Here is a 143,187-nt window from a genome sequence, read left to right on the forward strand (position 1 = left end):
CTATGCTGCATACAGTTCAATGGGAGAGAGAAATCACCAGTGAAGATGCTCAACAGTGGACACTGCATTAAATCTGGCCAGTCAGGCCACCTGAGCCAATGAGTGCAACAGTCGCATGTCTGTTATGGGGGAAAGCAACCACTCTCTAATTGGATGGGAGGCCCACTCCATGGGAGAAAATACATCCCTGATCCTGAAAACCTATAGGTTGAAAACCTGTGACCAGGGGTAGTCATGAGCCCTAGGGGTGTAATGTCTACTACTGTCTGGCTAAATGTATATACTTTGCTCACCAAACTGTCCAGTAAGCACTTCTCCTAATGTGCATACCCTTATATTAATGCTATCATTTTTGGTTACAGAAGCTTCTCTTTTCAGATGGCAGTGACCTTGACATGACTCAGAAGTGACAGTGGAGTGCTCAGCACTGCAATATCTCAACCACAACTTCAGTGGCTCAGGGTCCATTGCAAAAGAGGTAGTGGAAAGAATTTAAGAGCCAAAGGAAGGGTAGGATTCCTTACAATGTGCTCCTCCAGACACAAAATGGCCTGGATATCCATGACCTCACAGTGCCTGACACTACCTACACAAGACCATCAATTAAGACTAGCTGAATCTGGGTTTGAGTAAGAGACCAGTTCAGTAAAATAGAGATCAAGAGGACCTCTGCCATCAACCTCTGGCCTCTACAAGCACACACACACACACACATGCACACACACCTGAAGCACATCCATACACATACACCACATGCACACTGAAAAGAATTTTTGTTTTCCTAGGTAGGGTCCCTACCCAGGCTGACCTGGAACTCCACTCTGCAGTCCTAGGCTGGCCTTGTCACGGTTATTCTTCTAACTCTTGCCTCCTAAATGCTGGGATTATTGGCCTGTGCCACCACATCCAGCAAAATATTTTTTTTTGTTGTTCAAAGTAGGGTCTCACTCTGGCCTAGGCTGAGCTGGAATTCACTATGTTATCTCAGGGTGGCCTTGAACTCATGGCAATCCTCCTACCCCTGCCTCCTCAGTGCTGGGATTAAAGGCATGTGCCACCATGCCTGGCTTCAGCAAAATAATTGAAAAAACAAATTAGACTGGATAAATGGCTTAGCAGTTAAGGCATTTGCCTGCAAAGCCAAAGAACCCAGATTCAATTCCCTGGGCCCACATAAATCAGAGGCACAAGGTGGCACGTGTCTCTGGACTTTGTTTGCAGAGGCTGAAAGTCCTGGCATGCCCATTCTTTTTTTCTCACTCACTCTTAAAAGTAAATAATTTTTTGTTTCGTTTTTTCAAACTTATTAGGAGAGAGAATGGGCACACCAGGGCCTCCAGCCACTGAAAACAAACTCCAGAAACATGTACCACCTTGTGCATCTGGCTTACATGGGTCCTGGGGACTCAAACTGAGGTCCTATGGTTTTGCATGCAAGTGCCTTAACCACTAAGCCATCTCTCCTGCCCTAAAATAAATAAAAATTTAAAGCCACACATGGTGGTGCATGCCTTTAATCCTAGCACTTGGGAGGCACAGGTAGGAGGATACCTGTGAGTTCAAGTCCACCCTGAGGCTGCATAGTGAATTCCAGATCAGCCTGGGCTAAAAGTGAGACCCTACCTTGAAAAACAAAACAAAATAAAAAATTAAGACATTTGGGCTGGAGAGATGGCTTAGCAGTTAAGCGCTTGCCTGTGAAGCCTAAGGACCCCGGTTCGAGGCTCGGTTCCCCAGGTCCCACGTTAGCCAGATGCACAAGGGGGCGCACGTGTCTGGAGTTCGTTTGCAGAGGCTGGAAGCCCTGGCGCGCCCATTCTCTCTCTCCCCCTCTGTCTTTCTCTGTCTGTCGCTCTCAAATAAATAAATAAAAAATTTAAAAAATAATTTAAAAAAATTAAAACATTTGAGTGGGCAAGCAAGAGTATGAGACACCAGGGCCTCATGCTACTACAGACAAGCTCTAGATACATGTACCACTTTGTGAGTCTGGCTTCACATGGATACCAGGAAAATTGAACTTGAACTGGTAGGCTTTGCAAGCCACTGCCTTTAACTGCTGAACAATCTCCCCAGTCCAGAATAATGTATTTTTTAAAAATCAAGAGTTAGGCCGGACATGGTGGCACACACCTTTAATCCCAGCACTTGGGAGGCAGAGGCAGGAGGATCACTATGAGTTTGAGGCCACCCTGAGACTATATAGTGAATTCCAGGTCAGCCTGGGATAGAGCAAGACCGTACCTTGAAATACCCAATAAATAAATAATTAATCAGAGTTGAGTTTTACCTAAGCAGTATATACAGAAGACTATTAAATGACAGAAAATTGACACTGGGCATGGTGGCACATGCCTTTAATCCCATGACTTTAAGAGGCAAAGGTAGGAGGATCGCTGTTGAGTTCAAGGATACCCTGAGACATAGTGAATTCCAGGTCAGCCTGGGCTAGAATTTTTACCTTGAAAAAATAAAAATTTTTTGACCAGGATTTTCCTTAATCCTTGGATGTGATTTCTTAGTAGCAGTGGTTTGTTTCCTTGAGGCAGGATCTCACTGTAGCCCAGGCTGGCCTCAAAGTGACCTTTCCACCTCAAGCTCCTGAATGCTGGCATTACTGATTGCCATCATGCCAGTTATCCCAACTCATTTCGTTTTATTTGAAACAGGGTCTCAATGGGTATGGTGGCACATGCCTTTAATCCCAGAACTTGGGAGGTAGAGGTAGGAAGATCACTGTAACTTCAAGACCAGCCTGGACTAGACTATGCTTTAAAAAAAAGACAGGCTCTCACGCTATCCCAGGCTGCCATGACACTCATGGTAGTCCTACTTACCTACTTACCTCGGCCTCCTGAAGGCTGTGATCTCAGGCACGAGACATTACGTCTGACTCCCAATTAGGTTGTGTGTGTGTGTATGAATGTACAAGTCACACTCATGTGGAGGTCAGATGCAAACTTTGAGGTGCCTGTGTCCTAGTTTCTTTGAGATAGGGTCTCTTGCCATTGACAGTCGAGGGCCAGACTATCAAATAAGGCGGAATGACAGATGCATGTGCCACTTGGCATGTTTTTTGTTGTTTTCACTGTAACCCAGGCTGACCTGGAATTCACTATATCATTATGCAGTCTCAAACTCAGAGTAATCCTCTGCCTCCCAAACTGGGATTAAAGGTGTGCACAACCATGCCCGGCTTGCATATGGTTTTGTTGTGGGTACTGAGGAGGATCAAAATCAGGTCAACAGGTCTGCAAGAAACATTTTAAGCACTGAGCCATTTCACCTTATAACAATCAGCTAGCTTCACATTGCTGGAACAAACACCCAACCAAAAGCAGTTTTACAGGAGGGAAGGGTTTACTTTAGGTTTATAAATTCTAGGGGAATAACATCAACGGCATAAGAAGCAGGCTTACTACATAGATCCAACCAGACACCATAAAACAGTCAGCAAACACCAAAAGCAGGAACAGAGCTCCAAAAACTGCTCGCCACACACCTTAGGACTGAACTCCAAGATCATACCTCTTCCCCAGTAGGGCTCCACCCACTGGACACTTTAGATTAAAGACAGAGTTTATGGGGCCACACACTTAAGCCACCACACCCTCCAACTCATTAAAATTTTATTTATTTTTTTTTAATTTTTTTTTTTATTTATGTATTTGAGAGCGACAGACACAGAAAGACAGATAGAGGAAGAGAGAGAGAATGGGCGCGCCAGGGCTTCCAGCCTCTGCAAACGAACTCCAGACGCGTGCGCCCCCTTGTGCATCTGGCTAACGTGGGACCTGGGGAACCGAGCCTCGAACCGGGGTCCTTAGGCTTCACAGGCAAGCGCTTAACCGCTAAGCCATCTCTCCAGCCCAAATTTTATTTTTTTTGAGAGGTAACGGGTGCGCCAGGGCCTTCAGCTGCTGCAAACTCCAGATGTGTGCACCCCCTTTGTGCACATGCATTGCACACTTGCATCACTATGAACCTGGCTTAGGTGAGACCTGGAGATTCGAACACAGGCACTTACTTGCCTGTGAAGCCTAAGGACCTCAGTGTGAGGCTCAATTCCCCAGGACCCACATAAGCCAGATGCACAAGGTGGTGCATGCATCTGGAGTTATTTTTCAGTGGCTGGAGGCCCTGGTGTGCCCATTCTCTCTTCTACCTACCTGTCTCTTTCTGTCTGTTGCTCTCAAATAAATAAAAATTAAGAAATTTTTAAAAAATTGTTTTAGCTGGGTGTGGTGTTGCACGCCTTTAATCCCAGCACTCAGGAGGCAGAGGTAGGAGGATCTCCATGAGTTTGAGGCCACCCTGAGATTACATAGTGAATTCCAGGTCAGCCTGAGCTAGAGTGAGACCCTACCTTAAAAAAAAATTATTTGCAGCCTAGATGTCCCTCAACAGATGAGTGGATAATGAAGATGTGGCACATTTATACAATGGAGTTCTACTCAGCGGTAAAGAAAAATGAAGTTATGAAATTTGCAGAAAAATGGATGGATCTGGAAAGTATTATACTAAGTGAGGTAACCCAGGCCCAGAAAGCCAAGCGCCACATGTTCTCTCTCATATGTGGATCCTAGGTACAGATGATTGGGCTTCTGCGTGAGAATGAAAATACTTAGTAGCAGAGGCCAGTAAGTTAAAAAGGAGACATAAAGGGAAGAGAAAGGAAGGGAGGAGGATACTTAATAGGTTGATATTGTATATATGTAAGTACAACGATTGTAATGGGGAGGTAATATGATGGAGAATGGAATTTCAAATGGGAAAGTGTGGGGGTGGGAAGGGAGGATATTACCATGGGATATATTTTATAATAATGGAAAATGTTAATAAAAATTTTAAAAAAATTATTTGCAAGCAGAGAGAGATGGAGGGTGGTGGGGGAGGAGGGGTGGGACACGTGACCTGCTAGGGCCTCTGCCACTAGAAATGAACTCCAGACACTTTCACCACTTTGTGCATCTGGCTTTATGTGGGTACTGGGGAACTGAACCCAAGGCCTTAAGGCTCTGCAGGAATGTGCTTTAATTGAGCCATCTCCACAGCCCTAAATAGTTTCTAAAGCCAGGCACAGGAGTACATGACTCCCAGCACAAAGGGGTAATTGTGAGGTAGAGGCCAATGTGACACTACATAATAAATTCCAGGTCATCCTGGGCTACAGCGAGACCCTACCTCAAAAAGAAATTTTTGTTGTATAACTAGATCTGATTGATTGCCATAATGCTGGGAAATAGATCTGAAGTTTGGAATAGGCATGTAAAAAATTTATAACTTTAATTTCTATTTGTGGCTAAGAGAAAGAGGCTACAAGTGTTTAAGGGATGCACATGTTGGCAAATGACTGTCTTGACTCTATGCAGACAGAGCTGCTAGATCATCTCTCATTCATTCTGATGTTACTTCCTCCACACTGACAAATGATTTGAAAAAGACGTGATGCCATGCTTTGTTGGCTCAAGTACTGACACCAGGGGATGTAGCATGGTGGCATGTTCAGCATGTGAGCCCACAGGCACATTGCCTCCAATTCTTTCTAAGTCCTACTGAAATTTTGAGAATCACTGTTCTAATATGGTTTTACTTTCTCTATAAAACTAACCATCAAGTGTAAAATACCTTTAGTCTGAGCAGTGATAGGCTGAGATAGGAGGATAAAAGTCAGTTTGAGACCAGCCTGGGGCTATAGAGTGAATTCCAGGTCAGCCTGGCCTCCATACCTGGGGGGGTGGGGGGAGGGGAATTCCAACAAATGTTGACTTTTGGTAATAGAGCTCACAGTTAATAATCACAGGACAAAGCAGATAAACAGTTAAGAGCTTTACCTATAGCCTTGATAATAGTATTCTAAAAGCACTCAAAAAGATAAAAAGTGGCATTTTTGTTTTTATGACGCAGGGGTCTTACCTGGAACACACTAGAGCCCTAGGCTGGCCTAGAACTCACTGAGATCCTCCCACATGTTTAAAGGCCTGGATCTTTACTATATAGCCCAAGCTGGTTTCAAATTCAGTATTTCTCCTACATGGCAAGCATATGTCAGCCAGCACACCCAGTCAAAATGGCATTTTTAAATTAACTTATTATTTATTTACTGAAACAGAGAGAGGGATAGATAGAGTGAGAGAATTGGCATGGTGTGCCAGGGCCTCTAGCCACCGTAAACAAAATCCAGACACATGTGCCACCATGTGCATCTGGCTTACATGGGACCTGGAGAATTAAACCTGGGTTCTCAGGCTTCGCAGGCAACTGCCTTATCCTTATCCGCTAAGCATAAATGGCAATTTTTTATTAGAGAGAGAGAGAGAGAAAATGGGAATTGAACCAAGGTCCTTTGACTTTGCAAGCAAGTGCCTTAACCACAAAGCCATCCAGCCCATAAATGGCATTTTTATCAGAACACACATAATCTCCCTACAGGTCATAAAAATCACAGCTGTATATTAAAGGCCTACTATAAGCGAGGAACAACAGTAAGGAGCAGATCTCCACAACTAGGTTGTGGCAAATGAACCGTCAACTTGATCAGATCGAGAATCAAGTAAGACAGTCTCTTGGGAAGGTTTGTGTTTTTTCTTCCCAGGGCAGTAGAAAACTATTGAAGATAGTAATTGATCAGGATGTTCAAAGCCTAATCTTGTCAGCTGCAGTGTCATAAGCCTATAATCCTATAAATTAAGGCTTTTAGCAAGGTAATCTAGGGCTTATCTTCATCTAAGGTGTTAAAAACTGACTTGTTTCAAACCAAGAATCTGTCGACTGGGTGACACTAAAGGACAAAGTAAGACAACCGAAGCTGGGCTGTTGACTTGCCTGTAGTCACATGGTGATAAAAGGCTATATTCATTTACCTGAACTGGGTTTTAGCATGATGCCATGGCACAAAGGGAACGTTGCCATAGTTACTCAGTAAATGGGATTCTTTTACATGCTAAAGAGCACTTTTCAGAATCAAAAATTTCTCTTTGGGATTCTGAATTTGTACCTCAATTCTTTCGAAACCTTTGCCCATCTTGTTTCCCTATATTGAAGCATTTTGGGGGCTGGAGATATATATGGCTCAGCAGTTAAGGTGAAACCAAAGGATACAGGATTGCTTCTCCAGGTTCATGTAAGCCAGGTGCACAAGGTTACGCACACATCTGGAGTTTGTTTCCAGTGGCTAGAGGCCCTGGCGTGCCCATTCTCTCTTACTAATAAATACATCTTTAAAAGCATTTGTATTCTTTTTCTCATTGGTAGAATGTTAACCGAATAGGCATGAAGGTCTGGGTTTAATCCTAACACTTCAGAAAGTCATAGCCATCTTTCTTGTATTTTTAAAAAATATTTTAAATATATTTGAGGCACACCAAGATCTCTAACTACTAAAAACAAACTCTAGAAGCATGCCACCTTATGCATCTGGCTTTACATGGGTACTGGGGAACTGAAATCAGGTCCTTGGGCTTTATAGGCACATGCCTTAGCTGTTGGGCCATCTCTCTCTCCAGCCCTTTCTTTTTTCAGCATATAAATGTAGGGAGACCAGAGGTCTTCCTCAGTTGCTCTACACCTTATTTAAGACATGGCCTCTGCTGAACCTAGAACTTACTGCTACTTTATCCACTGATATATTTATCTCAAGGCCATTTTCTTCCTTTATTTAAAGGAAGAAACTCACCTAGTTTAAAACGTGGATGAGATGAATCTTTATTTAAATATAGAAGATGAAAGGGAAGAAAAAGAGTCCCAGAAAGACAACAGTAACACATTACTGAGGCTGATAAATTGGAACACTGCCTTCTAAAGTTTGATTTCAAAGAAACCATTAACAAATCATTTATCAGTGATTAAAACAATACTTACACGGTAAGAATGTTTTTTACCTAAAATATAGAGGTCATAATGCTGCCACAAAAATACAAAGAAAATACTTTTATTTGTATATCAAATGCTCTAAGGTTAACAGCTGAAGTTAAGACACATAAAGGTTTGAAAAGCTATGTGGTAATCACTGTTGGATTCAACCTGCCCTTGATTATTTTGGAGAGCATTTCTGACATGCTCCCAACTGAATCTCCAAGCATGATGTGTCCAGATGACAAAATTCCATTAGTCCAAATTGTCTTTCTTTTTTTTCTTTTTCTTCTTCTTCTCCGGACTCTGAAAATAACCAATAACAAAGAGTTCTATTGAAACAACAATAATTATAAAAATTTATGACGGCCGGGCATGGTGGCACACACCTTTAATCCTAGCACTTGGGAGGCAGAGGTAGGAAGATCACCATGAGTTCGAGGCCACCCTGAGACTCTGTAGTGAACTCCAGGTCAGCCTGGGCTAGAGTGAGACCCCCACCTCGAAAACCCCCCCCCAAAAAAAAGTCATGAGGTAGGGGGTATAATTCTGTAACATACACAAGGGCCTAGGTTTAATCCCAGCAATTAGGAGGCAGAGGTAGGATGATCGCTGAGTTCAAGGCCACCCTGAGACTACAAAGTGAATTCCAGGTCAGCTTGGGCTAGAGTGAGACCCTATCTTAAAAAAAAAACAAACCAAGAGCCGGAGAGATGGCTTAGCAGTTAAGTGCTTGCCTGTGAAGCCCAAAGACCACAGTTTGAGGCTCATTTCCCTGGGACCCACGTTAGCCAGATGCACAAGGGGAGTGCACACGTCTGGAGTTCGTTTGCAGTGGCTAGAAGCCCTGGTGCGCCTATTCTCTCTGTCTGCTTCCTTCTCTGTCACTCTCAAATAAACAAACAAACAAAATTCAAAATAAAGCAAAAAAAAAAAAAAAATTAGACTGGCATGGTGGCAAACACCTATAATCCCAGCACTCAGGAGGCACAGGTAGGAGGATTGCTATGAATTCAAGGCCACCCTGAGGGCTAAGCAGTGAATTCCAGGTCAGCCAGGGCCACAGCCAAGAGCCTACCTTAAAAAAAAATAAAATGTTATTATTAGCCCTAGAAACTTACTAATAATAAGAAGTAGAAGTAGTATTCTAGGGCTAGAGAAATAGATTCAAATATGAGGAACCACCTCTGGATCCCCAGAACCCATGTGAAGCTGGACATAGTCTATAAAACCAGCACCTCTACAGCGAGATGATAGGCAGAAACAGGAGAATCCCTGGAAACTCCTGGGTATGTAACAGAATGTACACAGCTGTACTGAACAGGTGGAAGGCGAGGACTGACACCTGAGGTTGTCCTCGGCCCTCTACATGTGCAATGTCATGCATGTATCTACACTGTCACACACAGGATGTCTTTAGGCTGGAGGAGATGGTCAGTGGGCTTGTGGACAAGATTAAATTCCCCAGTGTCCATGTAAGGTCAGATGCAAAAAAGAGGCCCATGCAGCTGGAGTACGACTGCAGCAGAAGAAACGCATGTGCATATACATGAAAAACAGTAAAGAGACATACAGGAAGTGCTGTGCTGGTACATGGCTCTTCCTCAGATAATGGCTCTTCTTTAATGTGTTTCTTTTTATCCTTCTTTTTCTTCTTCTTTACAGATGTCTCCTCTTCAACAATTACTACTTTTTCTTCTTCCTCTTCCTCTTCTTCCACTTCTTCAGCTGAGGGGTGAAGTATAAATGTAACAGTTAGCAGTACTGTATCAAACTCCAAAATCATTATGGTCAATACCCAGTATTTATTTTTTATAATTAGAAATACTTTTTAAGAAAAAAAAAAAAAATCAAGGCTGGAGAGATGGCTTAGCGGTTAAGCACTTGCCTATGAAGCCTAAGGACCCCGGTTCAAGGCTCAATTCCTCAGGACCCATGTTAGCCAGATGCACAAAGGGGCACATGTGTCTGGAGTTCCTTTGCAGTGGCTGGAGGCCCTGGTGTGCCCATTCTCTCTCTCTCTCTCTGCCTCTTTGGCTATCACTTTCAAATAAATAAATAAATAAATAGAAAAAAATCATTTATTTATTTATTTGCAAGGAAAGAGAAAAAATTGGAGCACCAGGGCCTCTAACCACTGCAAATAAACCATGTGTATCCGGGAACTGAACCCAGGTTGTTAAGCTTTGCAGACAAGCACTTTACCACTGAGCTATCTCTTCTTTTAGTCCCTACCTTGTCTAATATCACCAACATTACAAATGGCCTAAGTTTAGAATTTTCTAACGATGATGCAGCTCTATGAACATACCAGGTTTAAAACAAAAGGCAGCCAGGCATGGTAGTGCATGCCTTTAATCTCAGAAGTCAGAATGCTAAGGTAGGAAGATCGCTGTAAGTTCAAGGTCACTCTGGGCTAGAGTGAGAACCTACCTTAAGGGAGGAAAAATGCCAATGGATTAATGAGCCCTTTGGTTTTAGAAAAGTCTATATAGTAGAAGGGAGCTTGAGACAGAAGGATCCTAAATTTAGCTAACCTGAATTAACAATAATACATATCATTTAACAAATTTTAAGAAACTGGGCATGGTAGCACACACCTTCCGTCCCAGCACTTGGGAGGCAGAGGCAGGAGGACTGGTGTGAGTTTGAGGCCATCCTGAGACTACATTGTAAATTTCACGTCAGCCTGGAACACAGTGAGGCTCTACCTTGAAAAACTAGAAACAGTGGGCTACAGAGATGGCTTAGTGGTCAAGGTGCTTGCCTGCAGAGCCTAAGAACTCAGATTCAATTCCCCAGAATCCACACCATCTGGAGTTTGTGCTCATCTACTGGAGGCCCTGATGTGCTCATTCTCTCTCTCTCTCTTACAAATTATGAAAGAGAGAGAAAGAAAGAAAAAAATTAAAAAAGAATGAAATATGGCTCATAATGCAGTCTTCAAGATACAAAATGGCCTATATACCCATGACCTCACACTGCCTGGCACTACCTACACAAGACCCACATAATAGGAAGAAAAGATGATGACATCAAAATAAGAGACTAATTGAGGACAGAGAATATGGAGAGTGAAATTGTGAAGGGGAAAGTGAGGGGGCAGAGAATTATGATTGTTTATTGTCTGTAATTATGGAAGTTGTTTAAAAAAAAGGAATGAAAGAACTGCTTTAGAGAATGTGCTCTGCGGCTGGGGTGATGGCACAGGGATTAAAGGTGCTTGCTTGCAAACCTGGTTCAATTTCCCAGTACTCATGTAAAAAAAGTGGCACATGTGTTGGAGTTCTTTTGCAGTGGCTAGAGGCTCTGGCATGCCCATTCCCTTTGCTGTCACTCTCTTCAAGTATTTTTAAACATTTAATTAGGAAACAAAATCACAGAATTAAATAACTTGTTTACATTTTGTTTACTCAAGGATGGAGACTACATTTGTGAATAGCACAGCCTTTTTTCCTCTATGAGATAGTTAACTATGTACCTTTTTGTCCCTTCTGGGCCAAGCTGACCTGAAATTCACTATATACTCTCAGGCTGGTCTCAAACATACATACAAGGATTGTCCTACCTTTGCCTTATTTAATCTGCTGGTATTAAAGATATGTTATCACAGCTTACTTTTGACAAATAAGGATAAACTAACCATTGCTTTTAGGTTTCACTCTATGGCAACAGTAGGAATCACTCCCACAAACTCAGCTGCAATAAATGGGGCATTTGCTTACTATCATCTTCAAGGAAGAGCCTCAAGATACACCAATAAGTATTGGCAGGCCACAGCTCACTGTTCTCCCAGTGCCTTCCATTAACCAAACAATGAAGAAAAACCACTGGTGAATCAATTCTACATTTGTTCTTAGTCACGAAACTAAAACTAAACAACCAATATAGAAACACACTTTTTGTTTCATTCCAAATCCATGAATAGTTCACATGGTAGACAATTAAGTTTCTGTAATGTGGTAATACACTTAATTCTACATATTTTAAAATTTCCTCTGTGAAATTGAATTTACCAAAACCTAAGTCTCCCCAGAACATAGTGGCACATTACAGCACCATTTGTTTTCAGTAAGAGTAATGGTAGGCAATTCTTCAAGCCTTATGATATCTTCAGTTCTAACTCCAGACATATGTGCCACTTTGTGCATCAGCCTTATGTGGGTCCTGGGGAAATCAAACCTAGATCCTTTGGTGTTGCAGGAAAGCATCTTAATGGCTAAACCATCTCTCCATCCCAAGGATTAATATACATAAAATTTTATTTGTTTTGTTTCTTTGTTTCTTGAGGTAGGGTTTCTCTCTGGTCCAGGCTGACCTGGAATTCACTATGTTGTCTCAGGGTGGCCTCAAATTCACTCTTACTACCTCTGCCTCTCAAGTGCTGGCATTAAAGGCATGCACCACCACGCTCAACAACATTAATATAATTTTTAATGTGTCATTATTAAGACAACAAGTGACATTTAAAAATTCAAGCTAGGGTTGGAGAGATGGATTAGGGGTTAAGGTATTTGCCTAAAAACCAAAGGACCCAGGGTCAACTCCCCAGGACCCATGTAAGCTGGGATGCACAAGGTGGCACATGCATCTGGAGTTTGTTGCCAGTCGACAGAGGCCCTAGCATGCCCATTCTTAAAGTAAAAATTCACACTAACCTTTAATTTTAATCTTGGCCTTTTTGGCTTTCTTTTCAGTGGTTTCACCCTCTGTATCTACTTCTTCTATTTTGCGCTTTTTAGAGTAAGTTGGAAGTGTAGAGTCACCAGAAGGATCATAAGTCTTCACTTCACTGAAAGAATAAAAGAAGTTTTAGAAAAGGCTGACAAGTGTCTGTAATTGAAATAATTCTCAAGAAAAGAAAGAGAATATTATTAGATAATACTTACACATTCATACAATGCTGTTTCATTTTAGTGACTTTAGGGTAGTTTACGAAGACTTACAGTTGACAAAAGCTATTATTTTTCAAGAAGGTAACTCATATTCAAGAAGTGAACTACAGGCCAGAAAATGGCTCAGTGGTTAAAGCATATAAAAGATAAAAATTGACCCCCAGCACCTATGTAAGAATTCCATCATCCCAGCACAGGGAGGTAGAGACTGGAGAATCCCAAGGGTAAGCTGACTGGCCGGCTAGCTAGAATAGCCAAATTGGGGAGTTCTGGATTCATATTAAAGACCTTGCCTCAGTAAAATAAAAATAGAGACAATGAGGCAGACACCAGACATCAACCATGGCCTCCACATGCACGCTCACCTGCGCATACACCCATGCATATGAACAGACATGCACACCACACACATGCAAAAAAGAGTGAGCTAAATGAATTCTGATTCAGTAATTCTTGTATTTATTGTACAGGAAATCAACACAATCTTGTTACAACTAACTAGAATGTAAAACTGAATTGACATAATTTTTAGATAATTAACTGAATGAAAAGAAAAAAACAGAATAAAACATTTCAGCCAAGTTTAAGACAGAAGTGTTCATCAAAAGAACCTATGCAGCAGAGCAATACAAGGGGATATACACATGGATTCCGTAGAAGACAAGATGCATGTTTGTTCTAACATAGCAAAAACTACTGAAAACTAACTCCCATAATTGATACTTAAGAGTACATTATGCTTAATACATAATAGTACAGGAATTATTTTTTTAAATAAGCCTTCTCTAAAACAAACTTAAGAAATGTTCTGACTTGTATATGAAAGACTTGTTTATAGTTCACAAATATTTACAATGAAAAAAAATGGGACCGGAGAGGTGGCTCAAAGCAGTCGCTCAAGTGAGAATACTCAAGTGGGAATACTGGAGTTCGATCCCCAGACCTCACATAAAAAGCCAGAAACTGTGGCAGGCTTCCGTAACCCCTGCATGCTGAAGCTGACGGCAAGATGGGAGGCGGAGTATTTCCCAGAAACTCACGGCAAGCTCAGCAGGGAACAAAGGGAGAATTCAGAGTGAGAAACTGCCTCAAACAAGGTGGACCTATGAGGCCCAAGATGAAAATTGTCTGCTGTGGCACATGCATACCCCCACTCACACACAAAATGCAGGCATTTGGCACACAAAACAAAGATCCTTACATGTCACCTAAATATACTGATAGACTTTCAAAGTTATCAAGCGTTGGGGAGATGTTTGAGTGATAAGGGTAGTTGCTGTGTGGGTGTGAAGACCAGAGTTCCACCTACAGCACCCATGTAAAAAGCCAGGCCCATGCCTGTAATCGTAACAGGGAGGCATGTGTGTTAGTGTGTACAGGATTATCACTGGTCAACCAGTCTGAAACATAGAGACTCTCTGTCTCAAGGAAATGGGGCAGAATAGTGACACAGGAGAACACCCAACACCTTTCTCTGGCCTCTATGTGTGCAGAGAGCACATGCATCTGCAAACACATGTCCATACATACACATGCTCACACACTAAACTCAAGTTATTGAACACATGGCCATTATAAAACTTGGAAATATCACAATTTAACTGTTTGAACATATTAAAATATACATTTAGGTATATATTGACATCAAATTACCCACTTACAGATTAAGTTTTTCAACAATTCCTGTACAACTAGCCAGGCATGAGAGCACCTGCCTGTAATTCCAGCAGATGGGAGGCTGAGGAGGATTACTTTGAGTTCCAGGCCAGCCGGATGACACAGACGCCCATGTCTGATCAGAGGTTTTGGGGGAAGTGGGATTAAACTGACAGAAATTTTATATGACTGCTAGAATTTTAGAAGAATCTGTCAGGTTGATGGCCAAGAATATTTTGAAAGATTTGAGTCAGTGTCTCATGTAGATCAGGCTTTCTTCAAACTCACTGTCCTACAATTATCAGCTTACCGTCAAATGCTGTTCTCCATCACTATAGCCTCATTGACATCTAGCACTACCTCAAATGACAACCATAGCACTCCATGCCTACAGACTCTTTTTAAGCTTCTGTCTTCAGATTTGAAAATGAAGTTTCAACCAGGTGTGGCAGCACATGCCTTTAATCCCATCACTTGGCCTAGGTAAGATAACTGTTAGTTCCAGGCCAGCTTGAGACTACACAGTATATTCTAGGTTAGCCTAGGCTAGAGTGAGACCCTATCTCAACCCCCAACCCCAATACGAAAAAAGATACACTGTGAATTAATTCTCAGCAACTTTTCTTTTGTGTGTGTGTGTTTAAGTGGAAGCCAGCCAACAATATGAGGTGTCAACTCAAAAGCACACCATTTAGGTTAGATTGGATGACTAGCAAGCTCTAGGGAGCCACCTTGTCTCTGCCTCCCAGGCACCAGGATTACAAGTGTGTGCACCACTATGCTCAGCATTGAAGGCAGGTACTGGGGATTGACTTCAGGTCCTCGGGCTTGAAAGGTAAGCACTTTATCCACTGGGCTATCTCCTCAGATCCCCACAACATTAACATTTCTCAAACAATATCTACTATACACATGATGAAGCAAACCACTATGAATTAAAGTCATGATGCTGCAAACAGCTGTTCTTTTTCAAAATTATTTGCACATGTGTATGCACATATACACAATTCTTGGCACTGTAAACAAATGCCAGATGCTTACATCATTTCTTGCATCTGGCCATGACTTTCTAGGGAATTGAACCCAGGCCAGCAGGTTTTGCAAACAAGAGCCATTTCTCCAGGCCTCTGGTAAACCTAATCTGATGAAAACATTGTATATTTATACACAAATTTAAAGTTACCAACCAGACATGTAAGCTTAAAGAATTGGGGAATACAGGTGAATGTACAGTAAATAAAAGTTGGCTGTAGTAACATTTAAATAAACAAAAACTTCTTCTCTCAAAATGTACTTTACCTTTTGTGTTCGTACTTTTCTGCTTTTGCTAATGCCTTTCCTGTTCCACTTATTTTTCTTATCTAAGAAGAAAAATGAGCATTAAAAGCACAATTTTCAATCATAAAATCTTTTTAACACATTGTTCAAAGAATCAGTGGGCACGTCTTAATATAATTTGGATAAGTCATGTCTTAATGGCTAACCTAATTCAACACACCAATTCTTGGTAAATATTAAGATACTAGCAGGCACAGAAATATATTTGGAGGGGGCTGACTTAGCAGTTAGGGCGCTTGCCTGCAAAAACCAAAGGATCCCAGTTGTTCGATTCCCCAGGACCCATGAAAGCCAGATGCATGGGGGGGGGGGGAGGAGAGGGGAATCTGGAGTTTGTTTGCAGTGGCTGGAGGCACTGGCGCATCATGCTCTCTTGAAAATAATGGCTTAGCGGTTAAGTGCTTGCCTGTGAAGGACCCCGGTTCTAGGCTCGGTTCCCCAGGACCCACGTTAGCCAGATGCACAAGGGGGCGCACGCGTCTGGAGTTTGTTTGCAGAGGCTGGAAGCCCTGGTGCACCCATTCTCTCTCTCTCCCTCTATCTGTTTTTCACATCTGTCTTTCTCTCTGTGTCTGTCGCTCTCAAATAAATAAATAAATAAAAATTTAAAAAAAAATCTATCTATCTATCTATCTATCTATCTATCTATCTATCTATCTATCTATCTATAATTAGGGCTGGAGAGATGGCTTAGCGGTTAAGTGCTTGCTTGTGAAGCCTAAGGACCCAGTTCAAGGCTCTCTTCTCCAGGACCCACGTCAGCCAGATGCACAAGGGGGCACACACATCTGGAGTTCGTTTGCTGTGGCTAGAAGCCCTGGTGCGCCCAGTCTCCTCTCTCTCTCTCTCTCTCACCCTCAAATAAATAAAAATAAACAACAACAAAAATATACATGTATATATATTGGCCGGGCATGGTGGGCACACCTTTAATTCCACTTGGGAGGCAGAGATAGGAGGATCACCATGAGTTCAAGGCCACCCTGAAACTACATAGTAAATTCCAGGTCAGCCTAAGCTAGAGACCCTACCTAGGAAAATCAAAAAATAAAATAAAAATCTAAATATATATATATGTTCAGTATCTGCTGGGTGTGGTGGTGCATGCATTTAATCCCAGAAATCAGGAGGCAGAGTTAGAGTAGGAAGATCACTGTGTGTTTGTGGCCGGTTTGAGACCTGTGCTAGAGTGAGACCCTACCTTAAAAAAGAAACAAAATATATCAGGCACAATAAAATATATTGTACAATACCAATGCGTATGCAGGATATGATGCTTACCCCTCTGTCTTCCAAAGTTCTCAGTCTGGCCTCTAACTTGGCTCTGTTCTCAACTCCCATTGCAGAACTGGAATCCTCACCAAAGGCATCATAACGGATAGCCAACACAGTTTTAGCTGCCAGCATTCGAGAAATCTAATAACATGAAATCATAAGCAATCACTACATTGCAAGAGATGTACAATCCTTTCAATAACTTATTCATGAGAAAAAAAAAAATTTTCCGGCTATTATGTAAAAGTTCTGATTCATTTCTGACCTCCCTTTCTCTCCTGCTTGGGAATGAATTCATGAGCCCTGTGGAATGCTATGCAAGGGAGCTACCAGGAGGCAACATCTTCAACAATCTAATAAATTCTTTGCTTCATAAATGGCAATAGGATTATGAATGATGTTAAGTCATATATGGTTATTCGAATCATTTTCATATATTATACTTATTTGGATGAAAAAGATCTCATAGCAGTTCTTTTCTAATATTAGGTAGAATTTTATTTATTGGGTTTTTGGGTAGGGTTTCACTCTAGCCCAGGCTGACCTGCAACTCAGTGTAGTTTCAAAGTGGCTTCAAACTCATGGCTATCCTTCTACCACTGCCTAGGATTAAAGTCATGCATCACCCCAGCACGCTTCAGGTCCAATTATTTTCCCAATGTCTTTAGTTTCTACTCGGTGACATCAATTTCATGCTTGAAGTCAGCCATTTGTGGGTCCCTTTTACAAACTAATTTTTTTAAATAAACAAACTAAAGTTGTTTATTAAATCTTTACTTCAGTTAGTGTGCTATGAATCTAGCTAACTTTCACAGAAAGACTGAAAATATGGAACTTACCCTAGTCTCAGTTTCACCCTCCAACAAATAGACATTTACATCTGGTTTAAAAGATTCAAAAAACTTCTTTCAAAATGTTCAGCAGCAAAGTGGGTATGGTGACTGACTCATTCTTATAATCTCAGCATCAGGGCAAGTGGATTGTCTTAAATACAAGTCCAGCCTGGTATACACAGTGAGTTCAAGATATAACCCGGGATTCAGAATGGGACTTTGGCACAAAACACCAATAAAGGAGGCTAGGGAGATGGCTCAGCGGTGAAATTCTTGCAAGCCTACCAACCTGAGTTTAATGTTTCCCAGTACCCACGTAAAGCTGAACACAGTGAAATAAGAGGGCCAGGCATGGTGTTGTATGCCTGTAATTCCAGTATAAGGGAGGCAGAGGCAGGAGGGTTGCTGTGAGTTCCTGGGAGTACATAAGAGAAATGGAAGGTCAGCCTGGGCTAGAGCAAGACCCTACCTCAGACAAACCAAAAAGAAAGTGAAATGTGTCTATAATCCCAATATGCCTACAGCACTGGTAAGAGCCAGGAGAACCAGCAAGCTCATGAGTCAGCTAGACTGGCATACGCAACGGCAAAACAGGAGTCTGTCTCAAAAAGGTAGGAGGATAGTACAATACTCTGAGCTTGTTCCCCAGACCTCCACATGCATACACATGTGCCAACACATGAATGCCCCCATACACCATCTTATAAAAGGTTGAACATAATTCATAAATGTTGTTTCCTTCCAAACAATAGTACTAACAATTTCTTCTTTGCATGTACAAAAGCTTTAAAATTTAAACCATGTAACACCCCAATCAGAAAGAGAAAATACAGAGACAGTAAGAAGATTCAATTTGCACCTCCAAAAAACTGTAACTCACCTTTCCTTTGTTTTTGGGAGATGTCTGGCCCACAAGTGAAGCATGATAAATTAGACCATATTTAGGAGTATCTCGTCTAGATTTAAGGGCTCTAAAGAGTGCTTTTTCAGCTCCAAGAATCTGAACAGTAGAGGCTGCATGCTTGGCCAAATTCAAAAGAGAACCTATGAAAGAAAACATGATAAAATATGTACTTTTTAGAAAAAAAAAAAAAAAGTACTTCCAGGTAGTAGTTAAGAGCCTATGGTCTTGAAATGAAATCCCTGAAAACTAATGGTTCCTGTTATTTCAAGTACAGCAGAGCTGTGCCACAAAAGTCTATAGCATAAACTCAAGGCTAAGCTTATTAGGGCAATGTTACCTATTTGCATGAAATGGTATTACTACTTTATACTCAGTAGCATGGTCTCAAGAGTGACAAACATTAACCACAATGTCTCCAGTAATATTGCAACTTAAAAATTCTATTCAAGGGATGGAGCGATGGCTTAGCAGTGTAGTGTGCTTGCTGTTCTACTCTCCAGATCCCAGGGAAGCCAGACGTAAAATGAGATGCAACATGCTCAAGTTGGTACATGTGTCTGGAGTTTGACTGCAATGGCTGGAGGTCCTGTTGCATCAACATTTTCATAGAAACACATTCAGGCAAGCTCGCGCGCACGCGCACACACACACACATAAAAATTCTATTCAAACTATGGTCTAAGATGATGTCAGTATTATGAAAATACTAAATAGTTTTATCCTTCTGACAATGGACCACAAGTTTCTCAGAAGAGGTAGTGACTTAAGATGCCTTCATTGTCCAAAAGGAAATCAGGCAAAGCAATAAAAATCATCATTGAACACATGGTCCATTGTCTTTAGCAATTGGTTTAAAGACTGAAAAAAACAGAAAACAAATTGAAAACTCTCACCTGCATGAGCAATGAGCCGTGCTCCTACTAATTCTCCAACCATGACTGTGACATTAGGTGCAATGGCCATCATTCGATTTTGTAGATATTCATATAACTGTGTTCTATATTCGGAGATTTCAATCACCTAATGAGGAACAAAAATGAGGAAGCCCTGCTCCCTTAATGTTTGTGGTTAATTCACCAGACAATAATACTAATAATATAAGTTATATCATTTTAGTATATCTTCCCCCCTCTGAAGACACACACACAGATGGCATCAGATGAGGTAGTGACTGAGCACCCTCACTGAGTGGTCAGGTGAACAACAAAAGTAAACATCATCATTGCCGTTGGGAAATTACTACACACCTGGAAAGCCCTCAACTATACCCTATGGATAGGATGTACCTGGGTACACAGATGTAGAATGTTGCAAATATCTTCTTCAGAAACTTCTGTTCCCATAGATATCTCGGCAGCTGCTTTGACTTCTGCTTCCACTTCCTCTGGTAGAAATTCAGAAAGTGTGGCAGAGGCATAGTTCTTCCTATCGCCTATGGAATGTTTGCAGAGGATGAGGGATAATCATTCTTCAATAAATTATATAAAATCCACCAAAAAGTCAAAAGAAATAATGATAAGCCAATGAAAAGGGTGCCTAAACAAAAAAAAAAGTGAACAAGTTTGACCTACAAGTATTCCTTATTTAAAGGCTCGATTTTGATTCTAAAGATAGAATGTTTCCCCACCATTTTCCTCCAAAATACCTGGAGGCTAAGCCCTGGGGGTGTAAAGCCTGCTGGTGTCTGGCTAAATGCATATATTATGTTCACAAACTAGCTAGTGAGCCCTTGTCTTAATGGTCATAGCATATAGCATGGGTCCACTGTGGAAGAGGTCAAAGAGACAATATAAGAGCCAAAGAAGGGTAGGACTACTTCTTTTTTTTTGTTTGTTTGTTTTTTTTTCGAGGTAGGGTCTCACTCTGGTCCAGGCTGACCTGGAATTCACTCTGTAGTCTCAGGATGGCCTTGAACTCATGGCGATCCTCCTACCTCTGCCTCCCGAGTGCTGGGATTAAAGGCATGCGCCACCACGCCCGGCTGAACTACTTCTTACAATGCACTCTGCCAGACACAAAATAGCCTGGATAGCCATGACCATATAGTGCCTGGTACTACCTACACAAGACCATCACAATAGGAGGAAAAGATGACATCAAAGTAAGAGACTGAAAGGGGGAAGGGATAAGATGGAGAGTTTGATGGTGAAGGAGAAAGGCAGAGAAAGGGAATTAACATGGTTTACTGTCTTTATGGAAGCTGACAAAATAAAACTTAGAAAAAAAGGTAAACATAGGGAGGAGGCTGGAGAGATGGCTTAGCAGTTAAGTGGCTTGCCTGCATAGTCTAACAACCTGAGTTTGATTCCCCAGTGTCCATGTAACACCAGATTGCTCAAGGTAGTGCATGCATCTGGAGTTTGTTTACAGTGGATGGAGGCCCTGTTACACTCACTGTCTCTCTCTGCTATTTCTCCTATCTTTCTCTGTTTGCAAATATATAAATTAAAGTGAGAGAGAGATAAACATAGGGTTAGGATAATGACTTAACATTGAAAGACTTGCTTACAAAGAGAGACATAATAAGTGGCATCAGTGTCCGGTGTCTGCAATGGAAACAGGCCCTTTTTGTGTGCACATATACATACAGAAACCCAAACAAGCATTTTGTTTTACAAGGTAGGATCATGCTCTAGCCCAGGCTGACCTCCAATTCAGTGATCCTCCTACCTCAGCCTCATGAGTACAGAAATGAAAGACTGTACCACACCCAGCCAAATAAGCACAAGGTAAAAAAAGAATAAAATGTTGGGGAGATGGCTCAGTACTTAAAAGGCTCTTGCTTGCAGATCATGGCAACACAGATTAAATTCCCTAGTACCCATGTAATGCTGGACAAAAATGCAAGTACACAGAGTTAATTCGCAATAGCCAACCTGTCCTTGCATATTCACTCTCTCAAATAAATTAATTGATCCTCTTACCTCTGCTGGGATTAAAGGTGTGTGCCACCATGCCCAGTTAATTATCTTTTTAAAAAAGATGAGGACAGGGCCGGAGAGATGGCTTAGCGGTTAAGCCCTTGCCTGTGAAGCCTAAGGACCGTGGTTCGAGGCTCGATTCCCCAGTACCCACGTTAGCCAGATGCACAAGGGGGTGCATGCATCTGCAGTTCGTTTGCAGTGGCTGGATGCCCTGGCGCACACATTCCCTCTCTCTATCTCTACCTGCCTCTTTCTCTCTCTGTCTGTCACTCTCAAATAAATAAATAAATAAAATAAACAAAAAAAATTTAAAAAAAAAAAGATGAGGACTGGAGAGATGACTCAGATTGCCTGAAAAGCCTAAGACCTGATTTTGATTCCCCAGTACCCATATAAATAAAGCCAGATGCATGAAGTGGCACATTAATCTGGAGTTTATATTGGCAAAAAGCCTTTGGACGCCCATTTTCTGTGTCCACCTCATTCTTTCTCCCACAAATAAAATTTCTGAAAAATAAGAACAAATTACTCACCTACTTTCTGTAAACATTTGCAGTATGTCAAATTATCTGAAATAATTTTTCCTAATTCAGGAAAGTGCCAGCCATACCACTCCCTACATCGCATAATGTAGTTGTTTAGTTCTTTATCCAAGTCATCTAGTAAGGCTGCAGAAAACGAAAACAGGGCAACATATTCAACATATACAACATGCAATTTGCCTACAATCATCTTCAAGTCTATGTATCATTCAGTGGCATCAGAGGAATTCATGTTGCTAAACTATTAGTATCAACCACTTCCAGAACTCTTTTCATCAACCCACACTGAAAATTCTAAATAGCTTGGCTTATTTTACTGTTTTGTTGCCTTCAGTGTACCATGTATGAGGACATCATAATTAAGGACAAACATTAAAGCTATACATTAGAAATGACATCTTATTTACCCTTCTGAGTATTCTTTTTCCCTCTTTGTTACAAATGACTGAGTTAAACTATATTCTAATTTTGATGTCTTAAAAAATTATTTCAGGGAGGCTGGAAGAGATGTAAGGTGTTTGCCTATCAAGTCTAAGGACCTAGGTTTGATTCCCTAGTACCCACATAAGCCAGATGCACAAGGTGGTGCCTGCCTCAAGTGCATTTGCAGGGGCTGGAGGTCCCGGCGGGCCCATTCTCTCTGCCTTCCCCTTTCAAATAAAAAAAAATAAATAAAATTGTTTGAGATGAGAAAGTCAGGAGGAAAAAAGCAGAGAACTAATGTCTGTAGTTTTTTGATTACTTACAGCGTTAACATTAACAGAAAAGGACAAGTGAATTAGTATGTATTGTTAATCACAAATCACACTGTCCACAAACTGTCCAATTTTTGTTAGCTTTTCTTCTTTTTTTTTTGGTTTTTTGAGGTAGGGTCTCACGGTAGCCCAGGCTGACCTGGAATTCACTAAGGTATCTCAGGGTGGCCTCGAACTCACGGTGATCCTCCTACCTCTGCCTCCCGAGTGCTGTGATTAAAGGCCTGCGCCACCACGTCCGACTTAGCTTTTAGTTTCTAATATACTATTCTGATTTATCTACTTGCACAAGTTCCACATACTCTTTCTTCAACAGACAGAAATGGTCTCAATTAATTAAAAAAACAGGAATAGAAAAATAAGAGGGCTGGAGAGATAGCTTAGAGGTCAAGGCATTTGCCTGCAAAGCTGAAGGATCCCAGTTCGTTTCTCCAGAACCCACATAAGCCAGATGCACAAGGGGGAACATGCATCTGGAGCTCATCTGCTGTGGCTGCAGGCCCTGATGCACTCTCTCTCTCTCCCTCCCTCCCTTCTTCTCTCTCAAATAAATTAAAGTATATTTTAAAAAAAGAAAAGCAAGAGTTTACCATGTACTTACAAATTGCCTGAACAATCATTGTGTCTACTTTATCAGCACTAAATTTCAATCTGTATCGCGACAGGCTGGGGAGGAGGAAGGAAATAAATTAGTAAGATACTGTATAGAAAAGGCAGGGTCTCACTTCAGCACAAGCTGACTCGAAACTCTAGCTACAGGCTAGTATTCAGCTCATAGGAATTTTCCGACCTCAGACTACTAAGTACTGTAATTAAAAGTATGCGCCACCAGGGAGATTCCTGATGCTCCTAAAACATTATAGGCCATTGCCGAGGCCCTTGGTTTCCAACCAGGAATGGATGGTAAGACCCTATTGCTGAAGATTCCACATACTTGGGCTGCAAGGCTACTGAGAAATCTTGCTGGAACTGAGCTGATAACCTCCTCCATGTAGACCAGCTGACAGAAAGATGGAAGAAGCCATTCTTCATGCAGGTCAATGGGAGAAAAGAGAAATCATCAGTGAAGATACTCATCAGCGGACACTGCAAGCCTTATAATTGGCCAGCCAGGCCAAATGAGCCAATGGGTGCAATAGTGGCACGTCTGTTATGGGGGAAACCAACTGCCCTCCAATTGGACTGGAGGCCCGCTCCATGGAAAGGGAATACATCCCTGATAATGAAAACTTAAAACAGGTGTAGTCATGAGCCCTAGGGGCGTAATGTCTGCTGTTGTCTGGCCAAATGTATATACTATGCTAATCAAAATGCCCAGTAAGCACTTCTGTTAATGTTCACACCCTTATATTAATGCTACTCTCACTTTTGGTTGAGAATCTTCTCTTTTCAGAGATGGCAGTGACCTTGGGATGACTCAGCAGGTATCATGGTGCTGGAAAGAAGTGACAGAAGAGTGCTCAGTACTGTAGTATCTCTATCACACCTTCAAAGACTCAGGGTTTAATGCGGAAAAGGTGGTGGAAAGAATGTAAGAGCCAAAGGAAGGGTAGGACTCCTTACAACATGCTCCCTCCAGATATAAAATGGCCTGGACATCCATGTCCTCATAGGGCCTGACACTACCTACACAAGACCATCATAAGAGGAGGAAAAGACCATGACATCAAAATAAAAGAGACTAGAGCCGGGCATGGTGGCGCACGCCTTTAATTCCAGCACTTGGGAGGCAGAGGTAGGAGGATCACAGTGAGATCGAGGCCACCCTGAGACTCCATAGTGAATTCCAGGTCAGCCTGGGCTACACTGAGACCCTACCTCGGAAAACCAAAAAAATAAAAAAATAAAGAAAGAAAGAAAGAAACTGACTGAGATGGGGAGGGGATATGATGGAGAATGGAATTTCAAAGGGGAAAGTGGGGGGGGGGGACGGTATTACCATGGGGTATTTTTTATAATCATGGAAAATGTTAATAAAAATTGAGAAAAAATTTAGAGGAAAAAAATTCAAGAAAACAATCTCATCTGTGGTAACTTAATAAAAAAATTCTTAACAATAAATTAAAAAAAAAAAAAAAACTATGTGCCACTATGCCTAGGGAAAGATACTTACTGAACAATGCCTTCTGGCCCAGGATCAATAGGTTAGGACTCATGTAAAGCTAGATGCAAAAATTGGCACATGCATGTGATGTTCATTTGCAGCAAGAAAACCTGGCATGCCTGCCCATAAACACAAACTTGCCTACCTCCAAAATGTGGCTCTGAAAAGAGAATTTAGCTTTTAACAAACTCATCTTCTTAAATATTTATTTGGGAGGGAGGGAACTGCCTGGGCTTTCAGTGCTGCAAATAAACTCCAAATAAACACGCCATAGCGTGCATCTGGCTTAGGTGGACACTGGGGAATGGAACCTGGGTCCTTAGGCTTGGCAAGCAAGTGCTTCAACCACTAAGTCATATCTCCAGCCCTAAAGTACTTTCAATTAACATTTATTAACCAGGCGTGGTAGAATACACCTTTAACACTTAGAAGGCACTGGGAGGAATATTGCCATGATTTTGAGGCTACTCTGAGACTTCATAATCAATTCGAGGTTAGCCTGGGCTAGGGCAGTAACAAAAACAAAAACAAAAATAGAATTATTTATTTCCATGTATAGAAAGCATGTGTTATCAGGGTCACATGCCTAGGCTGACCTGAAATTTGCTATGTAATCTCAGGGTGGCCTCCAACTCATGGTGAACCTCCTATCTCTGTCTCCTGATTGCTGAAAGTAAAGGCATACTCAACTCTGCCTGGCCTGCACCCCCTTTTGCATCTTGCTTTATGTGGATGCCAGGGAATTGAACCTCGCCCAGCAGGCTTTGCAAACCAACACCTTAAATTGCTAAGCCATCTCCCAAGCCCAGAATTAAATTCATGCTTATAACATTTAAAGATACCCTACCTCGAAAAACAAATTGAAAAAAAAGGTGGAGCGAAACCAGGGCCTGGTGGCACATGTCTTTAATCCCAGCACTTGGGAGGCACAATGTAGGAGGACAGCTGTGAGATTGAGGGCACCCTTAAGACTACATAGTCAACTCCAGGTCAGCCTGGACTAGAGTGAAACCCTACCTGGGGGGAGGGGCAACGGGGGACATTATATAAATGTTTATTGATTAAAAGTGAGCAGCTGCAGGAGATGGTGGCGCACATCTTTAATCCCAGTGCTTGGGAGGCAGAGGTAGGAGGATCACCGAGAGTTCAAGGCTACCCTGAGACGACATAGTGAGTTCCAGGTCAGCCTGAGCTAGGGTAAGATCCTACCTCACACACACAAAAAAAATATCTTACCTGTGGGCCAAACCAAGGCACATGGCTGTCATTTCGCGTGATTCAACCCCAGGGATTAAACCATCCATCTGTGATCGGATTCCTCTCATAAGTTCATTGACAACAGGACTATGGATACAACTGAGATTCAACTTTTCCTACAAGAACAGAATGATTTACATTAAATGAGAACTTTTTTCTGCAATTTTCATTTGTCTTTCTCTTTCTTTTCTTTCCTTAGTGTAACACAGAGTGGCTATGAAAAGTTGAAACAAACTAATGCTTCAGGCGTGGAGGCACATGCCTTTAATCCCAGCACTCGCACTCGGGAGGCAGAGGTAGGAGGATTGCTGTGAGTTTGGGGGCACCCTGAGACTCCATAGTGAATTACAGGTCAGCCTGGGCTAGACTGAGACCTTACCTGGGTGTGTGTGTGGGGGGGGGGGGGTGGTGGCAGCGGTTAATGATTCAGGTTTCCAAGTGCTGATATTATAGCTAAGGTAAACATTGTTGACATTACTTGACACATCAAAATTTGTCAGCCAGGTGTGGTGGTGCACACCTTAATCCCAGTACTCAAGAGTCATAAGTTAGAGGATTGTTAATGAGTTTGAGGCCACCCTGAGAATACAGAGTGAATCCCAGGTTAACCTGGACTACAGTGAGATCCAACCTTGAAAAACCAAAAAAATAAAATAAAGTGTGTTGGCGCATGCCTTTAATCCAACACTTGAGAGATTGAAAGATCACTCTAAGTAGCCAGCCTGTGATAGAGTGAAATCCCCCCCCCCAAAACAAAGGTGGGCTGGAATAATGGCTTAGTGGTTAAGGTGCTTCCCTACAAAACCAAAGGATTGGTTCTCCAGGATCTATGTAAAGCCATACGTACAAGGTGGTACGTGCATCTGTGGAGTTCATTTGCAGATAGAGGTCCTGGCATGCCCATTTTCTATCTGCCTCCTTCTCTTTCAAATAAAAATTTTTTAAAAATTAAGTTATTTATTTGAGGCCAAGTAAGGAAAAGGCTCATGCATCTGGAATTCATTTACAGTGGCAAAAGGTTTGGCGTGCCCATTCTCTTTCTACATCTCAAGTAATTTTTTTAAAAATTTATTTATAAAAATTATTTATAAAATTATTTATAAAAATTTATTTTTATTTGAGACAGGGAGGGATGGAACGAGAGAGAGAGAGAATGGGCGTGCCAGGGCCTCTAGCCACTGCAAATGAACTCCAGACACATGTGCAGTGTGCATCAGGCTCATGTAAGACCTGGAAAATCAAACCTGGGTCCTTAGGCTTCGCAGGCAAACGCCTTAACCACTAAGCCATATCTCCAGCCCATCAAATAATTTTTGTTCATTTTTATTTATTTTTGAGAATGACAGAGAAAGAGGCAGACAGAGAAAGAGAATGGGCACACCAGGGCCTCCAGCCACTGCAAACAAACTCCAGACGCATGCGCCCCCTTGTGCATCTGGCTAATGTGGTTCCTGGGGAATCGAGCCTTGAACCGGGGTCCTTAGGCTTCACAGGCAAGCGCTTAACCACTAAGCCATCTCTCCAGCCCATAATTTTTTTTTAATTCTATTTCATTTATTTACAAGAATGAAGGAGAAAGAGAATGGGTATACCAAGGCCTCTAGCCACTGCAAACTCCAGATCCCTGCATCATTTTGGGCACCTGGCTTTACATAGGTTCTGGGCAATCTAACCCTAGGTTGTTACACTTTGCAGGCAAGTGCTTTTACTACAGAGCCATTCTCCAGCACCCTCAAATAAATGTATTTACAAAACAAATTTCTGGCCAGGAGTGGTGGCACATGCCTTTAATCCAGCACTCAAGAGGCTAAAATAGTAGGACTTCCTTGAGTTCAAGGCCACCCTGAGACTAGCGAATTCCAGGTCAGCTTGGGCTGGAGTGAAACCCCATCCTGAAACCATCCCAAAATTACTAATTTTTAAAAAAAATACTAATTTGGGGCTGGAGAGATGGCTTATTGGTTAAGGCACTTACCTTGCAAAGCCAAAGGTCCTAGGTTTGATTCCCCAGGACACATGTAAGCCAGATGCACAAGATGGTGCATTACTTCTTTCTCTTCCCCCTTCTCCCACTGCCTCTCTCTCTCAAATAAATGAATAAAAATAAAGTATTTTAAAAAGTACGAATTTATTGAAGCCAGGCATGGTGGTGCACGCTTTAATCTCAGTCAAAAGGGTCATCAGAAGTATGTCATGATTGTATGTAAGATATTGAAGTAATAAGTACAGGGTTAAGGGTAATTAGCTATATGAGATCTTGTGGGGAGTCAGGTAGCTTTGTTAGTTAGTTTAAGGTGAATAAGGAATAAGACCCCAAAGTAATAAACGGAAATGTCCTTAAGCCTGCCCTTGCACAGATCTTTCCTCTCCTTGACTTACAGTTACCTAGAAGCCAGGCATGGTTCATGAGTTCAAAACCACCCTGAGACTACATAATGAAGTCAGCCTGGGCTAGAGCAAAATGCTGCCTCGGAGGGAAAAAGTTACCTAGATTTATTTTTCCATAAACAACCTGAACCCTTCCCAGAGAGGGAGCTCCCTTTCCCAGAATTTAAATTTGGATCCTAGCATTTTGGCTGGTTAACCTTAGCCCCCAAACCTGGCTTCATGACTGGCATCGTCTTAAGCCAGCCTTTAACCCAGACCAATCAGACCTTACTCTGGCTCACCTAATCCTGAAGGTAAAACCCTCCCACAATACGATTCTAAGTAGTCAGGGGGCAGGCCCCTCTTATGCTGGCTATTCATATCCTAAACTTTTAGATCCTGGTAAGCATCCCCTTGTCTCAGCCCAAGTGGACTGAAATGAAGGTAGACCCTTCCCCAACTCACACATGGGCTCTGACTGCTCCTGTACTTTTTTCTCTTTCCTTCTTTCTAATAAAGTCTCTAGGGCTGGACAGTGGCTTAGTAGTTAAGGCACTTGCCTGCAAAGCCAAAGGTACAACTCTCCAGGACTTACATAGCCACATGCACAAGTGGGCACATGGTTCCGCGGTTTACAGTGGCTAGAAGCTGTCACGCCCTCTCTGCCAGTATTTCTCTCTCACGCAAATAAACAAATAACCTTCCCCTCTGGTCTATAGATTTTAGTTTTTAAAACTCATAAGGAAAGAATCTGTAGTACCCTAAATTTATTGATGCTTTAGCTTGTAGTTGTACTGGCAAGGAACCCCAAAACTCACGTTTCAATCTCACTAACAGGCCTAGAATAAAAAGTCATGAATTTAACTCTATGATGCATGGCCATCCCAACTTTACCTTTATGACCCCTCCCAGTTTAGCATCAGCTACAGCCAGAGGTTCATGGGCTTCTTTAACTATTTTCTTCAGAACTTTTTTCAGCTGTTTATTGATTTTTCCCTCCATCAGAGCTGTGAATGCTTTTCAGGGGAAAAAAAAAAAAGTAGAATTACTGTTAAGAATTATAACTGTGAGAGCTTATCTCATCTAAAACATAGCAGAAAAAAAAATCACTTCCTCTTGAAAGAGCCAAATTGAATGCTTATATTTAAGTTGATCTATATTACAGATATATCATCAAACCTCTTCTTACAAGCCTATTGACACAGAAATTACTACTGTAGACAATCTGTTTAGATACTACTTTCCTCTGGCAAGTTCTTGATCTCCTGCTATGTAAAATCTCACCATCTTTAAGATATACCTTCATCTTCTTCCAGATCCACACAGACTAACACCGCTTTGGACATTTGCTTATGGTTAAAATATGCCTAGCAAGCAGGACATGGTGATGCATGCCTTTAATCCCAGGAGGATTGTTGTTGAGTTTGAGGCCACCCTGAGACTACACAGTGAATTACAGGTCATCCAGAGCTAGAGTGAGACCCTACCTCAAGAAAAAAAAAAGAGCGAGAGCGAGAGAGAGCGAGAAAGAGAGAGAGCGAGAGAGAGAGAAATAAAACATGCCTACCAACATCCCTTTCTGCAGTCACACAATTTACTCTACTAGTCAGTTATTTCCTTTCTTACCTCCTAGAGTGGCAATTAGTTTTTTAAGGGCTTTTTTTTTAATGGTCCATCCATTTCTCTCTCAAATAAACAAATGAAAATGAAGTATTTTTAAGCTTAGCATAGTGATTCATGCCTTTAATCCCAGAACTCATAAGGCAGAAGTAGGAGGATCGCTATGAGTTCAAAGCCAGCCTGCGACTACATAATTCCAGGTCAGCCTAAGTTAGACCAAGACCCTACCTCAAAATGAAAAAAAAAAAAAAAAAAGAGCTGCAGGTATGGCTTAGCAGTTAAAACACTTGCCTGCAAAGAAAAGGACCCATGTTCTACTCTCTAGACTCGTCTGTGGTGGCTGGCGGCCCAGGCGCACCCTCTCTCTCTCTCAAATCAATAAGTAAAAGTAAATATAAAAAAAAAAAAAAAGTTGGATAAGCCAGTCATAGTGGCGCATGCCTTTAATCACAGCATTCAGGGGACAGAGGTAGGAGGACTGATGTGAGTTCGAGGCCACTGTTTGACTACATAGTGAATTCCAGGTCAGCCTGGACTAGAGTGAGACCATGCCTTGAAAAACAAAATTTTTTTGAAAAAATAATATTCTGGAGCTGGAGAGATGGCTTAGCTGTTAAGGCGTTTGCCTGTAAAGCCTAGCAACCCAAATCTGATTTCCCAGTACCCATTTAGAGCTAGATGCACATGGTGTTGCATACATATGGAGTTCGTTTGCAGTGGCCAGGGGCCCCAGAATGGCTATCCTATCTCTCAATATTTTTTTAAAAAAATATGCCAAGAGGGTAGAAATGCTACACAAATCAGAATCCAGAAGAGCTAAAGGTACAATCTACTAAGTAATGCCCATTAGAGTTGAAGCAATAACCAACACAATTTTTCTTGTGATTTTACCAAAATCTACCCGTTCTTCAAAAAAAAAAAAAAAAAAATGCCAGGTATGCTGACATGAGCCTTTAGTCATAACACTTGGGAGACAGAAGTAGCCAGTCTGGGGCCACAAAGTGAGTTTCAGGTCACACTGGGTTAAAGTGAGACTGCCTCAAATCAAACAAACAAAAAGGATTTATTTGCAAGTGTACATAGGCTCTTGATTAACACGATTATGCCACTTTTGGTCCAGCTTACATGGAGTGGCATGGGACTAGAACACAGGGGAGCACACTTCACAAGCCAGTCTCTTTAACCTTTAAGCCACCTTTGCGGCCCTGCCACCTCCTGCCATTCTTCAAGCTTTGAGGTAGGTTGTGTGATGATACATTACCTTACCAGAATCATATAATGTGAAAAAGTAAGCCAAGTGTGGTGGCCCAGGCCTTTAATCCCAGCATTCAGGAGGCTGAGGTATGAGGATTGCTGTGAGTTCAAAGCCATGCTAGGACTACAGTGAGTTCTAGGTCAGTCTAGACTAAAGTGAGATCCTGCCTCAAAAAGAAAGGAAGTGAAATTCGTCCCACTGTTGGATCTTCCCTTAAGCTACCCTCACAAAGGGCAGCATAATTAGAGGGCCTCCCTCCCAGTTTTCAAAGTACTATCTTCTCCCTGTTGCAGATTAACAAAAGCATTTATTTGCACTTAATTTTAAGCCATAGTTTTCCTTACTGCCATCTTTAAATTTTATCAACTGATTGGCTGATTAGTAACAACTCACTAAATAATCAGCCTGTCCCACTTTCCCTAACACTTAAATTCAGAAAACATTAATACCTACTTATATCACTTCAGGATTGGGAAAAAAAAAAAAAAGCTCTCTCTAGGGCTGGGGAAATGGCTTAGCAGTTAAGGCTAAGTTCAGTTCCCCAGGACCCACTTAAGCCAGATGCACAAGGATGCACATGCATCTGGAGTTCCTTTACAGTGGTTGGAGGCTCTAGCATGGCAATTCCCTCTTCTCCTTTCTCTCTCAAATAAATAAAATATGTTTTTTAAAAATTCACTCTGCTTATCCTATCATGAAGTCAGACTGAATGACGTCTAAATTCTAAAACTGTGTTCTCTCATAAACAAAACCCCTATGCCCCTCTGTAGTTGAAGTGAAGGCATACATACTCTTTAAATACTCATTTGTTTTCCTAATTTTTAAGAATACTAATATACTTTTATGAACTAAAACATACATCCTAGAGCGTTTTATTATTACTGATTTCTTCAAGTATCTATCTGACTACCCTCAGTTTTATTTTGGGATTAAAATTAAGAGAGCTGGGCATAGTGACATAGGCCTTTAATCCCAGCACTTGGGAGGCAGAGGTAGGAGTATCTCCATGAGCTAGAGACCCTACCTCGGGAAGAAAAAACAAAACAAAACAGGAGAGAGAGCTGTGTACTTGACCACATTACCTTGGTCCTTGTAGAACAGTTTTACTAAATTGTGCTTCAGAATTAGGCTGTTGGTTTCCACAGGGAGATCAATTTAACCACTTCTCACCTCACATCACAAGGGGAAAACCAACCCTATGGTGAAAAAAGCTAACTCAATGTTGTCTCAGTGGTAGTGACGAATTTGAGTTAGATCACTTAAAACTCAGTTCTATGAAGAATGCATCATTGACAACATTGAATAAGGTTAATTCAAGCAACAGAAGAAAATAGCCTTTGAATAAGGGGAAAAATGTCATTTTAAAACTTAAAATAAAAAAATTACCTGCTAATGCTTCTGCTGTATCCTGAAATTTCTCAAAATGTTTTAGCTTTACTCTAGAATTTAAAAAGAGAGAAAACATTATGGGTGTATACTGATTCTGTAAAATCTGTGGCAGGGCTAAGTTCTGCATTTTCTCATAGCATATACTAATAAAGAACTTTTCAGGTTAGCAGTGGTGGTGCATGCCTATAATTCCAGGTACACAGGTGACTGAAATAGCAAAATCACAAGCTCACAGCCAGCCTGCTTAACTCAGGGACATCTTGTCCTAAATTAAAACAAAAATCAGAGCTAACAGTGTTATTTCAGGGGTAGAGGACATGCCTAGCATATTCAAGAAACTGGATGCAGCCAGTTGTGGTGGTGCATATCTTTAATCTCAGCACTTGAGAGGCGGAGGTAGGAGGATCACCACAGATTCTAGGCCACTCTGAGATAGTGAATTCCAGGTCAGCCTGAGCTAGAGTGAAACCCTACAAATGTAAAACAAATTTAAAAAATGGGGGGAAGGAAGGTATCACCATGAGATATTTTTTATAATCATGGAAGTTGTTAATAAAAAAGTTCAATCCTTAACATTGCCACAAAAATACCTCATACCCCCAAACCCCTAAAACAAAAAACATCACTGACAATTGGTTTGTAGAATGAAAATATTTTCCTCAAAATGTAACACAAAGCAATGTTGGACTAGTACAAACAAAAGATCATAGGCTAAGCCAGAAGTGGTGGTACACACCTTTAATCCTAGTACTCAGGAGGCAGAGGTAAGAGGATTGCTAAGAGTTGGAGGCTACCCTGAGACTACATAGTAAATTCCAGGTCAGCCTGGACTGATTGAGACATTACCTGGGGGGGGGGGGGGGGGAGTTGTTAGCTTTGAGGGGAAACTGAGGACCTGAGGACAACTGCCTGGGGTGGTGGCGCATGAGCCTTTAATGCCAGCTCTGGGGAGGTAGAGATAGGAGGATCACCTAAGTTGAAGGCCAGCCTGAGACTACATAGTGAATCACAGGTCAGCTTGGGCAATTTCAGCACTCAGGAGGCAGGAGGAGGAGGATCACCATGAGTTTGAGGCCACCCTGAGACTACACAATGAATGTCAGGTCTGCCTGGACTGGATCAAGACCCTACCTTGAAATATCAACACCAAACATAAAAATAAAGGAGGCTTGCTGTCAGTTTCATTTTGTTGTTGTCTCTTACTGGCATTTGTATACAGTATTACTTTGTTAAAATTTTGAGACCAGGTCAGTCTAGGCTAAAGCAAGACCCCACCTCGAAAAACCAAAAGAAAAAAAATTGAGAGAGTATACACGTGTACATGGGCATGCCACTACAAATGGACGCAAGATGCATCACCACTTTGTGCATTTAATTCTATACATGGGTAGTAGGGAATCAGCTCTGAGGCTTTGTAAGCAAGGGCCTTAACCATTGATCCATCTCCCCAGCTCCTACAGTAACATTTAATATGGAAAGAAATATACATGTATATATATTTTTTTAATTCATCGTTGTCTCAGGGGTAGTGACGAATCTGCGTTAAATCACTTGGATTCAGTTTCAAAATGAATGCATCATTGACAACAATGAATCAAATTAATCCAGTACAGCATATAACCCTTTACAAAGGCAAACTCTCCTACATGCCAAAAATAGTATTAGCTTATGAAAGGTTTTCTTACCTGGCAAGGAAACATGCTGGTAGTGGCCTAAAGACATACTTAAAAAATTATAGACATAAAGAAAAAGTAACTTTCTCATTCTTCCCACCTTAACCCCATTCCTCTCTTCATAAGATAGCAGTTATGTCTTTTAATAATTAAATGTGCATAGATATTAATGTAGAAATGAGAACATATTAAATGGCCCTGAAGCTGTACATTAGTGTAAAAATCTACCTCAGCTGCCAAGAGAGTGCTGGGATTAAAGTTATGTTGCCACCATGCCCAGCCTTATGCTTTTTTGTGTATTGCTTATTTTTATTTATTTGTTTGAGAACAACAGACAGAGAGAGGGAAAGAAAGAGAGAGAATGGGCGCGCCAGGGCCTCCAGCCACTGCAAAAGAACTCCAGACGCGTGCGCCCTCTTGTGCATCTGGCTAACATGAGTCCTGGGGAAACAAGCCTTGAACCGGGGTCCTTAGGCTTCATAGGCAAGAGCTTAACTGGTAAGCCACCTCTCCATCCTGGCCTTATGCTTTTTCATACTACATATCCTCAACTGTATTGTCTCTGTGTGCCATTTTGTGGGTTTACCTCTCTTTATTTTCTCTCAGCAAATCTAATCATTGAGTCTCATATACTTTTCCAGGATATACTAACTATCTTATTACCCCAAAGGAGACTAGAAGGTAGAAGTCATAGAGGATAAACAATAACTTAAATAATATCAATTCAAAGATGCTTTATGTAATTACTGCTTAACAAAAAATGTTTCCTTGATTATAAAAAATGTTTCCTTAATTCACAATAAATTGGACTTCCAAATATCCTATAAAACACAAATCATTGGACATTGTCCATTCTAGCTTGCAACTAACAATAGCTTAGCTGAAATGCCTTACATTCCAAATAAAAGAGTGATAATTAAATTCATTCAAGTATTATTCATAAAACAAACTTCAAAACAGGAAATTGAAAAATAACTATAAAAAGAAGGGAAAAGGTATTTTAAAAACCTCTAATGCAGCTGGGCATGGAATCCCAGAATTTGGGAGACAGAGGAAGGAGGGTGAGCTCAAGGCCATCCTGACACTACATAGGGAATTCCAGGTCAGCATATGCTAAAGTGAGATCCTACCTCAAAACATGCCCCCCCCACAAACCTCTAATGCTAAATCCTTAGCCTCAAGATTACTTACGTTTTGATATTGTATTTATGTAAGTACAATGATTGTGATGGGGAGGTAATATGATGGAGAATGGAAATTTCAAAGGGGAAAGTGGGGGAGTGAGGGAATTGCCACAGGATATTTTTTTATAATCATGGAAAATGCTAATAAAAATTTTAAAAAAACAAAAAAAGGAAAAGAAAATTAAAAAACAAAATTTTAAACAGAAATAAAATGGAACAAAACAAAAAAAGATTACTTACATTTTATTAGCTTTCTCTGGGGTTTCAAATTCCTTCCACAAACTATCAATCTCTTGAAGTTTCTTCTCATTTAGAACCTGTAATACAACATTTAAATAGTTTTCATCATAAGAGGAGGAAAAGATGACAACATCAAAATAAAAATAGACTGATTGAGGGCTGGAGAGATGGCTTAGCGGTTAAGCGCTTGCCTGTGAAGCCTAAGGACCCCGGTTCAAGGCTCGATTCCCCAGGACCCACGTTAGCCAGATGCACAAGGGGGTGCATGCATCTGGAATTCGTCTGCAGTGGCTGGAAGCCCTGGCGCGCCCATTCTCTCTCTCTCTCTCTCTCTCTCTCTCTCTGCCTCTTTGTCTGTCGCTCTCAAATAAATAAATAAAAATAAACCAAAAAAAATAAAAATAGACTGATTGAGATGGGGAGGGGATATGATGGAGAATGAAGTTTCAAAGGGGAAAGGACAGTATTACCATGGGATATTTCTTATAATCATGGAAGTTGTTAATAAAAACTTGAGAAAATAATAGTTTTCTTCAAAAGGCGCAGCTTGAAAAGCCGGGCGTGGTGGCGCACGCCTTTAATCCCAGCACTTGGGAGGGAGAGGTAGGAGGATCGCTGTGAGTTCGAGGCCACCCTGAGACTACATAGTGAGTTCCAGGAGAGCCTGAGCTAGAGTGAAACCTTACCTCAAAAAAAAAAAAAAAAAAAAAAGAGGCTAGTTTTCCTACATAGCATAAACTTCTGGTCCTATTAGTAGTTCATTCATGTTGAACCTAGTGGGGTTTTTGAGAACTTTTACTATATTCATCATGACCACAATTCTAAATTTTTAACAATCTGGGCTTATTAATTAATATACAATCATTTCAACTCTTAATGATTTTTAAGCTAATTATATTATTCCATTTCAATTTTTCCAAAAAGCATACTTTCTAAAATATTTTAGGCCGAGAATGGTGGTGCACACCTGTTAATTCCAGTACTCAGGAGGCACACTGTTTAAGACCAGTCAGGAGTTGCAGAGAACTTCCAGGTCAATGTGAGTTTCAGTGAGACCCTGACTCCAAAAGACAAAAAAAAAAATCTTGATTTTAAACCATAGCCTTAGCTGAGGCAGAAGTACAAGGATTGCCATGAGTTTGAGGCCAGCCTGGGACTGTTGAAAAAAAATAAAAATTTGACAATTTTGCTAGGCGTGGTGGTGTAGGTCTTTAATCCCAGCACTTCGGAGGCAGAGGTAGGACTGCCCTGAGTTCAAAGCCACACTGAGACTATACAGTGAATTTCAGGTAAGCCTGAGCTAGAGCAAAACCCTATCTGGAAAAAAAATAGGATACTGACTACATACATATACAATAATGTACTTAATATATCTTAATCATATTCATCCTCCTTTTGTCTTCCCTCCTACTGATCTATCTCCTTCCTAACTAGTCCCACGTGAACCAGGAAGGTCACACATGCATACAGGGTGGCACAATGGCTGGAAACCCTGGCTTGTCAATTCTCCATCCCCCTCTTCCTCTCACAAAAAAGGGGGACTGGGCTGGAGGGATGGCTTAATGGTTAAGGTGCTTGCCTGCAAACCCCCCAGTACCCACATAATCCATATACACAGGTGGTACATGTGTCTGGAGTTTGTCTGCAGTGGCTAGAGGCCCTGGCGTACCAATTCTCTATCTGTTTCTCTCTCTCTCAATAAAATAAATACAGGAATGCAGGGCTAGAGAGATGGCTTACAGGTTTAGGTACTTTCCTGTAAAGACAAAGGACCCATGTAAATCCAGATACACAAGGTGGCACATGCATCTGGAGCCTTTGCAGTGGCCAGAGTGCCTAGCATGCCCATTTTTTCTCTCTCCCTCTCTTAGGGGACGGGGCAGTCTGTTCAGCTAAGCTAATAAAAAAAAAAAAGGAAATGGTGGGGGGCTGGAGAGATGGCTTAGTGGTTAAGTGCTTGCCTCTGAAGCCTAAGGACCCCAGTTTGAGGCTCAATTCCCCAGGACCCACATAAGCCAGATGCACAAGGTGGCACATGCATCTGGGGTTCATTTGTAGTGGCTGGAGGCCCTGGTGCACCATTCTCTATCTGCCTCCTTCTCTCTGTTGCTCTCAAATAAATAAATAAAAATGCACACGGTAGCACATGTGTCTTGGGTTTATGTGTAGCCTCTGAAGGCCTTAGCACACCCAATCTCCCTCTCTCTTAAATAAATAAAATTAAAAATAATAGGAGTATATTTAGGGGCCAGGGAAGACAGCCCAGCTGTCCACATGCAGCAGCAAGTGATCCTGGTGCACCCACACACAAATCTCCAGCATGTCACAAAACTGATCAGGGTGGTGCACACTTATAATCCCAGTAGAAGCTGGCGGCAACTGTTATCAGAAATTCAAGATCATCCTCTGCCATAAAGGCAAGTTAGGAAACCAGACTCAGATACATGAAACTCTAAATAAAGAAATAAACTTAATCTTTTTTTAAAATGTGTTTTTCAAGATAGGTCTATCTCTAGTCCAGGCTGACCTGGCATTCACTACATAACCTCTGGGTGGTCTTGAACTCATAGCAATCATTCTACATCTACCTTCCAAGAGTTGGGATTAAAGGTATGAGCCACCACTCCAGACTATACATTTTTTTGGGAGGGGGGATTGGTTTTTTTAAGGTAGGATTTTGCTCTAGCCCAGGCTGATATGGAATTCATGATGTAGATGTAGTCTCAGGGTGGCCTCAAACTCATGGCTATCCTTGTACCTCTGCTTCCTGAGTGCTAGGATTAAAGGCTATCATTGCACCCTTCTTTTTTTTTTTTATGAGAGTGCATGTGAATATTGTTGTGTCACTGTAACTGAACTCCAGAGCATGTGCCACCCTGTTCATCAGGCTCATGTGAGATCTGGAGAGTTGAACAAGGGCCCCTAGGCTTCGCAGGCAAACACTTGAACTGCTAAGCCACCTCTCCTGCCCCCTGCACATTTTAAAAGATCTTTTTATTTACAAGCAGAGTGAAAATGAGTTAAGGGGTACACCAAAACCTCCTGCTGCTGAAAACACAATTCCAGACTCATGTCACTTTGCACATCTGGCTTTATTTACGGGGTTATTATAGGGGAATCTCACCCAAGCTTTGCAAGCAAAAGCCTTTAACTGGCTCAAATTTTAAATCATTCACGCTCAGATAGAAAAACTGGAAATCTGCACACATAATGCATTTCATTTTACTGTTTGGATTATGATGGAATGGAATAATTTCCATTTAACATAAAAAATATGTTTTATAATCCCAGCACTCGAAAGTAGAGGTAGGAGGATTGCTGTGAGTTCGATGCCACCCTGAGACTCCAAAGTGAATTCCAGATCAAACTGGGCTAGAGTGAGAACCTACCTCGAAAAACCAAAAAGTTATAGCCGGGTGTGGTGGCGCACGCCTTTAATCCCAGCACACAGGACGCAGAGGTAGTAGCATCACCTTGAGTTGGAGGCCACCCTGCGACTACATAATGAATTCCAGGTCAGCCTGAGCTACAGTGAGACCCTACCTCAAAACCTCGCCCCCACAAAATCTGTTTTGCTATTATTTTATTTTTTCTGCATTGTGCCCTAGGCATGAAGCAGCTTTGGCCACCAAGAAGGCATCAACCGGGCTGGAGAGATGGCTTAGCGGTTAAGCACTTGCCTGTGAAGCCTAAGGACCCCGGTTCGAGGCTCGGTTCCCCAGGTCCCACGTTAGCCAGATGCACAAGGGGGCGCACGCGTCTGGAGTTCGTTTGCGGAGGCTGGAAGCCCTGGCGCGCCCATTCTCTCTCTCTCCCTCTATCTGTCTTTCTCTCTGTGTCTGTCGCTCTCAAATAAATAAAAAAAAATTTATAAAAAAAAAAAAGAAGGCATCAACCTAGGGTGAACAAAGGGTTTCCGTCTTTTCTACCCCTGATTGATGTAAGAACACCACCATCAATGAGGTGTTGCTTTGCCCATTGTCAGTGAACCGCTATTATTACTATAAAAATCTTGCTTGAGTATTCCGAGGAAGCTAAGGCCGCGTTTGGGGTGAGACCTTCACTTCATCCTGTGAATAGCACGCGCCCGGCTGTCCGCACCATGGCCTCCATCTCCGAGCTCGCCTGCATCTACTCGGCAGGAGGACGGTCATGGGCCCTGCGCCTGCCGCATGCTCTTGCCGCGGTCAGCCGCGGCCCCGGGAGCGAGCCACAGCTCCTGCGCAGCACCGGGCATCCCCCGCAGCGCCATCCCCGTTTTTCCCATTTCCTCCGCAATACTTAATAAGCAAGTGGTTCTCCAGTGCGCAGGCGCGCGGCCTCATCCCGGCCCTCCCTGGTCTAGACCGAGACAGCCATGTGACCCAGGCTCGCCGCGTGGCCTGGCGTCATGGCGCCAGGTGTCGTGGTTTTGCTGGCATAGGAGATGCGCAGAACGCCCAGATTAGATGAACATGACTGTGCATGGTACTAGTAATAATAGTACACAATAATGGATGACTTCCATTGGACTCGCAGGGTTCTGCAGACGGCCAAGGAAAGCGGCACTGCGCTCTGATGGGCTGACATTTTTGTTTGCCCGTTCGTTTTCAGGAGGACAAGAACAATGCCCTTATTAAAGCAGCCGGTGTGAATGTTGAGCCTTTTTGGCCCGGCTTGTTTGCAAAGGCCCTGGCCAATGTCAGTCAACATCGGGAGCCTCATCTGCAACATAGGGGCTGGTGGGCCAGCTCCCGCGGCGCACCCGCAGTCCCTGCGCCACCTCCAACCGCAGTCCCTGCGCCACCTCCGGCCACCTCCGCAGTCCCTGCGCCACCTCCGCCGCCGCAGCGGAAAAGAAAATGGAAGCCAGGAAAGAAGATGAGGAGTCCGATGACGACATGGATTTTGGTCTTTTTGACTAAACCTCCTGTCACTCATTAAAAAAGTCTGTTGTTGGTCATTAAAAAAATCTTTCTTGAAAGCCGGGTGTGGTGACGCACACCTTAATCCCAGCACTCAGGAGGCAGAAGTAGGAGAATCACTGTGGGTTCGGGGCCACCCTGAGACTACATAGTGAATTCCAATTCCAGGTCAGCCTGAGCTAGATTGAGACCCTACCTAAAAAAAAAAAAAATCTTTCTTGAGAGACCGAGGTAGGAGGACTGCCTTTAGCTTGAGGCCACCCTGAGAATAGAGTGAATTCCAGGTCAGCCAGGCCTAGATTGAGAGCCTACCTCAGAAAAAAAAATATATATTTGGTAAGCCGGGCATAATAGCAGTACATGCCTTTAATCCCAGGACCTGGGAGGCAAAGACAAGGAAGATCATTATATAGCCTAAAACTACACAGTGAGTTCCAGATCAGCTTGGGATAGAACAAGACCTTACCTTGAAAACACAACAGAGCATTTTATGTGCTAGGCAAGGATACTAACAGAATCACATCTTCAACAAGAAAAGCTTTTTGGCATGAAGTGTTCTAAAACCAGATAGCAGTGATCTCACAATTTATACCAAGCCTCCAGCAACCTTTATAAGCAGGCTTGCTTAAACTAAACTTCAGGCGAGCTTGGTGGCACATGCCTTTAATCCCAGGACTCTGGGGGCAGAGCGAAGGGGATCACAAGGGAGTTACAGCCCACCCCGAGTTCACAGAGTCAATTCCATGTCAGGCTGGGCTAAATGAAAACCCTACTTCGAAGAAAAAAAAAAAAAAGACTTTTATTTCAGGGTAGGGTCTCACTCTAGCTCAGGCTGACCTGGAATTCACTCTGTAGTCTCAGAGTGGCCTTGAACTCCCGGTGATTCTCCTATCTCTGCCTCCTGAGTGCTGGGATTTAAGGCGTGCGCCATCATGCCCAGCCCTGTTAAATTTTCTATACCGAAATTCTCATCTTAGTATCATGACAATTTTAACCCCAGTAATCTCCTGTTGCCTCCTTCCTTTCTCACCTTTGTGGTGTTTACCTAACAAAAAATCATATTCATGGCTAGAGAGATGGCTTATCAGTTAAGGCGCTGGCCTGCGACGCCCTAAGGACCCAAGTTCGATTCCCCAGTACTCAAGCGAGCCGGATACATAAGGTGGCACATGCGTTTGGAGTTCGCCTAAAGACCCTGTTGCGATACGCTCTAATGAATAACTGAAAAGTCATATTCAAAGACAAATTACACCCAGTCACTACTATGCTCAACAGCTTTCATTCATTCTTCAGAACACCATGCTTAAAGTCTTGGACTAGGGTCAAGTGCAGCTCAGTGACAGAGCGCTTGCCCAGCATGTCGGTTCCAGGGAAGGTCCTAGCTTCCGTCCAACATCCACGCGAAAAAACTTTTTTTAATGCCATTCGACCTCTTCACCGTAACGTGCTTCTAGAACGGCTCCTGCCCACCACTAGGGCTGAGCCGAAGCCCCTAAGGCAGAACGGGTCTCCCCCGACGGCTGGCCACGTGCTCGCCGAAACCCTGGGCCCTAAGCGTCTCCCTCGCCCGGGGAGGTGGGAGGCGCGCGCACGACCCCCGGGGGCTCCGACTGCTTCACGCTAATCCCTGCGGAGCCTGGCCGGCGCGCGCCAGACCCCTGCGCCCGACGGCTCACCTTAAAGATGGCGTAGCCCACCGACGTCTCGAACAGCACCAACATGGTGAGGCCGGCTCAGGCGGCGGATCCGCCCTGGGTCCCTGCGAGAAAGCCGACTGCGCGGCCACCGAAGGCGAGCCGGCCGCCGCTCCGAGCCCGGACGCGAACGCCTGCCCAGGACGGCGCGTGCACGCCGCCTCCGCGCTCCGCGCCACACTGCGCACGGAACGCCAGTCCGCGCTGCCCCCGCGCCGAGGAGCCCGGGCGCCGACGTCACTTCCGGCGGGAGCCTGCCGCAGAGGGCGCGCGGACGCCTCCGCCCCGCTCCCGCCCGCCGGCCGGCCGCTCGGGGAAAGGGAAGGGCCGACGGTGTATCGCGAGATGTCTTAGCCGCTTAGCCAAGCTTTGCTGTGCCCAACCCGTGTGGAGAGGTGAAAGAGGAAGAAAGGGGGAACGCTTCTTTGTTGATGATTCTTAATGAACGCACATGCTTAGTTTGGGTTAACTTTCATACCCTGTGCCCCATCTCCCTGCTCCCCTTCCACCCTTCGTCTTTCCTTTTTATTTTATTAATTTTTTTTTGTCTTTCATACCAATTAAGATTTGCAAAATAAATAAGGGGTGGGTGGAGAGATGGCTTAGCGGTTAAGACACTTGTCTGCGAAGCGTATGGACACAGGTTCGCTTCCCCAGTCCCCACGTAAGCCACATGCACAAGGTGATGCATGTGTCTGGAGTGCATACATTTGCAGTGACTACAGGCTTTGGCACAGACATTCTCTGTCTCTTTCTTTTTTTGAGGGGTGTGGTTTCGAGGTAGGGTCTCACTCTAGCCCAGGCTGACCTGGAATTCACTATGTAGTCTCAGGGCGGCCTTGAACTCACAGCGATCCTCCAACCTCTGCCTCCCGAGTGCTGGGATTAAAGGCGTGCGCCACCACACCCAGCTTAAAAAAAATTTTTTTTTAATTTATTTATTACAGTCAGAGAGTGAGAATGGGCACGTGGGGGGGGGGGTTCTAGCCACCGCAAACAAACTCAAGATGCATGTGCCACTATATGCATCTGGCTTATCTGAGATCTAGACAATCGAACCTAAGTCCTTAGGCTTCACAAGCTTGTTCCTTAACCACTAAACCATCTCTCCAGCCCTCTCTTTCTGTATCTGCCTTTCTCTCCCAAACAAATAACTATTTTAAAAAAGAAATGTAGCCGGGTGTGATGGCACACATCTTTAATCCCATCCCTCGGGAGGCAGAGGTAGGAGGATCACTGTGAGTTCTAGGCCACCCTGAGACTACATAGAGAATTCCAGGTCAGGTAAAGTGAGACCCTACCTCGCAAAACCAAAAAAAGAAAGAAAGAAAATGCTGCGAGTTGAAGTTGGACATTAAAATGCTTTAAAAGGGGCCTGGAGAGATGGCTTAGCAGTTAAGGCACTTTCCTACAAAGCCAAAGGACCCAGGTTCATTCCCCAGGACCCATGCAAGCCAGATGCACAAGGTGGTACATGTGTCTAGAGTTCGTTTGCAGTGACTGGAGGCCGTGGCCCAGCCATTCAGTCTTTCTCTATCTGCCCCTTGCTCTCTGTATCTCCCAAATAATTTTTTTTTTTTTAATTTTAAGCTGGGCTTGGTGGTACATGCCTTTAATCCCAGCACTCAGGAGGCAGAGGTAGGAGGATCACTGTGAGTTTGAGGCCACCTTGAGACTAGTAAATTCCAGGTTAGCCTGCCTGGGTTAGATTGAGACCCTACCTGGAAAAACCAACAAAAAAAAAAAAGGTGGGGCAGGGAGCTGGAGAGATGGTTTAGCAGTTAAGACCCTTGCCTGTGAAGAAGCCTAAGGACTCAGGTTTGATTCCCCAAGACCCTCATAAGCTAGTTGTACAAGGTGGCATGCGCATCTGGAGTTCATTTACAGTGGCTAGAAGCCCTGGCATACCCATTCTCTCTACCTGCCTCTTTCCCCCTCTCTCCCTTTGTCCCTTAAATAAATTAAATAAATACACAAAATAAAACAAGGGGGGCGGTTGGGGAGTTGGCTTAATGGTTAAGGTGCTTGCCGGTGAAGCTAATGACCCAGGTTTGACTCCCTAGCACCCATGTAAAGCCATATGCACAAGGTGGTGCATACACCTGGAGTTCAGTTTGCAGTGGCTAGAGGCGCTGGAGTGCCCATTCTCTCTCAACCTGCCTCTCTTTCTCCCTCAAATAAATAAATAAATAAAATTATTTTTAAAAAGATTTGCAAAAAAATATTAAAAAGGGGACTCAAGAGAAGGCTTAGTGATTATGATGTTTCACTGTGAAATCCTAAGGACCCATTTTTGATTCCCTAGTACCCAGATAAGGCAGATAGATACACAAAGATGAATTCATTTGCAGTGGCTGGAGGCCCTGATGTGCCCATTCTCTCTCTCTCTAATAAATAGATATAAAAATAAATTTTTTTAAAAATTCAAGTAAGCCAGGTGTGGTAGTGCACACTTTTAATCACAACACTTGGGAGGCAGAGGTAGGAGGACTGCCATGAGTTTGAGGCCACTCTTAGACAACGTTCTGAATTCCAGGTCAGCCTGGGCTACAGCAAGACCCTACTTTGAAAAACTAATTAAAAAATTCAAAAGAATGAATGCCCGCAGGACATAAAAAATTTCTTCTTACATCAAAACATTTGAGTCATTTTCTCAAAATGAAGTAAAATTACTTATTCAATGAGAAATCTCATGCATCTCCCAGAACTTGTCCTTGAAAACTTCCATTTACAAAATCACCTCAATATGATGGCTTAGATTCTGACTTTGGATTTGGAAATTGGCCAAGTACAGTAATTGTCTAAATTCCCTGCTGCAAGGGAATAAGGGCCTTGGTATTTTATTATTAAACCAAGTAGTAGGTCAAGAATATGCAGAGAAATATTAGAAGGATAATGTGAGAGCTAGTACATAACAAGGGCTTGGAATTTTACTGCCTACAATGGTAAAATGACAACAGGAAATATGAGGTTTTAAGCCAGGCTTGGTGGTATACATCTTTAATTCCAGCACTTTAGAGGCAGAGGTAGGAGGATCCCCTTAGAGTTTGAGGCCACCCTGAGACTACCTAGTGAATTCCAAGCCAGCCTACAAAGCCAAAGGACCCAGGTTCATTCCCCAGGACCCATGCAAGCCAGATACACAAAGTGGTACATGTGTCTGGAGTTCGTTTGCAGTGAATGGAGGCTGTGGCCCAGCCATTCAGTCTTTCTCTATCTGCCCCTTGCTCTCTGTATCTTCCAAATAATTTTTTTTTTTTAAATTTTAAGCTGGGCTAGAGTGAGACCCTGCCTTGAAAAACCAAAAGAAAAAAATATGTATGAGTTTTTGTTTTTGTTTGTTGGTTTTCTTTTATTTGAGGCAGGGTCTTGCTCTAGTCCAGCCTTCTAAAAATAATTTATGTATTTATTTATTTGAGAGAGAGATGCAGATATATTCATAAATCAATAGATAGACAGAAAGAGAGAGAGAGAGAGAATGGTCATGCCAGGGCCTGTAGCTACTGCCAACAAATTACATAAGTATGCACCTCTTAGTGCATCTGGCATATGTGGGTACTGGGAAATTGAACCTGGGTGCTTAGGTTTTGCAGTCAAGCTTTTTAACTGCTAAGCCATTTCTCCAGCCCTCCAATTAACTTTTGAAAAACAAATTTTGCACCTGGCATGGTGGCACACATCCTTAAGCCCAGCACTTGGGAGGCAGAAGTAGGAGGATTGCTGTGAGTTCAAGGCCACCCGGAGACTACATAGTGATTTCCAGGTCAGCCTGGGCTAGAGTGAGACCCTACCTCGAAGAAACAACAACAACAAAAATAATAATAAAAGCAAATTTTATTTATTTGTTGGGGGGCATGCCCCTGCAAACAAATACCAGACACTTCTATCATATTTTGTATCTGGCTTGCATTGGCAACTTGGGAATTGAACCTGGGTCCTTAGTCTTCACAGGTGGCTGCCTTAACATCTAAGCCATCTCTCCAGCCCTAAAACACAGTTTCTATTGTACAAGATTTACCAAGAAGACAGCATGACCCTGACTCTCCTCCCTGTCTATGCAACTGCACCCTGCTTGCGTGTTATCTAGTTAGTGAAGCCATAGACACAAACACCCTGAACAGACAGCTTTCTGTTCTACATTTGTGCTTTCTTACCACTGCCCCCAAGTCATGTAACCTTAGAAACTTGTAACCCACCAATATTATAATGAATTCAAGATGATGTCAAACTACCTGCCATGCTGTCTATAAAACCCTGAGCTATAAGAGCTTAGCACTCAGGCTTTGGAAGTTATTCCGCTGAGCCCATGTCGACATGAAAAAATTTTGTGATTCTCCATTCTATCTTTGGTGCCATTTCTGTGTGACTCAGTTTTTTTTTTTTAAATTTTTTATTTATTTATTTGAGAGTGACAGACACAGAGAGAAAGACAGATAGAGGGAAAGAGAGAGAGAATGGGCGCGCCAGGGCTTCCAGCCTCTGCAAACGAACTCCAGACGCGTGCGCCCCCTTGTGCATCTGGCTAACGTGGGACCTGGGGAACCGAGCCTCGAACCGGGGTCCTTAGGCTTCACAGGCAAGCGCTTAACCGCTAAGCCATCTCTCCAGCCCATGACTCAGTTTTTAATAACACCTCCGCATCTTGAGTACTGAGACGGATTAAAGGCATGTGCTACCCTGTCCACCAAGGATTTATTCTTGCCCAGGTTAACCAGGAGCTCACTCTGTAGTCTCAGAATCTCAGAACTGGCCTTCACCTCATGGTAACCCTGCTGCTACCTCAGCTTGCATTATGCTAGGACTAAAGATGAGTACTTTATGTCTGGCTAAATTTTTTTTTTTTTTTTAAGTTTACTTGAGAGAGGGAGGGGGAAGAGTCACTCTAGGGCCTCTTGCTTCTACAAATGAACTACAGATCCATGCACCACTTTGTGCATCTGGCTTTATGTGGGTGCTGGGAAAACGAATCCCAGGCTTTGCAAGTGAGCACTTTCAACTACTCAGCCATCTCCCCAGACCCCTCATCTTGTATTTTCCCTATCTTCTCACTTCCAAGGACACATCCTTGTCTTTATTATTGTCAAAAATTTCTCTATCTTGACAGCTGGGCATGGTGGTGCTGGGAGGTAGAGGTAGGAATATTACTGTGAGTTCGAGGCCACCCTTAGACGACTTAGTGAATTCCAGCTCAGCCTGGGCCAGAGTGAGACCCTACGTCGAAAAACCAAAAAAAAAAAAATAATAATAATAATAATAATTTCTCTATCTCTGAAATAGTAAATTCAAACCACCTTTTATTTTCATAACTTTTCTGAGGAATGAAGTAAGTTGACAATAAGTAGTTTTACTAGTGCAGGGATTTCCAAGGTGAGGAAGGAGTGAGACAGAGATGAGTAAACTCCAAAAGATGATTGGTGAGAATATTGATGATGATGTTTGTTTATGTATGTGTGGCCCTAGGAATCAACATGCTTGTTAGGAATGATCTAGATTAAGTAAGCCTTTGGGCCTGTTGATGAGGATCTTTTCATTTTTATCCCATGGTAATTCCCTCCCTCCCCACCCCAACACTTTCCGATTTGAAATTCCATTCTCCATCATATTACCTCCCCATTACAATTATTGTAATTACATATATACAATATCAATCTATTAAGTATTCTTTTCATTTTTTATTGAACACATCAATAAGTATGATTATAAAACCCTTCCATAACTCTCATCTCCACCCTTGTCCCCTCCCAACCCTACCTCACAGAACCCCTTTTCGTTTACTTATTTATTTTTATTTTTTAGAGAGAGAAACAGAGAGAGTCTCAGGGTGGCCTTGAACTCATGGCAATTCTCCTACCTCTGCCTCCCCATTGCTGTGATTAAAAGCATATGCCACCACACCTGGCAGTTGTTATATTTTTCTTTTTTTCTTTTTTGGTTTTTTCGAGGTAGGGTCTCACTCTGGTCCAGGCTGACCTGGAATTAACTCTGTCATCTCAGGGTGGCCTTGAACTCGTGGCGATCCTCCTACCTCTGCCTCCCGAGTGCTGGGATTAAAGGCGTGCACTACCACGCCCGGCTAGTTGTTATATTTTTATGAAAAAGCATTCTAGTGTAAAGTGGCATCTCCTTGTCATTTTATTTTTTGTGGTGTTTGAGATTGAACCCAGACTCTTGCATATAGCTTAGGGCTTCTCAGTCACTTATCATCATCATCATCATCATCATCATCATCATTATTATTATTTTTGAAGTAGGGTCTCACTGTAGCCCAAGCTGACCTGGAATTTACTATGTAGTCTCAGGGTGGCCTCAAACTCATAGTGATCCTCCTGCCTTGGCCTCTGGAGTGTTGGGATTAAAGGCGTGCACCACCATGCTAGGCAACATTTTACTAAGGGGGGTGGGTGAGAATGGGCGTGCCAGAACCTTCAGCCAAAGGAACTCCAGAAAAATTCTTTCCCTTGTGCTTATGTGGGTACTGGGGAATCAAACCTGGGTCACTAGGCTTCCATGCAAGCACCTTAACCATTACCATCTCTCCAGCCCCCTATGTTTTTTTTTTTTTTTTTACAGAAGGAAAAGGTTATATTTCACTAACAGTTCTGGGTTACAGTCTATCACAGCACAGAAGGTGGTGGGTGCTGGTCACATTCAGCACAGTGAGGAGAAGAGCCATGAATGTTCTTGCTCAGCCAGCTCTCTCTTCTTTTTTTTTTTTCTTTAAATTTCATTTATTTATTTATTTACAAACAGAGAGAGATCGAAGAGAGGCAGAGAGAATGGGTACACCAAGGCCTCCAGCTGCTACAAATGAACTACAGATGCATATGCCTCTTTGTGCATCTCAGCCTCCTAATTTAAAAAAAATTTATTTATTAATGAGTAAGTGGCAAGTCTAGTTACCCACAACTTCAAAGTAGCAATAACCCTAAATATTTCTAGAGAATCTCTGTAATGTGATATGAAAATATCTGTGATCTGTACTAGTGACAATGTCATAGGCACCAATATTTGTCACCTACATTCATAATTAAGGAAATCCTAAATCATAGCTAGAAATTAATGAAAATAAATATATTTTTTCCAAGTTAAAAAAGATTATTTATTGAACCAGTTGACAGAAAGCTGGAAGAAGCCATTCCACATGCAGTTCAATGGGAGAGAGAGAAATCACCTGTGAAGATACTCAACAGTGGACATTGCAAACCGTATATTTGGCCAGCCAGGTTAAATGAGCCAACGGTTGCAATAGTGGCATATCTGTCATGGTGGAAACCAACTGCCCTCTGATTGGACTGGAGGCCCGCTCCATGGTAGGAAATACATGCCTGATACTGAAAATTTAAAATGGGTTACTCATGAGCTGTAGGGGTGTAATGACTATTGTTGTCTGGCTAAATATATATACTATGCTCATCAAACTGCCCAGTAAGCACTTCTATTAATGTTCATACCCATATATTAATGCTACTCTCACTTTTGGTAGAGAATCTTCTCTTTTCAGATGGCAGTGACCTTGGGATGACTCAGAAGGCATCATGGTGCTGGAAAGAAGTGACAGAGGAGTGCTCAGCACTGCAATATCTCTATTACACCTTCCAAGGCTCAGGGTCCATTGCGGAAGAGGTGGTGGAAAGAATGCAAGAGCCAAAGGAAGGGTAGGACTCCTTACAACGTGCTCCCCCCAAACAACAAAATGGCCTGGATATCCATGACCTTACAGTACCTAACACTACCTACACAAGACATTAATAATAGGAGGAAAAGATCATGACATAAAAATAAAAGACTGAGACGAGGAGGGGATATGATGGAGAGTGGAGTTTCAAAGGGGAAAGTGGGGGAAGAGAGGGTATTACCATGGGATATTGTTTACAATCATGGAGGTGTTAATAAAAAAATTAATTAACTAAAAATTTTTATTTATTGAGAGAAAGAGAGAAAGAGGGAGAGAGAGAATGGGTGTGCCAGGGCCACCAGCCATTGCAAACTCCAGATGTATGGGCCACCTTGTGCATCTGGCTTTATGTGGGTACTGGGGAAATGAACCGTAGTCCTCAGGCTTTGGAGGCAAGCACCTTAATTGCTGAGCCCTCTCCATCCCCCTCCCTTTTTTGAGGTAAGCCCAACAGACTCACCATTTCATTTTATTTATGAGAGAGAAAGAGACAGAGAGAATGGGCACACCAGGGCCTCTAGTCACTGCATATGAACTCCAGACACATGTGCCCCCTTGTGCAGTTGGCTTATGTGGACCCTGGGGAATCGAACCAACGTCCTTAGGCTTTGCAGGCAAGTGCCTTAATGGCTAAGCCATCTCCCCAGCAGCCCCACTTTTTTTTTTTTTTTTTGGCTTTTTGAGGTAGGGTCTCTAGTCCAGGCTAACCTAGAAAATTTACTATGTAGTTTCAGGGTAGCCTTGAACTCACAGTGATCCTCCTACCTCTGTCTTCTGAGTGCTGGGATTAAAGGTGTGTGCCACCACGCCTGGCTCTGCATCCACCCCTTTTTAAAAATCATTTATTTATTTATTATTTTTACTTTTTTTTTTTTTCGAGGTAGGGTCTCATTCTAGCCCAAGCTGACCTGGAATTCACTATCGAGTTTCAGGGTGGCTTCGAACTCACGGCCATCCTCCAACCTCTGCCTCCGGAGTGCTGGGATTAAAGGCATGCGCCACCAAGCCCAGCAACTTTTTTTTTTAAATTTATTTATTTTTTACAGCACCAATAGTCTTTATTAAAATGCTGTCCTTGGAGTAGGCACAGATTAAAAAGTAAAAATTGAATAAGTAATCTCTATAATATAAACACGTACAGCGACCTAGACAAGTGAACAATACAAAGCTGCCCAGTGTGATGCCAGGCAATCTTATCGGCAGCCTTTGAACCATCTGTAACGTGATCTCCAGACTCCACCATAATGATCCTTGTGGACCCGAAACGTCTTCACAGCCAGTGCACAGTGCTCCTGCAGCATCTACACAGCAAATGCAATTTCTGTTATTAAAGCTCAGCCGATCTCCACCTTTGTGATCAGATAATGGCCTGAGTAGCATGCTGCATTTGTCATTTTTGATTAGGTTTGAACCTAGATGGCCTATCTAAGACAGACAATTAAACTTTATTACTTTGGATAATACTAATACAGAATTTTCCCTTATTCAGGTATCCAATTGAATTTAGAAGAAAAAATTTCATAATTAATTCCACCTCTGACCTAGATCACAATAGCATTTTCTAAAAATTTAGTTTAAGAGTAAGAAACAGCAACTTTTAAAAAAAAATATATTTTATGTACTTATTTATTTGAAAGAGGGTGGGAGAGTGAGGGGGAGAGGGGGACGGAGAATGGGTGCGCAAGGACCTCCAGCCGCTGCAAACAAACATCAGATGCATGCACCCCGTTGTGCATCTGGCTTATGTGGGTGCTGGAGAATCCAACCGGGATCCTTTGGCTTTGCAGACAAACGCCTTAACCACTAAGTCATCTCATCAGCCCTATTTATTTTTAAAATATTTTTATTTATTTATTTGAGAAAGAATGGGCACGCCAGGGCATCCAGCCACTGAAAACGAACTCCATATGCATGTGCATCTGGCTTACGTGGGCTCTAGGGATTTGAACCTGGCTCCTTTGGCTTTGCAAGCAAGTGCTTTAGCCGCTAAGCCGTATTTTCAGCCCAAATCATTTATTTATTTGTGTGAGAGAGACAGCTGGAGAGAGAATGGGCGCTCCTTTAGCCACTGCAAAGGAACTCCAGACGCTTGCGCCACTTTATTTAGGCGGATACTGGGGCATCGAACCCGGGTTCTTAGACTTCACGGGCAAGTGCCGCTAAGCAATCTCTCCAGCCTTTTTTTTTTTTTTTTTCTGTTATGTTGGAGGATGCGGATGTGTTGAAGGTTTAAAAAAAAAAAAGTTTAGGGCAAGAGGGGACGGGAATTCAGTATTTTCGGGATTGCTTGTTGAGTGCGGCTGGGAGGAGACAATGGAAGCGCTCGCAGGCTCAGCCGTCAGCGCCGCGCAAGGTGTGAGAGGAAGGACTCGGCCAGCACCGCCCCGAGCCTTCACACTGCGGCCGGGGACCTGGGCCGGACTCGGCCGGCCCGCTTCCCCCGCGGCCCGTGAAGCGATCCCTCCCACCTCCCCGCCTCTCCTCAGAGCGTTTTCCCGCCTCTCTTTCCCCCTCCGCCAGCCACCATGGCCGTCGGGTGCGCGCAGCGGAAGTGACGCGAGGCGCAGCGGAAGTGCCCGCAGCCGCCGTGTTGTGCCGTAGGGAAGAGCGACCGATTTTTGTAAACCCCGGAGCCAGCTTCTCGGTGCCCGAGGCCCGCTCCTGTGCGGAGACACCCCCGGGCGAAGCGGCTGTCACCATGTCTGACCAGGTGAGAGGGCCGGGAGCCCTCGGGCGGCGGTGGCCGGCGTTCGGCCCGTTCCGCGGCGCCCGCTGCTCCGCTCGGCGGGGCTCCGCTCGGCTCGGCTCGGCTGGGCGCCGCACGGGCCGGCGGCGGGGGGGAACTGCACGGATGGAGGCAGGCGCGGGGGAGGGGAGCGCGGCCCGAGGGGGAGCGGGACGCCGGCCGAGGAGAGCGGGGGCTCGCGGCCGGGCTCCGGGGCCGTCCCGTCCCGTCCCGTCCCGTCGCGGGGTGCTCCTCCCAGCGCCGCGTCCCCCTCCCCCCCTTTTCCCGCGGGTCGATCAGGTGCCGAGCCCCGCTTCCACCTCCCTGCGAGGATCCCTGGGGAAAGAAAGCCCGTCCATCTCCCTTCAGCCCTCGCAGGACTGATTTGCAGCCGCAGGCCCCGAGGCCCCAGTTATGTAACGGGAGGGAGAGGATCCCTGCCCGGGAGCCTGCACGGCCCTGCATGGAAGCCGGACGCGGACTCTTGTTTGGGTGCTGCGTGGGGGAGGGGAGGGGGCCGGCCGGGGAGGTCTCGTCTGATGTTGCTGGAGACCCACCGAGCGCTGGTTTCGGTCGGGTAGGGCTGCGAGAGCCAATCTGCCACGGCTCTCTCCTCTTGGAGTTTTTTTTTTTTCTTTCTTTCTTTCTTTTCTCTTTTCTTTTTTTCTTCCATGTGGGGGTGCAGAGGCAACCTCTTTTTCTGTACTTTCCACTTCTTACTCGGGATTGGTGCATCAATTCTCCAGGGGCTAGAGAGCACTCCGGATAACGCAGCAGTCGGTAGCATCAAAACCGTTAGGGCAACACGAAACACTTGCACCAGAGCATGAACCTGCAGGTAGATGACTGGTACTTTCGAGTTAAGGGACAGAGGAAATCTGTGCGCGTCCAGCAGTTGAAGAGGTGCACCTTGTGTATCTGGCTTGCGTGGGTCCTGGGGAATTGAACCTGGGTCTTTTGGCTTCGCAGGCAAGTTCCTTAACGGCTAAACCATCTCACAATTTTAGGTGAGAGCAAGTGAGGTTTTTCTTTTCTTTTCTTTTTTCAGATTTGTACTATTGTGTAAAATATATTTTCTTTTTTTCGAGATAAGGTTTCACTCTAGTCCAGGCTGTCTTGGAATTCACTATGTCTCGGGGTGGCAATCTTCCTACCTCTGCCTCCCAAGTGCTGGGTTTAAAGGCATATATCACCACGCCCTGCTAAAAATCACATATTTTTAAAAAGCTTGTCCATAATGTAGTTTAGTTTGGGATGGATTTGCTTACAAGAAATCTACATTAATGCCTAAATTGGAATGGGAATGGCATTATAAATATCTACTTAGACAGTTGTTTACTTGGTTGCCAGGGAGGAAGGAACAGCTGTAGATGGTTAGTTTCATCAGCCCTTTATTTTGATATTCAGAAGTAGAAAGCATGTTAGCCTGATGAAAGTGCAATGTACAGAAAGAGTTATAAAATACTGACCTGGGCTAGAGTGAAACTCTATCTCAAAAAACAAAAACAATGACAAAAAACAACCCAACACGCCCCAAAAATACATTGTAGGATTGTTTTAGCCCCATTTTGAAGACACATTTAAGAAGGATACAAAGAAAGCTGGGTGTGGTAGTGCATGCCTTTAATCCAGCACTCAGGAGGCGGAGGTAGGAGGATTGCCTTGAGTTCAAGGCCACAGTGAGACTACATAGTGAATTCCAGGTCAGCCTGGGCTAGAGTGAGACCCTGCCTAAAAAAAAAAAAAGAAAGGTGCAAAGAGAGAAATAAAGGACCTGGGCTGGAGGGATGGCTTAGCGGTTAAGGCGTTTGCCTGCAAAACCAAAGGACCCAGATTCTATTCCTCAGGACCCATGTTAGCCAGATGCACAAGGAGGGACATGTGTCTGGGGTTCATTTCTAGTGGCTGGGGGCCGTGGTGTGCCCATTCTCTACCCTCTGTCAAATAATAAATAAATAAAAATAAGATGTTAAAAAAAAGAAGTAAAAGACCTAGGACACAGATTGTTTTCAGGTAGTCTGTGAGGCCCACACTGGGGATTGAACCCAGGGCCTCAGGCACGTACAAATGAGCTGTATCCCTATCTGTCTTTATTTTTTTATGTTTCGGTTTTTCGAGGTAGGTTCTCAATCTAGTCCAGACTGACCTGGAATTCACTTTGTAGTCTCAGGGTGGCCTTGAACTCATGGTGATCCTCCTACCTTGCCTCCTCAGTGCTGGGATTAAAGGCATGTGCCACCACGCCCGGCTCCTGTTTTTATTTTTATTTTATTTATTTTTAATTTTTTGGTTTTTCGAGGTAGGGTCTCACTGTAGCTTAGGCTGACCTGGAATTCACTATGTACCCTCAGGGTGTCCTTGAACTCTCAGTGATCCTCCTACCTCTGCCCCCCAAGTGCTGGGATTAAAGGCATTTCCCACCAAGCCTGGCTTTTTTATTTTTGAAAAATATTTATTTGAGAGAGAGAGAGAGAGAGAGAGAGAGAGTGTGTGTGTGTGTGTGAGAGAGAGAGAGAGAGAGAGAGAGAGCGAGCACATGCACCAGGGCCTTCAGCCACTGCAAATGAACTGCAGACACATGCCTGACCTTGTGCATCTGGCTTATGCTAGTACTAGGGAACCTAACTTTGGTCCTTAAGTTTCACAGGCAAGTGCCTTAACCACTGAGCAATCTCTCCAGTCTGGTCTTTATCTTTTATTTTGAGACTAAGTTCACTAAATTGCCCAGGCAGATTGGTCTTGAACTCATAGCTTAGGCTGGCACTAACTTGTGATCCTCTTGCCATACTCTAGAGTTGCAGAGATTCCAGTCCTTCGCCACCACCACACCTGGCTTTTTAGTTTGTTTTTCTCTCATTCATGAGTGTTCAGTGAAATTTTCTAGAAACTATCAGGACATAACAGATTTGTAACAATGTAAAATAATTGTACTCTTGACTAATTTTGTCTTAAAAATTAATAAAATGTCTTTGTTAACATGTAATGAATTATTTTGAAATAGATTAATAAACATTTAAAACATTTCTCAGTTCAGTGATTAACATTGTAAATATCAATAAATATAGCCAACTATACAAAAGCTTTATGAGGTTTTAAATGATTTACTAAGGGTTTAAGACCAGGTTTGGGAATGGTTGCTGTAGGCTAAATGACTGTGGTATTAATAGAGCCCAGTACAAGTTAGTATTGCTAAAGACTTAGAGACTTGTAGGTGAGTTCCTTACCTTTAAGTAGCTAGTAAATGGGCCGGAGTGATGGTTTAGCAGTTAAGGTGCTTGCCTGTGAAGCCTAAGGACCCAAGTTTGACTCCCCAGAACCCACGTAAACCAGATGGACTTGGTGATCTATGCGTCTGGAATTTGTTTGCAGTGGCTAGAGGCCTCGGAGTGCCCATTCTCTCTTAAAAAAAAAAAACAAAAAACCCAAGGTCTACCCCAAGTGACACATCTCCGTTAGTAAGGCTTCACCTCCCAAAGACTCTACCAGCTAGAGACTACATGAAGGCTTAGTCACAAACACTTCCAAACTACCACAACGCTTACCTCAAAGCCTAAGGAACCAGGTTCAGTGTCTCAGTACCCATGTAGACAGATGCACAAGGTGACACATGTGTCTAGACTTTGCAGTGGCTAGAGGCCTTGGTACACCCATTTTCTCTCTTATCTGTCCCCCTCAAATAAAAACCATTTCAAGAAGAAGCCAATAAGTGAGAGGAAGAATTCCAGATTACTTCTGTATAGCATCAGCAATGTCTGAGTTGCTATCTCCAGAAGGCATGTGTTCCCTGGGGTTGAGGTTATAGCTTAGTGGTTCAATGCTTGTCTAGCACACTAGAGGACTCAGGCTCTTATTTCCAGTGCAAAGATATATTTTCAGAGGCAACTCTCAGAAGTTTACAGTTAATTGTCTTGTGTTTATAATAATGAAACTGAGTATTAATTTTACCTTTAATCCCCCTCTTCTCCCTGTAAGACAGTCTTACTAAATAGCCAGGCTGACCTTGAACTCACAGTGGTCCTCCTATCTCAGCCTCCCAAATGCTTGGATTATAGATGTGAGTCACCATGGCCAGGATTAGTGTTTCTTTTTATACCAACCATCAAAGGTAGGTTGGACCTCAATTCTTTCTGTTAATGCTAAGAATTGGATGATTGATTTATTTTACTCTTTTTTTCTTCCTGAGATAGAGTCTCACTCTACCTCTGCCTCCCAAGTGCTGGGATTAAAGGTGTATGCCACCACGCCTGGCCTAGCCGTTTTACTCATTTTTGTTCATTTTGAGACAGGGTTTGTTTGTTTATTTATTTGAGAGAATTGGAGAGAGAAAGAGGCATATAGAGAGAACGGGCACACCAGGGCCACTAGCCACTGCAAACAAACTCCAGATGCATGTGCCACTTTGTGCATCTGTCTTTATGTGGGTACTGGGGAATCGAACTTGGTTTAGGTTTTACTGGCAAGGAACTTAACCATTGAGGCATTACTCCAGCCCCTGAGACAGTTTTATTGTAGCTCACACTGTCCTCCAACTCACTTCCATATTTCCGCTTCAGCCTCCCAAGTGCTGGTAATCTCTAAAAAAAATGTTCATTTGCCCTACCTCAGAAAGAGATTGATTTCCTTGTATCTTTTTTTTTGGTTTATTTTTACTTATTTATTTGAGAGTGACAGAGAAAGAGGCAGATAGAGAGAGGAAAGAATGGGTGCACCAGGGCCTCCAGCCACTGCGAACAAACTCCAGATGTGTGTATCCCCTTGTGCATCTGGCTAATGTGGGTCCTGGGAAATCGAGCCTCGAACTGGGGTCCTTAGGCTTCACAGGCAAGCGCTTAACCGCTAAGCCATGTCTCCAGCCCTCCTTGTGTCTTTTAAAGTTTTTTTTATTTTTTATTTTTTATTTTTATTTTATTTATTTATTTATTTGAGAGTGACATAGAGAGAAAGACAGATAGAGGGAGAGAGAGAGAATGGGCACGCCAGGGCTTCCAGCCTCTGCAAACGAACTCCAGACGCGTGCGCCCCCTTGTGCATCTGGCTAACGTGGGACCTGGGGAACCGAGCCTTGAACTGGGGTCCTTAGGCTTCACAGGCAAGCGCTTAACTGCTAAGCCATCTCTCCAGCCCAGTTTTTTTTTTTTTTTTAATTTACTTGAGGCACACACAGAGAGACAGATAGAGATAAGGGGAGTGTCGGGGCCTGCAGGCACTGCAAAAGAACGCCAGATGCATGTGCCACCACTCTGTGCATCAGGCTTACGTGGGTCCTGGGGAATCGAACCTGGGTCCTTTGGCTTTTCAGGCAAGCGCCTTAACCACTAAGCCATCCCTCCAGTCCTATTTCCTTGTATCTTAATCAAGATGTGGAAGCACCATGATATTCTGGTTATGTCTTGCTGCCTAATAAACTACGTCAGAATGTATTGGCATAAAGTAACGTTTTTGCTTATGCATCTGCATTTTAGGGAAGGCTTTGTGCATGTGGATTTATCTCTGTTTCTGTGTGCAGGGCCTAACATTCAAATGACTGGTTGTGGCCAGGTGTGGTGGGGCAGACTTTAAATCTTAGCACTCAGGAGACAGGTAGGAGGATCACTGTGAGTTTGAGGCCAGCCTGTGACTACAAAGTGGATTCCAGGTCAGCTAGGACTAAAGTGAGACCTGACCTCACAAAATAAACAAGTTGCCTGGTGATGGGACAGCAGGTGTACAATTAGAATTATGCTCTTCATAGTCTGTAAACTTTTCTTTTTTTTTTTTGGTTTTTCGAGGTAGGGTCTCACTCTGGCTCAGGCTGACCTGGAATTCACTATGTAGTCTCAAGGTGGCCTCGAACTCTCGGAGATCCTCCTACCTCTGCCTCCCGAATGCTGGGATTAAAGGCGTGCGCCACCACTCCTGGCTTGTCTGTAAGCCTTTCTGAATGCATTCATCTTGTGTTCTCAGCATGGAGACTCTAGGAATATGTAAACATAGTGTCAGCTTAGGGGCTCATAGACAACATTCTAAGAGAACCTGGGTAGAAATAGCAAGGTGCCTATTACCATTGGACATGGCTGCTGCTGTATTCTGTTGGTCAATCATCCCTAAGGCCAGCCCAGATTCAAGGGAAAGACAAGCCCCATTTCTCAATAGGAGTAAGATTTTGTTGTTTTCTTTATCACATAAATTGCATTTCTTCTGTTATGATATAGCATTAGTTTTTACAGTGTTAATTTTAGTTTCTTATTGATCTTTACTGATTTTGGCAATTATTAGCTTGGGGTTAGAGGAAAATATGAACTAGTTGTGCATTAATATGCATAGCTATACTAGTTACTCATTCCTTAAATAATCAGCAATTTGGAGATAGAGACGGGGGATCAGGAGTTCATGGTCATCCTGAGCTACATAGGAAATTTGAGGTATGCCTGAGTTGTATGAGATTCTGTCTCCAAAAACATCAACAGCTATGTATATTATTAATGTCATAGAACATGTTAAACTGTAGCTGTTGCTTAAGCTAGTGGTGAATACTTTAGGTATTACATGTCCTGGGAGAGGAAGGAATGGTATGCCTTCTCTGATAGATTGAGGTGCTGCTGTGGAATGTTAGAAATACTGTTTATAATGAACCACTTCAAAGAATTGTAGTTTGTGGTTGGGGAGGAGATGGCTCATTTGGCAAATTGCTTGACACTCAAGTATGATGACATGAGCTTGTTTCACTAGCACCCATGTAAATGACAAGCAGGTTTGGTGGTCTGCCTGTAATTCCAGGTCTCCTAGAGGGCCGGGGTGTGTGTGTGTGTGTGTGGGTTAATGTGTGTGTCTGGGATAAGCTGGCTAACCAGACTAGATGAATCAGTGAGCTCTGGGTTCAAGGGAGAGACCTGCCTAAGTGAAAGAAAGAAAGTAGGCATTGGACAAGGAAGAACACAGAGGCAACTCTGCCCCCCATGTGTATGTTGCATTTGCCCACACAATATGTACCCACGAGTGTTAACTTTTAATATTTAAATTTTTTTTTCTTTGAGGCAGGGTCTCATTCTAGTCCACACTGACCTGGAACTCTCTGTAGTCCCAGGCTGGCCTGAGACTCACAGTGATCCTTCTACCTCTGCCTCTTGAGTGCTAGGATTAAAGGGATGTGCCACCATGCCTGACTATGACTGTTTATTTAAAACTATGTTGGGGGAGGGAGGCTGGAGAGGTGGCGTAGTGGTTAAGGCACTTGCCTGCAAAGTCAAAGGACCCAGGTTCTATTCCCTAGGTAGTGTATGTATCTGGAGTTCCTTTGCAGTGGCTAAGGCCATGGCATACCCATATTCTCTCTCCCTCCCTCCTTACTTTCTTCCCTCCCTCCCTTCCCCCTGCCTCTCAAATAAATGAAAATAAAATAAAATACTTAAAAATATGTTGGGACCAAAAACCAAACAAACAAAAAAGTTATGTCCAAAAGCTGGGTGTGATGGTGCATATCTTTAATCCCAGTACTTGGGAAGCGGAGGTGGTTGGAGGAGCATCATGAGTTCAAGGCCACTGTGAATTCCAGGCAGCCTAGGCTAGAGTGAGACCCTACCTTGAAAAACCTAAAAAATAAATTATGTCCAAAAGCTGGGTGTGATGGTGCATATCTTTAATCCCAGTACTTGGGAAGCGGAGGTGGTTGGAAGAGCATCATGAGTTCAAGGCCACTGTGAATTCCAGGCAGCCTAGGCTAGAGTGAGACCCTACCTTGAAAAACCTAAAAAATAAAACTATATTGGGAGTTTTCTTTCATTTAGTTATTTATTTTGACTCTTTTCAGTCATCCCCTCTCTTTCTCCTTCCCTCCTTTTCTTTTCTCTCTCAAGGTAGGGTCTCACTCTAGCCTAGGCTGATCCACAATTCACTCTGTATTCTCTTGGTAGGCTTGAATTCAAGTGATGGTCCTACCTCAGCTGGGATTAAAGGCATGTGTCACCATCTTCAGTCATCTTTTATGAACTAATGAGGATCCAAAGGAAAAGGGCTAAAGGGTGGAGTTCTCTCTTGAGTGTTCTCATTATCTAGGGTCAGTCCCCCCTCAACCCCTTCCCAAAATAAGGTCTCACTCTAGCTCTGGCTGACCTGGATTTCACTATGTAGTCTCTGGGTGGCCTTGAACTCTTACCTCTGCCTCTCAAGTGCTGGAATTAAAGGCGTGTGCCACCAAGACCGGCCCTAGGGTCAGTTATTTTTGAAGGTTGTATTGAAGTTGAATATGCCTAGCCATACAAGAATACATGTAAGGTTTGCTGAACTTTTCATAAACTGAACACATCTGTGTAACCTGCACCCAAATCAAGAGCCTATGTCCTGACTTTAAAACGTATGAATTAGCTGAATGTAGTGGCACATACGTATGTATAGTCACAGTGAGACCCTGTCTCAACCTCACCATCCCCTGCAATAAAAGGAAAAAAAATCCTCACACAGATTAGTTGTGTGTTTTTATACATTATACCTTTTGCTTTTCGAGGTAGTGTCTCACTCTAGCCCAGACTGACCTAGAATTCACTGTGTAGTCTTAGGCTGGCCTTGAACTCACAGAGACCCTCCTACTTCAGCCTTCCGAGAGCTGGGATTAAAGGTGTATACCACTGTACCTGGCTCACCATAATATTTTATAACTCGAATTGTACCTCTTCTGTTCAATATAGTTTAGAGGTTTATCCACTTTTGTGTATTATTAAATGTCATTGCTATGTTACATGTACCATTGTGTTTTTAGTCATTATCCAGATAAGTCTGATTTTGGATTGTATTCAGGTGTTATTTTTTTAGGAGATTTTTATTTATTTATTTTGAGGTAGGGTCTCACTCTAACCCAGGGTAACCAGGAAGACTAGTCCCTGGCTGGCCTCTGACTCTCATGGCAGACCTTTTACCTCTGCCTTCCACTGCTGGGATTAAAGGTATGTGCCACCATGGCCTGCAGAGATTTATTTTAAAAGAGTAGAAATAAGAGGCAGAAAAGCTCCCAAATCAAGGGGGTAACCCCCAGTTAGGAGGCATCCCCAGAGGAAAAGTAGTTTTTTAGGACTTTATTTACTTATTTATTTGTATTTTTAAATTTTTATTTATTTCTTTATTAGAGACAGAGGAGTTAGGGTGAGAGAGTGAGAATGGGCACGCCAGGGCCATTAGCCACTACAAACGAATTCCAGATGTTGTGTCACCATGTGCATCTGGCTTATGTGGGACCTGGAGAATTGAACCTGGGTCCTTAGGCTTCGCAGGCAGGTGCCTTAATTGCTAAGCCATCTCTCTAGTCCTATTTGTATTTTTTTTCCCCCTAAGGTAGGGTCTCACTCTAGCTCAGGCTGACCTGGAATTCACTATGTAGTCTCAGGGTGGCCTGGAACTCATCTTGATCCTCCTACTTCTGCCTCCCAAGTGCTGGTATTAAAGGTGTGTGCCACCATGCCCAGCTAGGACTTTATTTTATTTATTTATTTATTTTTAAAATAATTTTTAATAATTTTTGTTCATTTGTATTTATTTATTTGAGAGTGACAGAGAGAGAGGGAGGGAGAGAAAGAGACAGATAGAGAGGGAATGGGCGTGCCAGGGCTTCCAGCCACTGCAAACGAACTTCAGAGGCGTGTGCCCCCTTGTGCATCGGGCTAATGTGGGTCCTGGGGAATCGAGCCTTGAACTGGGGTCCTTAGGCTTCACAGGCAAGCGCTTAACCGCTAAGCCATCTCTCCAGCCCTATTTATTTATTTTTATTTTTAATTTTATTTATTTATTACAGACAGAGAGAAAGGGAGAGAGAGAATGGGCACACCAGGGCCTCTAGGCACTACAAATGAATTCCAGATGCATGTGCATCTGGCTTATGTGGGACCTGGAGAATTGAACCTGGGTCCTTTGATTTCAGAAGCATGTGCCTTAACGGCTAAGTCATCTCCTCAGCCCCGACTTTATTTTTTTTTAATTAATTAATTAATTTTTATTAACAACTTCCATGATTATAAAAAATATCCCATGGTAATACTTTACTGTTGCAGTCCAGTTCACATTGCTGGTAGAAATCACCCAACCAAGAGCAGATTCTGGGAAAAAGGTTTATTTTGGCTTAAAGGCTCGAGGGGAAGCTCCACGATGGCAGGGGAAAACGATGGCATGAGCAGAGGGTGGACATCACCCCCTGGCCAACATAAGGTGGACCACAGCAACAGGAGGGTGTGCCAAACACTGGCATGGGGAAACTGGCTTTAATACCCATAAGCCAACCCCCAACAATACACTCCCTCCAGGAGGCATTAATTCCCAAATATCCATCAGCTGGGAACCTAGCATTCAGAACACCTAACTTTATGGGGGACACCTGAATCAAACCACCACACCCCCCCCCTTTCCCCTTTGAAACTCCATTCTCCATCATATCTCCTCCCCATCTCAATCAGTTTCTCTTTTATTTTGATGTCATGATCTTTTCCTCCCCTTATGTGTAGGTCTTCTGTAGGTAGCATCAGGCACTGTGAGATCATGGATATCCAGGCCATTTTGTGTCTGGGGGGAGCACGTTGTAAGGAGTCCTACCCTTCCCTTGGCTCTTAAATTCCTTCTGCCACCTCTTCTGCATTAGACCCTGAGCCTTGGAAGGTATAATAGAGATATTGCAGTGCTGAGCATTCCTCTGTCACTTCTTAACAGCACCATGATACCTTCTTAGTCATCCCAAGGTCACTGCCATCTGAAAAGAGAAGATTCTCTACCAAAAGTGAGAGTAGCATTAATATAAAGTTGTGAACCTTAAGAGAAGTGCTTATGGGGCAGTTTGATAAGCATAGTATGTACATTTAGCCACACAGTAACAGACGTCACACCCCTAGGGCTCATGACTACCCCTGATTTACGTTTTCAGTTTCAGGGATGTGTTCCCTCCCATGGAGTGGGCCTCCAGTACAATTCTGGAGTTTATTTTTAATATGTCACTTTGTGCATCTGGCTTTATATGGGTACTGGGGAATCATACCCAGGCTGGTGGACTTGCAAACGAGTGCCTTAACCACTGAGCCATCTCTAGCCCAAGGACTGTTTATTTTCCAGAGAGAGAGAGAGAGAGAGAGAGAGAGAGAGAGAGAGATAGAGATAGAGATAGAGATATATTGAATGAGAGAATGGGCACACCAGGGCCTTTAGCCACTGCAAATGAACTCCAGATGCATGTATCATCTTGTCATCTTGTGCACCTGGCTTTATGGGGGTACTGGGGAATTGAATCTAGGTCATTTGGCTTTGCAGGCAAGCACCTTAACCAGTGAGCCATCTCTTGCAGCCCCTCAAGGACTTTTTTTTTTTAAAGAAATATTTTAATTTTATTAATTTGAAAGAGAGAGAGCTAGAGAGAGAATGAGAATGGGCATTCTTGTGCCTCCAGCCGCTGGAAATGCCTTAACTGCTAAGCCATCTGTCTAGCCCATGGACATGCTTATTTTAGTGGCTTTATTTTTTTTTAAATTTTATTTATTTATTTACTTATTTGAGAGTGACAGACACAGAGAGAAAGACAGGTAGAGGGAGAGAGAGAGAAAGGGCGCGCCAGGGCTTCCAGCCTTTCCAAACGAACTCCAGACGCGTGCACCCCCTTTTGCATCTGGCTAACGTGGGACCTGGGGAACCGAGCCTCGAACCGGGGTCCTTAGGCTTCACAGGCAAGCGCTTAACCGCTAGGCCATCTCTCCAGCCCTTAGTGGCTTTATTTTTTGGGGCTTGTTTTCAGCCTGGGCTAAACAATATTTAAGTATAGCTTTTCTTCCTTGCACTGCTTTTGTACTGAGTAACAGAGAGTCTGACACATTGTAGTTTGAACAACTATGTTGCATAATTTTTCTCCTCAAAACAAGATGTCTAGATGTAATTAGCCCAGAACTGAGGAGGAAGCTCCACAGGGCCTCTGTCTTCCTTTCCTCTCGAGCCTTATAGGGATCTTGCTTCCATGCTTGGGTACTTGTGGATGCAAAAAGGCATTTTTAAAAAAATTATTGACAGCTTCTATACTTACAGACAATAAACCGTGGTATTTACCTCCCCTCCCCCACTTTCTCCTTCATAGCTCTGCTTCCCATCATATCCCCTCCCTTAGTTTCTCTTTTAATTTGATGTCATCATCTCAGAAAGGCTATTTTGAGCAAAGGGGAAAAGGTGTTACATTATATCTCATTGGTCAGCATTATGTTACATGACCACAACAAAAAGCTGGGAGATAATTTTTATTTTTTAAACTTTTTTGTTTATTTATTTAAGAGTGACAGACAGGGAGAGAAAGAGACAGAGAAAGAGAGAGAATGGGCACTCCAGGGCCTCCAGCCACTGCAAACGAACTCCAGATGCATGCGCCCCCTTGTTCATCTGGCTAAAGTGGGTCCTGGGAAATTGAGCCTTGAACTGGGGTTCTTAGGCTTCACAGGCAAGTGCTTAACTGCTAAGCCATCTCTCCAGCCGAGTTTTTAAAATTTTAAATCTGGGTAAATTTGAGCTTGTCCTTGGAGGAAGATTTTCTTTGATAGGAAAATAGATTTTAGATAGGTAATTAAAGAGTATCTGCCATATCCAATTTTTTTTTTTTGCTAATACTTTTTTTCCTTCAAATTTTTATTATTATTAACAACTTCCATGATTATAAAAAGAATCCCATGGTAATAACCCCCCTCCCCCCACTTTCCCCTTTGAAACTCCATTCTCCATTATATCTCCTCCCCCTCTCAGTCAGTCTTTTATTTTGATGTCATGATCTTTTCCTTCTATTATGAGGGTCTTGTTTAAGTAGTGTTAGGCACTGTGAAGTCATGGATATCCAGACCATTTTGTGTCTGCGGGGTTTTGCGAATGCTTGTTTTAAATCTTATTTTTTCTCAATTAAAAAATTTTTTTTTGTTCATTTTTATTTATTTGAGAGTAACAGAGAAAGAGGTAGATAGATAGAGAGAATGGACATGCCAGGGTTTCCAGCCACTGCAAACGAACTCCAGATGCATACGCCCCCTTGTGCATCTGGCTAACGTGGGTTCTGGAGAATCGAGCCTCGAACCAGGGCCCTACGCTTCACAGGCAAGTGCTTAACCGCTAAGCCATCTCTCCAGCCCTTTTCTCAATTTTTTAAAACATTTTCCATGATTATAAAAAATATCCCATGGTAATAACCTCCTTCCCCCCCTTTTCCCCTTTGAAATTCCATTCTCCATCATATCCCCTCCCCATTTCAATAAGTCTCTCTTTTATTTTGATGTCCTGATCTCTCCCTCTTTTTTAAAAAAATTATTTGAGAGTGACAGAGAGAAAGAGGCAGAGAGAGAGAGAAAGAGAGAGAGAGAAAGAGAGAGAGAGAGAGAGAATGGGCATGCCAGGGCCTCCAGCCACTGCAAATGAACTCCAGATGCGTGAGCCCCCCTTTGCGTCTGGCTAACGTGGGTCCTGGGGAATCGAGCCTCAAACTGGGGTCCTTAGGCTTCACAGGCAAGCGCTTAACCGCTAAGCCATCTCTCCAGCCCTCTCCCTCCTATGATGATGGTCTTGTGTAGGTAGTGTCAGGCACTATGAGGTCATGGATATCAAGGACATTTTATGTTTGGAGGGAGCACGTTGTAAGGAGTCCTACCCTTCCTTTGGCTCTTATATTCTTTCTGCCACCTCTTCTGCATTAGACCCTGAGCCTCGGAAGGTGTGATTGAGATGTTACTCCGTACTCTAGTCACTTCTTTCCAGCACCATGATACCTTCTGAGTCATCCCAAGGTCACTGCTATCTGAAAAGAGAAGATTCTCTACCTAAAATGAGAGTTTTTGCTAATACTTTAAAAATTTTTATTTATTTATTAGAGACAGGGTGGAAAGAAAGAGACAGAGATTGGACATGTTCCAGGGTCTCTAGACACTGCAAATGAACTCGAGATGCATGCAGCACCCTGTGTATCTGGCTTATGTGGGACCTGGAGAAACAAACCTGGGTCCTTAGGCTTCGCAGGCAAGTGCCTTAACCGTTACGCCGTCTCTCCAGCCCTGCTGTTACTTTTATATAAAAAGAAGTTTGTTCCAGGGACTGAGTGTGGTGGCACAGGCCTTTAATCCCAGCACTCTGGAGGCAGAGATAGGAGGAACACTATGAGTTTGAGGCCACCCTGAGACTACATAGTGAGTTCCAGGTCAGCCTGGGCTAGAGTAAATAAGCAAACAGGGCTGGAGAGATGGCTTGCCTGTGAAGCCTAAGGACCCAGTTTCGAGACTTGATTCCCCAGGACCCACGTTAGCCAGATGCACAAGGGGGCGCATGCATCTGGAGCTCGTTTGCAGTGGCTGAAGGCCCTGGTAGGTGCATTCTCTCTCTCTCTCTCTCTCTGCCTCTTTCTCTGCCTGTAGCTCTCAAATAAATAAATAAAAATAAACCAAAAAATAAAAAAAGAATTTGTTCATTCTACCCTTTTTTGGTTTTGTGAGGTAGGGTCTCACTCTAGCTCACGCTGACCTGGAATTCACTATGTAGTCTCAGGATGGTCTTGAACTCACGGTGATCCTCCTACCTCTGCCTCCCCAGTGCTGGGATTAAAGGTGTGTGCCATCATGCCTGGTTTTTATTCTACATTTTTATAGATTTTGTAGTCTAGGCATAAAAGGACTTGGTCACATAACAAGTAAAATTTTAGTTATATTACACTGCTGGGGTGATGCCTCAGTGGAAAAAGTGCTTGCATCACAAGCCTAAAGCTTGGGTCATCCACATAAAGCTGGGTGCTGTAGCACTGTCCCAGAGTGCCTAGGGCAAGGAGATGACAGAAACAGGAGAATGTACAGAACGTCTAGGCCAGCAAGCCTGGTGAATCAGAGACAGACAAAGTAGAAGGCAAAGACCAACACCTGTAGTTGCTGTTTGACCTCTACATACACATTGATACCCATCATGCACCTTGACAAATTGAAAAAAAATTCAGGCCAGGCGTGGTGACTCATACCTTTATTCCCAGCACTTGGGAGATAGAGGTAGGATCACTGTGAGTTCCAGGCTACCCTGTGAGTACCTAGTGAATTTCAGGTCAGCCTGGCCTAGAATGAGACCCTCCCTCAAAAAACAAAACCAAAAAACAAACAAACAAACAAAAAGTACCATCATCAACAAAAAACTAATAATAATAATAAAAAGATTCAGTTATAGTTGTTAGTTCCTGATGAACTGTGTGTATTTAGTGTTTAGCCACCATTCAGGATTGAATATAAATTAGCAAAAGGTCTAGTGTCTTGACTGCTTTGACTTAAGCTTTGAAATTATGGAGTTATTATCTGATCAGTTCTATTCCAGATCTCTGGTACTATCATCAACAGTTGCAGCATGAAGATAAGAAGGTTACAAGTATTTTTATTTATTTATTTATATATTTTGCTTTTGTTTTTCAAGGTAGGATTTCGCTCTAGCTCAGGCTGACCTGGAATTCACTATGTAATCTCAGGGTGGCCTCAAACTCACGGCAATACTCCTACCTCTGCCTCCCGAGTGCTGGGATTAAAGGTGTGCGCCACCATGCCCAGCTTATTTTATTTTTTTATGTTTTGAGTTATGGTTTTGCTCTAGACCAGGCTCACCTAAAATTCACTATTCGAGACTGGCCTGAAACTCTGATCCTTCTACCTTGGCTAGCCTCCCAAGTGCTGAGATTAAAGTGTGCAAGACCACACTGAGCTCAAGTATTTATTTATTTTTGTTTTTCTGAGGTAGGGTCTTAGGGTCTCACTGTAGCCCAGGCTGACCTGGAATTCACTATGGAGTCTCAGGGTGGCTTCAAACTCACCCTGATCCTCCTACCTCTGCCTCGCAATTGCCTGGATTAAAGGCGTGTGCCACCATGCCTGGCTATTTAGGTATTTTTATTTAAGAGAGAGAATTGGAATGCCAGGGCCCCAGCCATTGCAATAGAACTCCAGACGTTTGCGCCACCTAGTGGGCATATTGGACCTTGTGCTTGCCTCACCTTGTGTGTCTGGCTTAATGAAATCTGAAGAGTTGAACATAGATTCTTAGACTTCGCAGGCAAGTGCCTTAACTGCCAAACCATCTGTCCAGCCCTCAAGTAATTTAAAATTTTTTTTGTTGTTCATTTTTATTTATTGAGAGTGACAGAGAGGGAGAGAGAGGGGAGAGAGGGAGAGAGGTAGGTAGATAGGTAGAGAGAGAGAATGGGCACGCCAGGGCTTCCAGCCTCTACAAACGAACTCCAGACGCGTGCGCCCCCTTGTGCATCTGGCTAACGTGGGTCCTGGGGAATCAAGCCTGGAACCAGGGACCTTAGGCTTCACAGGCAAGCGCTTAACCGCTAAGCCATCTCTCCAGCCCCCTTCAAGTAATTTTAAAACTCTAGAAACTCTAGAAAATCCATTTGACTATGAAAGAAGTTACTTTACTGTAATTCTGTTTTTTTTTTTTTTTTTTGGTTTGTTTTTTTTTGATGTATGGTCTTGCTCTAGCCCAAGCTGACCTGGAATTTACTATGTAGTCTAAGGGTGGCCTCAAACTCACGATGCTCCTCTAACCTCTGCCTCCCAAGGGCTGAGATTAAAGGCGTTTACCACCTTACCTGCCTTAAGTTTTTTTTGTTGTTGTTGTTGTTTATTTTTATTTATTTGAGAGCAACAGACAGAGAGAAAGTGAGCCAGCATAGGTGCACCAGGGCCTCCAGCCACTGCAAACAAACTCCAGATATATGCACTACCTTGTGCATCTGGCTCACGTGGTTACTGGGGAATCAAGCCTTGAACCGGGGTCCTTAGGCTTCACAGGCAAGGGCTTAATTGCTAAGCCATCTTTCCAGCCCCAAGTTTTTTTCCCCCCAGTATGTATTTGCAGCAGAGTGAGAGGAGGAGAGAGAGAGAGATGAAAGAGAATGGGTGCACCAGGGCTTCTAGCTATAACAAACGAACTCCAGATGCATTTGCCACTTTGTGCATCTGGCTTTATATAAATACTGGGGAATTGAACCTTAACTAATAAGGCTTTTGCAAGCAAGTACTTTGACTGTTGAACCATCTTCCTAGCCTGTTAAGTGAAAAAAAAAATTTTTTTTTTTTTGAGGTGGGGCCTTTCTGTAGCTCCAGGCTGGCCTCGAACTCAAAGTGATTCTCCTACCTTGCCTCTCAAGTGCTGGGACTAACAGCATGTGCTGCCACGCCCAGCTTTAAATGAATTTTTAAAAAAATTTTTTTATTTATTTGAGAGCGACAGACACAGAGAGAAAGACAGATAGAGGGGGAGAGAGAGAATGGGCGCGCCAGGGCTTCCGGCCTCTGCAAACAAACTCCAGACGCGTGCGCCCCCTTGTGCATCTGGCTAACGTGGGACCTGGGGAACCGAGCCTCGAACCTGGGTCCTTAGGCTTCACAGGCAAACGCTTAACCGCTAAGCCATCTCTCCAGCCCTTAAATGAATTTTTTAAAAAAGATTTTATTTTTATTTATTAGAGATCGAGGCAGCCCTTTAAATGAATTGTTTGTTTGTTGGTTTTTCGAGGTAGGGTCTCCCTCTATCTCAGGCTGACCTAGAATTCACTATGTAGTCTCAGGGTAGCCTTGATCTCATGGCGGTCCTCCTACCTCTGCTGAGTGCTGTGATTAAATGTGTGTGCCACCATGCTTTGCTTCCCCCCCCCTTTTTTTTAAAAAAAGAAAGTGAGAGGGCTGGAGAGATGGCTTAGTGGTTAAGGCATGTGCCTGCAAAGCCTAGGGACCCAGGTTTGATTCTCCAGGTCTCATATAATCCAGATACACAAGGTGGCGCATGTGTCTGGAATTTCTTTGTAGTGGCTAGAGGCCCTGGCATGCCCATTCTCTCTCTCTCAACCCCCTCCTCTTTCTGTCTCAAATAAATAAAAATAAATTAAAAAAAAAAAAGAATGAGGGAGAAACAGAAAGAGAATGGGCACACCAGGGTCTCAGCCACTGCAATCAAACTTCAGATGCTTGCACCACCTAGTGGACATGTGCAATCTTGCTCTTGCCTCACCTTTGTGTGTCTGGCTTATGTGGGATATGAAGAGTAGAACATGGGTCCTTAGACTTTGCATGTCAGCACCTTAGCCGGTAAGCCATCTTCAGCCTGTTAGTTTAGTTCTGCTTTCATATCCTGCTATCTACTTCCATGTTGTTCCTTGTGTAACTTGGAAAGTAGAGTGGCTAGTACATAGGACCTAGTAAATTTGTTTACTGCTGCAGTTATAAGTGCTCATTCTTTCAGTGACCATCCCTGCAAGTTTAGAGGGTTTTAATCTCTTCTTGGTTTTGTACATATGCGTTTCTTTATCTTTTTAAATATATATGAAAAAATATAAGTACATATATATGTATATGTGTGTGTGTGTGTGTGTGTGTGTGTGTGTGTGTGTATGTATCTATCTATATCGCTTGTTTGTTTGAGGAAGGGTTTCACTCTAGCCCAGGCTGACCTAGAATCCATTATGTAGTCTCAGGGTAGCCTTGAACTCACAGTGATCCTCCTACCTCTGCATTCTGAGTGCTGGGATTAAAGGTGTGTGCCACTATGCCCTGCCTAAAATATTTTTATTTATTTATTTGAGGCAAACCCAACAGACTATAATCTTTTTTTGAAGAAAAAAAAAAGAGAGAGAGAGAGAGCAAGCGAGAGAATTGGCGTGCAAGGGTCTCCAGACATGTGCACTATCTTGTGCTTGTGTCACCTTATGCATCTGGCCTACGTGGGACCTGGAGAGTCAAACATGGGTTCTCAAGCTTTGCAGGCAAGTGCCTTAAATGCTAAGCTATCTCTCCAGCTCTATTTATTTGTTAAGAGATACAGAGAACTAGAGAATGGGCACACCAGGGCCTCTAGCTACTGCAACCAAATTCCAGATGCATGTGCCACCATGTGCATCTGGCTTATGTGGGTTCTGGGGAATCAAACCTGGGTGCTTAGGCTTTGCAGGCAAGCATCTTAACTGCAAAGCCATCTTGCCAGCCGTACACATACTCCTCATCGCCAGTATCTTCTGCTGGGTGTCTGTGTGCCTTGTCAGCCATATCAACCAGCCTTTTAAAATTCTTTTTTTTTTTTTTTTTTTTCCCAATGACTTTCTGTCCCAGACTCAGAGCTGAGTGCTTTTACTGTTTGTAACCAGTGTGTTGCAAAACCAGCTTGCTGTATTGACTGCCTTTTTCACAAGGTAGAGGAGGAAAGAAAGCTTACAGAAGGCAGTGAGATCATTGAAACAGGCCCTTTCTGCCCAGGATCTCCTCATTTTCTAGGCTTTTGTGTCACATAAGAAAAGGCAGCCCATGAAAAGGCGGGTGCCTGCATTAAGTGAGCATGAGACTGTTGGTCTGGTCCTGTAGTGGTTTGGAAGTGGGAGGAGGTCACCACAATGAATTCTATGGATGGCTTGTTTGGGGAAATATCAAATCCCAGTGTTATGAAATTGAAGAAATCTCATTTTTTCTCCTTCAGCTGTATTTTCTTATATTTTTTTTGTAAGCAGAGAGAGGAAGAGAGAAAGAGAAGGAATGGGCATGCCAGGGCATCTTGCCACTATTGAATTCCAGAAACACATGCCGCTTTGTGCATCTGGCTTTACGTGGGTGCTGGGGATTTGAACCCAGTCTGTCAGTTACAAGCAAGTGGCTTTAATGGCTGAGCCATCTAAGCCCCTATTTCTTTTAGTTTTTTGAGGTAGAGTCTCACTGTAGTCCAGGCTGACCTGAAATTTAGTATGTAATCTCAAGGTGGCCTTGAACTCATGGTGATCCTCCTACGTCTGGCTCCAAAATGCTAGGATTAAATGTGTGGCATCATGCATGGCCTTAAAAAATAGTTTTATTTATTTGAGAGAGAAAGAGGTAGATAGAGAATGAGTGCACCAGGGCCTTCTGCCATTGCCAGTGAACTCCAATGTGCCACTTTGCATCTGGCTTTATGTGGGTACTGGGGAATCAAACCTGTGTCTTTAGTCTTTGCAGGCAAGCGCCGTAACCCCTGAGCCATCTTCCAGCCCCAAAACTGACTTTATAAAATGAGTATACTGGAGAGATGGCTCGGGATACGGCGCTTGCCTGTGAAGCCTGAGTACGTAGGTTCAATTCTCCAGGTCCCACGTAAGCCAGATGCACAAGGTGGCACATGCATCTGGAGTTCGTTTGCAGTGGCTAGAGGCCCTGATGCAGCCATTCTCTCTCTCCTCTTCCGCTCTCTGTCTCAAATAAATAAATAAAAATAAAAATACTTACAAAAACTTGAGTATATTAGGCCAGTATTTTGCTACTTGATTTTTCTTTCTAAAGAGCCTTTGCTTGAGCTTGTGGTAATGTTAATTTATATATCTTCGTATACTAATTTCATACCTGGGGTAAATGCTCTGAGATTATTTGGAATTCAGAATGTTTTGCTAAGAATTTATGGAGCGAGAGGTAGGAGAGGTGGCTTAGTGGTTAAGCACTTGCCTGTGAAGCTTAAGGACCCTGGTTCGAGGCTTGATTCCCCAGTACCCTTAAGCCAAATGCACAAGGTGGTGCGTGCATGTGGAGTCCTTTTGTAGTGGCTGTAGACCTTGATGTGCCCATTCTCCCTCTGTCTCTTTGTCTCTCTCAAATTAATAAATAAAAATCAACAAAAAATTAAAAAAAGAATTTATGGAGCTATAGGGGTTGCTTAGTGGTTAAGAGCACTTCCTGTGCAAGCATGAGTTCCTGAGGAGGCCTGAGAGGATGCTATGAGTTTGAGCCCAAGGACCCATGTAGATAGCTGGCTGTGGCCACAAGTCCATGTAACCCTAGTCTCATAGGGGAGCAGAGACCCAAGAATAACTGGAGCTCATGAAAATTAATGGCAAGCTGTGGGATCAGTAGCAGGCTCCCTTAGTCCCAGCACTAGGAAGGCAGAGGTAGGAGGACTGAGTTCCAGGCCAGTCTGAGACTGCATAGTGAATTCCAGATCAGCCTGGGTTAGAGTGCAGACCTACCTGGGGGCAGGGGTTGGGGGGAGCAAGGAGGATGAAAGGATGAACTCTTTCCCAATAAGAGGATTTGACTGTATGTAGATAGGGCGGTTCCAAATTGCTACCCTGACCAGCAGCATTAATGACACCTGTAACTTACTACAGAGGAATTCTTCAGACCTGTCTGTCCCTCCTGAATATAATTCTGGGAGTGGGGCTCAACAGTTTGTCATAACAAGTCTTTCAGGTGACTTTGATGGTAAAGTTTAGACCCTTATGGGATATCGTGATAAAAAGAGATGCTAACTGATTTCTAGTGAACAGAGGTTTGGAGAATTGACTAGTGGAGAAATAAAGCTCAGTCTCCCATGCAGATTCTGCACCCTAGGAGGAAGTAACAGGTGCTTGTAAGTGACAGTTTCCCCCCTCCTCCCCAAGATAGGGTCTTGCTATATAGCTCAGGCTGACCTGGAATTCACTATGTAGTCTCAGGTGGCCTTGAAGTCACTGTGGCCCTCCTACCTTTGCCTCCCGAGTGCTGGGATTAAAGGCACGCACCACCATGCCTGGTTTAGGAATTTTTAATCTTGAAATTTCTTTCAGGAGGCAAAACCTTCAACTGAGGACTTGGGTGATAAGAAGGAAGGAGAATACATTAAACTAAAAGTTATTGGACAGGTGAGTTTATTGTTTTTCTCTCTTTGACTTTTCCTCTATGAAGGTTGCATTTTCACTTACTATCTATGCACCTCTTAGGGAAATGGATGATACCCTTCTGTTGTTTGTTTGTTTGTTTTGAAACAGGGTCTTTGTAGTCCAGATTGACTTCAAACTCCTGACTCTGCTGCCTCCACCTCCCTATTATTGAGATTGAGATAGTATGTGCCACTGTGTACTTGGTGCTGTTACTGTTTTTCTTTTTCTTTTTTCTTTTTTTTTGAGGTAGGGTCTCACTCTAGCCTAGGCTCACCTGGAATTATCAGGGTGGTCTTGAACTCAGTGATCCTCCTACCTCTGCCTCCCGAGTGCTGAGATTAAAGGCATGTGCCACCACTCCCAGCTATTTATGTTTTTTAAAAATTATTTATTTGTAAGCAGAGAGAAGACAGAGAGAAAGAGAGAAAATTGGTGCTGCAGGGCCACTAGCTACTGCAAAAGAACTCCAGATACATGCACTGCGGTGTGTATCTGGCTTTACATGGGTTTTGGGGAATCAAACCTGGGTCTTTGAAGGCAAGCCCCTTAGCCACTGTGCAATCTCTCCAGTCTTGACCCTTGATTTTTTTTTTTTTTTTGTTTGTTTGTTTGTTTGTGTTTGTTTTTCGAGGTAGGGTTTCACTGTAGCCCAGACTGACCTGGAATTCAGTATGTAGTCTCAGGGCAGCCTTGAACTCACGGTGATCCTCCTTCCTCTGCCTTTTGAGTGCTGGGATTAAGGTTTTTATCACTAGAGATGGTGTTTTGAATCAGAGTTCCCTCATAAACTCATGTGTTCTGAATGCTTGGTCCCCACTTGATGGCAGTTTGGGAGATGGAGCCTTGCTGGAGGAAGTGTATATGCCTCATCTGTAGCTGATAAGGCCTAATTAAATAATTTTGTTCAAGCAAAGTAAATAGCTTATAGAAAGAAGAATAATTGCTGGTGGGCATGTTAGTGCACGCCTTTAATCCCAGCACTGTTTGAGGCCATCCTGAGACTATATAATGAATTCCAGATCAGCCTGGGCTAGAGTGAGACGCTACCTCAAAAAACAAAAATAAATAATAATTGCTTCCCCTTTATCCCCGTAGGATAGCAGTGAGATTCACTTCAAAGTGAAGATGACAACACATCTCAAGAAACTCAAAGAATCATACTGTCAAAGACAGGTTTGTGGTTTGTATATTAATGGTATTAAATACAACTGTCTTCCATAAAGGTTTTTTCCCCTTTTTTTGTTGTTTTGAAGTAGGCTAGTATTCTTTATTAATATTAAATCCTCATAGACTCTAACATTCATAAATTAGGTGACTAAATCTATATATAATTCCTTGAATCTACCTGATTCAAACTTTGGCTCTACCACTGTCTTACTTGGGGCAAATTACTTAGCCTTTATTTGTTTTGTTTTGTTTTTTTGAGGTAGGGTCTCACTCTGGCTCAGGCTGACCTGGAATTAGCTATGTAGTCTCAGGGTGGCCTTGAACTCATGGTGATCCTCCTACTTATGCCTCCCGAGTGCTGGAATTAAAGGTGTGCACCACCACATCTGCCTTTTATATTGGTTTTTCTTAAAAAGTTTTTTATTTATTTGAGAGGGAGAAAGAAGAAGGGGCAAATAGAGAAAATAGGTGCACCAGCGCCTCTAGCCACTGCAAAGGAACTCCAGACACATGCACTGCCATGTGCATGTGCATCTGGATATTTATGTGGATCCTGGGGAATCAAACCTGGGTCCTTTGGCTTTCTAGGCAAGCACCTTAACCACTAAGCAATCTCCCTAGCCCTTACTTAGCCTTTTCTAAGTCTGGGCTAGCGTGAGACCCTACCTTGGAAGAAACCAAAAATAAATAAATAAAATATGTAGGGCAGGAGAGATCACTTAGTGGTTAAAGTGTTTGCCTGCAAAGCCTAAGGAGCTAGGTTTGATTCCCTAGTACCCACGTAAGCCAGATGCACAAAGTGGTACATGCATCTGAAGTTCATTGGCAGTAGCTAGAGGCCCTGGTGCACCTACTTTCTCTATTTGTCCCTTTCTCCCTCTTAAATAAATAAATAAAATATTTATTTAGCAAAAAACACACAGGCGGGGCTGGAGAGATGGCTTAGTGGTTAAGGCATTTGCCTGCAAAGCCAAAGGATCTTGGTTCGATAACCCAGGACCCACGTAAGCCAGATGCACAAGGGGGCGGGGTACATGCATCTGGATTTCATTTGCAGTGGTGGGAGGCCCTGCGCTCCCATTCTCTCTCCCCCTCTCTTTCTCAAATAAAAATAAAGTCAAAACAAAATACACATTAAATGTTTTCTTTCTTTCTTTTTAGTTTTTTCAAGATAGGGTCTCACTGTAGCCCAGGCTGCCCTGGAATTCACATGTAGTTTCAGGTTGTCCTTGAACTCACGGTGATCCTCCTACCTCTGCCTCCTGAGTGCTGGGATTAAAGGCGTGCGCCACCATGCCCCGCAATGTTTTCATTTTTATTATTGACAACTTCCATAATTATAGACAATAAACTGTGATAATTCCCCCAACACAATTTCCCATTCACAACTCCACTCTCCATCATATCCTCTCCCCCTCTCAGTCTCTTTTATTTTGATGTCATCATCTTTTGCTCCCATTGTACTGGTCTTATGTTGATAATGCCAGGCACTGCGAGGTCATGGACATCCAGGCCATTTTGTATCTGAAAGAGTATGTTGTAAAGGAGTCCTATCCTTTTGGCTCTTACATTCTTTCCAGCACCTCTTCCACAATGGACCCTGAGCCTTGGAAGGTATGGTTGATGTTTCAGTGCTGAGATTAAAGGCATGTGCCACCACACTTAGCCTGTGTAGCTTTTAAGGCTTCCTTGCTTGCTTTTGTTCATCAAAGTTCCTGGTATGTCTTCTGAGATTTTTTTTTTAATGAATTTATTTGAGAGAGACAGAGCAAGAGAGTGAGAATGGGTGTTCTTAGGTCTCCAGCCTGTAAATGAACTCTAGATGCATGTGCTACCTTGTGCATCTGACTTGCATGGGTGCTGGGGAAATTGATCCTGGGTCCTTTGGCTTTGCAGGCAAGCGCCTTAACTGCTAAGCCATCTCTCCAGCCCTAAGGTTTATACACACACACACACACACACACACACACACACACATATACATACATACATACATACATACATACATACATACATACATACATACTTATATGTAGTTTTCCTCCTCTTTTAGGGCGTTCCAATGAATTCACTCAGGTTTCTCTTTGAAGGTCAGAGGATTGCTGATAATCATACTCCAAAAGAAGTAAGTATAATGTCTTCCTGAATTAAAAAATAATTATAAGTATTGGGAGGGGCAGGATCCCATTCTAGTCCAGGTTGATCTGGATCTTACTCTATAGCCCAGGCTGGCCGCAGACTCACAGTGATCCTCTCACCTCAGCTTCCCACCCAGGTGCTGGATTTAAAGTTTAATGCCTCCAATCTTGGCATTTAAGTTTTATTGATGTATTTATAAGTGTGTGTGTGTTTGTACAAGCATGCAAGGGTCTTTTGCCTCTGCAAATGAACGGTAGATGCATGTGCCACTTTGCATCTGGCTGTATGTGGGTGCTGGGAAATTGAGCCCAGGATGGCAAGCTTTGCAAGCAAGTACATTTAACCACTGAGTCATCTTTCCAGTCCCTGAATAAAATTTTTTTCTCTTTTTTTAAGTTTTTCAAGGTAGTGTCTCACTCTAGCCCAGGCTGACCTGGAATTCACTATATGGTCTCAAGGTGTCCTTGAACTCAAAGCAATCCTTCTACCCCATTTTTATTTATTTGTTTTTGAGGCGGGGGTCTTATTCTAGCTCAGGCTGACCTGGAATTATGTAGTCTCAGGGTGGCCTGGAACTCATGGCTATTACTTCTGCCTCCCGAGTGCTGGGATTAAAGGCATGCACCATGCTGGGCAATAAAATGTAAATAGGGGACTGTGGAGATGGTTAAAGCACTTAAAGGGGCTTGCTCACAAAGCCTATTGGTTCAGGTTCAGTTCTCTAGTACCCACATAAAGCCAGATACACAAAGTGATGCATGGCATGGGCCTGGAGTTCTTTTGCATGGGTAAGAGGCCCTGGTGTGCCCATAATTAGTCTTTTTCTCTGTCTATCAAATAGTAAATAAATATGTAAAGCTAGTTCTTTTTTTCATCAGAACAATTGTGTTTACTGTAATAAAACTTGTTTTTTGAATATTTGCTGATTTAAGTGGTCAGAGAGAGAAAATAATATTGGATTCCCTGCTCCCCCCCCCCCCCGGTTTTGGTAGGATCTCACTTTAGCTCAGGCTGACCTAGAATTCACTATGTATTCTCAGGGTGGTCTTGAACTCACTGTGGTCCTCCTACCTTCGCTTCCAAGTGCTGGGATTAAAGAAATGCGTCACCATTCCCGGCCCTCTCACATATTTTTTGTTTTTAAACTTTATTTTTATTTATTTATTTGAGAGAGAGAGAACGAGCACACCAGTGCCTGTAGCCACAGCAAATGAACTCCAGACACATGCACCCCTTGTGCATCTGGCTTACATGGGTTCTGGGGAATCCTTTGGCTTTGCAGGCAAACTTCTTAACCTCTAAGCCATCTCTTCAGCCCTATTTTTATTTTTTTATTATTATTATTTTTTTCATTTTTTATTTATTTATTTGAGAGCAACAGACACAGAGAGAAAGACAGATAGAGGGAGAGGGAGAGAATGGGCGCGCCAGGGCTTCCAGCCACTGCAAACGAACTCCAGACACGTGCGCCCCCTTGTGCATCTGGCTAACGTGGGACCTGGGGAACCAAGCCTCGAACCGGGGTTCTTAGGCTTCACAGGCAAGCGCTTAACCGCTAAGCCATCTCTCCAGCCCTCAGCCCTATTTTTAAATTTTTGTTGTTGTTTATTTTTATTTATTTGAGAGCAACAGACAGAGAAAGGCAGAAACGAGAGAGAGTGGGTGTGCCAGGACCTCCAGCCACTGCAAACAAGCTCCAGACACGTGCACCCCCTTATACACCTGGCTTAATGTGAGTCCTAGGGAATCAAGCCTCTAACTGGGGTCCTTAGGCTTCACAGGCAAGAGCTTAACCGCTAAGCCATCTCTCCAGAACCTCCCCCCTTTTTTTTGGTGGTGGTTTTTCTAGGTAGGGTTACGCTCTAGGTCCAGGCTGACCTAGAACTCACTATAAAGTCTCAAGGTGGCCTTGAACTCATGGCGATCCTCCTACCTCTACCTCCCAAGTGCTGGGATTAATGGCGTGTGCCACCACACCATGGTAAATATTTTGTTTTTATTTATGTATTTGACAGAGAGAAAGGGGGAGGGGGGGAGAGAATGGGCGCACCAGGGCCTCCAGCCACTGCAAACAAACTCCAGATGCGTGTGCCACCTTGTGCATCTGTCTTAACATGGGTCCTAGGGAATTGAACCTGCATCCTTTGGCTTTGCAGGCATACGTCTTAACTGCTAAACCATCCATCCAGCCCTCATATATATTTTTAAAAGGACCAATAAAATAAGGGAGTAGAAATTGGGATTGATATTAACATTGTTAAAAGTCACCTATGACATCTTTTTTTTTTAAATTATTTATTTATTTATTTGAGAGCGACAGACACAGAGAGAAAGACAGATAGAGGGAGAGAGAGAGAATGGGCGCGCCAGGGCTTCCAGCTTCTGCAAACGAACTCCTGATGCGTGCCCCCCTTGTGCATCTGGCTAACGTGGGACCTGGGGAACCGAGCCTTGAACCAGGATCCTTAGGCTTCACAGGCAAGCGCTTAACCGCTAAGCCATCTCTCCAGCCCAGGCAGTGTATTTTTGAGTAGATTACAACACTGATGATGTGTGCTGAGACAACAGTGTACCTCTGCCTTCAGAGTACTGGGATTAAAGACATGTGCCACCACACCCTACTGGAAATCAGGGAGTTTTGTTTGTTTTCTTCCAGGTAGTCTCTCTCTCTTGCTCAGGTTGACCTGGAACTCTGTAGCCTTGAACTCACAGCAATCCTACCCTGGCCTCCTTTGTCTTGGAATTAAAGATATGCACCACCATGTCCAATGCAAACAGTATTCTATTTTCACCTGCCTCCAGATTTTTAAAAAAAAAATTATTTTTTTATAATTAGCAACTTCCATGATTGTAAACAATATCCCATGGTAATTCCCTCTCTTCCCCCAACTTTCCCCTTTGAAACTCCATTCTCCATCATATCCCCTCCCCATCTCAATCAGTCTTTTATTTTGATGTCATGATCTTTTCCTCCTTTTATGATGGTCTTGTGTAGGTAGTGTCAGGTACTGTGAGGTCATGGATATCCAGGCCATTTTGTGTCTGGGGGGAGCACGTTGTAAGGAGTCCTACCCTTCCTTCGGCTATTACACTCTTTCTGCCACCTCTTCCGCAGTGGACCCTGAGCCTTGGAAGGTGTGATAGCGATATTTCAGTGCTGAGCACTCCTCTGTCACTTCTTCCCAACACTGTGATGCCTTCTGAGTCACCCTAAGGTTGCTGCCATCTGAAAAGAGAAGGTTCTCTACCAAAAGTGAGAATAGCATTAATATATAGGTATGAACCTTAAGAGAAGTGTTTACTGGGCAGTTTGATGAGCATAGGCTAGACAACAGCTGACATTACAACCCTAGGGCTCATGACTACCCCTCTTTTAGGTTTTCAGTGTCAGGGATGTATTCCCTCCCATGGAATGCGCCTCCAGCGCAGTTAGAGGGCAGTTGGTTTCCACCATGACAGATGTGCCGCTTTTGCACCCGTTGGCTCATTTGGCCTGTTTGGCCAAATATAAAACTTGCAGTGTCCACTGTTGGGTGTCTTCACTGGTGATTTCTCTCTTTCCCATTGAGCTGCATGCAGTGTGGCTTTTTCCAGCTTTCTATCAGCTGGCCTACATGGAGGAAGTTTTTAGCTCAGTTCCAGCAGGATTTCTCAGTGACCTTGCAGCCCAAGTATGTGGAGCCTTCAGCAATAGGGTCATCTTTTCTTGGTGGGAAACCAAGGGCCTTAGCAATGGCCTATAATATTTTGGGGGCATCAGGGACCTCTCTGGCCAACAACTCACTGGAAGGTATCCCATATCTGGCACTGAAAATTTTCTACTAACAATCTATGGCTCCTGTGTATTCCATTGTCCAAAAAAGTAGGTTTCCATATGATCTACTTATATCCTCTTAGAGTTTGATTAGCCTCCCTCCATCTTTCCTTTACTCAGTCTCTTCCCCTGACCTCACTTAGGCCTTTTCACCCCCATTAATCTGTTCTACTTACATAATATACAATACCATCCTACTAAGTCCCCCCTCCCTTCTTTTCTATTCCCTTTATATCTCTTTTCTAGTTTACTAGCTTCTGCTAGTGAGTTTTTTTCCTACTCACACAGAAGTCCAATCATCTGTAGCTAGGATCCACATATGAGAGAGAACCTGTGACGTTTGGCTTTCTGGGCCTGTGTTACCTCACTTACTATAATCCTTTGCAGAGACATCCATTTTCCTGCAAATTTTATAAACTTCATTTTTCTTTACTGCTGAGTAGAACTCCATTGTATAAATGTGCCATACATTCATTATCCACTCATCAGTTGAGGGACATCTAGGCTGGTTCCATTTCCCAGCTACTGTGAATTGAGTGGCAATAAACATGTTTGAGCAAGTGTCTCTAAAGTAATGAGATGAGTCCTTAGGATATATGCATAGGAGTGCTATAGCTGGGTCCTATGGTAGATCTATTTTTAACTGTCTTAGGAACTTCCACACTGATTTCCACAATGGCTGGGCCAGGTTGCATTCCCTCCAGCAGTGTAGAAGTGTTCTTTTTCCACATCCTTACCAGCATTTATGATCATTTGTTTTCATGATGTTAGCCAATCCGACAGGAGTGAGATGAAATCTCAGCATAGTTTTAATCTGCATTTCCCTGATGACTAGGGGATGTAGAGCATTTCTTTTAAATGTGTCTTTCTGTTGTTGTTTATTCTTATTTATTTATTTATTTGAAAGCAAAAGAGAGAGAGAGAGAATGAGAGTGGGCGCACCAGGGCCTTTGGCCACTGTAAATGGACTCCAGATGCTTGCGCCCCTTCGTGCTTCTGGCTAACGTGGGTCTTGGGTTATCGAGCCTAGAACCAGGGTCCTTAAGCTTCACAGGCAAGTGCTTAACTGCTAAGCCATCTCTCCAGCCCTAGAGCATTTTTTTAGATGTTTATATGCTATCCATATTTCTTCTTCTTACTTTTTTTTTTAAAAGGTGGGGACTTGCTCTAGTTCTGGCTGATATGGAATTCACTAGTTGTCTCAGGCTGGCCTTGAACTCTCTCACACTCGGCTCTCAATTTTGTTTTTATTTGAGACAGGGTTTCACTGTAGTTCAAGCTGATGTTGATCTGACCTAGTCCCAGACTGTAATTCTCCTATCTCTGCCTCCCAGGAGAGAGGGTTGGGGAGGGAAGGAATATGGGTGTGCATCCGGCCACTGTAACCAACTCCAGACACATGTGCATCTGGCTTATATGGGTTCTGGGCAACTGAGCTTAGTTTGGGCTTTGTAGGCAAGTGCCTTAGCCGCTAAGCCCTCTCTCCAACCCCAAGAATAGGATTTTTAGTCTGTAATTAATTATAGATCATATTTATATGTTTTTTGTACTTTAAAGTAGTGGCCACCTAATTATGGCCGATATAAAAATAGTGCTTTTCTTTTCTGTTAATGTATTTTTCTCTTCTTACAGCTGGGAATGGAGGAAGAAGATGTGATTGAAGTTTATCAGGAACAAACGGGGGGTCACTCAAGGGTTTAGTTATTTTTATTTTTTCTTTCCCCTCAATCCTTTTTTATTTTTAAAAACTAGTTCTTTTGTAATGTGGTGTTCAAAACAAGATTGAATACGGGCACTCCACCTCTTTAGAACATACCGTGATTTGAATCCTAGTGTTCAATATTCATCACTGGTTGTTTTCATTGAGCTGATTTTTAGTGATCAGACCTCAGCCCCCTTCATGTTGCCTTCTCCTTGTTAAAACTCCATGTGTGCTCAGAGAGGCTCCTTTTTCAGGACTGCATTTTCAGGTTTGTGGTGATAAGTAGATCGACCAATTTGAACATTCGTAATGACCTTCCAGTTGGCCCTGAAGCTGTAGCATGAGATTGCTTCACTCCTGGACTATGATTTTCAGTGGGAGATGGAAGTTTTTCAGAGAACTGAACTGTGGGAAAATGACTTTTCCTCAACTTGAAGCTACTTTTAAAATCTGAGGGTCTGGACCAAAAGAAGAGTATCAAGTTTGGAGTCAAGTGACAGACACAATGAGGTCATGACTAACTCCAAAGATGGCTTTACTGAGAAAGAAAGCATTTTAACATGAAAGAGATCCTGTCAGAAGATCCAGAGAAGTTCTAATTTTCATTAGCAGTTAATAAAGTTACTCATGCCGAAGTGTATACAAGAACACTGTTCTTTTTGATTTTATTTGTACTTCTTGGCCTGGGATATGGGTTTTCAATGGACACTGTCTGTACCAGCTTCATGGAAATAAACAATATTTGTAAAAACCGTACTAATACGCCTTTTATTTTGGTTACATAAGAAGAAAAGATGAAAATGCCTAAAATAAGGTTTTCTTGCACATGATAAAAATATTTCTTTAGGACTGTTCAGTGATGGCCATAGTGACTTTGAAGCAATGAAAGTTACTGGAGTGCCTTCTGAATCAAACATTTAAATAAGGTCACAGTACCTTTCCAGGTACTCAGTGTTTTGGTTTTTAAAATCTTGATATTCCTAGTTGGTGCATATATAATACAGTTAACCCAATAACTGAATAAATGGATATACCAAAAATTCTTTTTTTAAAGATTTTTATTCATTTATTTGAGAGTGACAGAAAGAGGCAGAAAGAGAGAGAGAGAGAGAATTGGGCGTGCCAGGGCTTCCAGCCACTGCCAATGAACTCCAGACGCGTGCGCCCCCTTTGTGCATCTGGCTAACGTGGGTCCTGGGGAATTGAGCCTTGAACCGGAGTCCTTATGCTTCACAGGCAAGTGCATAACCGCTACGCCATCTCTCCAGCCCTACCAAAAATTCTTAATTGACTTGTTTTGATAATAGCTTTGTGGTAAAGTGCTTACTTAGCAAAGCCCTGGCTCCCACCCAAGCACCAGTGCCTAAACAACAACAACAAAAAGCCAGGTGTGGTGGTGCCCACCTTTAATCCCAGCACTTGGGAGGCAGAGGTAGGAGGATTGCCATGACTTTGAGGCCACTCTGAGACTGAATTCCAGAAACTCTACCTCAAAAATCAAAACAAGAAATAGAAACAGTTTTCAAAATGTTCTCTGCTTGGGCTGGAGAGATGGCTTAGCGGTTAAGCGCTTGCCTGTGAAGCCTGAGCACCCCGGTTCGAGGCTTGATTCCCCAGGACCCACGTTAGCCAGATGCACAAGGGACACACGCTTCTGGAGTTCGTTTGCAGTGGCTGGAAGCCCTGGCGCGCCCATTCTCTCTCTCCTCCTCCTGTCACTCTCAAATAAAATTTTTAAAAAAAGTTTTCTGCTTAAGTTAAGGTTTGTTATATATTCTTTTGATACTAAATCTTAGCCACAAGGCCGAGAAGTGATCCCTTTGATTTCTTTAATTTTAAATTGTTTATTTATTTGAGAGAGGATTGTTTATTTGAGAGAAAGAGGGAGAGAATGAATGGGTGCCAGGGCCTCCAGTTACTGCTAACGTACTCCAGATGCATGTGCCACCTTGTGCATCTGGCTTATGTGGGTCCTATAGAATCAAATCGGGGTCCTTTGGCTTTGCAGGCAAAAGCTTTAACCGTTAAACTATCTCTCCATACTCCTTTTTGTTTCAAGGTAGGGTCTTCTAGCCCAGGCTGACCAGGAATTCACTATGTAGTCTCAGGCTGCCCTTGAACTCCCAGCACTTTGCTTTTAGCCTTCTGAGTGCTGGGATTAAAGGGGTGCTCCCCCCACTCAACTTTTTCTTCCTTTTATTTATTTTCAAGAAGAGAAAAAGAAGCTGGGCGTGGTGGTGCACGCCTTTAATCTCAGCCCTTGGAAGGCAGAGGTAGGAGGGTCACCATGAATTTGAGGCCACCCTAAGGCTACATAGTAAATTCCAGGTAAGCCTGGGCCAGAGTAAGACCCTACCTCCAAATAAAAAATTTTTTTTGTATTCTTTTTAAAAAAAATTTTAATATTGTACTCCTCTTAGGGGACTTTAATTCTTATGTAATTCAGTATATTTACGCATACAGTATATTTACACATGTACATAACCCAATTTTATGTTATCCCAAATACAGTGCTGACTACCCAAACATCTCAAGTGTACTTTATAAAACTTACAGTGTACATATCTTTCTCAAGTAACTTGTTGAACAAAAATAGATTGGCTTGATTCTACAAACTCATTTATTCCTAATTGAAAAATCACTTGTATAAATTAGAGCTTTTAGACTATTATCTGGCATTCATTATTCATTTAGTAGTGGCTGAGAATTGAGTCCAATTGTAGAAAATCCTCAAGAGATGCATTTTCTGTCAAGACTGAGTAACAGATCTAATTGGTTTACTTTTTATTTTTTATTTTTTTGAGAAAGAGAATGGGTGCGCCAGGGCCTTTCAGTCGCGTGCGCCCCCTTGTGGGCATGCACGGCATCGTGCGCTTACCATACAGTTGCTTCTGGCTCTACGTGGATTTTGGAGGATTGGAACAGGTGTTCTTAGATGTCACAGGTAAGTGCTTTAATTGCAAAACCATCTCTTCAGCCCTGATTGGTTTACTTCAGTTACATATTTACATGAGCATATAGCTTAGCATTTTAATTTTACTTGCATCTCTAAATGAAGGCTCTTGGCATTTAGGTGGTAGAACTTAGCTGCTGGAGAAGAAATTTGGGTTTTAGTTCTTTGGATTCTTTTCATTTTACTGCACTCTGACATGGTTGATCTAAGAATGTGCTTATTAGGTGTAGTGCTGATAACATAGATACTTCACAGCAAATAGTGCTTTGACCCTGGTTTTTGTTTTCGAGGTAGGGTTTCACTGTAGCCCAGGCTGACTTGGAATTCACTATGTAGTCTCAGGGTGGCCTCAAATTCATTGTGATCCTCCTCCCTCTGCTTCCCAAGCATTGGGATTAAAGGTATCTACCACCACACCCAGCTTGGCCCTTTTATTTCTATTTTACATAAAACAAGGGAAGTATATTAAGCACAGAAGCTAAGCGGGTTTAATAATAGCAGTATACAGTACAAATGGAGCTGAACTTCTGGGTTGTAGAGGTTCATCCTGTTGAAAGTAAATTTCTTCTGAGATTTTACTTGTGGACATTGTGATTGTTCATCTTCATTGGTAACTTGCCTGGGTTTAGAATCACCATGGAAACATGTGCCAGGGCCTCCAGCCATTGCAATGAACTCCAGATGCGTGCACCCCCTTGTACATTTGGCTTTTGTGAGTACTGGGGAATTGAACCTGGGTCCTTTGGCTTTGCAGGCAAGCCTCTTACGCTGCTAAGCCTTCTCTCCAGCATCCCAAGCTGCTTTTAGATAGTCTGTCCCAGCAATGAGAAAAGTGAGCAATAACTTTCTCATAAATATCCATCCAGAAGCAGCTTACGGAGGGAAAAGGTTTATTTTTGGCCTATGGTATCAAGGGGTTCCTTATGGTGGGAAGGTCTAGCAGGGGCAAAAGGCTGGCTCATATCCTCATGTGGGAGGAAGTAAAGCAAGCAGGCTCCATAATCTTACCAATCACCAACATCTTGTTGGGAATTAAGTATTCAAACACATGAGTCTGGGAGGGGGGATCTGACATTCAAACCACCACAGCAACTGGGAAAGAATAGAGTAGGACCAAAAGAAATTTCTGGGAAAATTCAGATTCTGTTTGGTTTAACATCCTTTTTTTAAAAAAAAAATTTTGTTTATTTTTATTTATTAGAGATTGACGGCAGAAAGAGGGAGAGAGAGAGAGAATGGGCGTGCCAGGGCCTCCAGCCACTGCAAACAAACTCCAGATGCATGTGCCATCTTGTGCATCTGGCTCACGTGGGTCCTGGGGATTTGAGCCTCGAATCGGGGCCCTTAAGCTTCATCACAGGCAAGCGCTTTACCACTAAGCCATCTCTCCAGCCCTCTTTTTTAAAAATTTTATTATTTTTAATACTTTTTTATTTGAGAGAGAGAGAGAATGGGCAAGTCTCAACTGCCAAGCCATCTCTTTAGTTCTTAACATTCGTTTGTATTATACATTTTGTTTGTAAAGCTCTCTGATCTCTTAAAGAGTATTCTGTGAAAGCTGGGTGTGGTGGCGCACGCCTTTAATCCCAGCACTTGGGAGGCGGAGATAGGAGGATTGCCGTGAGTTTGAGGCCACCCTGAGACTCCATCATAGTGAATTCCAGGTCAGTCTGGGCTAGAGTGAGACCCTACCTCTAGAAGAAAACAAAACAAAACAAAACAAAACAAAACAAAACAAGAAAGTATTCTGTGATATTTACTAAGTGGGATTTTTTCTTTTTCAGATAGATTCTAGCCCAGGTTAACCTCAGACCCATGGTGATCCTCCTATATCAGCTTCTCAAGTTCTGGGATTAAAGGTGTGAGCCACCACCTCCAGATGGGATGCTTGATTAGACATTGAAAGATGTTAACAATAAATTAGTAATTCAAACTTGCTGATAGGAATTCTCAGAACTTCCTTAGAAGGTGAGAGATGGGGAGGGGAGAAGCTAGTTACCTTTAGGGGGCACATTCTACTGTGCTACTGCACAAGAGGGTGGCAACAATCATCTCAAGGTACCATATGTTTCAGAAAGCTAGAAGAAAAGGATTTTGAAAGTTTTCAAAAGTAAGGATGTGATCAGCCAAGTGTGGTGGTGCATGCCTTTAATCCCAGCACTCGGGAAGGAGAGGTAGAAGGGTGTGAGAATTGAAGACAGCTAATGTTCCTTAAGCGATTTATGAAGTGATTACATTGTTCTATTTTGAGTTTAATTTTATTTATGTTTATTTTAGCTTCCTAAGTTTAGTTCCTCTTAGCTAATTCAAAATTATTTCGTGACAATTTCCATTTTCTTGATATCTGTTCCAAATACATTAACAGAAGTACATTGGGCATCCTGAAACCATTAGGTTTCTCAAACTGAAATTATGGAATTATAGGCAGTTTTGGCTAAAGCTTCTGAGTTTAGGTGGTTCTCGAGAACATAAAAGAACTTAAGCAAGTGAAGAGGTCAAACACTGAGTGTGGTGTGCAGGAGTGCTGGGAATGGAGGTTCTGGAGTGTGAAAGATCTTAGGTGTGGGTTGAGATAAACCACACGAGATGGAGCTAATTGGGCTCAGCCTGTAAGTTTATTGGAGAAGAAAGTTTTACTTTTCCATCAACACCTCTCAACTTACGTTTTGGTTTGCTTCTAGCCTTCTGGCCTGGGTATTTGCAGGAACTGGAAGTAAGAGTAAACCCACGGTCTGGAGATGTTCTGTGTCCACTGCAGGCCACTGGCCTCCTTAAGGAATTCTTGAAAATGAAGCTGTTTCTCCAAAGCAGCTCTATGCCTAAGGAGACAACCCACCCCCAGTTCCAAAAATGATTAAGCCCTCTAGAAACTGGTCTTGTAAGTTAGTAGAATTTTGGAACTGTATAGTTATCAGACTTGGACTACTGACTTTAGATTTAAGTGGAATCATACTCTGTTCATTTAGAATGTGTACATGTGAGGTCTGGGGGATCACGAGCTTCCTGTCAGAAAGGTGAAGGGGAGTCATGATTCCCAGCTCTTGTATTGCTGGAAGGGCTTCTCTTGCTTTAGAGGTGAGAAACAGGCCAGAACAGTTAAAGTACCTGGGCTGATATCACACAGATGCAGATGAAATAAAGTACTTTTTATTTATTTATTTATTTTTTTTAATATATTTTTTTAAAATTTTATTTATTTATTTGAGAGCGACAGACACAGAGAGAAAGACAGGTAGAGGGAGAGAGAGAGAGAATGGGCGCGCCAGGGCTTCCAGCCTCTGCAAACGAACTCCAGACGCGTGCGCCCCCTTGTGCATCTGGCTAACGTGGGACCTGGGGAACCGAGCCTCGAACCAGGGTCCTTAGGCTTCACAGGCAAGCACTTAACCGCTACGCCATCTCTCCAGCCCTAAAGTAAGTTCTATACTCTGGTTTCTCTTCTGATCGTATAAATCTTTTGCCTTTTACTAAAGATTTCCATGAAGAGGAATGACTCAGTCTAAACCCAGGTTTTTTTTTTTTTTTTTTTTTGAGGTAGGGTCTCACTCTAGCCCAGGCTGACCTGGAATTCACTATGTAGTCACAGGGTGGCCTTAAACTCATGATGATCCTCCTACCTCTGCCTTCCGAGTGCTGGGCTTAAAGGTAGGTGCTACCTTGCCCAACATTAAAAATGTTTTATTTTATTTATTTGAGGGGGGGGGGAGGGAATGAGAATGGGTGTGCCAGGACCTCTTGCCCTGTAAACGAACTCCAGACACGTGTCACCTTGCACATACATCTGGTTTACGTAGGTCCTAGGGAATTGAACCTGGGTCCTTCGACTTAGGAGGTATGTGCCTTAACTACTAAGCCATCTCTCCAGCCCCACCTTTTTTTGAGGTAGGGTCACACGTATTAGCTCAGGCTGACCTGGAATTCACTATGTAGTCTCATCCTTTTACCTCTGCCTCCCAAGTGCTGGGATTAAAGGCATGTTCCACCATGCTGGGCAAAACCCAATTTTTTGAGGTCTTGTGAAAGCAAGACTAAGAAATAGAAGAAAAAATAGGGGGAAAAAAAAGACGAAAAAGACACTGAGTTCTAATCCTTGGTGGAGTGAGGCTTCTCATCTACTTGCTTGGTTCTCTGCTCTCAGAGAGCTGAGTAGCCTTACATCATCACCTCATCACCTCTTCAATGACAGAGTTTTCTTCTCTTGGAAAGTTGGGGCTTTAAAATACTGCTTTTGGTCTCTTCTGTTGCTATGAGCATGAAGTCCATAATTTTTTTTATTTTTAGTTATTTATTATTTATTTTTATTTATTTATTTGAGAGCAACAGACACAGAGAGAAAGACAGGTAGAGGGAGAGAGAGAGAATGGGCACGCCAGGGCTTCCAGCCTCTGCAAACGAACTCCAGACACGTGCGCCCCCTTGTGCATCTGGCTAACGTGGGACCTGGGGAACCGAGCCTCGAACCAGGGTCCTTAGGCTTCACAGGCAAGCGCTTAACCACTAAGCCATCTCTCTAGCCCGAAGTCCATAATTTTGAAGCTGAGTTTTCCTAATGACTCATTTTGCAATTTACCAAGTAGCTGAAAAAGTCCAGGGGAGGAACAACTCAGGGTTAGTGAAAAGCCTTGGAGGTGTTCAGGCTGCTTTCTCTTTCTGGGCCTCTAAAGAGTATTATCTTGAGCAGGGCGTGGTGGCGCACACCTGTAATCTCAGCAAGCAGGAGGCAGAGGTAGGAGGATCGCTGTGAGTTTGAGGCCACCCTGAGACTACAGAGTGAATTCTAAGTCAGCCTGGGCTAGAGTGAGACCCTACCTCGAAAAACCAAAAAGAAAAAAAAAAAAAGTATTACCTTAAATTCAGCTTAGTATGTGCAAAGTGATACAATTCAAAGGGTAAAATGTTCATATTTATGGCTAGAGTCCAATAGTTTTCTGGATTGTGCCCACCTCTTTATCCTTCAAGGGTTTTGTGTGTTTTGAGACAGGCTCCAACTATTTAGCCTGGCTGGCCTTCAATGAGAGAGATCTTTCTACCCTAGTCTTCCCAGTATTTGGTATTACAGGCTTTGGCTATAGCATCCACTTGCCCTTCAGTTTATAATTCTAAAGCATAACTTGCTTTGACTAAGGGACATCCATGTACTAATTATAGAATACCTACTCTAAAGAGTATTGAAAGCACACTACTGAAGAAATGCTATCAAAGATGCAATGACCGTTACTATTACAGGAGAATCAAGAGGGATGGTGCTCCTGGCCCCCAATGACATACATTTTGTGCAGTTTCTTGTAATACTGACTCTCATCAGATGTAGTCTTAACCTACCTCTTTGACTTCATATAGAGCTATTGCTTATCTCATTACAGCTATACTGACCTTTTATTCTTCTAACATGTCAGTCTCATTTCTGACTGTTTATTTACCTGAACTTTTTATTTTATTTTATTTTATTTTTGGTTTTTCAAGGTAGGGTCTCACTCTGGTCCAGGCTGACCTGGAATTAACCCTGTCATCTCAGGGTGGCCTTGAACTCATGGCAGTCCTCCTACTTCTGCCTCCCAAGTGCTGGGATTAAAGATGTGCGCCACCACACCCGGCTAACTTTTTTTTTTACTATTACTAATTTAATGGTTTTTCGAGGTAAGGTCTCATCTAGCTTCCCCTTCCCATGTAATCTTAGAAGCAAATTCTCCAGATGAATATAAATTTCACTAGTCTTTTGCTAGCAAGCTTTTGTCTTTTTGAGGTAGGGTCTCGCTCTAGCTCAGGCTGACCTGGAATTCACTATGTAGTCTCAGGGTGGCCTTGAACTCATGGCGATCCTCCTACCTCTGCCTCCCGAGTGCTGGGATTACCGTGACTTTTATTTATTTATTTTTTTGCAGCAAAAGACTGGCTGTTTTGTGTGTTTAGGATTCCAAACAATGCTATAGGGGAAGGGAAACATTTGTACCAGCTGTGCCCTTGCCAGCTGTTGCCCAGCTATCCAGTACCTGGCTTGTTCCTGGCCTTGCTTCCTAGCCTCCTCCTGAGCCAGCCTGGCCGCTTCCTCCTCCTCTTGCCTCCTCTCGTCGGCTTCTAGCCGGGCCTTCTCTTCCGCCTGTCGCTTCTGCCGCTGGTACTCTAGTCGTTCCTCTTCAGCCATTTCCATGAAGCGTTTCTGTTCCTCTGCTAACTGCATTTTCAGTTCCTCCTGCCTTTGCCTCTCTGCCTCTGTGGAGCCGAAAGGAGTGGGCTCAGTATGGGGGTGTTACTAGAGAAAATGATATTCTCCTCCGCCTCTCAGATATGGGATTCTTGGGGTCTCCCAGGCTGCCAATCCTTGCGAGGTCATTTACTGATCCGAGTCCTTAGCAAGCACATTCTAGGGACAGTGCATTGTGCAGTTAATAAAAGGCCTTGGGGGCGGGGAGGGTGACTGGAGAGATGGCTTAGCGATTAAGGTACTTCCCTGCAAAGCCTAAGGACCCAGGTTTGATTCCCCAGTACCCACATAAGCCAGATGCACAAGGTGGCACATTCATCTGGAGTTTCTTTGCAGTAGCTAGAGGCCCTGGTGTGCCTATTCATTCTCTCTCTGTATCTGCCTCTTTCTCTGTTTCAAACACACACACACACACACACACACACACACACACACACACACACACACACACAGAGTCTTGGGGAAGGCTTTTCTGAGCCTAGCGAGTTCGTGGGCTGTGCAGTTTGTGGAGGACTGTCAGATCAGGTCTTTGCTCAGCTGACTGACCTGTCTAAAGAGCCAGCACCAGGAAGTGGCCTCAGCAGCACGTGCTGAACTTCCGATCTCTCCTTGACAAGTGCCGGAGAGAGGAGTACCTACTCAACACTTGCAGCGTCCCCTGTGACTGTCCTACCTGCCAGGGCAAGGAAACAAGGGGAAGGTGGGGCTCTGCCTTCTGCTTAGGCAGCTGCTGAGCAAAGTTGAAAGGGCAAAAGGGAGGGAGGCTCCCAAGTTAGCAGATTGCTGAACTGACAGTGGGACCTTGGAGCCATTTTCATCGGTCTTCCTTTCATATTCCAACCTTCGACAACACACTAAAGACATGCAATAACTACTTGGAGAAAATTAGCTTAAATATGCATGCAATGTGCTTTATATGATAAGGCTTAAGATATAAATAAGAGAACACTCATGGTGGGATTAAAGAGTTTGGATTTAGCTGGGCTTGGTGGTGGATGCCTTTAAGGTGGCAGGTAGGGAGGCAGAGGTAGAAGGATCACCATGAGTTCAAGGCCATCCTGAGACTACATAGTGAATTCCAGGTCAGCTGGGCTAGAGTGAGACCCTACCCTGAAAAACCAAAAGCAAGAAATAAAATAAAATAAAATAAAAAAGCTTGGTTTTATGCTGGGGAGATGGTTCAGCAGTTAAAGACACTTGTTTGCAAAGCTTGATGGCCTGGGGTTCAATTCCCCAGCAATCACATAGTTGGTGCAAAATGTTGCATGCATCTGTGATCCCAGGGTCAAGGGCGGGGTGTGTGTGTGTGGGGGGGGCGGGGAGGCAGAGTCCAGAGAATCCAAAGCTTTCAGGCCAGCGAGTCTGGCGTTGCTTTGCGGTCTTAAGTTCATTTCTAGCAGCAAGAGACCCTGTCTCAAAGAAAGTGGAGCCGACACCTCAAGTCCTCTGACTTCCACACCTGTGCTGTGGCACTTGCATGTGCACACACACGAATAGATCACAAACAAAGACATACAGGTTGATGGTGCTTTCTGAAAGAAAGCCCACTCCCCCCTTTTGCTCCCCCCTCCATAGATGGACAGTGCAAAGAACCCTCGACCTCTCACCAGCCCTCTCGGCTTCCTCTTGCTGCTTTTTTCTCTGTGATAACTGAAATCTCCTACGGAGCTCCTCTTGCTGGTGCCGGGCTCTCTCCTGGGCTGCCTGCAACTGGAGCTGGCGCCGTCTCTCTGCTTCCTCTTGCTGCTGCTGCTCTTCCTCCAGCCTCTGTTTTCTCATGCTGAGAAGAAAACGTACTGGAAAAATGACAGAGAACACTGGGCCAGCCAACTGGCATTGTCTGTGGGGGAAGCTTTACAGCCTACGGCCCCAGGAAGCATCCCTTCTGAAGGAGGAGAGGCCAGGGGCTTTTTATTTTTGTTTTTTTAAAATTTTTTTTTTGTGTAATTTTATTTATTTATTTGACAGCAACAGACACAGAGAGAAAGGCAGATAGAGAGAGAGAGAGAATGGGCTCGCCAGGGCCTCCAGCCACTGCAAACGAACTCCAGACGCGTGCGCCCCCTTTGTGCATCTGGCTAACGTGGGACCTGGGGAACCGAGCCTCGAACCGGGGTCCTTAGGCTTCACAGGCAAGCGCTTAACCGCTAAGCCATCTCTCCAGCCCCAGGTTTTTTAAAAATTAAATTAATTTATTTATTTGAGAGAGAAAGAGGCAGATAAAGAATGGGTTTGCCAGGAACTCTAGCCACTGCAAATGGAATCCAGACATATGCACCATCTTGTACATCTGGTTTACATGGGTCCTTGGGAATTGAATCTGGGTCCTGTGACTTTGCAGACAAACGCTAAGACATCTCTCCAGCCCAGAGACCAGATTTTTATTTATTTGAGAATGACAGACAGAGCCTCAAACCGGGGTCCTTAGGCTTCACAGGCAAGTGCTTAACCACTAAGCCATCTCTCTAGCTTGAGACCAGATCTTTTTTTTTTGAGACCAATATTTTTAAAGCCAGGATTGATGGGCAGATATCTAGAATGAGAGGCCTAGAAGTTCCAGACCATGGTTCAGCACTCTGCATGAAGAGCCCTAAGTACTCATTGCTTCATTTTCCAGCCTTATAGATCCTGAAACTTGTTTCACAGGACTGCTGTGGAAATTCGAATCAAGTCTGTGATGAATGCTGGACTGAATTTCAGCCTTCCCAAGAACTGTCCATAAGCATCTATCTTGAGTAGCCTGCATGGTTAAGACATGTAGTTTATCTCTGGTCCAGTTAGCTCCTAGAATAACTGAGGAGAAGGCAAACTGACATCAAGGTTGGATATCAGAGAATCCCTTAGCACGGAGGGGCGCCACTGAGGGAAGCTCGCCCTGTCTTTTGCCTCTTGGCTGCTGGCTTACCGTCTCTCCTCTGCGCGCCTCTGCTGCTCCAGCTCCAGCTCCTCCTTCATCTTCTCTGCTCTCTCCAGCTGCTCCTGCTGGAGCCGCCTGAGGTCTTCCTGCTCCTTTCTCTTCCTCTCCACCTCTAGCCGCCTCATCTCTGCCCTCTCTGTTCGCAGCCTGTCACGGGAAGCCTTCTCCTGCTGCCTCTTAGCAAGGAGGGCCTGAGAGACCAGAGTGTGATCAGTGCAAAGAGCAGCCCGGGCAGTGTTGTCTCGAATCAGACATGGAGCCCTAAAGCTGACTCCGCACTCTGACCACAGTCTCATCAACTACCTCCAGTCTGACTGCATTCAAGGATTTGCTTGCTTTGGGATTTGGAGATCACAACTGTAGTGGTTTGATTCAGGTGTCCCTCATAAACTTAAGTGTTCTGAATGCTAAGTTCCCAGCTGATGGAGATTTGGGAATTACCTCCTGGAGGCAGTGTATTGTTGGGGGCGGGCTTATGGATGTTATAGCCAGTGTTCCCTTGCCAGTGTTTGGCACATTCTCCTATTGCTGTTGTCCACCTGGTGTTGGTGAGGGGGTGATGTCCACCCTCTCTGCTCATGTTGTCATCTTCCCTGCCAAAATAAACCTCTTTTTCCCACAAGCTGCTCTTGGTTGGGTGATTTCTACCAGCAATGCAAACCTGACTGCAACAACAACCCAATTTTCTTTTCTTTAAATATTTATTTATTTGAGAGTGGGAGAGAGACACAGAGAGAAAGAGAGAGGAAGAGGCAGAGAGAGAGAGAGAGAGAGAGAGAGAGAGAGAGAGAGAGAGAGAGAGAGAAAATGGGTGCGCCAGGGCCTCCAGCCACTGCAAACGAGCTCCAGACACGTGCGCCCCCTTGTGCATCCGGCTAACGTGGGTCCTGAGGAATAGAACCTGGTTCCTTTGGCTTTGTAAGCAAATGCTAAGCCATATCTCCAGGCCCCTGCCCACTTTTATAACTTCTAACCTGGAGCCAAGGCTGGAGATCATGGTCTGGATAGAGGCTGTTTTATCAGGAACAGTATTGGGTATTGAGAGGTCTGGCTCACAGTTAATGTCACGGAAACATGCTGTTTCATTATAAGGGTTTTCTTTCAGTTTAAATGATGTAGAGCTTTTTCTCCCCAATGCTGCTTCCTCATTTTGGAACATGCCTAGGAGTAGAATAGTGATAGGCAACCCTTCCATAAAACTCTGTGCCCTATCTAGAGTACAAACTCCTTACTTTAAAAAGTAAGGCCAGAGCTGGGCGTGGTGGCGCATGCCTTTAATCCCAGCCTGGACTACAGAGTGAGTTCCAGGTCAGCCTACTTCAAAAACAACAACAAAGAAGGAGCGTGATACTATGAATTGACAATACATCTAAGAAATTCTGAAAAGTTCTTCCCACAAATTAAAATCTTTCATCTAAACCGGGCATGGTGGTGCACACCTTTAATCTCAGCACTTGGGAGGCTCGCCATGAGTTTGAGGCCACCCTGAGACTCCATAGTGAATTCCAGGTCAGCCCCTACCTCGAAAAAAACAAATAAATAAAATAAAATAAAATAAAAAATAAATAAAATAGAACCTTCCATTTGCAAAGCAGAATTCTACAACCTAGGCAGCTATACCAAGGTCTGAGAACTCCAAGAGAAAAGATTTTTTTTTCCTGAAGCATTTTCTTTTTCTTCAAGGTAGGGTCTCATTCTAGCACAAGCACTGACCTGGAATTCACTATATAGTCTCAGGGTGGCCTTGAACTCACAGTGATCATCCTACCTCTGCCTCCTGAGCACTGGGATTAAAGGCATGTGCCACAACACCTGGCCTGAAGCAATGTTTTTAAAAATTATATATTTTATTTATTTATTTATTTCAAGAGAGAAAGAGGGAGGGGAGAGAGAGAAAGAGAGAATGGGCTTGTCAGGGCCTCCAGCCACTGCAAATGAACTCCAGATGCATGCGCCCCCTTGTGCTCTGGCTTATGTGGGTTCTGGAGAATCGAACCGGGATCCTTTGGCTTTGCAGACAAATACCTTAAATGCTAAGCCATCTCTCCAGACTCCTGAAACAATATTTGGAAAACCTTGTGCTATAAAATAAATAGGCAATAATAAAAAATATTGACAAGAATATATGTAATTACAATGATTGTAATGGGGAGGTAATATGATTGAGAATGGAATTTCAAACGGGAAAGTGTGGGGGTGGGGAGGGAGGGAATTACCATGGGATATATTTTATAATCATGGAAAATGTTAATAAAAATTTAAAAAAAAAAAAAATTGTAACCCAAAACTAAAAAAAAAAAAAAAAAAAAAAAAAAATATTGACAAGAGTTGTGAATCTGGTGTCAACAGACCTGAGGTTAAGTCTTGGCTCCATGGCTATGTAGTATATGACAACTGAGATTTACCTCTGAGCTTTTGTCTCCAAGTCTGTAAAGTAAGCCGAATCATACTTGGCTAACAGGTGTGGTTGTACAAGTTAAATGAGATTCAGCCATGTTTGGGGGCTACAAAGCCTCTACATGCTGTTTGGCTTCTGCCTCTCTGGCGGAAACGGTGACGCGTTCCAGTAGCAGAAGAAACATGGGCTGACAGAGCTGTATGGAATTCTTGCTTCAACGTGTACTTTAGCCTCTTTTATTTTAATGGTTGCTCTTTTTTTTTTTTTTTCTCAAGGTAGGGTCTTACTCTGGCCCAGGGTGACCTGAAATTCACTATGTGGTCTCAGGGTGGCCTTGAACTCATGGTGATCCTCCTACCTCTGTCTCCCAAGTGCTGGGATCAAAGGTGTGCACCACCATACCTGGCTCCTTTTTGCTGGTTTTTTTTTTTTTTTTTTTTTTTTTTGAGGTAGGTTCTCACTCTAGTTCAGGCTAACCTGGAATTCACTATGTAGTCTCAGGTTGGCCTTGAACTCACGGCAATCCTCCTTCCTCTGCCTCCTGAGTGGCAGAGATTTCCAGCCACTGCAAATGAATTCCAGATGCATGCATTCCCTTGTGCATCTGGCTTATGTGGTGAGTCGAACCTGGGTCCTTTGGCTTTGCAGGCAAGCGCCTTAACTGCTAAGCCATCTCTCCAGCCCTTTGTTGCTATTTTTTGAGATAAGGTCTCAGTCTAGCCAAACTATCTAGAACTCACTGTGCAGCCTAGGCTGACTTCATGTTGCTTGTTTGTGACAGGGTCTCATGTAGCCCTGGATGGCTTTGAACTCAAGATTTAGCCAAGGTTGGCCTTGAACTCTTTATCCTCCTGTTGTATGGTATTCTTTTTGGTTAATTAGAATTTCCAAGGATAATTTTCCTTGTACTCATTTTGTTCCATTCAAACTTGAAAATAAGAATGCAGGACTCTGGAACAAAGTGACTCTTATAGGAAACAGCACCTTGTTATAGCATATATGTGCTTATGGGTTGCCTCTGGTCCAGTTGAGTGTCACGGCCTTTGGGAGGCAAGTAATGGATGAGTGCCAGGCTGAGTCAATGATGTGGATTTGGTTTCAATAGCCAGCATATGACTCTCCCTGTCCCAAAGAGACCTGCACCTCTCATAGATGGCTTCTGCTCTTTAGGAGCTGGACATGTGTCCTGGCAGCTTGGGGCATCACAGACTGCCTCATTTTGCAGGGGAGAGGCCTCCTTCTCTGTGTCTGATCCGTTCTGGCTTCTAACTAGGGTCAGAAAGCACCAAGTAGAGCAATGAGCTAGCTAGCCGAGCTGTTCCACTTTCAGGTGCTATAGCTCAATGAAGGACGTCGCCCTCACACCTGCAGTGGTGCCAAAGGACGCACAGGAGGACAGAGCTCCTTTGGGCTAAGAGACTTCCTACCTGGGAGAGGTCTTCTTCTCCAGATTCCATATTGCCAAGGACACCTGTGTCTTGGGTGGGTGATGCTCTTCCATCTATAGAAACCTGGCTCTCCAGAGCATCATCTTGGGAAGAAATCCAAGAGTCCTCTACAACAGAATGTGAACGGATGAAACCTCTCTCCGAGGCGCCGCTCGCTTCCTTGGAGCTAGCCGCAACAAGCCCACTTGGCTCTGCTGCTATCTCCATATTTCTTCCCTTCTGTGTTTTTTTCCTTTTATGTCTTGTTTTCTTTTCTTTGGGAATAAGCTCTGATTTATTTTTAGCTTTTGAATCCTTTGACTTTCCTGGGGAAGAACAATTGGAGACAGAGTTAAGGAAATATATATATATATGATCTACATATATTTGTTTAGTAACTTTTTTTGAGGCAAGCCCAACAGGTTACCTTTTTTTTTTATGCAAGAGCAAGAGAGTAAGAGAGAGGGAGAGAGAGGGAGAGAGAGAGGGAGAGAGGGAGAACTGGCACACTGAGGCCTTCAGCCACTGCAACTCAAACTCTAGACATGTGTGCCCCTGTGCATATGTGTGACCTTGTGCCGTTGCATCACTGTGCATCTGGTTTATGTGGGACCTGGAGACTTGAACCTGGATCCTTATGCTTTGCAGGCAAGTGCCTTAACCACTAAGTCATCTCTCCAGCCCTGTTTTAGTAAGTTTTTGTAGTCTCAGACTGGCCTTGAACTCACAGTGATCCTCCTACCTCAGCCTTCAGATTGTTGGGATTAAAGACATGAGCCACCATGTCTGGCTTTAGTAGCATTTATTTATTTATTTTTGAGATAAGCCCAACAGACTGCCTTCCCCCCACCCTTTTGTTATGTGAGAGTGAGAGACTAGAGAGGGACAGAATTGGCACGCCAGGTCCTCTAGCCACTGCGATCAGACTCCAGACACACGCACCCCCTTGTGTGCATGTGCGACCTTGCGCTCTTGTGTCACTTTGTGGGTCTGGCTTACATGGGACCTGGAGAGTTGAACATGGGTCCTTAGGCTTTGTAGGCAAGCTCCTTAACCGCTAAGCCATCTCTCCAGCCCTTTAGTAACTTTAAAAAAAAATATTTTTGGTTCATTTTTTATTTATTTATTGGAGAGTGACAGACACAGAGAGAAAGAGAGAGGGAGAGAGAATGGGTGCACCAGGGCCTCCAGCCACTGCAAACGAACTCCAGACATGTGCACCTCCATGTGCATCTGGCTAACGTGGGTCCTGGGGAATTGAGCCTCGAACCGGGGTCCTTAGGCTTCACAGGCAAGCGCTTAACTGCTAAGCCATTTTCTCCAGACCCCTTTAGTAACTTTTAAACTTTAGCATGTATTGGAATAAATCGGAGCCGTTACTGATGCCACCTCTGCAATCTAGGTGAGTTGGAATGTATACTGTAGCAACATTTTGACAAGAGGCTGTTGAAGAACTGCCTTATCCTACTTGGATCCACTAACAGTCAATCATTCCATAGTGTTGGTACTGAAAAAGCTGCATTTCTGGTCTGATGGTTTCTTGTAGTGTAAAGCATGTGCTTAGCATGTGTGAGGCCATAGGCACCAAAAGTAAAAATGAAAAGGTCCTGTTTCACCTTGACCTATGGTGGGGCAGGACCCTCCAATGGATTCATCTTTGCAAGGTCCTGCTCCACGAGACTGGCTCCAGGGTGCAGTACTAAGCTGGAGAGGTTTAGTACTCAGAAGACTTCCTCAGTTCTCTTCTGATGGAGAAGAGCATTTCCTTTCCCAGTCCTGCCAATGTCCAGGGTTACACAAATGTAAATTCTGAGAGGTTTTTTTGTTTTTGTTTTTTTCTGTTTTTTGTTTCCCAAGGTATGGTCTCACTTTAGTCCAGGTTGACCTGGAATTCACTATGTAGTCTTAGGCTGGCCTCAAACTCATGGTGATCCTCCTACCTTTGCCTCCTGAGTGCTGGGATTAAAAGTATGCACCACCGCACCTGGGTAACTCTAATAGATTTAAAAAACAAGCCTCAAAAACAGATCTGGGACTAGAGATATGGCTTAGAAGTTATGGTGCTTGCCTGCGAAGCCTAAGGATCCATGTTGGACTCTCCAGATCCCATGTAAGCCAGACGCACAAGGTGAGGCATGTGCAAGGTGGCGCATACATCTGGAGTTGGATTATGGTGGCTGGTGGCCTTGGCATGCCAATTCTCTCCCTCACTCTCACATTAAAAAAAAAAAAAAAAAAAAAAAAAAGAGGCCAGTCTGTTGGGTTTGCCTAAAACGAAACAAAACAGAATCCCAGATCTGTCCCAAGGATGTATCCAATGTTGTCCTTTCAACAGCATGTGATTTGGAGTGTCTTTGGATCTCAAGGTCAGTCAGGGGTGGGCATGAGTTTTAGGAAGTTGCAGAAGCAGAGGTCTGTGGCTTCTGTCAGGTGCATCAGGGAACCCAGAAGGAGCATGGTGGCTGGGAGGACCATCCAGGACTAGTTGCATCCTCTTCCCTTCCCAAATACTGCCCTCCACACAGACTGAACTGCCCAGGGTGAGCATCCCTTATCTGAGATGCTTGGGACCAGAAGTGTTTCAGAATCTAGATATTTTCTCGTCTTGGAATATTTACACATACATTATGAGATATCTTGGGACCCAAGTCTGAGCATGAAATTTATTAGTACTTCATATATACCTTATACACCAGCTTGAAGGTAATTTTATAAAATATTTTTAGTGTGACTAAAACCTATCACATGGGGTCAGTGTGGAATTTTCTACTTGTGGCTGATGCTTCAGATTTTGGATTTTTTTTTTTTAAGGTAGGTTCTCACTGTGGCCCATGCTGACCTGGAATTCACTAGAGTAATCTCATGCTGGCCTTGAACTCACAGCAATCCTCCTACCTGTGCCTCCCGAGTGCTGGGATTAAAGGTGTGCGCCACCACAGCCAACACACAAGATTTTGGATTTTCGGATTGGGTTCTCAGCCTGCGGTTATTGGTTCAGAGGTGATAGTAAATGCTGTGCACTGGGAGTCAGATAGGAAAAAGACAAACCCTGTCTTCAGTCTGTTTAATCTTAGCCTCAGCTGTGACACAAGGTGCAAGGCAGCTGCAGCGACGCTCGGCCGCTTCATGACACGACACGCACAGAGCTCCTAGTGTGACGCGTGTTCAGTAAACGGCTGCTGCTGTTATCACCTCTCTCCGAGTCTCAAGGCCTCAAGGCCCAGTGTCCTTTGTCTCTGCAAACTGAAATATTGCCATGAAGTAAGGCTGTAACCCTGGCTAGCCAAGAAGACTCTAGATGGAACTTGTCCTACTGATATTCTTTTTTTCCTGATTTAAATTTTTTTTTTTTTTAATTTTTAGAGAGAGTGAGAAGGAGAGACGGAGGAGACACACAGAGAACTGATGTGCCACGGTCTCAGTCACTACCATTGAACTCTAGACACTTGCGCCACCTAGTGGGCATGTGCGACCTTGCACTTGTCTCACCTTTGTGTGTCTGGCTAACGTGGGATCTGGAGAGTCAAACATGAGTCCTTAGGCTTCGCAGGCAAGCGCCTTAACCGCTAAGCCATCTCTCCAGCCCTGATTCTTATTTATTTGCATGTGCATGCAGGTGTGTATGTGTGGTATATGTGTAGGATATGCATGCATGTGTGTGCAGATGTCTGTGCCCCCAGTGCATGTGTGTGGAGGCCACAGGAGAGTGTCGGGCATCTTCTCTTGCTTGTCTGCTTTATTTGCTTGAGGTAACTTCTTGCTGAACCCGGAGCTGCCATCTTTTTCTGTCGGACTGGCTGACCAGTGAGCCCCAGTTCATTCTCCAATGTCTGCTCTACTCCCTGCCTCCTCCTGGACTGGGGATACAGGCGTGTGTGGCCACGTCCAGCTTTTTATGTGGGTGCCAGGGATTGAACCCCAATGCTCTCAGGTTATTCTCAGGCCCTCATGCTTGGGCAGCAAGAGCTTTACCCACTGAGCCATCTGTTAGTGCCCAAGGCAATTTGCTATACTGCTTCCCAACCTGTCAGGAGTCTCCTGGGATATTTCTGTCAGGCACACTCTTACCTCCAACAGCCTCTGTTTGTTTGGAGACCCTTCCTTTTGTCTTTCTGTTGGGTGCCATGGTCTGGTCTGTCTTGCTTGTTTTCTTTCTCCTGGCCTTGTCAGTCAACTCTCTCCCCTAAAGAAATGTAGCAAATTAAAAGGCTCATCAAAGAAAGAATAGATTGAACAAAGTGACAATGGCTTAGAATGGAATGTGAGAAGGTTCTAGATGAAGCAGAACAACTCTCATAGAGTGTGGAGCTTGGATGGGTGGGGAGATTGGAAGGTTGAGCTTTTCATTTCAACTGGCTAGGTGGGGCTGGAGAGATGGCTCAACAGTTAAGGTGCTTGCCTGTGAAGCCTAAGGATGCAGGGTTGATTCCCTAGGACCCACATAAACCAGACACACAAGGTAGCACATGTTTCTGGTGTTCATTAACAGTGGCTGGAGGCCATGGCGGGCCCATTCTTTCTCTCTCTGATTCTCTCTCTCTCTCTCTCTTTTTTTTTTGCCAAGGTAGGGTCTTATTCTAGCTTAGGCTGACCTGGAAGTTACTATGTAGTTTCAGGCTGGCCTTGAGTGCATGGAAATCTCTCAAATGTTGGGATTAAAGGAGTGTGCCACCACGCCTGGCCCTCTCTCTTTTTTTGGTTTATCAAGGTAGGGTCTCACTCTAGTCCAGGCTGACCTGGAATTCACTGTGTAGTCTCAGGCTGGCCTTGAACTCACGGCGATCCTCCTACCTCTGCCTCCAGAGTGCTGGGATTAAAGGCGTGCGCCACCACGCCTGGCTTTCTTGCTCTCTTAAATAAATAAATAAATAAATAAAGTAAAAAAAATGGCTAGGGGGTTGGGGAGATTATTCAACAGTTAAAGGTGCTTGCTTGCAAAGTCTGCTGGCTTGGGATTGGTCCAGGTTTGATTCACCAGTACCCAGGTAAAGTCAGATGTCTGGCAATGGCAGGAGGCCGTAGTGCTCACTTGTGCACACACACACACACACACACACACACACACACACACACACACTTTGTCTCTGTTCATAAATAAATAAAAATATTTTATTTATTTGTTTGACAGAGAGAGAGGGAGAATGGGCGCACCAAGGCCTCCAGCCACTGCAAATGAACTTCAGACACTCCCTTGTGCATCTGGCTAATGTGAGTCCTGGGGAATCAAACCAGGGCGTTTTGGCTTTGCAGGCAAATGCCTTAATTGCTAAGCCATCTTCCAGCCCAAATAAATTTTGTTTTGTTTTGTTTTTTGAGGTAGGATTTCACTCTAGCCTAGGCTGAACTGGAATTTACTATGGAGTCTCAGGGTGGCCTTGAACTCATGGCAATCCTCCTACCTTTGCCTCCTCAATGCTGGGATTAAAGGTGTGTACCACCACGCCTGGCCGCCAAATAAAAATATTTTTAAAAATGAGCTAGGAATCGTTTTCAGAGGAGAGAAGAGTAAGAGAGCTTGCTTTATGGCCTGCCTCCTTTGCTGACCCTAAATCATGGCCCGCGGAGATGAATGGAAGTGAAGCAGTTTTCACCCTTGATAGACTGAGCCGCCGCTATTAGTGGTCAACTATTTGAAATCAAAGCCGTCTTTCTTCACCTCTGCACCATTGACCAACTTTCAGGAAACCTCAGCCAGGTGACAAGAGCTATGTCCGTCTTTACCTTTCCCCATAGGCTGTGGCAACGCAGAGGTTCCCCCTTGGAAAGGATGGCAGAGTGGGACTGTGGTTACCCCGTCTATATTTTTGTAGTGTTTGTCAATGGGCCCCTTCAGGAGGATGCAGCCCAGTGCTGAGAGGCAGGGCGGGGTGAGCAGGCCATCGCTAAACCCCAGCTCCTACCTGCCTCTGTGGTCCAGTGCTCTTTTTTGAAAACATTTTATTTTTATTTATTTATTTATTTGAGAGAGAGAGAGAAAGAATAGGCACATCCGGGCCTCCAGGCACTGTAAATGAACTCCAGATGTGTGCGCCCCCTTGTGCATCTGGCTTGCCAAGGTCCTGGGGAATTGAACTGTCCGTTGGCTTTGCAGGCAAGTGCCTTAACCACTAAGCCACCTCTCTCCAGCCCGGTGCTGAAGCAACCTGTAGAACGGTATATGGTAGCCTTGGAGGGACCCAGGCAGGGTTTTTGGACTGAGCTCTTGGGTGTTTACACTCACGTGACTGATGCTTGCTGGTGTCTGCTGGTTGAATAATTCTGGCCGGGTCTTCCCTTTGCTTTTCCTTGAAGGAAGAGCTATATTCACAGCATCCAACCTGTCTAGGGACTCCGGCTCTTGCCTTCGAAGTTCTCGAGGTGTGCGGTACACACTGTAATCCTGGCACCTTTGAAAAGAGCAAGCCAATAGACCAAATGAATGAGAAAAGTCTCTTGGAAAGGAGAGGGCGAGCGCACACATCGGCTGCTGCTGTCCTCTGTGGCTCGGTGCTGCACGTTTGACATACTTAGGCAACTTTCTTTTCCTCATGCAGTGCTGGAGAGGGTAGGCTGCAATTGTTAATTTTCAATTTTGGGGTTTCCTCAAGGTTAAGTCCTAAAAATTAGGGAGGAGAAATAGTTTGCCTCTCAGTAGTTATATATTTATGCCTTTAATTGAATGAGTGATAAGAATATGGTTATGTAACTGAAATTTCTCCCTCCAGAGGCTTAGATGAAAAAGGAAAGTGACCTTCAAGAAAGACTGTCTGAGGACAGGCAGCCATCCACCCATTCCTTTAGCCCCTCTGAGTTTAAGAAAGATTGTCTGGCTGGGCGTGGTGGCGCATGCCTTTAATCCCAGAACTCAGGAGGCAGAGGTGGTAGGAGGACTGCCATGAGTTCGAGGCCACCCTGAGACTCCATAGTGAATTCCAGGTCAGCCCGGGCTAGAGTGAAACCCTATCTTGAATAACAAAACAAAACAAAGAACAACAACAACAAAAGACTGTCCTCAGACCCTCAGATAGCCGCTCTGAGGTTTATTCTTAGACGCAGCCACTAAGAGGTGGTGCACCATGCCAGGCTTGTCTGTCCTGGGTCGCAGTCGCTGATTATGCCCTGTGGAATTGCGGTAGTAGTGCTGAGGGCCACCTGGTGCCAGGCCTGATTGGAGTCAGTTTTTCTTCTTAGCTAAATCAATATATTCACTGTGTCGTGCTAACACAGTGACTTACTGTGGAAACTTGAGAAATATTTGTTGAATGAGGTAAATGGAATTTCCTGTAAATATATGAGTCTTTAAATCATTCAATGTCACTCTATAAAAACCCATAGAAGTTTCCTTTAGAATTTACTGCTAGGCAAACCTTTCTTTTCCCCAAGGACCAAGTGTGTTGCAAATGAGCACCACAAATCTGATTGTATCACTGTTTTCCTCTTTCTCTCACTGACATTTCGGAATTTGTGTTAAGTCTGAAATGTGGTCACAACGGCGATAATGACTTTTGAGGCGTGTTTTATGCTTTTTATTATTCTCTTGGTTTGAAAAATTTCTCTTTTATTATTTCATCAGTTTTCATGGTGGGAACGTGTGGGTGTTGCTGTAGTCACCAGTTTAATCACACTGTGGGAAAAGAGAAGGTGTAAAAATGTAAACATAGCATTCCTGTGGTAGCTCCCCAGTCATCTAAACTCTTTCCCTTTGTTCCTGGCGAGACACAAAACGTTTTTGTCCCAGGAGAGAATCCTTACACTGTTGGTTCTCAAGTCACCCAGACTCAAGAAGGTCACAATATGCTACAATTTCATCTGGTGGCAGAGATGTTTAATCCAGCTGCCATAATCAAAGGGGACTCATGACAAATGCCTGGGCGGGCTTGGCTGGGCTACTGGCCAAAGACCTGTAGTAAGCACATCAGGAGGACACTTGCGTTAGCAATAATGCACAGTAGTGATATTAGCAAGGTTAATGTTTTGTATTGTACCCAGAGCTGAGCAAATGCTGAAGAGAGAAGCTAAGGTTGAACTGTTGGACTTCAGCTATCTGGGCATCTTTGTAGATTTCAGATATATGGACAAATGAAAAAGCTGGCTGTGGAGGGGCGGAAGTAGGAGGATCACTGTGAGTTGAGTTCGAGGCCATCCTGAGACTACAGGGTGAATTCCAGGACAGCCTGAGCTAGAGTGAGACCCTACCTCGAAAAGCAAAACAAAAAAAGATGCTTCCATATAGTTAAACTTAATTCTTTTCTTTTTTTAAAATTTTTTTGCTCGTTTTTATTTATTTGAGAGTGACAGAGAGAGAGAGAGAGAGAGAGAGAGAGAAAGACAGAGGGGGAGAGAGAGAGAATGGGTGTGCCAGGGCTTCCAGCCACTGCAAACGAACTTCAGACACGTGCGCCCCCTTGTGCATCTGGCTAATGTGGGTCCTGGGGAATTGAGCCTCGAACTGGGATCCTTAGGCTTTGCAGGCAAGCACTTAACCGCTAAGCCATCTCTCCAGCCCAGTTCTTTTTTATGAAACTGTAGTACATGGCTTAAGAATGAAACTCATCATGGAGTTATTTTTTGTTGCTGTTGTTTTTGAGATAGAGTGCTGGGATTAAAGGTGTGTGCTACCATGCTCAGCTTCCACGACCCCCCCCCGCCAACACAGGGTCTCGCTGTAGCCCAGGCTGACCTAGAATTCACTATGGAGTCTCAGGGTGGCCTGGAACTCATGGCAATCCTCCTACCTCTGGCTTCTAAGTGCTGGGATTAAAGGCATGCGCCACCACCCCTGGCACATGGAGATTTTAAAAATTCTGGTTGCTGACATGCTGATAATGCTCACACATCCCAGAAAAGAAAAGAAAATAAATAGAAACTAGCGGGGCATGGTGGTACACGCCTTTAATTCCAGCACTTGAGAGGCAGAGGTAGGAGGATCGCTGTGAGTTTGAGGCCACCCTCAGACTCCATAGTGAATTCCAAGACAGCCTGGGCTAGAGTGAGACCTTACCTCAAAAAACAAAACAAAACAACAAAAAAAGAAACTAATTAGAAGCAATGGAAAACACAATGCATGCAGAGAAGCTTCTGTAAGTACAACTTTGAGCACTTACATGTTTTTTGCAGTGTCTGCCTCAGTGGTCTGGTTAGGTTTATGCTCAGCCCAGGGAGCACTGAGGGGGTCAGGGGTCACACTCCTTGGCTCTGAGTCTGTGAAAACAAGGAGCATCCTCCATCAGCAAACCATGCAGACAATTGTCCCAGGAGGAGAACAGACATGAAGCAATGTCTGGGGAGCTGTCAGCTGTGTGCAAATGAGAGCAACGAGGTATATTACACCTAGGAAATTAGCAAACATGTAGAAACCAGTGTTGGCACATGATGAGTGACATTAAAATTAATATTAAAGGAGCTGGAGAGATGGCTTAGCAGTTAAGACATTTGCCTGCCAAAGCCAAAGGATCCCGTTTCGATTCCTCAGGACCCACGTTAGCCAGATGCACAGGGGGCGCATGCATCTGGAGTTCATTTGCAGTGGCTGGAGGCCTTAGTGCGTCCATTCTCTCCCTCCCTCTCTCTCTCTCTGCCTCTTTCTCTCTTTCAAACAAATAAAATATATTTTAAAAATTAATACTAAAATATAATTGGGAAAATAATAGAACAACTGGTATCTAGAACCAGAAAAATGTTTCTGCCTTGATCAAGAATTTCACTCCTGGGTATTTACTATCAGGAAAGAATTCAAAATAACAGTAAGTTTTTGTAATAATATGTTGGCTAATAATGAAAAATTAGACAGTTCAACAAGGAAGGCTTGGGAAACAATCTTTTTTGTGAGCGCATGTGTTAATGTGTGTGCGCATGTGTGTGGAGGCTAGAGGACAACTTTGGACACCATCTACCGTTTTTAAAAATATTTTTAAATATTTATTTATTTATTTATTTGAGGTAGGGTCTCTTTCTAGCTCAGGCTGACCTGGAATTTACTATGTAGTCTCAGGGTAGTCTGGAACTCACAGTGATCCTCCTACCTCTGCCACCTGAGTGCTGAGATTAAAGGTGAGATCAACTATGCCTGATAATATAATATTTTTATTTTTAATTTAAAAACATTTTATTTTATTTTATTTATTTGAGAGAGAAAGAGAGAGAGAGAGAGAGAGAGAATGGGCACACTAGGGCTTTCCTGTGCCCCCTTGTGCATCTGGCTTATGTGGGTCCTGAGTAATGGAACCTGGGTCCTTTGGCTTCAAAGGCACATGCCTTAATGCTAAGCCATCTCTCCAGGCCCCATCCATCCCTTTTGAGTCAGGGTCTCTCACTGGCCTGGAATTTGCCATGTAACCTAGACAGGCTGGTCAGCAAATCCCAGGGATTGCCATTTCCATGGGCCCAGAGTGGCTTTCCCTCTTTGCATTGGAGACAAGATTGTTAGCGTGCAGCATGGCTGAGCAAGCTGGAGAGGCTGACTGGGGCTGTACCTGAGGGTTTGTTTTGCTTGGATAATAAATAATATTACTAGAAAGTGGGGCTGATTAGTGTATCTCCAAGACAAAAGAAGTTCTCAGGTTTCTTTCTTTCTTTCTTTTTATAGTTATTTATTTATTTATTTGAGAGCAACAGAGAGAGAGAGAGAGAGAGAATGGGCACACCAGGGCCTCCAACCACTGAAAGTGAACTCCAGATACATGTGTCATCTTGTGCATCTGGCTTACGTGCATCCTGGGGAATTGAGCCTTGAACCGGGGTCCTTAGGCTTCACAGGCAAACACTTAACCACTAAGCCATCTCTCCATCCTGAGGTTTCTTTCCTTCTTTCTTTCTTAGCCCAGGCTGACCTGTAATTCACTGTTGTCTCAGGCTGGCCTTAAAGTCATGATGATCCTCCTACCTCTGCCTCCCGAATATTGGGATTAAAGGCGTGTGCCACCATGCCCAGCTCTTTTGTTATTTAAAAAAATATTGTATTTATTTACTTGAGAGAGAGAGAAAAGAGAAAGGGGCAGATAGAGAGAAAGGGCATGCCAAGGCCTCTAGCCACTGCAAATGAACTCAATGCAGGTGCCACCTTGTGTATCTGGCTTATGTGGGTACTGGGGAATCAAACCTGGGTCCTTGGGCCTTGAAGGAAATTGCCTTAACCACCAAGCCATATCTCCAGCCCTTAGGTTTCTTTTTCAAGGTTTATATTATAGGTAGATTATTAGATTATAGAAAGAATATGGTTTCTTTAAACATGGCTTTAAAACACTCACTGAAGACCAATTGTTGAACTTGGGTGCAGGGCATTGATAGGACCAGCAGAGGGCATGATTGTATTGACCAAAACCTAAGGTTGTACATGTAATTTCACCACTGTGATTACAACTGAAACCCTGTCAGTTTGGGGACATGTACAGAGCAGGGCGATTTCTTCCCCTTAGTAAAATAACCTCGTATTTAGCTATTACTGGAACAAATGAAGAAAGGTTTTTTTTTTTTTTTTTTTGGGTGGGGGAGCAATGCACTTCATGGCTTTATTGTACAACAGGGGTAATAAGGCAAAAAATTTAATAGTATCTGAAAATTTCTAACTAAAAAAAAAAAATCTATAAGGTTAGGTGAAAAAAACCTATAAAGCAATGTGTGCTGTCCCATGCCTTTAATCCCAACACTAGGGAGGCTGAGGTAGGAGGATCACTGTGCATTCTAGGTCAGCCTGGGCTAGAGTGAGATCCTACCTTGAACAAAACCAAAATAAATAAATAAAAATCTAGGGCTGGAGAGATAGCTTAACGGTTAAGCGCTTGCCTGTGAAGTCTAAGGACCCTGGTTCGAGGCTCGGTTCCCCAGGTCCCATGTTAGTCAGATGCACAAGGGGGCACATGCATCTGGAGTTCGTTTGCAGAGGCTGGAAGCCCTGGCGCGCCCATTCTCTCTCTCTCCCTCTATCTGTCTTTCTCTCTGTGTGTCGCTCTCAAATAAATAAATAAATAAATAAATATAAAAAAATAAAAATCTATAAAGTTACTATGACAGTATAGGATAAAAGGTACTGTATTATCATATCCATAGATCTCCAACTTAGCTTTGTGAGGTTTTACTTTATAAAAATTTTAAAATTTATTTGAGACAGAGAGGGAGGGAGAGGAAAAGAACTGGCACACCAGGGCCTCTATCCACTGCAAATGAACTCCAGACACATGTACCACCTTGTGCATCTGGCTTACATGGGCCTGGGGAATTGAACCTGGGTCCTTAGGTTTTTCAGTCAAGCCATTTCTCCAGCCCTACTTTGTGATATTTTAACATTTTGCCATATTTGATTCAGATTTTTCCTTAAGGGAATAAAACATTGAAGATAGAGTTTAGGAAGGACTTCATCCTATCACATACTAGTATGGTTTGATTTTTATTTTATTTTTAGGTAAGGTCTCGATTTAGAGAAAGGCCAAGTAAGAAAAGGAGCTCCTCTGGGTGCTTACAGCTTAGGCTGCCAAGCTCATGATGGACTCCCAACACCACCTGCGCCCCCTGCTGGATGCCTTTGTATAGCGACATAAAGCACAGTTGTCTGGCTGGGCACTCAGTCTTGAGAAAGCAAATCGCTCCCTCCAGCTCTGCTGCCTGGGTGTGTGCAACATGTAACACGCCCAGGTGCCCCAGGATGTAGCTTAGTGTCTAGTTCAGGGCCTGGGGCTATGAACTACGCCCCCAATCCCAGTGGTGCTGGGCCCAGTATTTCATAGAATCACCCCCTCAAATGCAGACCTGTCCTTTATGATTATATTTTACTTGAGTGTATGTAATTTGGTGTGTGTGGTGACATGCACATGTATGAGCCCGTGCAGGGCTCTATGGGTTTGCCTGTGGTGGTGGTGGGCGGAGGAGGGACGCTACTGCAGTGGCCGGAGGAGAGGAGGGTATCTTGCTCCATTGCTTTTCGGCCAGTTCTTATCTGAGCTGGACTCTCTTTACTAATGTCCAAGCTTTCTTCTTTATCACTCTCTCTCTTTTTCACTGTCTCCAAGATTTTTAAAAAATATTTTATTTATTTATTGATTGTGATGGGGAGGTAATATGATGGAGAATGGAATTTCAAAGGAGAAAGTGGGGGGGGAGGGAGGGAATTAACGTGGGATTTTTTTTTAATAATCATGAAAAATGCTAATAAAATTAAAAAACATTTATTTATTTATGACAGAGAGAAAGAGGCAGATAGATGACACACAGAGAGAGGTAGAGATAGAGATAGAGATAGATAGAGAGAGAGAGAGAGAGAGAATGGGTGCTCCAGAGCCTTCCAGCCTGTGCATCTGGCCTTTTTTTTTTTTTTTTTTTGAGGTAGGGTTTCACTGTAGCCCAGGCTGATCTGGAATTTACCATGTAGTCTCAGGGTGACCTTGAACTCATGGTGATCCTTGTACCTGAGCTTCTCAGGTGCTAATATTAAAGGCACGCACCACCATGCCTGGCTTGTGCTGCGCTTTCTAAGACATGGTCTGTTGCTGCCACAACTTCGAACTCGCATTTACCTGGTTACTGGGGAATTGAACGCAGGCCAACAGGTTTTGCAAGCAAGTGCCTTTAACTGCTGCACCATGTCTCCAGACACCCTCTCCCCATCAATTAAGATCTTTTGACAGCACGAAATTCATCCAAGACAATTGCAGAGATAAGATTACGTCACCCAAATGAGTTGTCTCTACCTTGCTTGTCTTCATCCTTTCCTTCGTGGGGTTCTGCTGGCTCTTCCTGAGAGTCAGGTTCACCTCCACTTCCCTATTGAGGTACCATAAAGCATAATAAGAGGAAATACATGCAAACACCTCTGGGTCCATGACACAGGTTAAAAAGGATTTTGGGGCTGGAGAGATTGCTCAGTGGTTAAAGGCACTTGCTTGTACATTTTGATGGTTTGGTTTTGATTTCCCAGCACTCACATAGACCTAGACACACACAGAGGGGCATGCGTCTGGAGTTTCTTTGCAGGAGGCCCTGGCATGCCCACGCTTTTGCTCTCTCTCTCAAGTAAGTAACTAGAATAAAAGGGCATTAGTTTTCCTCATTGCTTTTCCTTTTTGCTTTTTAAAATATTTATCTATTTGCGAGACAGGGAGTGGGGCAGAAAGAGAGAGAGAGAGAGAGAGAGAGAGGGAGAGAGAGAGAGAGAGTCGATAATGACAGAGAGAGAATGGGCGCGCCAGGGCCTCCAGCCACTGCATCCGAACTCCAAATGCATGTGCCCCCTTGTGCATCTGGCTAACATGGGTCCTGGGGAATGGAACTTGGGCCTTAACCACTAAGCCATCTCTCCAGCCCCTTTTTTGCTTTTAATTTTATTTATTTGAGGAGGGAGAAAGGGGAAGAGAGAGAATGGGCATGCCAGGGCAAATGAATGCCAGACACATGCACCACCTTGTGGGTCCTGGGGAACCAAACCTGGCTTCATGGGCAAGTGCCTTAACCACTAAGCCATCTCTCCAGCCCTCCCTTTTGCGTTTTGTTGATGGTCCTGGGGAGCTGTCCCCAAGACCTCTGCACAGGTTAGACACATGCTGTACCACTGAGATGCACCCCAGTCCATCTCCTTATTTGTCAGCTTCTTTTAGCTTTAATGTCCGGCAAGGAACAGGCAGGCCAGCAGGGGAGTGGGCTGGCCCTGCTGGATTCTTAGTCATGCTTATCTTGATGATGGCTCAGTCCACCCTCTGTGCAGCGGTCAATGCACAGCACAGATGTTGGGGGTTTACTGGGAGAGGGGAGAAGAGTATCATAGGCCATGGCCAACTGGTGGAGGGAAGCAGAGCACCTCCAGGGACTTGGCAAGAGATTGGCATGACTAGGGCAGTGGTGGAGAAAAGTGGGAAGGGTAGGAAGGAGCCAGCCCCCAATGCCTTGAAGGCCGGCTAAGAATTTCATTGTTTGAGAACAAACAGCCCATTGAGGTTTCAAGCAGGGAACGAAAGGGCCAGACTGGCCTTTTGTGGAGTTCCCAGGATTAGTATGGGTTGGGTTTCTTATCATGTCTGCCCCCCCTGTTTCCCTGTCCATGAGTCACATGAGCACTTTGCAGTCTTGCCCTCCAGAAATCCCCCAGTAATGTTCCTTAACCCAGGCTGCAAGTTAGAATTATTTGAAAAGTTAAAAACAACCAACCAAAAAACACAAAAAAACAAAAGAAATCAACAACAACAACAACAAAAAAACATGACTTCTAGGATTTAATGGCAGATAATCGAATCAGACTGTTTGGGACCAGGATGTGTTTAAGTAGGGCAACTTCAACATGCAGATGGATTGCGAAGCATTGACTTTCTCTAGAAATTGGAAGGGCAGGTCCTTAGTAGTCAAAAAGCCATTGCAGGGGCCGGACAGATGGCTGGGCAGTTAAGGCATTTGCCTGCCAAGCCTAAGGACCCAGATTCAATTCCCCAGTACCCATGTAAGCCAGACGCACAAGATGGCGAATGCATCTGGAGTTTGTGGCAGTTAAAGGCCCTGGTGTGCCTGTTCTCTGTCGGTCTGTCTCTCTTCTTTTGGGAAAAAAAATAAAAAATGCCATCACAGTTGGGGCTGAGGAGCTGAAGAGAATCCCATGTACCTGATGCCTTTGTCCCTTGGATCCTTGTACTGTCTACAATGTCATGGCAGCCACATAGCTGGATTCAGATGTGGAGGGTCCTGAAGGTCCCTCCCAATAGTCTCACCGTTTATTAGCAGTATGTTCTCCACTTTGCTATCAAATATCACCTTCTCTGGGAAGAAACAATCATCCGCTAATTTGGCATTCCTTTTACTCTCCTCTGTGTTTCCTCACTTCTAGCATTTTGCCTTGTGTGTTTCCCATTTGTTGCCCTAGTGCTTGTAGTAGATGTCCACATAAAAATGCTAAGGTATGGGCTGGAGGGATGGCTTAATGGCTAAGGCACTTGCCTGTGAAGCCAAAGAACCCAGGTTTGATTCCCCAGGACCCACGTAAACCAGATGCACAAGGTGGTGCTCGCATCTGGAGTTTGTTTGCAGTAACTAGAGGCCCTGGTGGGCCCATTCCCTTTCTCTCTCTGCCTCTTTCTCTCTGTCAAATAAATAAATAAACATAAAATATTAAAAAAAAATTTAAATGCTAAGGTAGGCAAATGATTTTCCTTCTTTTGGGTTTCTCATTTTTGGAGGCAAAGCAAATGTGGCCCAGTACAGTAGAGGAAAAATTAATTTCTGAACATAAGCAAGATTTAAAAAAATTGCAGCAGCTGGGTGTGGTGGCGCATGCCTTTAATCCCAGAACTTGGAAGGCAGAGATAGGAGGACTGCCATGAGTTCGAGGCCACCCTGAGACTACATAGTGAATTCCAGGTCAGCCTGGGCTAGAGTGACACCTACTTTAGAAAACCAAAGGGGGGAAAAATTGCAGGAAAGGGCTGGGGAGATGGCTCAATGGATAAAGCCCTCGCCCTGCAGCCTGGGTACGTAACTTCAGAATCCCAGACCCCATGTGAAAGCCAGGAACTGTGGTGTGCTTCTGCAGTCCCAGCATGCTGACGGCAACATAGGAGGCAGAGACAGGAGAGTTTCCTGGAAGCGTGCAAGCCAGCTAGCCTGGAAAAACAGCACACTGAACAAGGAGAGACCCTGCTTCAAATAAGACGAAGGCAAGACTGACCCCAGAAAGTTGTTCTTTGTCTTCTTCACACATGCCATGGCCCATGGCTGCCTATATTCACACACATGAACACATACATGTGAATACATACACACTGAAAAAAAAGTGTTATATGTAAAACTTGCCTCAGTTGTTAAGTAAACTGAAAAGTTAGAAGACTATAAAATATGACCCATTTAAAAATTTTTCAAATGATTTTTTTTCTGATTTACTTTTTATTTATTTATTAGAGACAGTTAGAAGGACAGAGAAAGAAAGAGAGAGAGAATGAGAATGGGCATGCCAGGGCCTCTAGCCACTGCAAACGAATTCCAGATGCATGCACCACCATGTGCATCTGGCTTAGATGGGACCTAGAAAATTGAACCTGGATCCTTAGGCTTCACAGGGAAGTGCCTTAACTGCTAAGCCATCTCTCCCCCCACCATTTTTTTTTTTTTTTTCTAGGTAGGGTTTCACTCAAGCCCAGACTGACTGGAATTCACTATGTAGTCTCAGGGTGGCCTCGAACTCATGGTGATCTTCTTACCTCTGCTTCCTGAATGCTGGGATTAAAGCCTGGTTCGGGCCTTTTTTTTTTTTTTTTTTTTAAGTAGGGTCTCACATTAGCCCAAGCTGACCTGGAACTCACTTTGTATTCTCAGGATTCTTGAGGATGGCCTTGAACTCACAGTGATCCTCCTATTTAAAGGCATGTGTTACCATACCCTTCGAACATAGCAATTATTTTTTCTTGGGTTTTCAAGGTAAGGTCTCACTCTAGCCCAGGCTGACCTGGAATTCACTCTGTAGTCTCAGGATGGCCACAAACTCATGGCAATCCTCCTACCTCTGCCTCCTGAGTGCTGGGACTAAAGGTGTGTACCACCATACCTGGCTCAAATATATCAAGTTTTAAAAACATTCTTGTTTATTTTTTATTTTATTTTATTTTTGGGTTTTTTTTGAGGTAGGGTCTCACTTCAGTCCAGGCTGACCTGGAATTCACAATGTAATCTCAGGGTGGCCTCGAACTCATGGCAATCCTCCTACCTCTGCCTCCCAAATGCTGGGATTAAAGGTGTGTGCCACCGTGCCCAGCTATATTATTATTTACAAACCCTTCCATTTAATAAGAAATTACATGGAAAGCAAGGGGGAAAAAAAAAAAGAAAGAGGGCTGGAGAGATGGCTTAGCGGTTAAGCGCTTGCCTGTGAAGCCTAAGGACCCCGGTTCGAGGCTCGGTTCCCCAGGTCCCACGTTAGCCAGATGCACAAGGGGGCGCACGCGTCTGGAGTTCGTTTGCAGAGGCTGGAAGCCCTGGCACGCCCATTCTCTCTCTCTCCCTCTATCTGTCTTTCTCTCTGTGTCTGTCGCTCTCAAATAAATAAATAAAAAATTAAAAAAAAAAAAGAAAGAAAAGAAAACACCTTCTTTTTCTTTTTGGAAGAATTTCAAAGCCAGAAAGGATAACCTTTAGTCTGAACAACATATAGCCATGACCATTTGGGGGCAAGGAATATTCTTCCTGTTTCACAGAAAGGCAGATGGAGGTGGGAGTTGGAAACTCCTCAAGTGAATCTTTATTAGAAAAATAAATCATCTTAGTTTTAAATTCTTTCCATTTAATCATATACTGTGAGATGACATATCTAAGTTTATTTACACATTGCAACAGTTGGGAATAACCTACCCACCTATCAACTAGAGGCTAGTTGAGCTATCTCTGTGAGTTAACAGAACTCCAAGAAAAACTAAGAAAGAATAAGACTAAGCCGGGCGTGGTGGCGCACGCTTTTAATCCCAGCACTCGGGAGGGAGGCAGAGGTAGGAGGATCGCCGTGAGTTCGAGGCCACCCTGAGATTACATAGTGAATTCCAGGTCAGCCTGAGCTAGAGTGAGACCCTACCTCAGAAAACAAACAACAACAACAAGAAGAGACTATGGCCAATGTGTATAAAATGCCAGATTTGCATAAAACTTCTATTTTCTATTTACCTGGATTTGCATTCTACATCTCAGAAAGGACATACAGGAAGCTAGCTGGGCTAGAGTGAGACCTGCCTCAAAAGACCAAAACAAATAAAAAAGAAAGAAAGAAAGAAAGAAAGAAAGAAAGAAAGAAAGAAAGAAAGAAAGAGAAAGGGCATACAGGGTGGGTATGGTGGCACATGGCTATAATCCCAGCATTCTATTTCAGACTCAAAATTTGAGCTAAAACAGGGTCTATTGCAGAAGAGGTGGCGGAAAGAATGTAAGAGCCGAAGGAAGGGTAGGACTCCTTACAACATGCTCCCCCCAGACATAAAATGGCCTGGATATCCATGACCTCACAGTGCTTGACAAGACCGTCATAATAGGAGGAAAAGATGATGACATCAAAATAAAAGAGAGACTGATTGAGATGGGGAGGGGATATGATGGAGAATGGAGTTTCAAAGGGGACAGTGGGGGGAGGGAGGGTATTACCATGGGATATTGTTTACAATCATGGAAGTTGTTAATAAAAAAAAAGAGAGAAAATTGAGCTAAAAACTAAAACTAATCCTAGCACCCAGGAGGCTGAGGCAGGAGAATCTCTGCCTCCTTGGCTGACAGTATTAGATGTTTGTTGCTATGGCAGACACCTGAGAGGAGTAACTTAGGGGAAGATGTATTCTGGTTCATGGTTTCAGAGGCATCAGTCCCTCATGGCAGGGAAGGTATGGAGTTACACATCAAGGTGGCCAGGAAGCAGACAGCATGCTCACTGCCACCCCCCCCCCCCGCCGCGTCCTTTTATTCCACCGATGTCCCCAGCCTATGGAATGGGGCCACTCCCACTCAGGATAGGTCTTCCCTCTTTTAGATAATTAATCCTGTGTGGAAACACTCTCATAGGCACACCCACACCTAGGCTCTACTATCTCCTCTGCAAGTCCAATCAAGTCCATAATCAAGATTAAACGTCACAGCTATATAATGAGATACTGCCTGGAAAAAGAACCAAACCAGGGGGCTGGAGAGATGGCTTGGTGGTTAAAGTGTTTGTCTGCAAAGCCTAAGAACCCAGATTCAATTCCCTACTCTCTACCAAAGCCAGATGCACAACGTGGTACATATGTCTGGAGTTCATTTACAGTGCCTGGAGGTCCTGGCCCACCTGTTCTCTCTGTCTGTGTCTGTCTCTCTTCTCTATCTCTCTGCTTGCAAATAAATTAATTTTCTTTTTTTTAAAGTTTTTTTTAAAATTTTATTTGAGAGCAACAGACAGAGAAGAGGGAGATAGAGAGAGAGAATGGGTGCGCCAGGGCCTCCAGCTACTGCAAACGAACTCCAGACGCGTGTGCCCCCTTGTGCATCTGGCTAACGTGGGTCCTGGGGAATTGAGCCTTGAACTGGAGTCCTTAGGCTTCACAGGCAAGTGCTTAACCGCTAAGCCATCTCTCCAGCCCAAATAAATTAATTTAAAAAAACAAACAAACAAACAAACAAAAAAAAACAAAAGCCGGGTGTGGTGGCATACACCTTTAATCCCAGCACTTGGAAGGATCTCTATGAATTCAAGGCCACCCTGAGACTACATAGTGAATTCCAAATCAGCCTAGGCTAGAGTGAGACCCTACCTTGAAAAACCAACCAACCAACCAACCAACCCACCACCCAAAACCGGGGCTAGGAAGATATCTCAGTGAATAAAGCACTTGTTCAAGCCTGAGTACCCAAATCTGATCCTAAGACCCCATGTAAAAAACTGGAACCCAAAACTGGCTTCTATAATTCCAGCACTCTGACATGTGAGATGCGTGGCATGTGACATGTGAGAGAATTTTCTGGAAGCTCTCAGCATGCTCAGCAAAGAACAGCAGTAGGAGATTGAGCAAAATCCTGCCTCAAATGAGGGGAAATGCTGAGGACCTGAAAGTTGCCCTTTGACCTCTACAGGTCTGCTGTGGGGCACACATGTCCACACTCACCCACAGAAACACATATATGCACATATGCACATGCAACACACACACATACAAAAATAAAAATAAAACAACAAAAACCAGAAAACAAAATCAAGGTCTGGGGATGTAGTTCAATGGTAGAGAACTTGCCTTGCATACAAAGGCTTGGGTTCAATCCTCAACACGTCAAAACTAAGCAACAAAACGCTACAACTAAATAAAATACTGTATCAATTATAAATGCAGTCACTAAAATGAGTGAGTGAGGGCTGGAGAGATGGCTCAGAGATTAAGGCGCTTGCCTGCAAAGCCTAACAACCTGGGTTTGATTCCCCAGTATCAGGTAAAACCAGACGCATAAAGCAACCGCACCTAGAGTTCATTTGCAATGGCAGGAGGCCCTGGAGAACCTATTCTCTCTCTTTGCTTGCAAAAAATAAATAAAATATTTAAAATGAGTGAGTGAAACACAGGGTGATACAAGGTGATAACCCTTTTCTGAAATTCTTGGGACTAGGAGTTTGGATTTTATTTTTTTGGATTTTGGAATATTTGCATACACACAATGGGATATTTTGGAGATTCAAATGCGTTTTATGCACATAGCCTGAGGATAAATTTATACAGTATTTTTAGGGCATTTTCACAGTGACCATGAGGTCAGAGTGGCTGGGTGAGTGCATGCTTTTAGTCCCAATATTGGGGAGGGGTGGCCGTGGGGGCTGAGATAGGAGGATCAGGGTGAATTTGAGGCTAGCCTGAGGCTACAAGAATGAGTTCTGGGGCTGGAGAGATGGCTTAGCAGTTAAGCGCTTGCCTGTGAAGCCTAAGGACCCCGGTTCGAGGCTCGGTTCCCCAGGTCCCACGTTAGCCAGATGCACAAGGGGGCGCACGCGTCTGGAGTTCGTTTGCAGAGGCTGGAGGCCCTGGCGCGCCCATTCTCTCTCTTCCTCTGTGTTTCTCTCTGTCTGTCGCTCTCAAATAAATAAATAAAAAATTAAAAAAAAAAAAAAGAATGAGTTCTGGGTCAGCCTGGGCTAGACTGAGACCCTGCCTCAAAAAAAAAAAAAAAAAAAAGAAATCAACAAAACAAACAACATCTCTTTCTTCATTTAAACAAACAAACAAACAAACAAACCTATCTTGAAAACCCCCATGAGGCCAGCGTGGAATTTTCCACTTGTGGCATCTTGTTGGTTTTCTTCAGAGAGCATTTCAGATTTCACAGTTTTGGATTACGGATAGTCATTTTAGTGAGTGAGCAAAAAAACAGAGGCAAAAACTTCACATGTCAGCTCTGCTCTTCTGGCTTTTCCTCTGTTCCTTCGGCAAAGGGCACTTATTGACACGTATGTGCTGTGTGCAGGTGCTGTGGCAGGCACTAGGGACACAGCATGGAAGATTTGCTTGTAGGAAGCTCTCATGGGGAAATGACAAGGAGTCTCTCAGTTGCAAAGCAAGCAGTGCAGTAAACATTGTGACAGATGATCTATAACAGGTTTTCGCACGACCTCAAGGGAGGTGACGCTAAATTAGGCCTGGAAGGGTTGTTTGCCAGCAGACACAGCGCTAAGTCTCCCAGGGGAGGGCAACTCCAGGCAAGGAAGCAACAGGGTGTGCTGGTGAAGGGGAACTCTGGTGGCTGCACTGGTAGAGAGTGTAAATTGGACCTGGGCACATTATGCATGGTGTAGTTTAAAAAATATTAAATTAGGGCTGGAGAGATGGCTTAGCGGTTAAGCGCTTGCCTGTGAAGCCTAAGGACCCCAGTTCGAGGCTCGATTCCCCAGGACCCACATTAGCCAGATGCACAAGGGGGCGCACATGTCTGGAGTTCATTTGCAGTGGCTGGAGGCCCTGGCGCACCCATTCTCACTCACTCTCTCTCTATCTGCCTCTTTCTCTGTCACTCTCAAATAAATAAATAAAAATGAACAAAAAAATGAAAAAAATATTAAATTAAATTATTTATTAGACAGAGAGAAAATGGTCATGCCAGGGCCTCTAGCTACTACAAGCAAACTCCATACACATGTGCCACCTTGTGCATCTGGCTTACATAGGTACTGAGGAATTGAACCTGGGTCCTTAGGCTTTGCAGGCAAGTGCCTTAACCACTAAACCATTTTTCCAACCCCTCCACCCATTTTCTTTTCTTTTCTTTCTTTCTTCTTCTTCTTTTTTTTTTTTTTTTTTTTTTTTTTTGAGGTAGGGTTTCACTGTAGCCCAGGCTGACCTGGAAGGGTTTCACTGTAGCCCAGGCTGACCTGGAATTCACTCTGTATTCTCAGGTGGCCTTGAACTCATGGTGATCCTCCTACCTCTGCCTGCTGAGTGCTGGGATTAAAGGCATGTGCCATCATGCCCAGCTTCCCCCACCCCATATTTTCTTTTTCTTTTCTTTTCTTTCTTTCTTTGTCTTTTTCTCTTTTTTTTTTTTTTTTTTTTTTTTTGAGGTAGGGTTTCACTCTAGTCCAGGGTGACCTGGAATTCACTATGTAGTCTCAGGTTGGCCTCGGACTCTTGGTGATCTATCCACCTCTGCCTCCCAAGTGCCCGACTTCTTTCTTGTTTTTCTTTAAAGAGGGAAAGAGAGAGAGAAAGAGAAAGAAGGGGCACGTCAGGGCCTTCAGCCACTGCAAATGAACTCGATACGTGCACCCCCTTGTGCATCTGGTTTATGTGGGTTCTGGGGAATCAAACCTGAGTCCTTTGGCTTTGCAGGCAAATGCCTTAACCGCTAAGCCATCCCTCTAGCCCCCCTCTCCCATATTTTCTTTATATATATATATATATTTTTTAAATTATTTATTTATTTATTTGAGAGCAACAGACACAGAGAGAAAGACAGATAGAGGGAGAAAGAGAGAGTGGGCGCACCAGGGCTTCCAGCCTCTGCAAATGAACTCCAGATGCATGCGCCCCCTTGTGCATCTGGCTAACGTGGGACCTGGGGAACCGAGCCTCGAACCGGGGTCCTTAGGCTTCGCAGGCAAGCGCTTAACCACTAAGCCATCTCTCCAGCCCCCATATTTTCTTAATGATGGAAGAAACACCGTATCTTGTTTGAAAGTTTCAACTTCCAAGTTTATAGGCCTAGGCATGTAGCCCAGTGGTGAACACTTGCCTACCATGCACATGACCCTGGCTTTGATCCCAGCACTACAAAACAATGCAAACACAAGCAATACGAAATCATAAACTTTTTCTTCAATAAAGGAAACTAACAATGAAAATCACAAGGTACTTTGTGGATTGGTAAACTACGTTATCAAATATCTGCTTTCAGCTGGTTGTGGTAGCGCACACCTTTAATCCCCAGCACTTGGGAGGCAGAGGTAGGAGGATCACTGTGAGTTCCAGGCCTCCCTGAGGCTACATGGTGAATTCCAGGTCAGCGTGGGCTAGAGCGAGACCCTACCTCAAAACAACCAAACCAAACCAAAAATTTCTGTTTTCTTCTCAGGCTCTGAGGCCAGGACAAAGATGTAAAATTTAGCTCCTCACAGGACCAGAATGACTGTACTCAGTATCAGACATTGTGGGCTTTGTGACTTTTAATCCTAGCTTCCCATATTGTCACCAGCCTCAGTTTTTTTTTTTTGTTCATTTTTTATTTATTTATTTGAGAGTGACAGACATAGAGAGAAAGACAGATAGAGGGGGAGAGAGAGAATGGGTGCGCCAGGGCTTCCAGCCACTGCAAATGAACTCCAGACGCGTGCGCCCCCTTGTGCATCTGGCTAACGTGGGACCTGGGGAACCGAGCCTCGAACCGGGGTCCTTAGGCTTCACAGGCAAGCGCTTAACCGCTAAGCCATCTCTCCAGCCCCAGCCGCAGTTATCTCGTCTGTACCAGGGAATCTGTGTGAAGATTGAACAGGTTTCAATGTGTGAGGGGCCTGGCCCTTAGCAGGCATCAGCAAGTGTTCACTTCTTTCTCTCTCGAGTCCTTTAAAGATGTGAACATTCTTATCAAACTGCTGTTTCATGCAATTCTCGCCTCACTTAAGAAGCAGGTGGGGAGGGACGGTTTCATTATCTCTAGATTACCAAGACGAAATGGAGTCCTACGGTGTTGCTAGGGCTGCCAGATTGAGTCAGGGGAGACCCAGTGCTTTCCAACAACTGGCCTGATATCTTAAGATTGATCATGTTCCACTTTATCCTGGGCTTTAAAAAATTATTATTATTTTGGTTTTTTTTTTATTTAGTTATTTGAAAGCGACAGACACAGAGAGAAAGACAGATAGAGGGAGAGAGAGAATGGGCACGCCAGGGCTTCCAGCCTCTGCAAACGAATTCCAGACGCGTGCACCCCTTGTGCATCTGGCTAACGTGGGACCTGGGGAACTGAGCCTTGAACCGAGGTCCTTAGGCTTCACAGGCAAGCGTTCAACCGCTAAGCCATCTCTCCAGCCCTATTTTGGTTTTTTGAGATAGGTCTCGCTCTAGCCCAGGCTGACCTGGAATTCACTCTGCATTCTCAGGGTGGCCTTTGAACTCACAGTAATTCTCCTACCTCAGCCTCTGGAGTGCTGAGATTAAAGGTGTGTGCCACTATGCCCAGCTGATGTTTTTTTTTTTTTTTTTTTTTTTTTAGCTAGGGTCTCACTTTAGCTCAGGCTGACCTGGAATTCACTATGTAGTATCAGGGTGGCTTTGCACTCATGGTGATCCTCATATTTCTGCCACCTGAGTGCTGGGATTAAAGGTGTGCACCCCCACACTCAGCTATCCTTCGCTTTGCTTGTTCAGTTTGCTGTTCTGAATACTTTTCCTGGCAATTATCTAAGTGTCTGAATTTATTGACTCTTGACCTGGACTAGCATCCTGTCTGCACCTTTCCCTGCCAAGTGGTTAACAGTGCTTTTTTGTTTTTCTTTTTTGTAGACAGAGTCTTATATAGCCCAGGCTGGCCTTAAACTCACTATGTAGATGAGGATGACCTTAAACTTCTGATCCTCATGCTCCACCTCCAGTACTGGAATTACGGGCATGTGGCACCATGCCGGTCTGAGTGGTGCTAGGGACTGAACCCAGGACTTCATATGTGCCCTGTGAGTACTCTGCCAACCGTGCTCTCTCCCTAGCCCTCATAAAGCTCATTGAAATGACACTGGCACCAGAACTTATCTCCTCTGGCAGCCTGCTTCATCTCTGGACTGTGGCCTAAGACAAGCGTGATTCCCCCGTTGCTTCTGTTCACTGAAATCCATGCTGTTCCCATGTTGCCGAGGCTGCCCTCAAACTTGCTATATAATAAAGTCTAGTTCTTAAATTCCTAATCCTCTTGCCTCTGACCCCCCAATGGCTGAGGACACAGGTGCGTGAGTGGCATCATGTTTGGCTAAGTGTATGACTTTACTCAAAGTCCTACCGTGCAGAACTTGGCTGGGGGGTGGGGTGCACATAAAGTGTCCTGAGAACTCTGGATTGGCTGAGGCTAGGAAGGTGATCCTCGGGCTGGGGACAAGGCTCAGCAGTTAAAGGCACTTGCTTGCAATGCCTGTCCTTCTGAGTTTGATTCCCCAGTACCCGGTGAAAGCCAGATGCACAATGCAGCCCATATATCTGGAGTTCATTTGAGGTGCAAGAGGCCCTGATGTGCCCATACTCTCTCCCTCTTGCCTCTCTCTCTCAAATAAATAAATAAATATTTTTGAAACAAAAGGAAGTGAGATTCCTGAACTCTAAATCCCGTACCAGTCCTCATAGCACAGACAGCACGCCCCACCACCTTGAATTCTCTACGTATTTCTTCTTTTCTCTGTGTATGTTTCTGAGTCACTTATCAAGGACCTGGGGTGGTATCCTTTAAATAGTGTGAAGGATCTGAGATCCTTCTATGCCAGACTTGGTTCTGCTTCTGGTCAGTTTCTTTGACTCCATGTTCATTTGTTTCCAGTTCAGCACACCCCGAGGAGGGCCAAGGAAGAGCAGGACAGGGCCTTCAAGCAAAGGGAGATAGGAAGAAAGTGTGGGTTGACTCATGGAGAGCTGGGCGCTGGGTGAGATGCTGGGACGGGAGGGAGGGTTGTGAAGGTAGACAGATGACATCCTCACCACAAGACTGCTTAGTTCCCTTAACCAGGGTGGAGCTGATCTGGGGAGATCAGTGAACTTGTAAAGAACAGAAAATAAGGCTAGATATGCAGGAGAGAATCTATATCTGACTTCTAAATAATTAACTCAAGAAGCTGTTCTCTATAGTAGGAATAGCAACTGTACCAAGTTACAGCAATTATTTGAGCTACTGTCAAGATAAAACGAATCCTATTTGCCTGTTTTATGAGATGGTTCAAAGTCATCCTTTTTTTCCCTCTCTATTCTCCTTTTCCCCGCCACCCAGACCAGACACCCAACTGATTTGTTCCCTGTGGCTGGCTGGGATTACTGTCCTAATTTGTTCTTTCTTCATCTGATACAAACTGCCTATTTTCTGTCCCTTCTGATAAGGCAGGGGCACGGAGGGACTTCTGAAGCTGTTTTTGTAGCATGCAGAAGTGTATTAACCAGCATTCCTGTGTCTGTGTCTATAAGCCCCTCGTCTTCTCAGTGTGAGATCACCTTCAGGAACGGCATCATATCGATGTGCAGCCTGTGCGTGTAAAAGTCTTTTTCGTTTGAACGCATCAGCCCTTTATTTGTACAACTTTGAGGCTCTCCTGTCTTCTGAGCTGCCGCCTCCAAGGACTGTGAGACTCCCTGTGAAAGAAGCAGAAAGCCCAACAATCATAGGGATGATACACAGTCCAACAGGAGCTAGCTGAAATCCCTCCCCCCAATATTTATGAAAAGCGTTTTTTTCATCCTTGCCACACTAACAGCAACACCTATCTTCCCATTGAAGACACACAGGCCTCAAACGTGTTGAGAATAACCCAAGACTGGTTAATAGTGTTTAGAGAAGTGGGAAACGGGACCTTTCCCAGGGTGGTAATTATTTCATCTAATTCTCACAACAGCTCTGTGAGGCAGGTGTGGTTACCCCAAGTTCACAAGTCGGGAAGGAAGGCTGCAGGAGGCAAAGCAACTGTGCCCAAAGCCTCTTACATATCTATGGCAGAGCTAAGATCGCTGCCTAAAATAAGATACCTTTTAAAAATTATTTTATTAGCCGGGCGTGGTGGCGCACGCCTTTAATCCCAGCACTCGGGAGGCAGAGGTAGGAGGATCGCCGTGAGTTCGAGGCCACCCTGAGACTACATAGTGAATTCCAGGTCAGCCTGAGCCAAAGTGAGACCCTACCTCGAAAACCCCAAAAAAAAAAAAAAAAATTATTATTTTATTTTTTGTTTTTTTCGAGGTAGAATCTCCCTCTAGCCCAGGCTGACCTGGAATTCACTGTGTAGTCTCAGGGTGGCCTCAAACTCATGGCAATCCTCCTACCTCTGCCTCCTGAGTGCTGGGATTAAAGGCGTGCGCCACCACGCCCGGCTTCTAAAAATTATTTTATTTATTAACTTCTTTTGAAACAGAGTCCTACTGTGTAGCCCAGATTCTCTAAACTTGTGATCCTCTTGCCTCAGCAACCCAAGTTATAAGAATGTGTAACCATGTGCACATTTAAGACTACTTTGTGTGTTTTGTATGTATGAGTTGTAGACTTGTTCATATGCATGTGGGTACGTGTGTGTTCATGTCTGTGCAACTGTATTATATACAGGCCAGAGGACAACCCTAGGTGTTGTTTCTTGTGTATGCTGCCCACCTCTTTTTAAATTTATTTATTTATTTTTGGTTTTTTGAGGTAGGGTTTCACTCTGGCCTAGGCTGACCTGGGATTCACTATGTAGTCTCAGGGTGGCCTCAAATTCATGGCAATCCTCCTACCTCTGCCTTCTGAGTGCTGGGATTAAAGGCATGTGCCACCATGCCCAGTTTATTATTATTATTTTTTTAACTTAGAGAGAGAGAGAGAGAATTGGCATGTCAGGGCCTCAGCCATTGCCATAGAACTCCAGACACTTGCGCCACCTAGTGAGCATGTGTGACCTTGCACTTGCCTCACCTTTGTGCATCTGGCTTATGTGGGATCTGGAGAGTAGAACATGGGTCCTTAGGCTTCACAGGCAAGTGCCTTAACTACTAAGCCATCTCTCCAACCCCTGTCCACCTTTTTTTTTTGAGAAAGGGTCTCTCTTTGGCCTAGAACTCACCAAGTAGGCTGGATTGGCTGGCAAGCATGCTCCAGGGATCCCCCTCTCTCTACTTTCTCAGTGCTGGGATTATAGGCATGTACCATCACACCCAAAATTTTATGTGGGATCTGGGGATTGGACTCAGGTCCTTATGCTTGCGGAGCAACACCTTACTGAGTGAGCTGTCTCTCTAGCCCCAAGTTTTCAGTGGGAGCTTTTTGATATGCCTATAACCTTCAAGAATGGTAATCGAATCTGCTTGCAGTATATAAGCTTATGGCAAGAATCCAGCTTATTTCCAAGCTAAAGCTCTGTCTGAAGTGTTAGGAAGAGTGATCTGAAGGAATGTGCCAGAGAAGGAAGGATGAATGGGTAAGACAGGAGTCTGGGGGGCCCCAGGGGCTCTATGATCTTCTGGGCCTTGGTCTCTGCAGTCACCAGAACGGGCAAATGGTGTCACATTTCAGAGCACTGAAAGTTTGATCTGAAGTCGCCTTTTAGCCCATGACCTCCACTGCAACCTGGGTGATCTTTCCAAAACGCAAACTGACCACATCTCTCCAGGCTTAAACCCTTCAAATGCCATTGTTCTCTGAATAAAGGCCAACCAGCTTAAAATGTTCATGAGGACCTTGCTTCCCGGCCCAAGACTGCCCTTCCTGCCTCACTCGCTCCTTCTACAAGTATCTACTGGGTGTCTTTCTTATGCCTTGCAGGAGTACACGCTGCACCCTCATGGAGAGCACACCACTCTATGCCGCTGAGAGGGAAAAGGACAAAGAAGTCAGTCATGTCTGAGTGTGCTTTATGATCTAGAGAAAAAAAAAAAGCAGAAAGGGGCTGAGGAGTAGCTGGGAATGGATGGGGAGCATGGTGTTAAGCAGGGGGTTGAGGTAGGCACCACCAGAGTGATACTGGAGTATCATTCTGGCTGAAGAAGGTGGGGTCCAGGCGACCAGCTGCAGGAAGAGTTCAGCTCACTGTGGGGGTGAAGGGGAGTGCAAAGGGCCACTGTCAACACTGGTTCATTCCTGGAGTAAGGCATTCTCAGGCCCTTCCCTCTCCTTGGAACACTCATTCATTCTTTTGACTCTTTCCTGAGAGGCTACAAGGGCCTCTCCGAGCACCAAGCACTTCTGCTCACAGTGACTGCGTCTCTGCGCCAGCCTCCTCCACGCTGGATGACCGTGAACTCCACGAAGGCCAGAGCCACAGCTGTCTTGTTCCCTGCCACAGCAGTGCCTGCCTCCAGGTTTGGAAATGAACACAGGGCTGGAGATATGGCTTAGTGGTCAAAGGCACTTGCTTGCAAAGCCTGACAGCCTGGGTTTGAGTCCCTAGTACCCACATAAAGCCAGATGTATACAGGGTGGCACATGTACCTGGAGTTCATTTACAGTGTGGCAGGAGGCCCTGGTGTGCCCATACTTTCTCTCTTAAATAAATATTTAAAAAAAATATTTTTATTTTTATTAGAGACAGAGGGGGGGGCATGCCAGGGCCTCTAGCCACTGCAAACGAACTCCAGACACATGCACCACCTTGTGCATCTGGCTTATGTGGGACCTGGCGAATCAAACCAGGGTCCTTAGCCTTTGCAAGCAAGTGCCCTAACTTCTAAGGCATCTCTCCAGCCCTAAATAAATATTTTTAAAAACTGGAAATGAATAAACACATAGCTGATATGTACTTATTAAGCTAAATAGTCAGGGGCAGAAGAGTAAAGGACAGTAGAGGCTGCTATACGTATGGCTCACCTGGCTTTACATGGGAGGGAGGGAGCAATGAGCACCCCTCACAGACACTATACGCTGACCTCCCTCTACAGGCCTGAACCCCACGTGGCCCTGGTCTCCCAGTCCCAAAGAGAAAAGCTGCTTATGTTTTGGGGCTGATTTGTTGGGTCACATATATTAGTGTGCTATGAGATCACCCTGGGTGGGGATCTGATCATTTCCACATTTTCTAGGAGACTAGCTTTCAGTTGTCTGTCTCTGGGCAATCATAAACTCTCCCTATCATAACATTTATATTACTTGTAAGCCGTCATGCAGCATTAAGAGTTGGTGGGTTCCCCACCAGTGGCCATCACTCCAATGAACACCACACCCTTTTCCTTTGTTTTGAAACGTGGTTAGATATACAGAGTCTTCTGGACAAATACATATCCAATTTCTTGTCATCTCGGCCATATATCTGATTTGCTTCTCAGGCTGAGACACTCCCTCCCCTTCCCAGCTCAAATGAAAACCTTTGGTTGAAGTTCAAATTGGACAAAAATTTCAAGTTTTAGTCTCTACATAGTCTTCCACGAATCACAGGATGGGATAACAGAAATCAGATCACACCACTTTAGAGAGTTTTCTCTACTAGCTCCAAAGGAGATTTTGTGTTCAGCTCGAGGACAAAAGGCACAGCCAAGCCCAGTTTCAATGGCTGGAATTACTTTAGCTCCTTATTTGGAGCTCAACGTGAAGAGTCAGGAGTAGAGAGGTTTGAGAGAAATCTCTCCGTGGCACTTGACCTGTAAATCCTTTTTTCTCTAAAGATTCTCTTGACTGTCTGGCTCATTTCCCTATCTTGTAGGAACTATCAATTTAGCTTGATGGATGTTTTCGGAGAAGCACTTTTTTTTTTCTTATTATGTTCAAGTGGTCTAGCAAATAAATGATAGTGAAAAGGAGATTGGAGGAGAGAAAAGATTAAACATTTAAAGAGGATTCTGAGAGGTGGCGATAAGAGGAGAGAGAGAGAGAGAAAAAAAAAAAAAGCCAGAAAGTTAAAACCAGGAAAGCAGGTCATGTGCTTAGGTGGTTTTCCATGTATTCATTAAACAGGTATTTATAGAGTGCCTACCATGTGCCAGACGAACCGTGCCGAGCAGCAGGTGATTTTCGATGGTGACTCACCCATGAAGACAATGCAACAGTGACAGAGTGGAAGGTGACAGGAGGGGTGGTCAGGGAAGACTGCTCTGGTGAGGTGACACTGGAGTCCAGACTAGGTGACAAGGAGTCAGCCCTAGATGGATCTATCTTTAGCAGTCAGCTCAGTCTGTTTTTCTGTGGTCAGTTGTTGGGAGGCTCAACCCAGGCAGGGAGTTCCTGGATTCTAGGCCTGCTCTGTCGCGGCCTTCTGGGCTTCATTCTGACCCTGCGGGCTCTGCTCTGTGTTGGGTGGGCGGGGGTAGAGCAACCCAAAGGGACCCTTGCCCCTCTTGGGGGCACTGACTGCAAGGACAGCAGCAAAAGAGTAACCCAGGGTCTTGGTCTCTCAAAGTGTAAGAGGGACAAGAAATTCCAGAACCAACTGGACCGGGATAGGAAGGAAGAAAAGATGCCTACAGCTATTTTGTTTATTTATTTTTTTCCTGTCCACACTTGGGTGGAAATAACTGAAAAGCTGATGGAAAGGTGACATATTTAGCAGAAAATCAAAACCTATCCCGTCCCCATGTTGTTCTGTAAATACATTAATATTACTATATTCTATTAAAACTCCTGGAAGCCTTTCTCTTTAGTAAGTGAAACAATAAAGATTAATGAGTTAATTTGGTAAAGCTGATTTGAATTGCACAGAAGGCATTGCGCAAGTACTTGGCATTTAAACAGTTATCTGACATTTAAAAGGAGACGTCTGTTAATGAATTCAATAGCTAATCTTATACTCTGACAGAGTGAGCCATGGAAAATCCAGGATTATTATCTTGTTGTAAACATAATGCAATTCACTTGAGCTATCAAAAGAATGAAATAGTTGGCTGTATACAAATATCCCTAGGAATACACGTAAGTAAAATTTAAAGATGTCTATTAAAATTGGATAAATACATTATCATTTCCTTGAGTGTTCAAGTATTATAGTATCTGAGCTGCAGACTCAGGGAGAAACTCCCCCAGTAGTTTTTTCTTTTAACTCAGGTTCCTTTTTTGTTTTGTTTTGTTTGTTTTTCAAGGTAGGACTCGCTCTAGTTGCTGTAGCTCAGGCTGACTTGGAGTTCACTACACAGTCCCAGGCTGGCCTCAAACTCACAGCGATCCTCCTACCTCTGCCTCTTGAGTGCTGGAATTAAAGGCATGTGCCACCACATCCAGGACAGAGAGAGAGAGAGAGAGAGAGAGAGAGGGGGGGGGAGAGAGAGAGGAGAGAAAGAGAATGAGAATGGTCACACCAGGGCCTCTAGCTGCTGCAAAATAACTCCAGATGCATGTGCCACTTTGTGCATCTGGCTGTACATGGGTACTAGGGAATTGAATTCTGGTCATTAGGCTTTACAAACAAGTGCCTTAACCACTGAGCATCTCTCCAGCCCACAACTCAGGTATCTTGAAGGGTCATAATCACAGGTTGGCTCTACAAACAGACCTTGGCCGTCTGACTTCAAGGAGATGAGATTCAGAACCCAAGGAGCTATAGCCTCCTCATCCATGGGTCCCACAGAGTCCAAGACAAGGATGTGTCCCTCAGGGCCTCCTCGTGATGTCTCCCACTTCTTTCTAATTGGGGTTCCCCACCTTTGTAGCTGCCGCTAAATGGCTCCAAGTAGGGCTCCTGCCCCTCATTAAGGAGCTGCTTCGCTCTGACGGTCTAACCACCTCCCACGCGGCTCACTGCTTCGTTCCGCCTGGGAGCCAGCTGCCAAGAATCTCTGGGAACCTGTGGGCAAGCTGAGCTGGTGAAGAAAAACAGGAGGAAGGAGAGCCAGGGTGGTGCTGGGGAACACACCCCACCATTATCTTAACACACAGGGGCAGGTGGAGAGGCCTTTGCTGAAACCCCTATGTGGTCCTTCAAAGTTGTCACATCAAACCTCTGCGCACAAGGGGGCATTTGTCCCTTCCTGTGAGCAAACAAAAACAAGAGTCAGTTTCTCTTCCTGACCAGCAGGACCCCTCCTTTGCTGAGAGTCCTTCTCCACTTTCCTTGGGGGAGGGGGCGGCTCTGAAGCCTGGTGTGAAAGGAGATTTGAAAGGGTCTGGAGGGTTGGGGTTTGAACTTCCTCCTCCTTCTGTTCCCCAAAACTACCTCAAACCAAGTCCTGGAAAGGGCCACTCCTACTTTGAGCTACTGGCTGAAGGGCCTGGCCAGTTTTCTCATGTTTTGCCATCTAAGGGCCTGGTTATTTCTTCCCATGGTGGCCAACAGACCTAAAAATGCAGTAGAATTGGGAATACAGGTGAGGCTGGGAAGCACATGGAATGGAGCTGCTCTTGGTGACCTGGCTGAGTAGAGAGGCAGATCTGGAGGTGGGGGTGGGGGGGTGGGGGAGGTTGAAGACACTGTCAACCTTAGGCAGCCATGCCTGGAGCTTCCCCCAGACCTCGTCTCTGTCCAGGTCTCCCTGGCCACAGAGGACACCCAGGATCTCAGCCCGATCACCCGGCCTACCAAGGGGCAATGGCACTCTGGCACATGGCACGCTTTTCTACCCGTCACAGGGTGCTCAGTGGCCTTTGGGTAGTCACCTGGGTTCACCCTGCTCCAGGTCTCAGTTCTCAAGGCCGTGCGGCGCCCGCAACTGTGGGCTGAGAACATTGCCTCAGGACCACTCCACAGTGGGCATGGTGGAGGCACTGTTTGCTTTTCAGCCACCCAAGAGCTTTCTTGTTCCCCTTCTGTTAGGCGTTTTGGTCTCCATCTACTTTGCTTGTTTTTTTTTTTTTTTTTTTCCCTTCTTCTTCACATGTATTCCTTATTGTAACAATTGTACAAATAGATTCAGTGAATTTATTGTGCATTGATCATGCCCTCCCACCTCTGAAACCGCTCCATGCCTCTCTGCTCCCTTCAGCCCCTTTTAGTACGTCTACTTTGAAGTAACCTTTTGTTCCCATATATGGAAAACATAGCGTCTGGGCTAGAGTGAGACTCTACCTTAAAACACCAAAAAAAAAAAAAAAAAAAAAAAAAAAGGCATTTGATTTTATATTTGTATTTTTTTTTTTTTTTCGATGTAGGGTCTCATTGCAGCTCAGGGTGACCTGGAATTCACTATGTAGTCTCAGGGTGGCCTATATTCATATTCTTGACACTGATAGAATCTCATTCTTTTTAAAAAATATTTTATTTATTAGAGAGAGAGAGAGGGAGAGACTGAGAGGCATATAGAGACAGAGAATGGGTGCACCAGAGCCTCTAGCCACTGCAAATGAACTTTAGATGCATGTGCCTCCTTATACATCTGGCTTATATGGGTACTGGATACTTGGTAATGGGTACTTTCTTTTTTTTTTTTTTTTTCCTTTTGGTTTTTTGAGGTAGGATCTCGCTCTAGCCCAGGCTGACCTGGAATTCACTCTGTAGTCTCAGGGTGGCCTTGAACCCACGGCGATCCTCCTACCTCTGCCTCCCAAGTGCTGGGATTAAAGGTGTGCACCACCATGCCCGGCTTGGGTACTTCCTTTTTGAGACAAGGCCTCATGTATCCCAGGCTAGCCTTGAACTCTCTGTGTAGCTAAGGATGATCTTGTTCTTCTCATCCTCCATCTTCTATTTTCTGAGTGCTGGGATTACAGGCGTGTCTTACCATGCTTGGTTTTGTGTGGTGCTGGGGACTGAACCCAGGGCTCCATGCATGCAAGGCAAACATTCTCTTAACTGAGTTCAACTCCCAATCCCCCAGCCAAGCACATTTTATCTCAATTCTATAAAAGAAGATTTTTGTTTTGTTTTGTTTTGTCTTGCCTCCTCTTTAGTGTTTAGTAGATGAGTTCACTGGTTAACAAGTCCTGGTCTAGAGGGGAAGAAAAAACACAACCCAGTGATCTTTAGTCCTTGCCTTGGTGAGGGGCTTGTTTGGTGAACTTTGCCAAGTCATTAATCTTTCTGTGCCTCAGTTTCTCTGACTACAAAATGGTGCTCACTTCACTGTTCTCAGGAGGTTGTGAGTTATGAAACCCTGGGTACTTTAGTTCCAGGGTGCTTCTATTATCTGGAAGGAAATCTTATCTGAGACTTCTAATTGATATTGTCCTCAATTTAATTAAGTGCTTTGTTGACACAACAGAATCATTGTTTATCTGGCTTAGCAGGAGCTGGAGGAGAAAACTTTTGAGCCAAAAGAGAGATCTGCTCAGCCCCTAGGGAGACAGAGCACAATGCTTTCTGGGGGAGGGGGGTGTTTCTGGACTCTGGCTGGAGCCTCGCCCGGGGTTTGGGTGATGACATATCCTCCTTTAGATTTGGAGATGGGGGAAGGCAGGGGAGAAGATGGGAAATAGAACCAGCTCCCCAGCTCTAACCCCAAATTTAAATCCAAGCTCTGTGACTTCCTTGTTTTGTTTGTGACTTTTCCCATCTGACGTCTGTCAGGGAATCTCAACTTGATTCCACTGTAAAAAGGTCATTTTAAATCAGTCATTTTCACTAGAAAAATAAAGTGACCCATGCTTCTCTGATTCCCAAACTGGGCCATAAAAACTTATCTGCCCCATAATTTTGAAGAACTATGGAGTTAACTAGCCCCAGCAATGCTGGGTCAAAGGAGGGGTGGTGAAGAAAAAGAAAATGTTCACTCTCTTCCCCCCTCCCCATCACTCCCTTCCACTGGGCTCTCTCAGGCTTCCCTTTCTTCCAAGTTTTTCCTGGCAGCCTGGGCTATGGGGTGGGAACCCATTGTGTTCCTGATCCCTGAACTCCCTGTATCCCTCTGTCCCCAGACCTGTTTCCTTACTAAGGGGCAGAACCTGGGTCCTTAAGCTTTGCAGGCAAATGCCTTAACCACTGAGCCATCTCTCCAGCTGCAAGTCCTATTTTATAATGGTTTTCAAGGCAGGAAGAATAAAATAATAATTATTATACTTTATTGGGGGCCATCTTGTGCCTAGCATGTGTGAATCCCTTGACATACATTGTTTCATCTAATCCTTGTCATGATCACATGAAGAAATTGACTCTCAGGATACATGACCTGCCTCAAATCACAGAGTCAGTAAGGAAGGTCTGATCTAAATGCAGCTTTATGGGATTTCCAATCAGCTCGGACTCTTTGGAGATGCAAGTCATGTATAAATCAGGCCCTAGTGGTACTGACATCTGCTTCCTCAAAACTGAAAGGGGATCATAACTGTACCCACAACAGATAATCCTAAATCCTTCATATAAACCCCAAACCATTGGTTGGTATTACTTACCGTTCAAAAGGCCTCTAAAATTAAATGGGAGAATTGTTTAGACTTGCGGGTAGTTGAACAGAGGTTCACTATAATATTCTCTTTACTTTTATATACATATATTTGAAATTGTCCAAAATAAAAAGCAAAGGAATTCATACCATCCAACAGTCCAATAAATGCAGACTCATTGGAATAAATGATAGCCACAGGAAAAAAAAAATCCAACAAATAAAAGCTTTGAGTTTGTAATTCAAAACAAATCCCTTCAGGAAATCATTCTTATGTTGTCTAAGTAGTTTTGGAGTAGACAAAGCAATCCCGTGGGTAGGCTTGGCCCAGAGATGAAGTGTACTTATATCTTCAGCAAGCCTTTGAACCAAGTTCTACTACCAAAAGGCATTTATAAAAAAAATGGGGGCGGGGAGGAAGATGGAGAGGGAGAAAGAGGGATTGATAGTGTTCTGGAAAAGAGAGCTGACATAAAACTGGGGGGGGGGTTGTCACAGAGCATTTCCCTCCTTCCCTCAGAGGAAGTTAGTTCTAGGCATCATTGCCAGGCTGTTTCGTGCCTCCTACCTGTCTGCACATGACCCAAAGCTTTCCCAGTAAGTGAGGTACCAAGTACCAAATGGCAACCAACAGCAGCCAGCACTGAGAGGCTGTGCCCGACATGGGAGAAACGTCAGCTGAGCTTCATTGTCGCTATCATGAAGATAAGACTCATATGTTCTCAAAATCCTCCTTTGAGGACTGTGGTTTTTTTTTTTTTCATGTGAATTATAAATTCCTATGACATGAAGAATTTTATTTGCCCCTCCTTTTTTTTTTTTTTTTTTCTGAGATAGGGTCTTGTTCTAGCCCAGGCTGACCTGGAATTCATTATGTAGTCTCAAGGTGGCCTGGAACTCACAGTGACCCATCTACCTCTGCGTCCCGAGTGCTGAGATTAAAGAAGTTAGCCACCATGCCTGGCTTTTATTTGCCTTTAAATTTTTTTTTTAAAAATTATTTATTTATTTATTACATACAGAGAGAGGGGAGAGAGAGAGAGAATGGGCATGCCAGGGCCTCTTAGCTATTGCAAATGAACTCCAGACAAATGTGCCACCACGTGCATCTGGCTTACGTGGGACCTGGAGAATCGAATCTGGGTCCTTTGGCTTTTCAGGCATGTGCCTTAACAGCTAAGCCATCTCTCCAGCCCTTATTTGCCTTTTTAAAAGATGTGAGTCACCATGCATGGCCTCTATTTGCCATTTCCCCTCCCTGCCCGCCAGTGGTTTCCATGTGCCAAGAACTGGGCTAACCACTAAGGACAAAGAGGAATTAGGTAGGAGAAGAAGAAAAAGTCAGCCTTTAGAACCTAGTAGCTTGTCCTTTTAGATAACAGTTTGCCAAAAGCTAACCAGAAGGCAGGGTATGGTATGGCATAAAAGGACGCTGTTGCAAAAGTTACTTTTAAAACGTTGCACAAAACTCAGTGTGTCTCCAGGTGCATGTGTGAGTCTATTGTCCTAACGAGGGAGATGGATAAACTTGTGTGAAAACCTCAAGGAAACAGATGGGATATACAAAGGTTTAATTTTACCTAAATCCTAACATGCTAGAATGATAGTCTACTCTTTGAAATCTAAAGATGGTCAATTTAGGATGTAAACACAACTATGAATGTATGCCTCAGTTAACTCATGAAACCTGAATTCAAGAGATCAAACAAGTAGAAACAGAAGTGAGGAAAGGGGGACATGATTCCAGTTTAACAGGAATTTGAAGACATTACTGAAGTTCTAACCCCCCACAAAGTCACAAAAACAACCCCAAGGTAAAGCACCTGAGAACGGATGTTTGCTCTCCCCAAGCCAGAGACGGTTTGAGCAAAGAAAGGAAGTTGGCTAGGTGAGGACTGTCACACGCCTGCCTTGTTATTTCAAATGAGATGGGATGATTCCTGGGAAATCTAGTTAAAGTTTGGGTTTGTTCTTTGGTACTCTATACTGATATCCTCTCAGCCCTGACAGCCCCTCTGAGGGGCTCTTGTCCCACATACATAGACGGGGGCCTTCGTGGACAAGAGAGTTCCGTACACGAGGCCCAAATTTCAGAATAAGAGGCAAATTCATCGTTTCTCTGAATCTTAGTAGTTGGAAGAACAAACTGCTGTAAAGGTTCAAGATCCTTTAAAGGGGTCTGGAGAGATAGCTTAGTGGTTAAGGCACTTGCCTGCAAGGCCAAAGGACCCAGGTTCTATTCCCCAGGACCCATGTAAAGCCAGATGCACGAGGGGGCACATGTATCTGGAGGCTGTGGCAGCTGGAGGCCCTGGCACACCTATTCTCTCTCTCTCTCTCTCTTCTCTTTTTTTTTTTCTCTCTCAAATAAAAATAAATAAATAAATAAATAAATAAATATATTTAAAGACTTTTATTTTGATCTGTTTTTTGAAAGTAGGTTTTTATTTATTTATTTTTGTTCATTTTTATTTATTTATTTACTTGAGAGTGACAGACAGAGAGAGAAAGAGGCAGATAGAATGGGCGCGCCAGGGCCTCCAGCCACTAGAGCGATCTCCAGATGCGTGCGCCCCCTTGTGCATCTGGCTAACGTGGGTCCTGGGGAATTGAGCCTTGAACTGGGGTCTTTAGGCTTCACAGGCAAGCGCTTAACCGCTAAGCCATCTCTCCAGCCCAAAATAATTTTTTTTTTTTTTTCAGGGGAGAGCGCGAACGCAGTCCCCCACTACCACAAATTATGCAGTCGAGTTTCCCGCATTTGGGGAAATCGCAGGGGTCAGCACATCCGGAGTGCAATGGATAAGCCTCGCCCTGGGAAAACCACCTTCGTGATCATGGTATCTCCCCTGCCAGGTAAGTATCAAAATAAATATTTTTAAGAAAAGATCCATAAAAGGTAAATTTGGAAGGCCCTATTTAACAGCCTAATGCAATCCTAATTAATGTTAAATATGTTACATGAGCAGTTTTTTTTTTTTTTTTCCCCGAGGTAGGGTCTCTCTCTAGCCCAGGCTGACCTGGAGCTCTCTGTAGTCCCAGGTTGGCCTTGAGCTCATAGTGCTCCTGCTTCCTGTGCTTCTGGAGCGCTGGAATCAAAGGTGTGCACCAGCATGGCCTGTTCAGTGAACAGTTTTTTTTTCCCCCCTCAAGGTAGGGTTTCTTTCTAGCTCAGGCTGACCTGGAATTCACTCTGTAGTCTCAGGATAGCCTCGAACTCACGGCGATCCTCCTACCTCTGCCTCCCAAGTGCTGGGAGTAAAGATGTGCGCCACCACGCCCGGCCATCAGTGAACAGTTTTTAAGATGATGGAGCCGTGGTATGACCCCTGCATACCTTGTTTTATGTGTGCTTTTGTACACTGTGATTCCTAGAGCACTTTAAGCTACCTTTGCATATAACAAACACTTTTTTGTTGTTGTTTTTCAAGGCAGGGTGTCCAGGTCTAGCTTCAAAGCAAACTTTTTCTTGTTTCTGTCTCTTGAGTGCTACCATTACAGGAGTGAGTTAGCATACTTGGCTTACAAATTAACAGTCTTTTTATAATCTATCTTTCCTTTTTATAGGGAGAGGGCAAGATAATAAAAAAAATCCAGGAAACCAAAATAAAAACTCAACCAAGCAATTTTCCTGGTTTTAAGCTAGTTTGGCTACTTTTATTTTATATTTTATCAGTATCTTTAAAAAATATTTATTTATTTGAGAGAGAGAGAGAGAGAGAGAGAGAGAGAGAAGAAAGGGGAAGAGGGAGACAGAGAGAGAGAAAGAGAGAGAGAGGGAGGGAGAGAGAAAATGGGAATGCCAGGGCCTCCAGCTGCTACAAATGAGTTCTAGATGCATTGCCACCTTCTGCATCTGGCTTACATGGGTCTTGAGGAATTGAACCTGGTTACCTTGGCTTTGTAGGCAAGTGCCTTAACTGTTAAGTCATCTCTCCAGCTCCATTTTTTTTTTTTTTTTTAAATTTTGTTTTTGGAGGCAGGGTTTAACTCTAGCCCAGGCTGACTTGGAACTCACTATGTAGTCTCAGGGTGGCCTCGAACTCACAGTAATCCTCCTACTTCTACCACTGACTCTCAAGTGCTGGGATTAAAGGCATGTGCCACCATGCCCAGTTCTGCTCATGTTTTTGAAATGCTTGAATTAAACCCCACATCATAGTTTAATCATTTTTCTAGTTATACTCCTAGGCTGTTTCCATTTTTCTCTTTATAGATCCTCAGTTTTTTTTTTTCTGAATTATTTCGATTGGTAGATTTCCAGAAGTCAGAAATACTGAATCAGTGGGTGAGATTTCTTTGTCCTATCTCATGAGTCATGTTGCCATTTTGCTTCACAGATTGAGCCAAATTATAATCCACCAGAAGTATGTATAAGTTTTACCTTTCCAGCACTGATGTTGCCATAAAAAATAATTTGGGGGGGCTGGAGAGATGGCTTAGCGGTTGAGGTGCTTGCCTGAGAAGTCTAAAGCCCCAGGTTTAATTTCCCAGTACCAATGTAAGCCAGATGCACAAGGTGGCACATATGTCTGGAGTTCGTTTGCAGTTGCTGGAGGCCTGGCATGTCCCATCTCTCTCTCTTTCTCTCTCAAATAAATAAATGAAATAAAATATTATAAAAAATAATTTCAATGCCGGGTGTGGTGGCACATGCCTTTAATCCAAGCACTGGGGAGGCAGAGGTAGGAAGATCGCTGTGAATCTGAGGCCACCTTGAGACTACACAGTAAATTTCTGGTCAGCCTGGGGTAGAGCGAGACCCTACCTTGAAAAACAAAAACAAACAAACAAATAAAAAAATTCAAGTCTCAGGTAGCCTCCATATGTTATTAAATCACTACTCGGAAGGAATATTTTTTCCTACTTGCTTTAAAAGTAATATATAGCCGGGTGTGGTGGCACATGCCTTTAATCCCAGCACTCAGGAGGCAGAGGTAGGAGGATCACTGTGAGTTGGAGGCACCCAGAGACTACATAGTGAATTCCAGTTCAGCCTGGACTAGAGTGAAACCCTACCTTGAAAAAACAAAAACAAAAAACAAAACAAAACAAATATATAAAATTTACTTATGTATTTGAGAAAGAGGGAGAGAGAGAAAAAAAAATAAAGAGAAAGAGAGAGAGGAAGGTAGGGAGGGAAGGAGAATGGGCACACCAGGGCCTCTAGCCTCTGCAAAGGAACTCCAGATGCATATGCCACCTTGTGCAGCTGGCTTAAATGGGTCCTGGGGAATTGAACCTGGGTTCTTTGGCTTTGCAGACAAGCACTTAAACCCCTTTGTCATCTCTCCAGCCCCATACTTGCTTTCTGTTTTTTTGATTTTTTTTTTTACAATCTTTTAGGCCCTTGTGTCCTGTCTTCCCAACACCTCTTGTTGGGGATCCAACTCAGGGCCTTGCATACTAAGCAAGCATTCTACCACCAAGCTATGTCCCATATATTTGCTATTACCATTATTTTTTCAAGTAGAGAGAATAGGTGTGCCAGGGTCTCCAAACATCACACCACCTTGTGCATCTGGCTTACATTGGTCCTGGGAATTGAAACAAGGTCCTTTGGCTTTGAGGCAAGTGCCTTAACTGCTAAGCCAACTCTCCAGCTCCTTATTACCATCATTTTTGTGGTGTGTGAACTATTTATGTCTTTTGCTTATTTTTCTTTAAAAAATACAATGTAGTCTTTACTGAGTATAGACGTATCGTTAATGAAACTATTACACCTTTTTTCCCCCCCGTGTGGTAAGTTAGGTCTCATTCTAGCCCAGGCTGACCTGGAACTCACTATGTATAAGTTTGAGGGTGGCCTCAAACTCATGGCAATCCTCCTACCTCTGCCTCCCAAGTGCTGGGATTAAAGGCTTGAGCCACCACGACTGGCTTGCCTTTATTTATTTTTGGTTTTTCAAGGTAGGGTTTCACTCTAACCCAGGCTGACCTGGACTTAACTATATAGTCTTAGGGTGGCTTCGAACTCAAGACGATCCTCCTACCTCTACCTCCCCAGGTGGGAGCCACCATGACCGGCTCCTTTTTTTTTTTTTTAAGTTTTACTTTCTCTTCCACTGCATAAATATGTTAATATTTCCTCCAAGAACTTTTCATTTACAATCTTTTTAGGCGCTGGTCACCTCACCTAACCTGCAGCCTCTCCACGCAGGCCCCGAGAAAGAAGAAAACCTCTGCAGCGATTGATGTCAGCGCCCCGCAGAGGGAAGAGCGGTCCTGGGCACTCTGAAGGCAGCCCAGGAACTAATTTTTCTTAATGAAACGGAGGGCCCCAGGAGACGCCACCAGGCAGGAGAGAGACTAAATGTGAAGGAGAATACCAAATTTCGCGAGGAGCTGGAAAGACCTGCATTAAAAAAAGGGCTCCGTACCTTTAGGACTTCAGAACTGGCAAGGCTCCATCCCCATGCAGCTATTAATATGCAAAAAATGCCTTCATAAATACTTGATTCTGTTCACAGTGGGGAGGCCGTTCGTTTGAAAGAGGAAATGGGAGCTTGGAGTTGAAACATGTCTGCTTGTCTCTCGGTTCTTTCTTTCTTTTTTTTTTTTCTTTGCTCTTTTCATCTCTACACTTCAACCCCTTTTCCAACTTGGAGAAAGTTGCCCATGGCAGCCGTTGCTCTCATTGCACGGTTGCATTTCCCCACCAAGGCACTGAGTTGGGGTCAGGTGTGGAGAGGGGTCTCCTGGGGGGTCCTTCCTGGAGATGGTACTGGCAGCATCCTTTCTGCGGTCAGCCCCAGCTCCAAGCGCAGGTTTTCAATCCCTCCGGTAGAGGGCGCCCGAGACAGCCCGCAGAACCCGGACTCCAGGAACCGGGACTCGGGGAGCACTGCCCAGCGTTCTCTTCCACACCCCTCATCAGGAATAGGGTTCCCAGCCTACGTCTGTTCTATGCAGGTTCTTTTAATTTTTATTTGTTTTTCGAGGTAGGGTCTTGCTCCAGCCCAGGCGGACCTGGAATTAGTCGCAGGGTAGCCTCG

At 43.9% G+C, this 143,187-nt stretch overlaps 2 protein-coding genes and 6 non-coding genes across 10 annotated transcripts; 2 read left to right on the forward strand and 6 right to left on the reverse strand.

Moving 5' to 3' along the window:
* Positions 1–7,914: 7,914 nt before the first annotated feature.
* Positions 7,915–42,793, reverse strand: Nop58 (NOP58 ribonucleoprotein). 3 transcript variants are annotated; one of them, XM_045148060.1, is made up of 15 exons: positions 42,643–42,793; positions 36,063–36,139; positions 32,963–33,015; positions 29,596–29,717; positions 26,314–26,450; positions 23,575–23,639; positions 22,210–22,344; positions 20,039–20,184; positions 19,646–19,772; positions 18,729–18,892; positions 17,022–17,156; positions 15,702–15,763; positions 12,510–12,643; positions 9,425–9,579; positions 7,915–8,157 (listed from the first exon to the last, which is right to left on the reverse strand). In XM_045148060.1, the coding sequence occupies exons 1-15, from the start codon at positions 42,685–42,687 to the stop codon at positions 8,107–8,109; spliced, it is 1,608 nt and encodes a 535-aa protein (XP_045003995.1). In that variant the 5' UTR covers positions 42,688–42,793; the 3' UTR covers positions 7,915–8,106. The 3 variants fall into 3 exon arrangements, with proteins under 3 accessions (XP_045003995.1, XP_045003998.1, XP_045003996.1); XM_045148063.1 differs by lacking the exon at positions 42,643–42,793 and adding an exon at positions 32,659–32,772 and having other exon boundaries at positions 36,063–36,141; XM_045148061.1 differs by lacking the exon at positions 32,963–33,015 and having other exon boundaries at positions 42,643–42,779.
* Positions 19,494–19,577, reverse strand: LOC123460549. The gene has a single exon (XR_006637088.1). It is a non-coding gene; the product is annotated as a small nucleolar RNA SNORD11 (small nucleolar RNA).
* LOC123460550 lies at positions 19,900–19,983 on the reverse strand. Its single transcript, XR_006637089.1, has one exon. It is a non-coding gene; the product is annotated as a small nucleolar RNA SNORD11B (small nucleolar RNA).
* On the reverse strand, positions 32,792–32,879 carry LOC123460539. The gene has a single exon (XR_006637082.1). It is a non-coding gene; the product is annotated as a small nucleolar RNA SNORD70 (small nucleolar RNA).
* Positions 34,473–34,559, reverse strand: LOC123460538. The gene has a single exon (XR_006637081.1). It is a non-coding gene; the product is annotated as a small nucleolar RNA SNORD70 (small nucleolar RNA).
* A 10,095-nt stretch (positions 42,794–52,888) lies between the features above and the next one.
* On the forward strand, positions 52,889–84,260 carry Sumo1 (small ubiquitin like modifier 1). Its single transcript, XM_045147668.1, has 5 exons — positions 52,889–53,045; positions 74,590–74,664; positions 75,778–75,855; positions 77,903–77,974; positions 83,435–84,260. The coding sequence occupies exons 1-5, from the start codon at positions 53,034–53,036 to the stop codon at positions 83,501–83,503; spliced, it is 306 nt and encodes a 101-aa protein (XP_045003603.1). The 5' UTR covers positions 52,889–53,033; the 3' UTR covers positions 83,504–84,260.
* Positions 84,261–89,880: 5,620 nt separating this feature from the next.
* On the forward strand, positions 89,881–89,996 carry LOC123460332. Its single transcript, XR_006636897.1, has one exon. It is a non-coding gene; the product is annotated as a U5 spliceosomal RNA (small nuclear RNA).
* Positions 89,997–138,892: 48,896 nt separating this feature from the next.
* Positions 138,893–139,056, reverse strand: LOC123460556. Its single transcript, XR_006637094.1, has one exon. It is a non-coding gene; the product is annotated as a U1 spliceosomal RNA (small nuclear RNA).
* Between the last annotated feature and the right edge of the window lie 4,131 nt (positions 139,057–143,187).

The sequence above is a fragment of the Jaculus jaculus genome, chromosome 4, assembly GCF_020740685.1.
Source record: "Jaculus jaculus isolate mJacJac1 chromosome 4, mJacJac1.mat.Y.cur, whole genome shotgun sequence".
Classification (NCBI taxonomy): Eukaryota; Metazoa; Chordata; class Mammalia; order Rodentia; family Dipodidae; genus Jaculus; species Jaculus jaculus.

What these genes read in the sequence shown, in the direction of transcription:
- Sumo1 (XM_045147668.1), top strand. An exon ending in AACTAAAAGTTATTGGACAG is followed by an intron (nt 74,665 to 75,777) that starts GTGAGTTTATTG and finishes TTATCCCCGTAG; the next exon opens with GATAGCAGTGAGATTCACTT. An exon ending in ATAATCATACTCCAAAAGAA is followed by an intron (nt 77,975 to 83,434) that starts GTAAGTATAATG and finishes CTCTTCTTACAG; the next exon opens with CTGGGAATGGAGGAAGAAGA.
- Nop58 (XM_045148060.1), bottom strand. Translation starts at nt 42,687, where the DNA reads ATGTTGGTGCTGTTCGAGACGTCGGTGGGCTACGCCATCTTTAAG. An exon ending in TACAGCAGAAGCATTAGCAG is followed by an intron (nt 29,718 to 32,962) that starts GTAATTTTTTTA and finishes TCCCCTGAAAAG; the next exon opens with CATTCACAGCTCTGATGGAG. An exon ending in TTCTACATCTGTGTACCCAG is followed by an intron (nt 19,773 to 20,038) that starts GTACATCCTATC and finishes GTTCCTCATTAG; the next exon opens with GTGATTGAAATCTCCGAATA.